This window comes from Nyctibius grandis, chromosome 4 (genome assembly GCF_013368605.1).
Source record: "Nyctibius grandis isolate bNycGra1 chromosome 4, bNycGra1.pri, whole genome shotgun sequence".
In the NCBI taxonomy this organism is placed as follows: Eukaryota; Metazoa; Chordata; class Aves; order Nyctibiiformes; family Nyctibiidae; genus Nyctibius; species Nyctibius grandis.
The window spans coordinates 20,419,417-20,562,059 of NC_090661.1; the positions used below are offsets into that span (position 1 = coordinate 20,419,417).

Sequence of the window (142,643 nt, forward strand, 5' to 3'; positions counted from 1 at the left end):
CTGGCTGACAAGGCCATTAGGATTTAAGCAGCAGCTTCGATACCTTCTACAGAGTTCATTCGCCACTGGTCCCAGCGCTGTACAGCAAATAGGTATTGGTAAGCTTGGGCTTGGGACTACACAGCTGTCCTGCTTTTGGTCCCCTGGGAGCAGCACCCAGGCCCTGGGGGGCATAGGAGGGAGTAGAGGGTGCTGCTTGACTGGTGCAGGGGCTGTCTGCACTCCGTTCCCTTGGGGACACCAGCACCTCCCGTGCTGGGACCTTCCTGCAGCAGGAGCGTGTGGGTGATCTGCTGCTCCTGGCACCAGCTGGAGGCCAGGCATTTAGCCTAGGGTGGACACCAGGCATGGCTTGTGTCCACCCTGAGACCTACCCCGAGGTCTTTTACTTCTCTTGGTAAGGGATGGAGATCCTAGGCTTACCTGGTGGGCAAGTCCCAGGGGTGGCCTCCCCCTGGGGGGGGACTCTCTGCAGTGGGTGCTTGGCATGTCCTCCATGAGCCGAGGCCCAAAACCCTACCTGGGACCCCCAGTTCAACACCCATTCAAGGCTGGGTACCGCTGTGGCTCCTGCATTATAGCCGGCAGGATGCTGTCAGGGGATGCGGTGGAGCCCTGCCTGTCCCCGGTCCCCACAGGGGCAGGGTGAGAGCACCCTGCCACAGCCAGGAGGCCATTACCGGGCACATGCATGGGATGCAGGGACCAAGGATGCCAGTAACCAACATCTTACTCCATTTTTTTCAATAACCGAGTGAACTGAGGCTGTTTTAGAGAGGAATAGAACTCTGCCTGCCAAACCCTCAAACCCAGCAGGACTCACCTTTCCTGGGGGAAATCCTGCCCTTCTGGACACTTCTGCTCCCTCCCCAGCAGCACGGAGCTGAAGCTGTCCCAGCAGTCAGATAAATGCCACCGCCTAAACCCTGCAGTGCCTGTCACGTAGGTAACCACCGCAGCCATTCAAACCTGGTTCCAAGTGGCTGCTTCCTCCACGCTGCCTGAAAGTCAACAGGTTCACCAGGGCTGTTGGCTGGGAGGTGAGACAAAGCAGCTTGTGCAGCTGGGCTGCTCACGAGCACCTGAAAACTACGGCAGGGAGGAAGTTTGCTTCACTCCAGCCTGTGGATGTCCCACCTGTGCTCATGGTGGAGCATCCCTGGGCTGACATCCAGCGTGAAATGATACGGGAGATGGGCTGAGAGCTGCATCCTCACTGCACTGCTGCTCCACTGTGGTGCTTACTGGTGCTGGCTTTCTTTTTTTCTGCAGGGTTGCAGACCAGGTTTTAACCAGTTAATATGTATCAGCTAGCTTAAGGACACTGGAGAACAAGGTAGGAGCTTTTTTTGTTCCTGTTTGACTTCTTTTAGGTGAGGCAGAGCACCGCTAGAAGCAGGAACACCAGCCTACAGCACCCACCACGTGATGCATGGGGATGCCACATTTCCTGTGCTGCCTTTAAATCCTAGGGTGACATTTAGCTAATCCTGGCCCCTCCATTTTGCTGTCGGTCTTTGTGCCCTCTGTGCTGCTCCGGTAGAGAGATGACCCTGCACTTACCGTAACCATGCTGCTGAAGTACCAAACGGCAGCTTTCTCTTAGGGGTAGCCAGAATATTGCCCAAATGGAACACCCCAAAGCCAACAGTACCGTGGTGATCTAAGCACAGGAAGCACTGGCTGTGAAATCTGGGATGTGTCAGAGGTGCTGCTCACACACAGCTTTTAAAAATCCATTTTCAGCTGTGAGCGGCACCACTTTACACTCCCAGTGACTTGCGTAAGCATGACTCGGTCCTGACTCACAGAGCGGAGCAGTCGCAGCCACCCACCCACCCACCCGCCCTGCAAGGAGCTGCCTCCACCCACTCTTCGTCCCATACAGCCCTCCCAGTGCTACTCACGAGCAGGAAAACACTCAAAACTGAAATCTTGGCCAAAAAAAGCTGCAGCGGGGCTGCTGGCCACCGGCCACGTGTCAGAAGGGATGCGCAGGGGCTGCTCTTGGCTCAGGGAGCGGGGAGGGGACAGTGGTACGTAGAAGGAGCAGTTTTCTTTCCGCTGCTGCTGGGGATGCCTGGATTTAACCATGGTAGAAAAGCAGGGAGGAAGACAAAGATGGAGTGGGTTGGACCCACTGCAGCTGAAGCACACCCTGGGAACCAAGCTAAAAGCCAGCAGGAGAAGGCAACCGGTCTTGCTGCAGCATGTGTCACCATAAGAAACCTCGTGGAGCCGGATTTTATGCTAAACTTCTTTAACCGTTACCACTATCACCATGCAGATCACTATCACACAGCATCAAATACTCGGCACAGTCTGGATCAGAGTAAAAAGGAATGAGTGATTTCTTCCCTCCCACTCCCCCCAGAACTTCCTTACAAAAAACAAACAAACAAAAAGAAAAAGCACAGACATAAATTTTTTTTTTTTAAAGTAATAATTATAATACATTAGAAAGAGTCATGGAGAAAGCGTTCCACGCTGTAAACAAGAATAGCAATTAAAAAGAAAAGCAGATGGTAGCCAGGCTCTCAAAGTGCATGGCTGAGAGACCCCGACCTCAACCTCCACCCTCTGCCGGAGCCGGTCCCCAGCGCCAGTCCCCAGGGCTCCTGCTGCCCGCTGGTGCCGCAGCCACTCAAAGTGCTCAATTACAAACCAAAAAAAAAAACCAACCCAAACCTGCAACGTTGGTCTTTAGAACTACGAGGGCAGCGAGGCCAGAGCTGTCCCAGGGCTGCGAGGGCATGGTCGGGGGAAGCTGCCTTCCTGAGTTTGCCCGCAGTCACGAGTGGCCTTTGCTAAGGAGCTGAGGCCATTGCAGGAGGCTGAGGCAGGGGGCGAGTGGCATGGGCCACTTACTTGTCCTGCTGAACTGCCACCCTCGCCTTTCTCCTTCCCTTCCTCTCCCCAGCGAAAGAGCTGAGGCTGGGCCATGTGTGCCCACCCCTGCTGCTACAGACCACCCCCCCCCCCCCGGCCGCACCTTCACCCACAGCAAGAGGCAGAGAAGGGGAGAGGATCGGCCATCCCCCAGCAGGTTATGCTTTGACGTGCTGTAAGTGAGAGCATCGCTCCAAGGAAAGCAATGCACGTTGCTGGCTCCCAGCCAGCTCAGGCTACTTTGCCCCCAGGAACTCTTCCCAAACTTGCCAGCTATCAGGGGCTGCAGGCTGGAGAAGAGCTGCTTCCGTGGCACAGGGAGGAGCTCGGAGGCCTTCCCAGCAAGAAGCACACTGTTGGGAACAGAGAGCCTGTGTCTGCCTGGTCCAAAGGTCACTGAAACCAGCTGGTGGCTTCCTCCCAGGCTTGGAGACGACTGAGGACCTTGCTGCTCGTTCCCATTAGGGCTTGGAGGGGAGTTGAACACCATGCACCAAACACCATGCAATGGGTACTCTGCATTTGACAGCTCTCCAAAATTAGAGCAAACCACCTTTGTAAATGTGAATACTGCAAAACATCCCAGAAACACACCGGGTGAGGAGCCTGGGCACACGTGCAACATGATGTGCCAAGGCACTGTGCCCAAAATGAGCGGGAAAAGGCCCAAAGGAGGGGAAAGAGGTCTCAGCTCTTGCACATCTGAGGTAAATGCTCAGACATATTAGCTGGAGTCCTATGTGTGCTTCAAGGAGAGGACAGACCTCCAGCCTACAGAAACCAAGCCAAGAGGTGACACTCAACCCTCAGATGCTTCTCATTGCTTCCCAGTGAGCTCGAGAGGCCAGTGGGCTGCTAGCAAAAGGCAATTGATACCTGTCCTGAAATACTGCCCGGGTATTTTAACACACAAATAGGCTTAACAATTACTGCACGGTTACTGAAAAACGTACTCTAAATTAAGACCAATTCAAGCACCGTTGTCCTAGAAAGGACCCGTGGTGTCTCAAAACACAAATACTGAACATTCATAACAACACTTCTCCTTAAAGAGCAACTCGACGCCTCACAACATCTCTGCGAGGTAGCTAATAGGGTTATCCCTGCTCTGCAGAGGGAGAGAGGATGGGCAAGGTTTGAGATTCAGCAGAAGAGGGGGGGGTCTCTGAGAGAACAGGGGTTGCAACAGAAGCTGAGGGTGCTGTGGTCTGGCTGGCTACATCCAAAGAAAGATGGGGTGCTCCCTTCGACAGTGTCCCTGCTGCTAACGTAAACCACCACATGCACACAAGAAAAATACCCTGATAAACTCCACACAGTAACTTAGTGGAACTTTTTTCTGCCGGGCTTCCAGGTACGCTTCAGATGAGGTTATGTTACTAAAGCAGCCTGTGAGATAAAAAAGTTTTCAAAGTCTCCTTAGAACTTAAAGGAGCTTTTGGCCAGGGTTGAAGGGAATGGGAATTCCCACCTGCAGCCACCCCTTCCGGACAAGCAGAGTCAAATACAGCATGTCTAGCCTTCCTGCTGCTTCCATTGAGCTTCCTTCCTGATGAAGTCCCTTCACCTCTAAGGGTGAAGTAGATAACTGTGAACAGGAGTTTGGACCCGCTCTTTCAGTGGGGGGGGGGGGGTGAGCTGTCCCTGGGTCCCTGCGCACCTCCAGCCAACAGTTTGGGCTGTGCAGTAGCAAGACCCTGGGATGGGGAGGAGATGGACACACCACTGGAACTTGGTGCATGAAGGGCAAGTGGGCATGTGGGCACCTATAACGTTATCTCCTTAGCAGTGGGCTGTGGTGATGCTGATGCTCTACAGCATCATCTTCTAAACATCTGTGCCCACATTTCCTTCCTTGGTTGGTGATTTCTGGGTGGGCTAAACCAGAAGGGCTGAGATCAGGTTCTGGGCACTGTGCTCCCCTTCCCCAACTCCTATGCCTACCTCCATCAGCTTGCTAGTGAAGGCAGGAGGTTTCCCAAGGCATCAGCCCCTTTTCCTGTTCAGCCAACAGAAAGGCAGCGAGCCTGCTCGCCGCTCTGGACCTGCAAGGGAAAGGCCAGCAGCAAGGCCACCCAGCCCAGGAGACCAGGCTCAACCCTCATTAATGTCCTTGTCACCTTGAGAAAGAATCTTGGGAAAGCACCACCCTGCTGGCAGTCCTCCACCGGGGTTACACCAAAGACACCCCCCAGGGACTCACCAGCTGTTAAACCTGCCCTCCGGGACACCATCCACCGCCGCGGCAGGAGCCGGGCACAGCCGGGCACTGCGCTGTGGAACTGCACAGAGCGGCAGCGGGCTGCCTGCGCCCTGCCGGGACACCGCGGCCCTGCCTGAAAACGCTGCTGCCTACAGCCGCGGGCCTGGGAAAAGAAGTAAAGACCTATTGCTACAAAGGCCTTTGAAAGCAATGCTGTTGGCTGCACTGATCAGGCATTTAAAGAAAGCATTTCGGACTCCTACGCCTTGCGCCCGCTTCCACGGCCATGGGTACCCACGGCGGGCAGGAGCAGAAAACACGCAACACGTTCACCAGCCCCGCATCTCCTCCAACACGCAACAAGGCTTGGGGAGCTTCAAGGAACAAAAGATGAAAGCACTTTCCAATTTGTCCATAGGAAAGATGCAAACCAAATTTGCTGGTGCCTCCTGGCACCGGCGGCCACCACTCCATCTCCTTGCTGGGGGCTCGTACCAAAGCACAGCTTGGCAGGTGATGGCTGCTGTGCTGTCACCCCAACACAGCCCTGCTGAAAGGATGGTCCCGAAAACGGGGTGAGGGTGCTGCTCCAGCACCCGCTGCTTCTCCCTCACCTCCCCCCATCCTCACTAAAACGTCACCGATTTGGGCAGCTTTGCCAGGGGAGGAGAGCCTGGAAGGAAACTGTTCTCCGAGGGGGATTTGACAACCTGCGGCGGTAATTTTGGTTTGGGGCTCAGGGGGGGTCGTGGGGCTTTCAGTGCATTTAATGGTTGCTGGAGGCTTTTTTGGGCATCTACCTCCTCCGGGTCCAGCGCAAGAGGTGGTGGCATGGAGGTGGCAGGCAAGGGCTGTCCAGTCTCTGGCAGAGGCAATGCCACCTGCTTTCTGTTGGGGAAGTCCTGCTCTGTTGCATGGGCCAGGTGGAGGGGAGTGGTGGTTTTGATAACGCTGTAGAGGCTGTTCCCCTCTACGGTGAGGGATGGTGCCTGCTGGAAGGGGCAGCCCTCACCCAGCCCCGCTGCCTCCAGCTCTCTGCTGGGTAAGACGGGAACGCTGCCGCCCGCCGGCCCGTGTGCAGGCAGCATGCCCAGGCCCTCTGGCCAGCGCGCGGTGCCGGTGGTGCTTCCTGGCCCGTTCTGCTGCGGGCTGGCGAGCTCCCCCATGGATGCAGCTTTGGATGCTGAGCGCTTCAAGTCTGTCTTGTCCGGCAGCACCGCTCTGCAGCACTTCTCGGCTGCCTCCTCCCGGCACTCGCTCTCAGGGGAGCTGTCGTGCTGCGACACACCGGAGAGCTGCTGCCAGCTGCCCGGCAGAGGATGGGGGGGTGCACCGAATGCTTTCTCTTTGCAGAGGGAAGCTGCTTGTTCTCCCGCTGGCAGGGCAGCAGGATTTGGCTGCCACACCACATGGTCCATAGCGGAAAGCTCTGTGGTGCTCGAGTCGGGAGGACTTGACGTGTTTTGGAGAGAGGAGTCCAAGGAGCTGTGCTCGGCTGGGGTGGGGAGGGAAACTGACTCTTGGTCCACCACGGCACAGCCAGGAGTGAGAAGACGCTGCTCCAGAGGCAGGGCTGTGGGCAGGAGGTGATGATGGTCCTGTGTCTCGCTTGCCTTCAGAAGAGATGGTGGCTGCCCGTCCCTGGTGGGTTCCACCCGACCCTCCTCTCCCGCTGGCCCCCCACCAGGAGGATGCAGGTGGATGTCCGTCGCTCCAGCCACTTGACTGCCCTGGAGGGTGGGAGTCCTCGCCTCCGCTGCCATCATTCCTCCCGGCACCCCAGGACCTCTGTGGGGATGGGGCTCCCTGTCCGGGGGGTGCTCGCCCACTCGGCCATTCTGGCTGTTGGCTGCCACATTGCCTTTCATGGGTACTGGGTTGAGGGAGAGCTCCAGGCCCAGGGGTTTCCGTGGGAACTCCTCAGGCTTCGCTGCATTGGAAGCAGAGAAAATAAAATAAAACCAAAACTGTGCATCAGTTCATTTTGCATTCAGCACGCCCTAACCACAGGGAAGGCAGATGCTGTACCCAGCAGGTGCCAGCCCTTCTGGGCTGCCCCAGCTCCCAGCCACGCCAGAGGGACACTCTGGTCCCCAGGGGACACAGGTACCAGCAGCCGCTCCCGCTGAGCTGCTCGCCTTCCCCTCTACCTACCTGGCGGGGGGAGGTCAAATTTCATCTTGCGCAGTTCGGTCATCGACACCTGCAGTTGCTCAATGACAGCATCGTCCTCGTACTGCAGGGAAGCGGCAATTTTGTCCTGCAGAAATTCCCGTAAATCTTCCAGCGTCATCTTCAGCAAGCGCTCTGGGGGACGGCAGAAAGGAGTAATGGCAGCGGCACGGCCAAACTGCAGGGTAGCACGAGCGTGGGTTGCATTGCTTTGGTTTTATCTGGGATTCTGCTGCTGTTCCCACTCCAGGGTGGGACAGCCTGAATGTTTTTGCCTCTCTTCCACCTTTGTGCTGTTGCTCAGGGTTGTTGATACATTTACATATCTGTGCAACCTCTGGGCAGTAGCTCAGCAATGGCAAGACGATGGCGGGGCGGGGACCTGTGCTGACCAGGATGCACGTTTTGGGCCATTTCTGGAAATTCTCACCAATACCTCTAGGAGGAGGAAAAGCTCCATGAGATGGACCCTGAGCATCAGACTGAACAGCCACTGCTGGCAGCCACCACCGCCAGCCAGCCACGGATGCCAACCTGCACCAGCCAGCAGGCAGGGATGCAGGCAGGGATGCAGACCCACTCCAGGGATGCAGGCAGGGATGGGATGCAGGCAGGGATGCCAATCCACACCACACATTCCTCAAGGAGAGATGATTTCACAGCCAGGCTGAAACTTCTGCCAGCCTGCCAGTTTCCCAGTCTTTGCAAACAAACGGGATACTTAAAAGATGTATTTCTAGATAGCCTGTTCTTCATTCAGCTGAAGGAAGAGCAGGGTGGCTGTTTGCAGAAGCCAACACATGCAGCCCCATAAACCCCACTAGCCCAAAGGTTCCCAACATGCAGTATCAGCATCGCTCCTGTCCCAGATTGAAGACCTAACAGGGCAACAAAGCAAGGCTACTAGCTTATGGGAGTGGAGGGGTTCAAAGTCCCAAAGATCTTCATGTAGAAACATCACTGCCTTAATGTTATATAAGAAAACTGGGTTTCGGTCATTTTAGAAGTATATTAATGGATTTATTTCTCCCTCTACAGCCTTTTCAGCTAACTGCCATGCAGAGCTTAGCAGACAGATGGGTTGCTGTCTGTATTGCCCCTAAAAGCATTTGATAAAAGATGTGGGCCGCAGCACACACAAAGAGGCAGCTGGGAGCATTTCAGGTGGGGTTTGCTGTGTGCTGAGCATGGGATTTCAACCCTTGCGGCACCTCACTTCCTCCCTGAAGCATCGGCACGGGACTGTGCCTTTTGGCGCCAGCACAGCGCACCGAGCAGGCTGGCAGCGGCCAGCAAGGCTATCCGGGTCAGCAGCACAAGGGTGGCCTAGCACAGTGCCACCTCTGCCACATGAGATGTGCTCTGCTGGGACCTTACTTTTGTGCAGTTTGAGGATGGTGTAAGCCATGGCCGTCAGCACCCGCTCTCCTTCCAGGATGTAGATATCCCACAGCCGCAAGGTGAGGGTGAAGGGGGTCTGTTTCAAACACACAAACAAAAAAACAGCTCGTCAGCACCACACTCGTTAGCACTGATTGATGGGGTGATGATACAGAGGTCGGTGGCATCACTAAGTCCCCTCACACCAAAATGCACAACAGAGTGAGGCATTGGATGTCCAGGATTCATCTAGAACACTGTGGAGTGACCACCGGGGCAACTTATTGAAACCAATTATTGGAGGCACACTTATTGAGAGTAAGTAAGTAAAGTTGTATCCACATCCTATAGAACTAAGAAAGCATCCAGGATGGAACGTGGTTGGCATGTAATGAATCTGCTCTGTGATGGTTCCCCAGGCAACCTGGCCTGCATTCTCAGATGTTCGCACCACAGGAGCTTGGTGTGCTAACCCTGAGAGAACAGAGGGTGGAACGGTGTGGAGATAACCGTGACCAGGCTCTGTGCTAACGAGGCAGGTACGGGAACTTGATGGTACCTTGTAGCAGATAAATTACATAGCTACTGTCAAATAAGAGATAATACCCCATTCCACCCAGAATGTTGGTCACTGAGCCAGCAACTGTGGCAAAATCGTGTCCTGTGGATGAACTTTGCTCATTATAATCTCATTATAATACCAAAACACACCTCCATCCCAAAAGCTACCTGCCTCCCTCTCCCCCTGAGCATGCTCTCTGCATTTTTCTTAGTCTATACCTTTAAATTGAAGCGAGAGAATTTTGCACCAATCAATAATAAAGCTATGTATGACTAGAGTCACTCAAGCTCCACCTAAACATAGGAAAATAGTATAAAAAATCCTTAAGAAAGAGGCAAGGTGGGGGAAGATACCATCACTGAGAAGTCAGGGAGACATCACTACAGACTTCTGGGAGCAGTTGACGGGCTGAACCTCTCTTCCCCACCCATAGGATGCCTTTGGGTAAGATTCGTACACTTGGTTACACCAGGTGCTTCCCCGGGAATCTTAGAAAACAAGCTTGTATTTGTAATCATATTAGTAGCGCTATATAGCAATCTTGCAACATACATATGTTCATAGGTACCCAAGCGTGCTTTGCAGACAGTATATTCATCACTGGCAATCTAAAACAATATGGATCTGTTGCTCAAATAAATTACCTTAACTGGGGAACTGGTCACGAGGCTTTTATTTCGGTGGGCGCGCACAGATTTATGGCATAATCTGGAACTGTGTTAGTTCATCGACCGTGACTGGGCGCCGCACTATGAGTGCATCCGGACCTGTGTTAGTTCAACATACTAGCTACTGAACGCCAGCCAGACTGATAGTGCCGATTTTGGCCTATTTCAGACAACATTTAAGGTGTCAAATCTGGCATCACTCAGCGGCTAAGCTCAGCCGCCTCCAGCCCCTCTAATATCCGAGGACAGGCTGGAACGCGAGGGGGGTTCAGCTTCTGCCAAATTACACGCCTTAAATGCAACAAACACAAAAACCTTTTGTATCGTCTGTGGTTCTGCCTTAAAGCTAACACCCTTGAGTGGCCAGGAGAGCACTTAAAACCTGGCCGCAAATGCAGAAAAAGAAGAAACCTTCTGCACAGGCATACTAACTAGCACGTGGATTCCCCGACCCTGCAGGGAGCATCATCTTGCAGCCTTGTGAGTGCACCAAACCACCCTGTATCCATCCAAATTGCCCAAAGAGATGAAGGGCTATTTATGGGACAGGTCTGAAGGCCCAACGGTGCTTCACCAAGCATTGAAAAATCACTCCTTTGGTGTCTAGAGAAGTGGTCTTCCTTACACACAGGCTTATTTCCGCCTGCGAGAAAAACCTCGGCAAAAGGGTTTCATTTGCACCCGGACCCAATCTGACAGACAGGAGTGAACTGATACCCAAATTGATGGAGCAGCCCATCATCTCCCAGCAAAGACTTAAGGCATCTCACCAACACAGAAATTAATACTAGTCCTACTGTGACATTTAAGTTCAAATTTAGGACGCTGCGCTTGCTCTCCGGTCTGGCGTGACTGGCCGTCGCAGCTCTTTTACCACGTTACTGCAGTTAAAGGGACTTTGCATTTTACACAGCTTTTAGTGACAGATGGCAAAGCAGTGGGTTCCCTCTCAAGGGGAAGAGGTCATCTGCTGTTTTATAGGAGATGGGGCAGCAGAAAATTGAGACTGGGGACACACAGATGCCCTCAACATTAGCAAGTCTGGATCTTGCATTAAAAGTGTGCAAGTGCAACACTGCCCCTAAAAATAAAGTAGTCTTGGCTCGGGAGTGGCAAATTAGCTCTGGACAAATCAGGGTAATTTTCTCACGCTTTCATGTGTCTCCAGTGCCCAGCCCGCTCCTTTGCCTGCAGCTGCTGCAGTGCTGCTGTTTGTTCAGGTTTGTGCCTCCAGCTCTTCTTCTCCCTACGTTGTTTCCAGAGCCAAAGTGAAGTTAATTGCCTTTGCAGCAGTGCCAGTGGGCAAGAGAAAAATCTCTCCCAACTTTGAAGCTTATACTGCTGCTGCTGAGCCATCTCCCAGTGACTGCTTGTGACGAGGCAGCAGGAATTGGCTTGTCATCAGTAACACGCAGTTATTTTTAGCTCCTCCCTTATTATTTTTTTTTGCCTTATGAGAGTGTGCATAATACCCCATATCTTACAAAATATTAAAACCTTCTTCATATTATGATACTTTTTCAAAAAACAAGGCAGATTAACTGTGCATGCAAGTGGCAGAGCAGCAATAAACCCACAGAGCATCCTCACCCGGTCAATGAAACACTGCAGGAACCACTTGGTCGTGTAAATCCCTGTAGTCATCTGCTCCTTGTCCTAGGAGAAGACAGCAAAGAGCAACAGGTGTTTCACTAGGCTGGCTGCTGGAGGTTCAAGCAACTCATAGGGCTTTTGGGGAAGTTGGTTAGTTTGTTTATTAATGCAGGGGGTCTGGGTGCAGGATCTGGCTGCGGTTTGTCTCCCAACAAAGCTCCTGCTTTAAATACCAATGTGGAAGCCCTGCTTTGGCCCTTTGCCCAAGATATTCATTGAACCTGATCTGCGATGTGGCCAGACTTCAGCCACAACTTTGGAGAGGGATTTCTAGGAGAAGTTTTTCTGGCCTAGTATCTACTCCAGGGATTTACAAAAACCTTCCAGGAATCCAAACCACGCACTCCTTGCAGACTACCATTTTTGTTTCCATAGCAATTCCCATGCGAGCCTCTCAGAGCACCACAAAAATGATTAACCCCAAGTATCCCACAGGTAAATCCAGACCTGCACAGTCAAGTCAGCTTTGCTTACCCTACCTCAATTGCATGGTGTGGCTGCTGCAGGAGCAGGATGGCCTGACAGGCTAAGGAGAAATTCTAAAAACCTCACCAACATCACCCTGGTCTATCACTTTTCCACCCCTGTCTGGTGCCCAGTGCAGCATTTGCACACAGCTTTGCTTTTTCTGGCACAGCTGATGGCGTGGCACGGCTGGTGCTGGGATGCACATCGCCCTGCACATGCACAATGTTGACATGACCATCGCTGCAAAGCCAGCAAATCAGTGGGGATGGGAAGAGAAAGAAGCCCATGGGATTAACGGCTGGCTCTGGTCTTTGCTTTCGGCTGGTGCTGGGCACCTGCAAGCCTGGGAGCCTTTGGGAGCCAGAAGGCACAAGCAGCTTTCAGAGAATTATTCCCACCCTCCTCTCCCAGGTTTCCCCACCCCTGTGGCTATAATTAAGTGAAAACCTGTCCTGGCTTTATTTCGCTTATACGTCCAGGGCTGGCTCATCTGCAGCACAAAGCAAGAGCTGTTGCAGACGATGGCAATATAAACAGCTTTTCCTGGAGCTGGGCCACCAAGCCCCCTGGGAGCATAAGAAACCTTCAGGAGTCTGGCCACTGAATATCAACTGTTTACAGCAAACGCAGGGGGGGACAAAAAAAGGGAGCAGGTGTTGCAAAAAAGTCTCCTAGATGTTAGACTGCAGTCAATGTGTCCTGCAGATGCTCCTCCAGCCACCAAATGGGCTTGTACCATCTGCTAGAGACAAAAAAACTGGACGCGCCCAAGCAACAAAACACACAGCAAATCTTACGCGCCTCCTGTCTTTAAACAACAGCAAAACCGTTAAATGCAAGCACTTGGGGCTAATAATTAGTGAATTAAGACTCGAGACAGTCCAGCATCACCCCTCGGGCTTTGCAGCTGGTGTAAGAACACAGCCCAGCCTTGCTGCTGTATTGCAATAGCTCCTTTTGCTGCAGGCTCCCTGAGCCTTCCTGCCAGCTTTCCTAAGGAAGCCTTTACATTTCAGCAGTCCCTACACTAATAATGACCAGCAAGCAAATGATAACCATTCTCCTCAGCAAAATTCAGGCTTTTATAAACACTTGCCTCTTTGTGGCTGAAGCAGTCCTACACGGTTAGAACAGTTGTGCATCTATTTAGCAGAACATTACACTAATTGCTTTAGCATTAAAATGCGATATTAGTATGGGGAGACTGATAGCAAGGAGATACCATGTGCTTCTTCAGTTTGGGAAACAGTTTGCTTAAAATCTGCTCGTGGTGAGCTTGAAATCTCTGCAGCTTCGGGAACCCAGGAATAAAAAAACCTTAACGAGAAAAGAGCAGAGAAACAAAAAATAATCAGAAAAGCTCTAGAGCAGCCTGATTTTCTAGACACTCATCCCCTGCATTGCCTGTTGAAGTCAGCCAGACCACAGCGCACCCAGCTACCTCCCTTGGCATCCCTCCCAGAGCTCGCCCTTCACCCCGTCTACATGGGCGACAGCACCCTCAGCACCAACCCCAGCTGGTCCCTCTCTACCCCAGCCCCGCAGAGCAGACCTGCTCACCTCCCCACCGCCTACCTGCCTAAGACTTGCCTTGGCCAAGACCTCTCTGAACACATCTCGGTGCTTGCCAAGGCGCAGAGAAAAGCTGAAGATGTTTGAACACCACAAGCTCGTGCAGTGCCCTGTAGTCTAGCAGGACACGCGTTTAAGACTGTCAGGAGTTATCAAGCCATAAGGCTTAGCCCTCCACTCATAAAATAACGCTCTATGCATAGATTACTGCTAACCACAAGCAAGGTGAAAGGATCTTTAATGTATTAGAAGTAAAAAAATACAGCACATTTGGTGGAATTACATCTTCATAAAAACAGAAGGGCACGTAGCTCATGGCACGCTAAAAACTGAGCATTACATGATGCTCTTGGGATGTACTTCTGTGAGACTTCTTAAAAACTCGTAACCTTGAGTTAATTGATTGCCAACGGCAAGGCACTCTGGAGGGAAGATAGCACCTCTGTGAAAGCATTAATTACTGAACGCTAAAGCTTAGTGCTGATAAACCCTTTTTTCTCTGATGAACCTGTCTGCCTCCAAGAGTGAAGTTCAGCTCCTTAGTCAGATTGCATCGGCACATAATTAAGCCTTACCCGCTTTAAACAAGCATGTGAGGAGAAATGAGGCTCTACCGACCAACCTGAACAGCCTTCCCTGCTGTCGCAAGAGCCCCCATGCGCATCCCACCCCAGCCTTACCGTGCATGGCGTGCCGCTGGTTGGTCAGCAGCTGTGCCAGTGCCCAAAACGCATCCTCTTCGTTTAAGTACATGAGGAGGATGGCAGCGATCTGGCTCATCCCTTGGCAGTAGCTCACTTCCTGCAAAAGCCAAGAGGGGCACATGTTCTGCCATGCCATCAGACACCACCATGATCCTAAAGCTGCAGAAGCAGGTCAGGTTGCCTGTGCTTCCTCTCCTCTTTCAAGGTCTGTCCCATTTCAAGGTCTTTATCGTTTATGCCCAAATTCACAGCTCCCATATGTCTACAGCACCTACCATGTCACTGACCCACAGAATGGTTTGGGTTGGTAGGGACCTTTGAAGATCACCTCATCCAACCCCCGCTGCCATGGGCAGAGATATTTTTCACTACATCAGGTTGCTCAAAGCTCCATCCAACCTGGCCTTGAACACTTCTAATGATGGGGCACCCACAGCTTCTCTGGGCAACCTGTCCCAGTGTCTCACCACCCTCACTGTAAAAAATATCTTCTTTATGTCCAATCTAAACCTACCCTCTTTCAGTTTAAAACTGTTGCCCCTTATCCTGTCACTACAGGCCCTGGTAAAAAGTCTTTCTGTTTTCTTATAAGCCTCCTTTATATATTGAAAGGCCACAGTAAGGTCTCCCCAGAGCCTTCTCTTCAGGCTGAACATCCTCAACTCTCAGCCTTTCTTCATTGGAGAGGCGTTCTGGCCCTCTAACCATTTTCGTGGCCCTCCTCCGACCCGCTCTAGCAGGCCCTCCAGCAGGAGGTGAGGGGCTTGCAGGCAACGCCCCCCACCACACCACTCCCCCCACCAGCCTTTCTCAAGCCTGGAAGACAAGGGACAGAAACCCCAACATAAGAGGTGCCTGCAGCTACTTCAAGGAATAGGGGATGGGATGATAAACAGCATGTGGCTCTGATACTGTTCTGGATTCCTTCAGCCATGTGAGCACTGAAGTAATTAATAAATAAATCTGGTAAGCATTTATCTGGTATGAGGGAAGGCAGGGTCTTTGTTTCCTTGACTAGCGCCCTGAGTATCTTCTGTGCCTTCTGGGGTAACTGTCCTCTCCTGAAGATGGAGGCAGTAGGTTCAGCTGCTAATTTAGGCTTATTCTGCCCATGCCCTTCAGCTAAAAATGACTGTTTCGCTGTAATAAATCAGTGTTTTCAACAAGGATGTCATTCAGTGTATGACAAGAAGTCAGAAACATGATGGACCTTCAGCCAGGAGGTTAGTCTTGCTGGAAAGCCAAAGGGCAATCCCTTGTTTTTTGCTAACACTTGCCCAAACCACATCTGGCAGATGTCGTTTACCAGGTGACAAAATGAACAAGGGAATGAAACAACTATGCAGAGTCTTGTGCTGCCTGAGAGTCTTGCAGCTGTCTGTACAAACCAGTATTAGGACTTAAAATTGGAATTACCACTGACTAAATGTGGGTTTGTGTGTATATATACACACACAAACATACACATATAGACATATATAAATATATATAAAGTTTTTTTAATCTTTTTATATATATATATATATATATATATATATATATATATAAAAATCACAACGCTATTCACTTTAACTGGACTAACTTACTACTTACGGTGTTATAAACCGAGTATGCTGACAGGACATGGAAGAGTGCCTGTTGCCTGGGGAGAAAGAAGGATATTAAAACACCTGAGCATGAGATCTCCAGCTTCGTGTGCACACCAACGCGTACGCACAGAGAGCAAAGGCTCTGAAAACACCCAGCCAACTGGTACTTATGCCTTTTGCAAGGAGCCCGGCTCACAGAACCAGAAAGCACCTTGATGGACATGTGGGATGGGACCTCTTCCTTCAGGGGGGAGTCACTAGCGGCCCTGTGGCGTGGGGCTAAACCAGCCTGCTCCATCAGCAGGTCTCCTGGAGAGACATGCACGTACCCACAAGCACTGTGTTCACCACACCTGCTCTTCCAGTTTGGAGTGGTGGTGGGTTTTTAATAGACTTGCAACCACCCAGGCATCATTCTGGGGAAAAGCACTGCCACCATTTTATTAGTAGGTTCCTTTCTCCCTTCCCTCCTTGCTAAAGGAGTCATCACGATATAGATAGGCAGTGCAGGCTTCCTCACAGACTGCACATCTGTGTAGCGCAGCCAGGTGTGACTCGTCCATGTGACAAAGCCACTTTATTAAACCTTTCCCACTCCATCTGTTGTGGAGGCCACATATGCCCCATCCCACCCAGCTCCCGACAGACCCACCCCATCAACCCAGCCATCCCAAACCAAGCCCTCTGCAACAGCAACCCTAGCACCTCGGGGGGACAAGGCACTGCAACAGGCTGATGCTTGGCTGAAGAACTGGGGCTGAAGGTGGTCCAGTGTGGACCTGTCCAGAGAATCAACTGCCCAACATCTGTGGGTTGTACCATATGCTGATGGTTTGTGCAGCAAGCAGAGACTGCTTTGTTCTCCTGTGAGCTGCTCTGAGCCAGGGGGCTGGTGGCCACCCCAAGGCAGGGGGCTGGTGGCCACCCCATCCAGCTCATCCCATGCACACCCACCGGCACCAATGCCCGTACAGCCACGCGAAGCCTCCTGTACTCACTTCACTCCGTAGCGATCCCGAAACATGATGTGGTTTCGGAAGGTGCGGTTAACATCCAAATCTATCTGCTTGATTTCTGATGAAAAGCTCTTTGCTTGTTCTTTCATTTGCTGGAAGGGAGGGGAGCAGACAAGAGGAAGGCGTCAGACAGCATCTCAGCCCACCCCTCCCTCCGCACAGCGAGAAGATGTGCTTCCCACCGCAGGAGTGGCACTGTGAGCTGCACAGAGCTATTGCAGAGCGACTTGGGGACACAGCCGTCCTGCAGTGAGCAACGATCTGCAGCTCAGAGGTGAATCCCCGGCCCCTCGGCTGTGCTGCTGGCCCAGGGAGAAGGGGACGAGCCCACACTCACGCTACGACAGCAGCAGCTGCCAACCCAGCCTTCACCCATCTTCCAATGCAGATACTGATTTTTCAGATTCTAAAACCTTTACAATTAAATTCCACTCTGATTTATTTTCACTTCTTTGTGGTACCCAGCCTGGCTGTCATAAAGCACCGAGAACTCTGTTGCCGCCTAAGGAACAATACACTTCTATAACCAACACGCAGATGTAAAAACCGAGTCCCTGAGCTTTTCAGAGGCTCAGTCAAAATAAAATCCAAACTGTTACAACGGACTCTATGAAGCGATCTCCAACTACTACTTCCCCTGCAGAAGAGAATTATCTTAGGTTTAAGGAGTCTCCACTAGAAGAGCAGTTCTGGGGTATTCCCTTGGACTGGTGCAAACTTTAAGGAACTGGCAGAGTCCAGAATAGAAGCTAAACTCAAACCCAAGAATCACCACGTTCCCCCCATGCTGGCTAATCATTTAAGGCAGCATCACACAGATAGATAAAGGACTGAAGTCCACTGCAAAAAAAGGAAATTCAAACCAAAGCTAAGCCCACCTCAACTAATTGTGCCCTCAGAGTCCCAAGCTCGAGATGCTCCATGGACGAATTCCACTGCAGTCCTATTCATAACCCACTGTTCAGCCCTGTGCATGCAGGCAAGGACCATTATGCTACAGCCAAGCACCTCATCTCACAGCCTTTAGATACCACTGGTGATCATGCAATTGCCCTCCTTTTTTGATATCTTGAGGGTTAATTGCATTAATAAAATACATTTTGTAACTGTCTTCAGGCAGCCTGAGAACCACAGGCAAGTTAGGGGCAGCAGAGATGATTAGCAACCCCGGTGTGCCTGGAGCCCAGAGTCAGGACCCCTCCTTGCTCACACAGGAGACAGAAAACAGCACATCTGCACAGATACTTAATCATCTGCTCCAGCAGCTGCCATCCTGCGAACGCTTGTCAGCCTGATACAAGGCGCCTCCAGGCTGCTGTTGACCTCCCGAGGTGGCCACATCAGCTCTGAGGGACATCAAAAGGTCATTAGCACCCAGATGTGTCCAGCACAGCCAGCGCTCAGGGCAGTCACAGCATCTCAAGAATATTAACTCCAACCTTGAAAGCAGCTGTATGGAGAAGGAACAGTGCAGGGGCTATTTTGAATTACTGCCTGCACAAGACAAGGGAGGGTAAAAGTGACAACGGAATGAAGATCTGATGAACGACATCATTTCCCTGCTGTAAATCCTGTGCTCTCTGCATCCTACGGCTCCTTGCCCTCTATAAAGCAGGCAGACTACCTGAGACAAGACGACTATTCATATGCACTGGGTCACTTCAGTTCACATTTCCCTGCTAAAGGGCCTCTTGTTTTCCCTGCCAGAACAACACAGAAATCTCCCAAAGACTGTAAAAACCCCTACTTTGGGGGTTCTTTAAATCACTGCACCTGAACCTCCATGCACCCAGGAGCCTTTATTAATTCTACAGACGATAAACAAGAAGCCCAGGACAGGTTGTTCTCCTTTTTTCCCTTAAGTAACCTGGGGGCTCCACAGATGCTCTGCTGAGCTCATGAGCGCTGCGAGCCCTGCAAGCTGGCGGCAGAGCAGAGGCTGGGAAGCTGGAGGTCCTGTCCCAGAGATCTTTTACCAAGTAACAGGTAAAAGCCAGGTTGCCTCTCTCTGCTGTGTCCCATGGCCAGCATGTTTCTCCTGCCACCTTCTCAGCTCTCCTCAAGCCCTCTTGGTTGTGGCTATAAAGCCCCAGGGAGGCAGAGCATCACATCCACACTGAAACCAAGTGTGGCACGTCTCATGGTAGCACCCAGGCTCCTGCAGCACCAGGGACAACTGAGGTGCCATGGCCTTGAGGAAGACTTGGAGACTTGCATGGAGAGGACCTGGAGGACAGCTGGGATAAGAAAAAGCACTATGGAAGCAACTGGATGAGACTTTAATTGCATCACTCCAGAGGCAACATGGGGAGCACAGTATCCCGCTTGGCTGGAAAAGCAGCTCCTCTGCCAGCCCGAGCGCAGTGGACAACACCTCTACAGGGGGAGCAGTGGGTATAAAAAAAGATAAATCACCTGGCATGTGCCAGGTGACACGCTCAAAACTCAAGGCACATGCAAAAGCCAGGCTTTTGTGCCATGGTTCAAGCCCCAGGGAGAAACAGGGTGGCCTTGGGACCAGCCCCTCCAGGACACAGGGCTGGGGCTGAGGCTTGGTCACTTCTTGAAAGCAAAACCCCTCATCCAGGACCTGCACTGAGCCTCTTCTGGAGGAAATTAGGGGAGAGCTAACTACTGGCGGCAGGTGGCACCAAAGAAGAGGAGGATTAAGATGAGCTTGTAGGGGGTTTGCATCCAGCAAAGCCTATTAGCCCTGAAGCTCCTGTTTATCGCAGACCCCTCTGGAGCACGGATAAACTCCTTGCGACTTTCACTTGTTTGGATTGCTTCCCTGCCTGGCAGCACAGACAACAATCTGCATGCTGGGAGAGCTTCTTTATCGCTGCTTATTGCTGCGAGCCCAGCCCGCCTTCCCCCAGCCCCTGCACGTGACTCCATCCCAGCGGCATCTCGCTGGTAACATCAACGCTTGACTAACTATAACAAGCGTGAGCATCATCCTGCTTAATAGGCAGGGATTTTTAGAAACACCTGGTGGAAGCAGCACTCGACCTCCTGCCTCCGAAACATAACAGTCTCCATGAGCCACTGATCCTCGCCTGGGTACGAGATGCAAGCTAAATCATAACACAAGTTTGGAAAATACGTTAATTATCAACCAAGGGCTTGCACACGCTGCCTACGGAAAGACGAGGTGTAAAGGAGCCAAGATGCCTCAAATAAAAAATGACCAAATACAGCAAGCCCCGTCACTCGTGTTCTTGTTCAATGCACGCTACAGAAATTGCTTATTTTATACCAAGGATTCCAAGCCTGCAGCATACAGTGCTCTGGTAGGAAGCAATGAAAGGCAGGCTTTTCTCCTATCTGCAGAAAAAATAAGTGATTTTTAATAAAAAAATTATTTTTATCTGATTTTTAATAGTGATTTTTAATAGAAACTTTCAAGACAGTTATAAAAAGATTGAAGATGGAAGATAAAAGAAGCCACTTCAATCCAAGCTCTTCCAACGCTGCCAGTCAACTTCCAGCTGCACATCTAAGTTGTAAGCCAGGACCTCGTGCTCAGAAATCGGCCCCCAAGCTTGCAAGATCTGCCCTCACCCCACCCTTAATTGGGTTTCTTGGCTAACGACCCACTGTTGGCTGGTTTAAGGCTTCTGACCTTGGTGCATGTTTCAAAACGCCCCAAGTGAAATTTTCAAGCACAGAGAGAGGTTTGGGGTACCCCCAACCAGCACCTGCCTGCTTCAGGGTACTCGTGGCTACTCCGCATCACTCCAGGGAGCTCGGGGAACTGCGAGCAGTACCTTTGCTAAGCTTCCCCTCCCTCTTCCCTGCATCCTTCCCTAAGGATGTAGTAACACCGACTGCATCTTTGCTCGTGGCTTCCAGCAGAATAAAAGGAAGCAGCATATTAGGGAAAGCAGCTGGCTAACGTGCTAAAGGGCCCCAGCCGAACATACACACACAGATAAAGTTCTATCCCCTTTGCATCTTCAGTCCTCGCTAATTTTAAGCCTTTCCTTCTCAGAGGTCACAGCAGCTCACGGACAGGATCAGGCCCCACCACCAGCGCACACTGAAGGGCGCTCGGCACGCCGCTACGCTGTGAGGGAGAGTGCAAGGGCTGAGTGTCCCTGCCTGCCCCCTCAAGCACCCCCATAGGAACCCCCATTTCCCTCCTGCCCATGAGGGTGGAGATGGAGATGCCTGCATCTACCACAGGTCTGACTTGCCCCAGCCGGTGAAGCCCCACCAAACCAGCCTCCCCATCACCTTGCTCCCACTGTCTTTGCCAGGAAGAGCCTGTACCTCATATTTTCCTTCGTTCTCCTTCTTCATCTTCTCGACGTCCAGCAGAAGAGACCAGACCTGGCCTCGCACCTGAAGCGGGATCCCTTTGTATACTCGCCGACACATCTGCGGGGAGGGAAACACGTGCAAGGTTAGCTGGTCCTGCTGGTAGCAGAACAGATTTGCTCCACGGTTTGCTGCTGCGGGCCACCAGCCATCTGAGCAGACACCCCAACCGATCACTTCTTCTGTTTGTGCTGGCACAGAGAGGGCATCTCCAATCTGATGGATGAGCTGAGCACCTGCATCCACTGAAGACACCTACTCAGTCAAAATCAAGCCACATCTCAGGCTTTTAACCTCCCTGGAAGAGCTGGACACAGACCATCCCCTTTATATGTGGAGACATCTGAGGTGCTTCACAGCAGACGCATTCCATGCACACCAGCCTGCCCTTGGACTCTTCTCCAAGGACCAGATGCAGCACCCTTGGCTTTGAAGCCTTTGATCTGACCTGACATGGCTGTTCTCACCCAGATCCTCATGGCTTGGGAGAAAAATACATTTCCCCTTGGAGAGGAGAGCCCTTACCATGACAGCCACAGGGACACGTTCATAGCAACTCTCATGGCTTGACAAGCAGCAAAGAAGACTGTGGGCTACACCAAAGGCTCTCCCCTGAACGTGCAGGGTACTCCTCAAGCAAGGAGGGGGACTGGGGACAGATGTGCAGGTGTCCCTCCTCCTGCTTCCACGTATTCATCTCACAGATGCCTCTTCCCTTTTTTCTTGTCATAAAGCCCTCTCTCTCTAGAGAGACCATTAAATTTCAATGGAAAACAGAAAAAAAGAGCTTTTGTTCCATCCCTGACTTCTCCCATTAAAGGAAAAAGCTTCATAAAAAAGAAAAAAGCCTCATTTCTGAATATTTTCCACCCTTTCATTCATCCCACCCGTGAAATGCCTTGCAGCTGCACTACAAAGCCAACTGCGGTACTCCTCTACGTTCCTGAGGACCCTGGGGTACGCTGAAGGACCTGCTGCACATGCCCAAGATCCAGTCATGGAGGGGATTTATGTTGTGACATGGTGATCCCTCGGGATCAGGCAATTTCTTGGGAGGGGACAGAGGTGCTGGATTCCTGGTCATAGGAATGAGTTCGGGGGTGAGCAGGGCACTGCCCAACCAGGCAATCAACTGGAGCTACTGGCATTGCCTGGTACAAATGCATCCGTCCTCCTTCAAAATCCCTCTTTTCTTTCCATAGGGTGTTCTGCTTCAAGCGTTTCAGGCTGATGCAAGAGAAGGGCTGCAATTCACAGGGAAGCACCGAGATCCTAGCAGAAGGTTTTCTGGACGTGGTCCTGCCATGTTGCCTTTGCATCTCTTACACCAAGCTGAACATCTGCTCCTGTTACCTTTCCTTTCTGACCCATTTCGCATCATCACCTTTTTAATTTCTAGCTTGACTTTTTAACACCAGCCTATGCACAAGGTTATAAAGACCATAACCACGGCACTGAGTTGTTAACCCACCTGGGCTCACAGCCTCCGAGAGCACAGACCCATGCACAGATCCATGCTCCTCGTTCCATTACCATCTGCATGGCAGCACTGTGCCTACCGAGTGCAAAACACAGCAACAACGGCTCTCATCCCAAAGAGCTACTATGAGACGAGACAGGAGGTGGGGTTCAAGACAGGACAGCAAAGAAATAACACCACTATCCCAGTCAAAATAAGTACATAAAATAGCTATGCAATAAATGCCAAGACCACCGTGTAGTACTATGAGAGCCAGATGTGTGTTAGAACACTTTTCCACCACATTACAGTAAATATTTCAGTATTTCTGCTGACATAGAAAGCATCAGTGTAACATATCTTTATCCTGTAAGTGTAATGGACATTCAACATTTAAAACCCCCTTTTCAGCACTTGCCAAATGCTTGCTCTGCCCCAGGTGTTGCTTAGCACCAGCTTTGAAGGTCCAGTGCACAGTCAGGACCATACCCTACAGAAATCCTTTGCAAGATCCTGCCCTCCCCTCTGTATGCACCAAATAAGAGCTGCCCCTTAAAAAGCATCTCACTACCAAGATGTGCCCATGGAAGGCCACCATCTTATTCAACAGCATCCTCCATTTTAAGCAGGATATCACTAATTCACCATCTGCACACCCAGGGGAGCCACTCCCGCTCGTCCAAGCTCACATGCGGAGATGTTTCTGAAGGACAGCAAACCTTCACACCATGCCAGACAGCTTCATCCCCATGGCTGAAAGACCAAGGAGACAAACAAGAGATTCCCATTCCCCAAGAGTCATTAAATCAGGATAAAAGAAGTGCAGCCTCAGGAGACACAAAGTGACAGGGTTAGATGAACCACATCCCCACAGTGGTACTGGTCAGGCACCCACGAAAGCCTGGCTCCTGCAAGCACTCGTGACTTCATGAAGCAAAAGCTAAAACAGGATCAAGAAACTGGAGTATGCACCAATTCAGATAAAATTATTTATTTCCAACTGATGAGGAGAGACCAACTGACAGCTGCCGAGGTAGAAGATGATGCTCAGCTCCGTGGGAAGAGAAAAATTTTGTTTTGAATTCCCAGAGCTGGTATTGTTGTACTTTAATGAGTATAACCCTCACTGGCATATAGTAAATGTCTCTAATGATTTTCTCCACATGAAAGTGTGGTGGGAACAGGGGAGTTATAAAACATGCTGAGATAGAACTGAACTGAAATGCCTCCCTGTTATTTATCCAAGGGCTTTCCTCCTCCTACCACCTCCAGACATGAAAGTGATAAAACCTCAGAGCTGTGAGTCACGTGGAGGAAAAATGAGCAATTTTCCTTCGTCATGAAACTTGAAGGAAAACAGGGAAGTTATCATTAAAAGCAGCATTTATGCTGGGATGAACTGATGCAGGGAAGGCAGCAGGTGATGGCAACTCCAGCTCCACGTGAGAAGTAAGAACAACCCTCAAGGTCACCATCTACTGTCTCTTATAAACTGCTTAGCCCTTACAGATGGGAAGAGAGTGCCTAGACCATGCCCCATGCAGACTGACAGATCAACGCATGGCAGGAAGAACGGACATCGTCCTGTTTCACAAATGGAGATGCTGGTGGTTGACGCGATGGCTCAAGGTGCTGTGTAGAAGGGCCATGTCAGAACCAAGGACTGAACCCGCAGTATTTAAAATTTGCTCTGGGTTTTGTCATAGGATCATCTTCCCTCTCCAGGCTTTAACATACAAAGCTCGCAGCACAGAGGCCATCGTCACCCCATCCCCATCTCTCCCCACCCCATGTACTTTCTTTCCAGGAGATGGGATGGGGAAGACTATAGAAGTACAGACCTGAGCTCCATCTTCCTGCATCAGAGATCTCCTCTGAGAAGTACCCAACCAAGTGCTCCAGGTCTTTAATTAGAGAGGTGGAGTCACCGCCTTTAAACACAGGACACCTTTTTGCAGCAGTTAGGACACTGAAGTTAAAAAGGGTTTGGGAGGCATGGGTTGTTTTTTTAAAGGAGAATATACACATTTCAGCCCACTTTCACATTTTGGAGCCTGTCACTGTTAGCTTCTCAGCCATGTGCACAGTCCACCAGGAAGAGACTTCAAGACTAGTGCCCAAATTTTGGGTATGATGGCAATTTCACTTTCAAGCCTCTCCATATACCCACCCTATGTCTCAAACGCCCTGAAGTGGGGGGCAGCCCCCTTCCTCAGTTCCTCTAGGGCTCAAAGAATGATCCTTCTGGAGAAGAAGGACTCCTTCATTTCCTCCTACAGTGATGCTCTGGGGTAGGGGAGCTAAGCTGTGAAAATCTTCACCTGGAGTGGTGGGTGAAGCCTCCACCACCACCACCACCAACAACAACTTGGAGAAGAGGACTTCTTTTTTGCACCACGAAGCTGGCTGATTGATGACGTGGCCGTCCAAGACACTTGGCACCCTGGACTTTGCTGCGCATGGTTTTCTTTCTGTATGGATAATGGTTGCTCCCAACTCAGCTGTTGTTCCTGCAGCTGGAGCCTTGGCTATTCTGGATGGAGTGCCAGCAGGTCTGCAAGGGCTTCGGCAGCAAAGCAGGGGCAAATGTAAATCCTAAAGCTGACGTGTCGTGGGCGGGCATATACATTTATTACCAGGGCTGCCTTTGGGGGAGAGGAAAATGCTACCCGCCTTTCCAAAATGGCAAAAACCAGCAGCAGAGGTCACCCTGCAGCTCCCAGGCACAACCCCCTTTTCTTCCCACGGCATTTGCGGGCAGGGGACCTGACTTCAGCCGATGCTGCCATGACAAACGTCTGCTGGCTCTCCCCAGCAGTAGCAGATTATTTGCTCTTGGGGTTCTGTGTCAGTCCATACAGAGCCCTGATTCATCCTGAACTGCTTTGCTGGCATGCACTGGGTTAAGCACCCTGCACTCCCGTGACCTTAGCACAGACAAGACTACCCCCATGCACAAAGACAGGCTTTGCCTAAACACCAGACATCTCTGACCAAAGACATCCCTCTCTAAAGGTCCCATCCCACATGGCCAGCAGGAAGAAGCAGCTTGCAAATGATGCAGAGGTCATATCTTCTTCCTAGGACTCATACTTCTGGCTGAAATCCACTTATTTCAGAGCTATAATGAATAAATTATCCCACTATTGGAGTGCACACAGCACAGCCTCTTTTTTTCTCTGCAAAACTGTGCTGCCTTAACTGTGTGTATTCTTACGTGGCACTAACCATTTCCTAACCTTCCCAAGCAGAGTCAGGTTGGGATTTAAACCCGGGTTTAAAACAGCAGTGTAGTGGACACAGACCACCTAAGCCTCCCTTTGCTGAACCCTGAATTACACAATTTAGCGCTTCTTTGCAGGTTTGACGTACCTCAACTCTGCAAAGCAGTGTGGTCCTTGCATGGACTCCTTTATTTTTGTCCCTTCTCTTGTGGAAGTACAGCCAGGAAAAGGCACCACTGCATCAGTCTAATCCCATCCACGTGACGAATTGTGCTGGTGTCACTTTTTGTTGATGTTGCTACTGAAATAAAATCAGATTGCTACAAAATGTGTCTAGGACAGAGACGGAGACAGATCTGATGCAGTGATGAGCACAAGGAACCCCAGGGCATCACTTTAATTAAGTTAATTCTATTTGTTGCTCATCTTGAAAGAGGTTATGCCAGGAATCACTTTAGGCATAGCCAGGCCATCCTGGGCTAGGGACTGTAGGAGGCCCTCCTCTTAAGGGTTTTTATTTCAGCCTTATTTCCTATAATCTGTGACAGCCACAACACCCAGACTGCAACCAACAGCATGCAGGGACGCACATTGGCAGCAGAAGGGGGAACAGAAAGCAAAACCTGCCAGTCTCTGGCAATGGCTCACACTGGGGGTCTGAAAAAGCTGCTTTCTCACCCACTGACATGTCGTTGCTTTGGGGCCAGAGCCCTGGACAGGTACCCAACCTCCCTCCTGCTGCTGACATTTCACAACACAGAGTCTGAGATAACAACCTAAGCTCTGATCGGGTACTAAGATACTGCAAAACACAACAGCCTGCTTGATAAGCCAAGAGTCCCTCTTCAAGCACTCGATATGGAGCTGTCTGCCAGGTCCAGGCATGTGAACTGGGACTTGAAAGGTTGGCCCTGAAGCCTGGAAGGTCCCATCCTGGAAAATAAGATGGGTTTCTACATCGATCGAGCAGAGCCAAAGTCAGGGCAGCTTCCCTGTGAAACTACCTGGGGTTCCTGCAACAAGATTTTTTTTTCCCTCTAATAAAATGCAGTCTATCAAAATGAACATCAAAGGGAAGGCTCCTGTCTTCAGGAAGAGGTTTTTTTCCAAAGATGACATCCTAGTCTTTATTAAAATACCACAGAGCTGCTGTCTTGTGACACTCATGCTTCCATCACGTCAGCGAAGTGCCGAAAACAAACCTGAAGGAAACGTGCAATGCAGATGTGACAGCCTCAGTGCTCAGAGAGAGAACAAAACCAATCCACCCTGCTTTAGAAAAATCAGATCAAGGGCTTGTCACGTTTACTTTAGCAAGAAAAACCCCATAATCATCTGAAGGGCATGACTGTGATCACTGCATAAGGTCCTTGAAATGCCACGTCTGAGCTGCATCCAGCCGTGGCAGCAGGAATCTCCAAGCAGCTTCCACGCTCACAACACAAGAGCATGGGGTTGCACATCCAGGTGAAGGACACAACCTAATTTTTTTTGTTAAAGCACTTTTTTTGTGCCTCTTAGGGTCTTTGCTGCGTGGCTGCTCCGATGCACAGACCTGCCTGCCTGCACTCGCACTGGCGGAAGGCAGCGGGGTGTTAGGCTGGATGGGACTGAAACCAAAGCTCCTTTCTACTCCCCGGGGTCACCAGACTGCTCCTTCCCTGCCTGGGGCCAAGCACCGCTTCTCTGTTTGCTGCGAGGGGGGGTGGCCATTTCCAGTCCCCCAGCACGGGGACAATGCCACATCTGTGCCCAAGAGCCATCAACCATTTACGGGCTGTTATAAATAACACCATTTATTCCATTACAAGAGCTCTGTGATTTTCCGATCCAAAGACCCTCAAAACCCACTTGCCGGTCTAGCCCCTCGCCATCCAGCAGACCTGAGCGACGTTGTCTGCAGCGTGCTTAACACACCCCCTGATTATCAGGGTAAATCCAAAAGACAGACGGTGATCGCTACCGCTCCACACACCCCTCACCCCAGATCCTGTCTGTCCCCACCACTGACCCAGGGAAGCCAAGGCGTGCTAAAAGCACTCATCATTACCCATCCCGAACATCCTCCAGGACCTGAAGGAATTCCCTGCACTCTGCTGGAATTTGGTGTTTTACCCACACAGCCGCTAACCAATTAGTGCTAACTTCTAATTAGAAAGACCAAAGCCACGGGAGAGCCGGCGTTTGTGCCTGTGGAGCACCGATGAACAAAATAATTAGAACCACCCTGAAGGGAACAGAAGGATTATAAAACCCCAAGCCCACCTCCACTCCATCCCTGCCGTAACAAAGATAAGATTTTAGTTTTTTTAAAAAAAAAGGATGAGACTACAACTGGTCTTTGGCTAGGTGAACCTGACATCACTCCGGATGGCCGGGTGAGAGGGATGCTCTGCTCGATGCCCCCCCCTGCAGCTACACAGATATCCTCTGCACAACCTTTTAACGGAGCTCAAGTTTCTCCTGAGGACTCTCGGCAGCAGCTAGAAGCAATACAGCCAAACACCCTGCTCCTCTTGCCAAACAAGAAGGCTGCAGAGGCCATGGCAACAAGGTGATGCTGTGCTTCAGCCCTCTCCTGTGCAGAGTGCCGTGAGCACAGCAGGTCAGGCGTGATGCTCCTCTCCTTACCTACCAAGGGTCCTGTCATTAGGTTCAAGGGTTTTTTTGTTTCAAGAGGCTTGTAACAGGAACATATTACAAGTATTATTTATTAAAAGCAACTCAGTTTTGCAGTGGCGTTTGGTGCAGTTTATTTTGAACACCAAAGCCAAGACACAAGGTTGGTGTCTCCATCCTTAACTTCCACAGACAGGTGCACACAATCTAACACCTAAGCACCTAAGGGGCCTCTCACATGCACAGCTAGGAGCAAAATACAAAATCTTAGTGGTGTCCTAGACAAATAATTCTCACTCCAGAGAAAATTACGAGGAACATCAGCTGGACCGTATCAGTCACATCTCCCATGCCATTCCCAGGTGGTGGGGACCCAGAAGCAACCTGAGGCATGCAGCACCCGTGTCTCTCAGGGCAGGAACCCAGCTGGGCACACGAATATCTCTGCTGTGCTCCTGCTTGCACAGGGAAGCAGAAGTGCAAACACACCAGCAGCATTTGGGAAAGCATTTGTAAAACTATGGTAGTCAGAACAGGACTTTTCCCTTGACTGGTAACTCAGCAACTTCAAGGAAAGATTTTAAATATTAAAGACTAATGGGTAGAATTAGGCAATATTTTCTAGTGATGTCTGGTTTCTCTATCAGCTTTTCAAAAGCCTGACTCATTGGAAGTATGCACATTCCCATCCCTCTGGAGAAGAGCTCTTTCTTTTCCTCCTTACCTTGTCACTGTTTCTGTATTTGCTCCATTTCTTCAGCATCTTTAGCCACTTGTCCACACGTTCGATTTCCTGCTGTTTTTGCTGGTGCGAGGGGGAAGAAGACAAGACAAATTTAAGAAAAAAAGCCCCAGGAGATACGTCCTGAAAACATGAAACTTCATTCTCTTCTATGCAAAGACCTTGCATTGGGGATGGGAATAATCCACAGGTGCTTGTAGGAACTGGTAATTTCAACCCGTGGTAGTTAAAGCAGCATTGGTAAGAACAATGAGACACACAGGCTTAACAACCTCCACTGCTTTCCCCCGTGTGCGCGATCCCCTTTTCAAGCCACAGCTGCTGAGCACTGTGCCAAAGCAGAGGGAAAAGACTTGTTCTGGAGAACAAGTCTAGAGCACAAGTCTTATGAGGAGCGGCTGAGGGAACTGGGGTTGTTTAGTCCGGAGAAAGGAGGCTGAGGGGAGACCTTATTGCTCTCTACAACTACCTGAAAGGAGGTTGTAGCAAGGCGGGTGTTGGTCTCTTCTCCCAGGTAACAAGTGATAGGACAAGAGGAAACAGCCTCAAGTTGCACCAAGGGAGGTTTAGATTGGATATCAGGAAAAATTTATTCACAGAAAGGGTTATCAAGCAGTGGAACAGGCTGCCCAGGGAAGTGGTGGAGTCACCATCCCTGGAGGTATTTAAAATAGTAGATGTGGTGCTTAGGGACATGGTTTAGTGGCAGACTTGGTAGTGTTAGGTTAACGGTTGGACTCGATGATCTTAAAGGTCCTTTCTAACCAAAACGACTCTATGATTCTATGAAAAGCTCAAAATTGCTTTAAAAGGTGCGATTTCAATGTAGGAGGGGAGATGACTGACCCAGCAAAATAAAAGCTCCAACAGCCAGGCATCGTGCAGAGTTCACACCTCTGCGTAAGCAGCAGTGACCAGCGGGTGCTGGCTACCTGCTTCATTCTCACTTCCACATTCATCTCCTCAAAAACCGTCCCCTCCCCAGCCAGTGTGATAAGGACCTGATACCCATGACGTCAGAGCTGGCAGCTCTCACCTTCTCCTCCAAGGCTGTGCGGGTCGGCAGCTCCCGCTCACTGGAAAAGCAAGGGGTCACCGGTTACTCTATGCGCAAGAAAGGGTTCAGAGGAGCGTGGGATGCTGCAGGTTGGGGACCACCCCGGGCAACTGAGAAGATATGGCTTGGGGGCTTCGTGCCTTTCCTACAGCTGTCCCTGATGAAGATGCAGAGGAAGCACCAGCAAAAATCCCACCACCCTACAGCAGCTGCTGAGGGGTAATCAAGCACTGGACTTTGCTGGAAATCCTGGGTATAAAGCTCTTCTTCATTATACATACGATCAGCAATTAAAGTGTGGGGAGGGGGAGATGATTTCTGGACACCAATTGCTTCGAACCCCCCTCCTGCACACAAAACACCTATTATAACTTTTGTTCGGATTTCTTTTAAACATTCTTCCCAGGCACAGGGTGTGCATCTAATTCATCTGTGCCTTGCTTAGGATGGGGATTTCCTAAGGGAACTGAGAACAATCAGACTTCTTGTCTCATTTCTTCCTACACCTCCCTGAATCATCAGGTGCAAACGCAAGAGCCTCTCCCTCTGTGACACACCATGGGCCTCCACCGAGGCACAGGAGCACCAGCCTGCACCTCCTGACACTAGGCTTGTGATGAGAAACAATTTCTGAGCCTTGCCTTGCAGCAGATTCAAAGCATTAGAGTGTTTGAACATGTGTGACTGGGGGAGAAGGCACATCTAGTCTTTCCTCCTGCATTTGGGATAGATCAAGCCAGGCCACAGAGCGGCTTATAGGAACGATGCTGGGTCCACCACACTCGATGCACATGGATGGTCTGGACAGACACGTGGCTCAGAGAGGACAGGAAAGGGTAGGAGGACTTACTGCAGGAATCCAAACCGGTCTGTAACTTTATACAGAGTGAAATCGGCATCTTCCCACGGGTCAATCTGAGCTCCTTCCTGCCTGCCCTGAAAGCAGAAAGGACACCCATGAGCTGGCCCCAGCACTGGGAATGCCCCAGTGCCTGCACCCTGTCCCCAGCGCGTGCATCTCTCCCTCCCCGCACGCTAGAAGGCACAGAGCCATTTGTCTCTAAAGAGACAAGTATAACACAGGCAAGAGAAAAATGTGCAAGTACAGTCTATCCAGCGTCTGCTATGGGCTGGGAAGGGCTGTACATCAGAGAAACCAGTGCTGTCGGGCATAAGCCATCCTGGTGTTAAGGGAGCGCTGAAGCACTAGAAGCCCAGGGCCTTTGGGCATCCGTGCAGAGCACACATGGGATCTGCGAGAAACCCTGGGCATGTGGTTAGAGGGGATGTGCAGGCAGAAGCAGGTAGGGAGAGCCGTCACGACACCTGATGGCACGAGGGTTATTGGGGTGATGCCTGCAGGGAGGCAAAAGTTCTTATTTGAAGCATTCCTAATCAATTAAATAGCTTCAGCCTTAGCCAGCATGTCAGGGAGAAACACGAGGTTGGTACCTTCTCATACTTGGCAACGATCTCCGCTTTTTCCTGGGCTATTAAAGACTCTATATCTTTCTTCATGTCAGAAGCTGTAAGGCAAAAAAAAAAAAAAAGAAGGGGGGGGAAAGGAGATAAGTAAATGTGTACACAGCATGGGAAATGTTTTACGAAAGTGCCAACAGAAAAAATCTTTGCTGACAACCTTAGTTTCCAGCCGTATCCCACAGTGAAAAATAGGCTCAGGTTGAAAAGCCCCTGTACGAAGCGTGCACGGAGCTTGACTGCACGCAGCAGGACTGCCAGCTCCCTGCTCTCTGACAGGGACACAACTGAATCTGAGCAAGGGGGATTCTTGTCTGCTGTAAGACAAGACACCGTGTCTTTGTTCTTAGGCACGCACACAAAAGACATCCTGCTTTTAAATCGAGACATGCAAACCAGTCACAGAGCCTTCGCATCACACAGGTCGCGTGCCAGCTGGGCGCTGCACAGCACAGCGTTCGTGTGGGTGACAGCAAACCACCACGCTCTTGCCCTCAGCTATGGATGTGAAGCCACGAGATGCTCTGTAGGGGCATCCGAAGGCAGATTTAACATCAAAGGAGAAACTAAATGGAGAAGCTTTTGCCTACTGAAGTGTGCATGCAACAAGTAAACTGGCCTCTAGATGATTACCTTCTATACACACCCCCAAAAGAAAAACAACACAGCAGCAAGATGACTGCAGAGTCCCCATCTACTCCGAGACGGACCAGTCTTGGTCTAAACAAGACCCAGTCTAGCTCCCCGAGGTCTGTGCCCACTGCTCTGCTTCATCCCATACACATACATACGAGCGAGATAACTTCCCACATCAAACACAACTTGAGTGTTGTCTTGTACAACCCCAAAGGAGCACCCTCCCTGTCAAGCCATAACTAGTTTCTCACTGTTCACCAAAGGAAAAGGTTGATCTAACACACTGAGGAGACAATACGGGCAGACAAAATCCCCAGGGAACCACAGTCCCCATGGGGTGGCTGCAAGGAAGAGGGCAGAGGGAAGGTCTACCAAGTCCTCCTCTGAAGCTCTATGAAGCCACGACCAGCCCAGCTCAGACCGCACAATGGCTACAGCACCACCGCAAGCCACATTACCCAAACCTTCAGGCCCTGGAAGCGATGCTGCCGCAGTGCAGTCCTGGCCATGGCAGTCCTCAGGCATGGAGGACGGCAGTAGGGACAGGCAGCCAATGGGGATGGACTCATCTCCAGCCCACTGACCACATTCCCAAGTGCTCTGTAAACAGACAGACTCCAACCAGCCTCAGAGCTATACATCTTCCTGGTACCTTCCCCTTGCTCCTCTTCCCCAGTGCTTGGTTGCCTTTTTTTTAAAAAAAAAAGCTTTTAAAAGTAGTTTTAAGTTTTTCCCACACTTCTGCTGCAAATTATAAACCCTACTCAGTGCAGAAAGGGTAAGCACTGAGAAGTCATGCTGTGATATCACCTACATGGCTCCATCCTTCAGAGTCCTGCTAACTCGCCACACATCACAGATGGATACTACGCATTTTGAGAACAGCTAGGTAAAATAGTTTTAGTCCACAGTTGCAAGTGGCTTAGCATTTGGAAAAATTTTTGAACACTTAAGAGTATAAAGCCTCTTAGAATAGCTTGTTATAGAGGCAGACTGCATTTTCCCAGCTCTAAGGAGGTTTTGCCTATTTTGCTTGCTGTAAAAAGAGTCAGCAGGGTTGGGAAAAAACTGTTAAGAGCCACTATTTTCCCCATTGTCACATTGTGAATGATCCAGTGATTTACCCAGAACATCTGAAAGCTAAACAACTTCAATAATACAGTCCAGAGGTTTCTTGTAGGGTTTGAAAGGAGCTCCCTGGGACATCTGGGATCCCCCTAGCAGAACAGAGTTGAAAGCCTCCCACAAGAAATTAAAAAATTTTGCAAAGCCTTTTCAAAATAAAAAAGAGCAGGTTGACTCCTGTATTGCGTCTAAAGATGGAAAGTAAATCCTGGTCCTTTCCCAAAGCACTGGTGACTACCTCCTTGCAGAGAAGAGGAGCATTGCTACCCACAGGTAAAAACACTGCGCAATAGCTGCTCAAGAACAAGTTCACTCCAAGCTGCCATTGCAGCTCTTTAATGGACATCAGGAGCCATCCTGACCTCCCTTCAGGAGGAACCTGAAGGGTTCTTGTTGTAGGACACGCTACCCCAGCTTCTGGCTGGAGCTGCACCTTGGTGAGCCACCGCACAGCTGGCTGCGGCAGCGCTTGGCACCAGACAAGCCAGAGCAGCCAAAGGCGTTGCACTTGGGATGATATGAAGAACGTGATTTTAACTTGAGGCGAAAAAAAAGAGCAATTAAAAAAAGAAACTGGGGAGATACGATGAGCAAAAGCATCAGCACTCTCCAAGGCTCAGCTCACTTCTCTGCACCTTCAGATGTCCGTAAGTGATTATTTGTCTCATCTTACCAACTCCTTAATGCAGCCTGCACGCTGCCACCATGTCTTTCAGATGCAGTTGGAGATGGCCAAGACATCCACCTTTCCCTAACTCTTAATTTCGAAAGCAGCCATCGCTTCTGGTTGCCAGCAGTGTGATAGAAATATTAAACCACACGCAATAATGAGGGCTACCAGGGCAGCTCTTCCACAACACGTTATCAGCCAACAGCACAGGCATTTCACTGCTTTACACTCATCTGTGCAGACACTGGAAAAAAGCAAACTCTTCAAATTCACAGCAGGAACAGGTCTCTCTTTCCCCATTATTGACTCCACAATCAAAACAGAGCAAGGACAGAAACATTAAAGTGTATTTTTTTTCTTTATTTTTCCAAGCTGCAGCTCTTAGTTCAAATGTTCCCATGAATTTTGCTCAACACACGTTAATCGCAGCTTCATTTTTCAAAGTAGCAAGGTCTGAGTAACTGTCTCATGGTGTCATCTAATATATCTGCATCTTCTCCTTCTCACATCTTTCTTCTGCAAAGTTTAACTCAAAGGCAAATTCACTTCCCCATTTCTGACATTGTTTTTTGGCTATTATGGGGCCAAAGAATTCAAATGAGGTCCTCCATGTGCTGCTAAAAATACAAATATTCTGTAGACTGGAGGGAAAAAATAAACTGTATGTCAAATTAAATGGGCAATTTTTCAAGACCTTTACAAAATGGAAGTTATTCTGAACGTCTCTGACCACAATCTGTAATAGAATAACCAGAGGAAGAGCGACTAGGTAACACGGGAGGGTTTACACAGCAGAAGGCAACAGCAAGACCACATATATTTTGGCATCCGCCTCTGCGAAAGCCTCTCCGCAGCCAGAAAAGCCAGACTGGTGCAAAGGCGCCAGTTTTACATCTCATGCCTGGAATGTGCACATTTGTTTTCTCTTTCCACTACAATAGCGCAAAAGTCCAAATTTAGGAAAAAACTTGAAAGCAGAGAAAATGGTTGATGGCAGTGGGAGGGCTGGAGATGGCAAGCGGCTGCACCGGCCTCGGCGTCTGACCACAATGCCGCTGCTTTTTGGAGTACAAAAGCGATGCTGTGCTCAACCAGCTGGTTTCCAAAGTTCTCTGGAGAGGGAAGAGAATACAGCTTAGCTCTGTAACAGCCTATGTTGGACACAGATATTGAATATGGATATTTTTATTATTTAATTCTGCGCATACTTGAACTCCCGAGTAGTCTGACACCAAGAAGTTATAGCATTTCCTTAAGGGAAATGACACTTTCTGTATATGAAAACTACCGAGACATTTATTTTCTGGAGAGTTTGACGAAGCACATAAGTCTGCCCTGATATAAACAGGCTACCTATAAATAGGCGCAGCCTGTACCTGCCATGCTTCTCCATATACCTATATAAGACTGAAGACTGTTTTTTTCCCTAATACACCACTCAGATGACTTTCTCAAGCCTGCCATCCAATTTTCTCCTGCGAGTAATGTATTTTCCCAGCTAACAGCGTTTTTTTTTCCATGATAAACACACAAGGTGAAGCAGCTATAACAGGAATGGAAAGAAAATGTGAACAATGTGAGAATGGTATTAGATAAATTTACTAAGATATAAGCAACTGAAAGCCCCAAGCCATGCACACTTAAATTCAACTGGGAAACACAGTTACCAACTAACTAGTTCCTTTTAAAAAGAATGAGCTGAAAAACCCCACGCTCTGTCACCTCACACTAAAACTTGCAGGTTTCAGTTTACAATTTAAGGAAGTAAAAATTAATCCAAGCAACAGTAAACCTAAAGATGCTTAATGAAAATGTATATTACTGCCTACCTGCATTGAACACTATCTAGCCATTAGCAAACCCGAAATAAAATATCCAAATTTTGGATGAGAACAACTTTCCTGAAATTAATTCACCAGCTGGGATCTCAAGTATTGGCAGCGGAAAGAAGGTGTCTGCATCAAAAATCCAAGACTTGGTGCAAAAATTGCTATCCATAAATCAGATTTACTGTTACAACCCTCCCCCAAAAGTCCCGTATTTTTCCAGAAAGATCTGCTGAGCTCCTGCACAGGGTGGTACCCGCTGGGACCAGCCTGGCCGGGAGCATGGGAACGACTGGCCACCAGTCACCCAACCTGCATGTTGCAACCCAGAAGAGGAACCAAGCATTTCCCACGGCCCGGCGGCAGTGCTGCCCATGCCGCGGCCAGGGAGGGGACACACACACATTCCCCGTCACCCCCAACCACGACACATGTCTCCATTAGTAATCACCCTGCCTGGTTTGCTCCCTCTGTGCCAGTACCTGCAGAAGATACAGACACTGCCACCTCTTTCCAGAGGTCGCTTGCCAAGGCCACATCTGCAGCCCTCTGCTCACCACCTGGTCCCACTCTCCCCACTGCTCAATTTATATGAAACAAGGACACACTTCCAGTAAACTCCACCAGGACGTGAGACCTGTATGCAGAATTCAATCCACCAAAAATGCAAATTGATGTGGTCTAAGGACTGGAGCTGAGACATCAAAGGCTCAGCTGACAGGCCCTGCAGAGGGTTGCAGATGGTTGCACATCAGCATGTCTTCAGACGCCCTCCCAGAAATTCACTGCAACCATGACTCCAGACATGACTCCTCTGAGCCCTCCTTGCAAAGTAGTTTTGCTGTTGGGACCTTGGCCAGAAAGCAGTTTCCCAGCCTCTGAACGGAGTAGCTGTGGTGGTGCTACCAAGCAACCCATCTGAGTCAAAGCTGCTGAATTTTCAGTCTCTTCAAGCCCTTTCTGCCTCCTTACAAGGAAAGTACAAAAGTTTAACATGCTTTTATAGTGGTTTTACACAGGTTTTACACTGTCAGGCTGCACTGGCATCAGACTGTACTGCTCAACTTCACCATTTTGTTGCATGGTGAACTGCAGATCCAGTGTCACTTGGCAGAAGGGCTTTTGAAAATGAAAATATCAGTAAAATCTCCTCCTCTTTTTAGGAAGTTCAGCATAGCATCATGTTCTCAACCTTGGGCTGGATTTGGGGATATTCTGGAACCCAACTTCTAAATATTTTATACTGTAGAAAAGTATCTACTCAAGCCACTTGAGACTACAGACTATATGTTTTGGTTATTTCTCAGTTCCCGCTGCATCCACCAGCTACAGCAAATCAAAGGCAAGCACGAAGCAGGTGTACAGCTGAATACTGTTGAGTTACAAAATTTTAACAACAGTTACGTCCCCCAGGCAGAGTCATCTCAACCGCCTCCACCCCTCCTCAATACGCTCCATCTCCAGGGCAAAACTTGTAGAATTTGCATTTTTGCTTCAGTAACTTCTCACAGCACCGTATGTTTCTCCTGTCCAGCGGCACCCAAGTCCACGCAAACGTGTACGATTTTTTTTTCTGCATGCTATTGCAAGCAGAAGGTCATTCAAAAAGGAGAAATGAGTTTAGGTGAAGATGTGTTGGAGTCCTGAATGTGCCCAATTAGCTACTAATAGAGACTGCTGTTAGGAGGAAGAAAAAAAAAAAAAAGCAAGCTCATTTTGACACACTGTACTTAAACACCACACTGGCCTGTATCAGACTGAAACTGCTGCTGTGGAATAAAGTCAAAAAGGTACGTACCTACTGCAACCACATCCACCACTGCTGAAACTCAACCAGTTGCCGTTCCTGTTTCGTGTTCTATTTTAAAAGCACATTTTAACACAGCGTTTTGTATCTTTAGCTGTCTATAGTACGAACCTGCAATTTTTCCTTTAGGGGAACAGGCTTAAAGGAAATGCTTATGCATCTGTATAAGTGGAAATGCTTATACAACACCTGCTAAGAGGTGAGACCCTCGTACGAGGCGCACCTGCAGTCTGCACCACTTCCCAGCAAAGTATTGCTCTCACTTGTAAAGCTACTACTAGTTGTAACAGTGACTCGTGCGTTTGCACACCCTGGAATAAACCCGGCCATGCGAAGTGGTGCAACAGTGCTTACAAAGCAGCTAAAGCAAGCTGTGAAAAGTTGAATAAACCCTATCAGGGTTCTTTTAAGTGCATGAAACAGGCACCTCGGCACACTTCGAACCATGCAGGCTACTGGCTCGCAGCAAACTCCCCGTCCTGGTTGCCTGGTATAATTTGGGGGACACAGTCAGCAGTTGCGAGCAGAGCGGAGCTGTCACCAGAGGCTCCTCTCTCACGTGCTTAAAGCCTTTCAAAAGCAAAGCTGCGGGGTCACACCACTGCACATACCTACCAAGCATGAACCAAAATGAGCACGGCTTTGGGTCTGCTTTGATTGCGTGGCCACGGCCCAAGGAAACCTCAAAGCCTCCCAAGCTGTGCAGAAGGAGCCAGCGCGCAGGGCTGCATGCCTGGGACGTGACAAGCTGCAGCAGGAAGCGACGGCCATGTGCCACCAACTGCAGGCAGAGCTTCTGCTTCACAAGACCTGGCTCCCCACACGGAAGCCAAGCTGCTCTCAAGGTCTTGCTACAAGACTGGCCAGCGTCCCCACCTGCGGCGGCACAGCTGCTGCAGTATTTTTTACTAGAAACCCAAATTTCAATCCCAAAACGGACAACACACTCAATGTGCTTGCATGGAGGACTTCTGCTGATCCCCATCCGCAGCTCCTCTCTCATTAACAAACCCAGACTGCAAATGCCCTGGCCAGGCACCAGCTTCTAAACAACACGTCACCAGACTTCACATCACCAATCTTAGCCCAAATCCGGCACTCACTTACAACCCTGCTACCGACAAGGAAATCAGACTTGCACTCACAAAGTGAATTACGACTTCAGGAATGAAATTACTATCAAGCAGGATGAACCAAGATACAGGAGATCCTGTTTGCATGTTTATTTCCTTGACTACAACAAAAACTCAAGAGCACACAAGCATGCTTTTTTTTTTTTTTTAAGAGTGTAAGGAGCACTAAGCCAGCTGAATTGCAAGGAGGTTTATGTTTTAACTGTCTCAGGGTCTTGGAAAATGACTGCCCATAGATCACTTTATACGGGTGATGCTTGACATATGCAGTACAGATAGAAATCACAGGATTACAGCAAATTCAAATGAGTTCTCGTCCCAGTAAACTTGCATTGTATCCAGAACTGTGCTGGATAAAAACATTCTCACCTCCCTTAGCAGTGGCACTGGGAACACCCAAGTGAGAACCTCCACTGCAACTCGCTTTGACACCACCACCAAGATCCCAACAAGCCAGAGCACCCAGCATCATCACCAGACAAGATCCTGATGATTTATTAGCACACGTACCCACAGCACACAACGGCTCTCAGGGCTATTCTCATCTGCTCCGGAGCTGGTCTGTGAGTTTGGAGAAGGAAGTGTGGAAACGCGACCTGGCTCCAAGCAATGTGCCCTTACCTAAGCCTGGTATCAGGTGCCAAGACGCATCTGTTCAGCTGGAGTCGTCCTCTCCCCTGCGGGCATCTACCTGCCAGGAGATGGTTGTCTGTGCCGTGGGGTGGTGAGGACCCCCAGCCGCCGCAGCCCACTGCTCAAACACCCTTCGGCCTCACTTGCGCTGCCCCAGCTCCGTGCGGCAGCTCTCCCCTCCGCTCCTCCGGCATGCGAGGCCTCGCCGCGAGCGGCTGGGGGAAAAGGCAAGGCGGGAGGCAATCCGCACGCAGGCTCTCCCCCCGCACTCACTGCAAAGGAAATAAGAAGTTGGTAAGTTTTCCAGTTCTGGCATGGCAGATACACCGTCTTTTACCAGCGCAGCGGTCTGTGCCCACAGGGGAACGGCAGGTCCCGTTGGAGCGGGCAGCAAGGCAGCGCCTCAGCCCGGTGGGGAAGGAACAGGCTGTAACAGGAGGGCACCCAATGGCTGAAAGTAAACTACGCTCATCTGCGCTGCGAGAAAACCCTTGGTGTGGGTCATGCTTGGATTTTGTTGATTTGGGGGGTTTTTCAGGATGAGTTTCCTCCCCACCCAGCTCACAGCATCAGCCCAGCCCAGCATGGACTTGCTCTAACACAGAGGACACATTATAGGGATTTTGTCTCGGGCTGGGCAGGAATTTTACAACTATCCGACCATATGTGCCAGGTATTAGAAAACCAGCCTGCATGCCTCCTGCTGCACAGCATCATCTTGTCCGGGGTGTTTATCCAGGGATGCTCAGCTCAGACACAACCCAGCACGTGGTTTGCAGCAGGGGGCTGTGTTTTACCCATTTTCTGGCCTGGCTGAGTGCCGGGGGATGGAGGGGCTTCCCATGCAGATCTCAGAGTCCATCTCACCTTGTACCTGCAGACACGTGCTACCGGCAACACAGCAGGCACAATATGCCCCCTGCCCCAGCCAAAGGCACAGCATTACACCCGACTTCAGCCAATCTAAGAGCATGTTGCCGCCAAGGAGGGACGCAGTGGGGGGTCCAGGCCATTCCCCCAGGACCAAGCTGGGGGAATGGGAGAAGCAGCATGTGGGACTTTGGTCAGGTTAAGACCAGTAACACAACATCACCGACTCGTGCAGTGTAAGAGCTGGCACCGGCAGTGCCACCTGAGTCACCTTCCAGCGCTCGCAGTTCCTACCTGATACATCCAAACAGCTAACGCAGTTCAAAGGACACCAGAGTCCAACATATAGCTATCATTGTTTTTAAAACAAGTTTTTAATCCCCACCTTAAGCAACACAGAGAAGCAACGCACTGGTTTCGCAAGCGTGAAATCGAGACATCACCCCAAAGCGTGATGCTTCAGTTTGGAGCCAGCAAGCACCAGGAGAGGGGAAGTGCGCACCGATGCCCAGGAGAGGAAGCACAGCTCGCTTTCGTCATGAGCGGCCATCCCCCTCACAAGCACCTGTGAATGGATTTTTCCCCATGTTCCTAGGCTGTCCTGTGATGAATTTCCCCGCTGTCACCCCTCCAGCACCCAGACACAACAACTTGGAGACTCCAAAGTGCAGAAGACTTCACACCCTTTCAGAGGTGGCCACCTTTATCATCAAGTAACCTATAACACAGATTACATTATATATACATTATATATACATTATCACATCTTACAATGTGGCTTACACACATTATAATGCAGATTACACACATTTCCCTCTGTTTTCCCGATTTGCACCCAGCTTTTAAAGCACGATGGCAAGCCGTGGTCACAACGATGACAATAATTTGCCACTAGACTATGGCAATACTGTGAAACCCAAATGCATTGGCCAAGTCTTAGTTACAGAAATAACTAACTACGTAAGGCTGTATTTACTTGCTATCCACCCTCCTCAACACTACCAGTGTGCACGGCAGCACTGCCAGTAGATAAAACCTCAGCCCTCTCACCACCATCCTTCCTGTGCGCCCAGCACTTACATCTCACTCTCATTTTCATACACATTATTTTGTGCTGTGCCATGGTGCTCAGGTTAAGGTCTCCCAAGGATGGAGATGGAAGGAGAGAAGCAAGAGGGCTGATAAAGAGATGTGCTCTCCTTCCTGCTTTACGCTTGGTAAGCCCAGCCTTGGTGCTTCTGCAAAGCTCAGCTGCTGCAATGCCAGAAGATGGGGCTTTAGACATAAGCTAAACCGTCCGAGCAGAACAGCAAGTCTACAAGCAATTCTTCAACAGCTTCTATTTTGAGACCTCACGGGGAATAAAAGAGCATCCAAGCTTTTTTTTTTTTTAAGCTATTTTTGACAGGAACTCATCTGCTCCAGACAACAACAGCAAAAAAACAACCAAACAAAAAACGGCACAAAAAAACCCAAGATGCATGATTTTTTTTTTTAAAGGCACCATTATTTAAATGATTTCTCATTAAAAAAAAAGAGAAGTAAACTGAAGAATGCAAAAGTCCACGTGCTGCTTTGGGAATTGAAGACTAATTTTCTCTCTGCATTCTCTCCTTCCTACATTCCAGTGTCTATAAAAAGGCCAGAAAAGCCATGGGAAAAAAAAAATACCCTTTTTTCAGGTGATGCACTGACCTGGAAAGGAACTACATAAACACAGAGCATAGGAAACAGCTTCTTCTGTTTGCTTAGAACTGGAAGAGCAGTTTACATTTCTTTAACCATAAACTAAAGGAAGCTACAACCATGGTCATTCTCCACTTGGACATGCATTCCTCTCAAAATATTGTATTTTATTCTTTTTTGGTCCATGTAGCAACATCACAGGACATGCTACTCTTCCCTTTTACCATGCCCATGGTCATTCTTGCCTCCAGCTATACATGGCAATTTTGGGCAAGCTAAAAGCTCTTATTGCTTCTCCTTTTGCTATTTAGAACTTTTCCTGCTTTTTGGCTTGGCCGCCACTGCCAGCTAGAGGCCACCCACACCTAACATGTGCCCAAAGCAGTGGGGTGAGGACACGCATCCTGGCTGATACCCAAGATGCCACCCTAGCACTGTGAAGCTAGCAATGCTCACTAGACAAAACCAAAGGAACGAGAATGCAAAAATAAGCTATTTTGCTGCAAGCAGCCTGTGCTCTCCTTAGCACAGAGGAGTGGCGTCTTTTTTAAAACACAAATAAGGAAATAACAAATGTACCATTATATAAATTCATTGGGACAGCAGATGAAATAAATGGGTAGGAAGTTAAAAATTCTAACTAACAACAAGATGCAGTTTGTCTATGGAAAACTCGCCCAAAATAATCATTGAGGTGAATGATTTATAAGTTATGGATATATAAGTTGAGTTAAAGTGAGACCCGCGCTGACCATGCGGGTCTTGCACTGTTTCCCAGAGCCCCTGGCTGCACCTCATTTTTAGGAGGGGAGGCAGCTTGAGCCATCAGCCTGACCCTGACACAGACCCAGACTAATGCCCATCCCCTAAGAAAATATGTATTTTAAATTAAGTTCTCTGAGTACCACCCTCATTCCTTCAACCACTTTAACGAGTTTAATCAGCTCATACTGCCTCCATATACAGAACTCCATGCAGTAAATTATTTGTATTTGGCAGCCTCTGCAGAGGACACTCCCTGACCGTTTTGCTGGCAGTACCTTGGACTGGACTTGCATTACCTTCAAACAGCATCTCTGGACGCTAACGAGCGAGCTGTTGTTAACTTCTTTTCTTCTACCAAAGCCCCACGCAAGCATGTCCAGTAACAGAAAAATTCGTGGAAACAAGAAGTATTTCATCTGACACTGGAAAGTACAGAGAAAATGTCTCCTAAAGTTCTTTTACAGCCTTGAACCATATGCAGGACAGCATTAGGATACACAAAATTTTTAAGGAGTACGAAAGCAATCTTTTTTTAATTACAACGTAACCTTTCCCTTTTTTTTTGTTTGTTGGTAACTTCTAAAATTACCCCAACTGAACAGTCGCAGGCATTTTTTGCTATTTTTTTGTGCAAAAGCAACATTTTATATAAACAAGAAAATTTAATGGTTATGTTCCCTTTGAGGAAATTGTTCACACAAGAAGCCCTCCCCTCTTCTGTTCGTGGAAAACATGTTTATAAAATCCAGCCAGAGGCGAAGACTTAAGGCAGACATAATGCTTCAGCTTATGAAACGGCAACGGTCATGTAGGACACCCTGTTAAATGCAGCTCGCCAGCTTAGGAGCGAATATAAAAATGACTCAAGGGGTGCTGGGGTTTTGGGTTTTTTTAATAGTGTTGAAATCAACATCCAGGTCATTTAGTCAGGGCTCCAAGATAGATCTTACAATTCACAGTGTATTTGGCTGTTACCACTTTACCATGGTTGACGTAGAACTAAACCTGACACTGAAAATGGATCCATTGAGACTGCTGGGGTTGAAAGACAGACATGCCACTTTCCAGTCAGGGAAAAGGACATGGTACTGATATTGTGGAGTACACCATGTTACTGCAATAACAGTTTCTGTACTTCAGATATAAGTGCAATGAAACGATGCTCAGGGGAGTGGTGGAAAGGCAGCTGGGCAGGTTGGTGCTGGACGCTGGTGAGAGCTCAGTGTGGAAGAGGCCGCAAATCTCTCGGTCACTGGCAAGGCGCCGGTGCTGGTAGCGGGCAGATGGTGAGATGCCACGCCAGGCCGTGACCAGCGGCAAGCAGCATCAGCTCCTGGCCATCAACAGCAACCAAAGCAGTGCTCCTGAAACTGTGGTCTGAGCCCACACCGCCAACCACAACCCCGTGCAAGCGTGGAGCACATCTCCCTGTCGCTGCAGTGGGGAGTCCCCACTCCCAGAGCAAAGCCACGCCAGTCCCTGCTGCAGTGGGTGTAAACAGCTGGCGCCTTTGCACATGTGCTTGGGGGATAAAATGAGTCTTCCCCCTCCTCTACCAGCCCCATGTTCACCCCAAAGCCCCCAGTGGCACTTTTTTCCTTGCAAACACTCCTTCAGCATTTTGGGTATCTCCTAGCTAGCTCACGTCACCACGCTGCTGTCTCACGGGCTTTACCGCAACAGCAGTGCTTTCCCCTGACCCGTGGCAGCAAGGCCAGCCGCCAGCATACACCCTCCGTCAGGGAGATGGCAGAGCACTGCCACACTTCGTGGCATGTACCACCGTGTGACGACGTATGCCCCCAGCATCCCTAGGCCACTTCAAACCAGTGTGAACCAGAAATTCAGGCTTGCTGACTCAGCATCTTCCCCACCCCTGGTTTGGAAACCTCCTGTGATGATCGCAACATTAGGAGGAGGCACAAATTCAGCTTGGTTTCTGGGGGAAGAACGCTACGCCTGAGGACATCATCTGGCTACACCCTCCTTTTACCCCAGGAGGGACTCAAAGGCAGAAGGGTGGCACAATGAATGGCCTGAGCCAGCCCCATATTTGGAGTCCAGCTCCATGTGGTGCACGGAGAGCCCCGAGCAGGTCTGGTGTGGACCCGAACCTCCAGGTGCCACCATGAAGCCCAGTACCCACAGGGATGTACAACTGAGTGAGCCAGGTGACATGGGCCCACATCAAACCAGACATTGTCTTTCCACTTCTGGTTTTTTGGAGGCATTCAGGCAGCACCTTTGATCAAATATGCTTGAGAAAGCAACACAAGGAACTTCAGAAAAACCAATGCTCAAAACCACAGTGGATCTATTACCTACAATTACTGTTTTCCGTGTGCTCAGCATTTCTGATGTGAATAATGGACAGCAACGGAAGTGGGATAAAAGCAAGTCAAAGGGGACCACAGCAGGCTCAAGTCTATTAATGAAAATGTTTTAGAAGGGTTTTTCCAGTGAAAGCTGAGCTTGCATGGGAAAGGTGATAGTACGCATGGAAGAAGAAAAAAATTACAAAAACCCCCTTCTTGGATGAGATAAAAAATGGAGGGAGAAGTTTAAGTAGATGAGAGCCTGTGGCAGTGATATAAAGACAAGCATTTGGTATGATGGAGAACCATGCAAGGCTGCCCATAAAAGCAGCAGCAGATGCTATTCTCCGCAGGAAACAAATGAACACAACTCAAGTATCGCCTGTGTTACAAGATCCAGTCTTACTTAACCGAAAACACACTCAGCTAAAGGCAAAAAAAAAAAAAAGATAATTCGAACTTGAAAGATGCATTTATCTTAAAAATGCTTTAACATTCACCCAACAAAGCAACAACTAGACAGTTTACTTAAAACATGCTCACTTAAAACAGTTCACTTATAAACACAAAATTTCATTTAATTGCTACAAAAGACATTTGCAAGCAGGATGATTTCCTCAGCAGCTTGGGAAATGGGAATCTTCCTGTTCCAAGATCAAAACCTGGGAAAGCTGAATGCATCCTACTGAAGTGCAGCTGGACTCGGCCCTGTGCAAGAAGGCTTGGAAAAGGGAAGTTGTCAATAAAGAAACATCTGAGGGCAGTAGAGGGTGTTTTGACAGGAAAGGCACAAGGAAATCACTCTTTTTTCCTAAAGAGTGGGGCCAACATGAAGAATAAGATCCATGCTTGAGTTAGAACATGCCTGCAGGCCTTCAGATAAGACTTCAAAATAGAATAGCAACTGCACGAGAGTTTTTTGCATTTTATTTTTTACAAAACATCAAGTCCTTCAGCAGGAAGGATTTTTCCAGAGAACAGAGCTGGTTCGCTCCTTATCATCACTGTTAGTTGAGTAGAGAGGAGCCTCTGCGAGCCCACCCTTTAATTTAAAGCACAGTTGCTTCAGCCTTGTCCTGGCTGAGTACAAACCAAGGCGTTCATCCTCCTGGTTCCTATTTCCCATGTAAGCCCAGGCCTGGATTCCCATCTTGGCTCACTGGTCGCAGACCTTCCTTTAGCACCTGCTTCAGACAGATGCACAGCTGCAGTGAAAGAAAAGCAGCGCCTTTCGCACCTTCTCCAAGTAGCCTGTCCTCTCCTCATGGATATCTCCCCACCGGCTCCTCTTCTAGGACCCACTGCAGGAGGGCGAGCGCCAAATCTCTTTTGCAGCCGTAAAGCCTGTGCCGCGCTAAAGCTATTACGCATTTCTCCCACTTCCTTCCATTGAGAGAAAACAAAAGCTTGTACTGCTGCTCACTGTTATCAGAAAATGTTTGCTTTCCAGATTGTTTCTCCTCTCCTCGTTTCAGAAGGGTTTTCAGCAGAATAACAGGCTCGCTCCCAAAGAAAAGCAGCAGGAGGTGATTTGGGACAGAGGCCCTTCAGAGCCCACCTGGCAAATCCAGCCCAGAGCCAGGTGCAGCCCAGTCCTGCCCTTCCCATCCCTGCTGGGGACCACTCGCTCCAGCACCTCCTCCATCACCTTATGGGTCCTGCAGAGGAGACGATGCTCCAGCTGCATGGACTGGAGAGACAGGGCCAACTCTGCACCACTGACCTGGCTTGAAGTGGCTGGCACTGTCTTCCAGCTGCAGACCGTCTCCAGAAGATCCTCTGCCCGCTCTGAGTATCTGCTGTATCATACTCAGAGTATAATACTTTGAGTATCTGCTGTTTCTCTCTTCTCACCATGCACTGCTCTTCCTTCCTGCCAGATCCCTTATCACCACGTTTCACTCCAAAACCACCCAGATGAAACTTCCACTCTTGCTGATGATGCTCTTTTGTTCAGCGACTGAAGGAAACAGTCTCGCACCAGGCACAAAGCCTGCAGTGCTCCTGCCAGTGAGCGACGCAGAATTAAACACAGGTGTCACATGAAAATATAGTGCCAAGCTTACAGTTCCCCAAAAAGCACACACTCGATCACCTTTTATTTTTAATGTATTTTTTTTAAGCAACCAGACTATCAAGTGTCAGGTCCCAAAACCAAGAAGGGCACGAAAAGTCCAAGTATTATTTACCACAACCCAAGCTGACCCCTTGCAAACTCCTCACTGAAATCTGCCCACGACAGCTGATGCCAAGCCCAAACAGCTTTCACACAGACATGGTGGTTCCCTGCAACAAAAGCATTACCCAGACAGCCACTCTGTACCGCGAACCCTGAAACCAACGCAAGGGAAAATGAGGAGCTGCAGACCACGCGCTCCCGCAGGAACTCAAGCACCAGCCCTGCACTGTCTGCTGGTGAAAGCTCCCAGGAGGTCCCATCCAGAAGAGGAAAGGTCAGGTCTTAACTCTAGCAATCACTTTGGCATGAGGCTCTACCGAAGGCTGAACAGATTTTGAAAGTATGAGCTTCAAAATAAATAAGTAAATTCTCGGTCCAAGAACACAGGAGAAAAGAAAGACCACTTTGGCAAGTTTCTGGTGGTAAATGATTCATAATCTTCAAGCAAGATCCTCTTTACTGTGGAGTAAAGTAGGATCCAGTCCTGCCTAGCCCTGGAGAAGCACGGGGCTTGCAAGCATCCCCACACCCCCGCAGCCCCGCTCTCCCCCGCTGGCAACTGCAGGATGTGGCCTCGGTGTTTCGGGGAGCAGCAACCATTTTTTTTTTCCTGACTCAAGGCTGCACCAGTGACTGCATGCAGTATTGACACCTTCAGTAAGCTGGGCTGTTGTTTATGACGGTGCATGTGGTTGTTTAAAAGGCACTACAGCATGAAAGGACTTGTTGACAAGCCATACAGTCTCAGCTCAGGTAATGTTTCCTTCATTTCATTTATTGCCAATTAGGAGAAACTCCTCATCACTGATTCAGGTATTGTTTATATATATTTTTTTTTCTCAAGTAAACAACCACTTAAACACCTTCCTTGTCCCTTCCTCAGGCTCAGCCTAAGCCATACACCTCTCCAGCCCCACTGCCAGGTTCAACTTCCCCGATGCCCACCCTGATGCAACAGCATGCCGTGGGTGCAGCACAGACACCTCTTGCCTGTCCTTCCTCCTGCCTGCGTTTACGTGGCGTGCGCTTATTATTTACACTCAGCTCAATTGCTTTCCTCACCCAATGTCATCAGAGGCAAGCACGGAGAAACACATAACTGTGCAGTTCACTTGGGAAAGCCCGACCATCTCTGCTGGTAACTACCAAGAGACAGCATCAGCAACCCAACCTGAAAACATTTCTCCTCTCCTGCTTTTTATACCACCGCTCTTTGAGAAGCTTTTTTATGGCCTTTTCACACCACTTTGATGTCTGCAAAAGCCCAGGACCAGCTCATCTGACCCCCAGGATCTATGCTGGCTTTTCAGTCTGTAGATATCAGGTGAGGAGAAACCCAGCAGCCTGTGGACTGATGAAGATGACCTTCAGGTTTTACACGGAAATTTGTTGGCTCTCTTATAATCTCAGAGACAATAACATTTGTAGGTAAGTCCCAAGTGCCTCCAGAGTCAGCTACAGCCCAAACCTCTACACAAAGACCTGAAATTTAAGCTGCCATTCCTTACGCTTGCCCTCCCATGGGATTCCTGCACTACAGCATCTCCATCAGCACGTCATTCCTCTGTCCAAGCTCTCCTCTTCCAACGTTTTAAACGTCCAAATTTAGTTTTTGATCCCATTCTCAACCGCTTTTAAGAAGTAGACAGTGGCAATCTTACAGTTGCTGCAGCTGAGGGAAAGGCTGAAGCACAAGCCACCCCTCTGACCTGGGAAAGGTCCCTCACGAGATGCACCCAACTCTAACATTGCACCCTCTTAGGCACTAAAATCCACTAGAACACAGATATAAATACTTCTCCCGCCTGTGGGCTGCTCCTGTCTCTTCTCCTCCCCGCAGCAACATGCCTTTGGCTGAAAAAGCTTCTGGAACTATAAAAACTTTCAATAAAGTGTTAGAGAAATGTATTATTAAGAGAAGGTCATAAAAGAACAACAACTTGAGAATAGCTGCAGCTAAAAATACCTGATCCCTACACGCCTTCTTTAGAGAAAACATTATCAGATGTAACTTCCCAATGGAAAAAACATGTTTGTTTGTTTTTTAATTAAGGTGGTATTTTGAACACTGGATTTTCTTGCCAGGGAACACAACAAGAGACCTTGGGAAAAGACCTTGTTTGCCACCTCAAAGATCCCACTTTTCTGTGCCAACTGATGGTAAGATACTGTCTGAAACTGGCACCTGCAAATCTGTATTTTCTTCTAGCATAACCTAACTTTGCAAAATAACTTTCTGAAGAGAACAAAGTATTTTGGCCACCCATACTGAGTTGCAGAGTGTTTGTGCAACACTAATTTATTTTTATTTTTTAATACTTCAGAGTATCGAGGTGGAGAATGTGGGAAGGAGATAACATCAACAAGAGGTGCAGCAGTGCAGAGAAAGCGTCGGCACAGCGCTGGAAACCACCTCTCATCTGATCCAAATCCTAGGTAGGACTGGTAAAATCTGCATTATGGACAGACTGAATTAGTTACTCAGTCTTCTGCCCAAAGTCCTCACCATCTGTAAAGGTTGTAACTGATGTTTACTGGACAGCAAAATAGCCATGATGTACAGCAACCTGATGGCTTCCTTCAACAGTAGGATGAGCAGAATAAAGGGAGTCAATTAAATGCCTCCCAGCAGAGAGTTTTGTACCATTTCATTGCTTAAATAAGCTCTGGTTTATTGATCACATAGAAAAATACCCAGGAATTACTGCAGGCAGGTAAGGGAACGCCGGTGCTGACATTTTAACAAACTGAGCACATACAAGGGGAAGGTTAGCACACCACAGCATGCTTTTTCCTCCAAAGATGTAAATGAAATTCAGGAACAACTTCTCCATAAGGTGCAGAAACCTTGTCCAGGTCACACTCTTTACTTTCTAACCCCTAACAAATACACACCTTTCCCCCATTCAGAAATGCTCAAAACAATACTTTTTGAAGAAACCACACACACAAAATAATTTTGTCCATTTCTTTGGTGGCCAACTCTTACCCTGCTGTCCCCCCCAGTTGCCCCCTTCCCTTCACCATAAAACAAGCAGCACATCTCATATGTGCCCATTCCCCCTGCTCTCTGCCTGTCCATACAGGCATTCATACCTTTAGTCCACCTGCTCCCCTGTCAAAGTTATTTGAAACTGGCCCGATGCCACACTTAGTAGCATCAAAGACACTGAGTGTGAAAGCCTCCTGCTTCCCTAAGAAGTCAGGGTGAATACCCACCAAAAAGCACTTCAAAGGACTGACCTGAAAGCGATGAGCAGGAAGACAACCACAGTTATGTTATACTGTTAAAAAGAGGAGATGCATCAGTCTGCTGGGGGACCTCCCTGTGCTCTCCCCGGAGGAGGAGGATTGGGGTTATCTTGAAGGACAGCCATCAAGCAGGACCACAGAGATGCACTGGGAAAGAGGCAGGGCTCAGCTTCACGGCCACCGCCTCCCTCCATCCGCTCAGCCCGGAGGAACTTGGAAGACGTGCCCACATGATGTCATTACTGGGCTGGCGTCTAAATAAAGGAAGCTTTTTATAGAATTTCCCACTGACAAACTTAATCTAGTAAACCCCGATAGCCAAGACTTCATCAAGCAGAAGGGAAAGAAAAGGGAAAACAATAACCGTATCACTGCCGGTGCCAGAGCAGGTGGGCGGCATCGCAGGAGAGAAACCAAAACAAACACAAATTTACTCCCCAATACCTGCATGTTGGATAAAAAGCACAGGTAAGAGCAGCATGTAACGTTAAGGGAGATGTGTTTTTACACCATCTGTCACAAGGAAGTGCAGCCTACTTCTGCACCAGGGTAGGGGAGAGAAGGATGAAGATGAGGAGGGAGGATAGAGAGATAAAAATTTTCCTTAAAGAGAGTAAATAAAATGTACTTCCATGTCAGAGGGGTTTTCCAGCTTCATATTACTCATGTGGCAATTACTGTGCTTCCTAAAAGCAAACTGGAGGCTTCTGCATATTCAGAAGACTCTTGGCTGCAAACACAATAAGCTCAAATCATCAGCAAGCAGCATTTGCTGGAAGTTCTCAGAAAAAAAAATACTAACGAAAGCAAAACCATCCGGCAGTTCGGTCAAGTTCACGCGTGCCTGCATGTCATCCTCTTCTTCGTAACTCTTCATCACTTCCACAGTGCTACTGAGCAGTTCCCCTTCCTCCCTCCGGTTCTCCCTGCATCTCCAGCCAGGCATCCACATGGAGAGTAGTTGCAATAGCCTAGTGACTCATGCTGCAGTAATGTGGGTGGAAACTGCTCCCATGCCCAGCTTCTGAGGACACAGCCTTTTATGGTATTTTTAGAGTGGAAGCTGTTGTGGTTTGTAGCACTTTGCCTTTTGTCTTGCAGGAGCCTCAGAGAAAAGAGCTCATGCTTCATCAGGGCTTCAGGACGCAACTGTGAGGAGCCCATGCAGGTGATGAGCAAGCAAACGCCAGGCTCTGTGGACTTCCTCGCCCGGCCATGCCAGGGATGCTCACGGATGTCACCCACTTCGTGCGGCAGCACCACAGTTCATCCACAGGCTCTCCCATCTCCGCCATGGGTCGTTGGGTGGCTCCACAGCCCCACAACCTCCAAACTAGATGTAAGAGTGGGGTGTGGGTGTGAGCTATTCTGTGGACACCTTAACTACTGCAGCCCAACTTTCTAAGGAGTCATTCCCTGTGTACCCTGAGTCTTACTACCCTGTGGCACTACACTAACAACCTCATCATTATCTCCAGTGACAAGCCACCAGACATAGTGTTTCTATGTACCCTTGATGGGCTGCTGGCATATGAAAAGCTGGCAGGGCTGTCAAGTCCCATCTGTCTTCCCTCAGGGTGAGCCGTTATCTTAGGACTGCATCTCTCCAGCAAGTACAAAATTAACTCTGCAGGGTTTCTACCCCACCAAAATTTAGCTGAAACAGGGCAAGAAGTATTAGGGAAAAGGAGGCAGGGATCAAAGAATCACAGAATGGTTAGGGTTGGAAGGGACCTCTGGAGATCAGCTAGTCCAACCCCCTGCCAAAGCAGGTTCCCCTAGAGCACGTTGCACAGGGTCGCATCCAGGCGGGTTTTGAATATCTCCAGAGAAGGAGACTCTACAACCTCCCTGGGCAGCCTGTTCCAGTGCTCTGTCACCCTCAAAGTAAAGATGTTTTTCCTCATATTGAGATAGAACTTCCCATTTTTCAGTTTGCGCCCATTGCCCCTTGTCCTGTCACTGGGCACCACTGAGAATAGTCTGGCCCTATCCTCTTGACACCCACTTTTAAGGTATTTGTGAGTATTGATAAGATCCCCCCTCAGTCTTCTCTTCTCCAGGCTAAACAGACGCAGCTCTCTCAGCCCTTCCTCCTACGAGAGATGCTCCAGTCCTCTGATCATCTTTGTAGCCCTCCGCTGGACTCTCTCCAGTAGTTCCTTGTCTTTTTTGAACTGGGGGGCCCAGATGTTGCACTGAAACCAGGTTAAAAGCATCAGGGAGAAGCGCAGTAGCAGAAAGTGCTCTCAGGACTCATGGACCACAGCACGTGCAACTCAAACTTGGCAAGGTAACGAAGCAGACTCAGCTGTGCTCTTTAAAAGCAGAGGGTCACATGTGAGATTAAAAGAGCATCCCAAAACGTTACCCCACAGGCTTGAAAGAGGACTCTGGTGGCAAACGTGCAGCAGATTGCTTTACAGGTCAGCTCTTTGCTCTCCTTTATACCTGAAGCATTATCTGCTCTAGAAAGTTTCCGCACCCCCAATCACGACTCCAACCAGCCGCTGATTTTAGTCCTTTTAAAGCTGTTAAATTCAAGAGGAAATTAAATTATAATCCACACATGCCTAAAAAGCCTGGAAGTAAAGCTATCGGGATAAAGGAAAAAGTAATAATCAATCCTCTGATGCAAAGCCACTGACATTAAAGATATTTTTTTTATTCCTTCTGAAAACCCAGTGAGCTCTGGAAGGAGTCAGCCTACCAGTCAGGACAGATGAACAACAGACCACCCCTCCAGACAGATTTCACCGAGTGGGAAGATGCAGTGGCAGGCTGCTCTGGAGTGACTTCTCAGGTACAAGAGGCACAGCGAAGGGGAAGTCTGGGGGAGGTCTGTGTCAGCAAGCACTACACAGCCCACAACATACCTTGGAGGTAAGCCAGAAAGTCAACAGCAGCAGACTGCTGCAACAAAAAACCCTCCAGCCCTACTGCAAGTGATTCAATGCATTGCCCTCAGCACATCAACCCCCAGCATCTGCTAAACAAGATGCCCCACACCAGGGGGACAGCCAGAGCTCCCCAGACAGACCAAGATGGAGTCTTCTGCTCCACGAGCAGATGAAACACGTTTCCAAATTTAGGAAGTCTTCCTGCTATTAGATAACAGATCAAGATTACAGAATTTATGTTTAAAAAAAAAATATTACATGAAAGGCTCCACCCTGTTCAAAGGAATACAATGAATTTCCTGTAGTCTGGCCCTAAAGACCACAACATCACACCTGATTACTATCCCATCTTACTCCTAAGTCCTGCAGAGCCAGCTTGGTTGTAGGAAAGCAAAATGAGCTTTGCCTTGCCTCATTTCTCATTGAACTACTAACTACACATAGCAGTGGCTGTGTAAGAGGTAGGGCAAGTTACTTAATTTTCATTACCCTTTACTTGGACCAGCATTATCAAATTTGACTTAAAAAAAAAGAAATCAGGAAGAAAAACAAACTGAACACAGTAATCAGCCTAAAGCTCATATGGACAGAAAAGGGACACATCCAAGCCTGAACTGGGGCTCACATCTCCCACACCAGAGAGACCTCTCTGTATGAAGCCTTTAGTTATCAAAAACTAACATTCATACCCCTGGGGAAGCCACAGAAAGGAGGAAATGCCGGTTTGCCCAGACACACTCAACTCCACAGTTGCTGCATGCGACTTGGTGCCCCTCTGACCTCAGTGTGCTGGCAGACCACAGGGACCCTGCCCCACGAGACCATCCACCCGCCTTTGCCTCCAGCTGTGCAGTACAACTTGCATTTAACACCATTTTGATACTTTCGCCCACAAACAAGAAAGCTTCCCCAGCCAGCAGGTTCTCTGCAAACCTAAAAGCATCAGATGCCGGTTCCTACGGAGCAGCAACCTCCCTTAATGCAGAAGTCAGCTGGTGCCAGCGCAGCATGGACTTGGATGCATCCATGCTTGGATGCAACCAGGCTTTGAGGCTGATGGTGTCTCCAAAGGAGCAAATCCAGACAGTCCCTCCAAGTGCTTGCAGCCCTCTCCTCCTCCTCCGAGTGCTCCGGTGACCGCCCTGCTGAACCCCACCAGAGCTGGCATACAGCTCCCCAGAGCAGACCAGCCTGTGGCTTGCTGGGATGGCTGCGCGAAGGGATGGATGTCTTTCGCCGTCTTCTTCATGGAGAAAGGGCACCCTTTAAAAGCAGGCTATGGAGGATAAAAGGCAGAGGCAATGTCTCTCCAGAGGAAGTCATCTGAAACATGGGAAGTTCTATCTCAATATGAGGAAAAACATCTTTACTTTGAGGGTGACAGAGCACTGGAACAGGCTGCCCAGGGAGGTTGTAGAGTCTCCTTCTCTGGAGATATTCAAAACCCGCCTGGACGCGACCCTGTGCAACGTGCTCTAGGGGAACCTGCTTTGGCAGGGGGTTGGACTAGCTGATCTCCAGAGGTCCCTTCCAACCCCAACCGTTCTGTGATTCTGTGAAGAGGCACAGGCTTACAGCACTGGTTAGCTGGAGGACACAACCCTGGCTCCACTGAAATGAATGGGAACACCGCTAATGAATTTACAATGAAACTCAGATTTCCGCTAGTCTTCACACAAGGCCCATCTGAACTAGAAAGAAGTGTTTGCTGGAAAGGCTTGGCTTCTCCATGCTCCAGTTCCTCATGAGTCTTCCCTGCTTATCTTCTTCCTTCCCCCTCCCAAATTTGCAGGTGGGTTTATGCCTACAGCAGCTTCTGCTCCAGACACTTTTCAAAGCAGTTTGCATCATCAGGGTTGAGCTTGATGTAATGACTACAGGAACACTTGCAATGAAAAAAAAAAAAAAAAAAGATAATCCGAGAAATTACGTCCTTCACAGTATCTGCAGATGGTGTGTTCCTCCCAGCAGGACCAAACTGTTTAAAAGACAGGTAAGAGCCTTCTGGAAGAAGATGCGGACAGTGGCAGCAGACCCTAACATCCAACTTTCAAAGCCCTTTAAGATGAAAAGAAAGTTCTTCATTGCCATCCCAGCTAGGAGAAAAGAAGGGGACAGCAGATCATGACACAGGTGGCGCTTAAAACAGACTGCCCGTCATTTTACAGGAAGGGGGGAAAAAACGGCAGAAAGAGAAGCATCCTACTGTGTGCAGACTTAACAATCTATTACCTCCATCAGTCCTTTGCAGGGTCACAGCCTTCAGCTAAGGATCTGCTTGGCTGGAACCAGTCTGCAAATTATACAGTAACTGGAGGCTTTAAAAGCCTTGCAAGAAAATGCAATTAAATAAATAAAAATCATCTGGGCAGGTTCTATCCGACAACTCATTTTTTTCCCCAAGCAATACCACGCTGCACGGAGAGACGTGGCATAAATCAACCCACTTTGGCAGCACACATGTAGCCAGGAAGGGCAGGACACGTCACCAAGCTGGTACACAGGGAACACCCTCCAAAGGGCTCTGTTTACCCAGAGGGAGCCAGTGCAATCCCTACACAAAGCCTGTAAGTACATTTAAGGCTCAAAAGTCATCCGAAACAGGTCCATTCTCCCCTCCCACTCCATAAATACAATCCAAATTGGGTCATCTCCTAACAATAAATGAATGACACTCATTTAAGCCTCCACTGCAGTGCTGACATAATCTTGGTCCTTTCATTCTCCTTGTACCGCAAGTGCTAAAGATGCTTTTGTACATCCTCTGAAGTAGTCCATTTAAAAAACCATGGTAACTGGGGCATTGCATTCAGCTGCTGTTGAAAAAAAAAGCCATTCCCCTTCCCTCTCAGTAGGCTCTTAGGAGGCTTGGACAGAAAAACATAGCTTAATTCAAACTCGCCTCCACCAGGATGGCTGGAGTTGGGCAGCAGGGATGAGGGCAAGCATGACTACTGGGTACCACTTGGGTCCGTGGTGTGAAGAACACCAGCAATATGATGGCATATGGAGAGAGAGAGCCCTTACCTGTGTCCTGCAGCTAAGCAGCATCCAGAAGTCCTATTTTAAGTCACCGAGCATGACAGTGCAACTGCAGCATTCAATAGATAACACATCATATTTTCTTTAAAAAACATTGAGTGCTCCTAAATCTCTCCAATTCTTTTTAGGGGATGACAGGATTATTCAGTCCAGTATTTTAGCATGACAAGGACTGGACCAACCAAGAAGCAAGATTTTCTATTATCTTTGCATGGCAGTAAAAGTTAAAGGGGTTTTGGTGGTGCTTTTTTTCTCTTGCTCATTCCTAACATCTCAGAGCTGTGACACTTTCCTGAACCACAGCTTTTGAAGTTTGTCTGCTGGCACTGGCATCCTCCTCCTTTCTGAAATGGAAACATTCAGAGGTGTGGGCAGAGAGATCAGGTGGAAAGAACAGGGCAGCTCCCACTAAAAAAGCCATTAACTGGGAAAAACACACCTTTGCAAAAAAGGGACATTTGTCTAAGATGGAAGGCCCATTATTTGGTTTTTTTTTTTTTAAAGAAAAACATTTATAGGTCTGCGTTCAGACAGGAAACAAACAAACAAAAAATCACATACACCCTGCTCACAGCCAAGTTTATGAATGTTTCAGCAACTGCCTCCTCCTTCAAGCAGCTGCCCAAATGCTTACCCAAACCTGGGCCCTCTGCCGCATCATCCGGCTGCCCTAACTAATGAGCTCCTCTGCTTGTAAACCCAAGCCTTGACAGACACTCTCTGGCACATGGGTAGGTAACACGTTCGGCACAGCCACAGATGCTCACTGCTCCCAACCTGCCGCAAGGCTTCTCCACCTCCTGCACCATGCACCTTGTGGGACACCAGCCCCTTAACTTCAGATCAGCAAAGGCTGGCACTTTGCAGCTCTGCTGCAGCAGGAACACAGAAGATCAGGAAAAAGCTCTCCAACAGCACTTGACTCTGCTTTGCAAATCCAGTCTGTGCCAAATTCCATCTCACAGCGGAAAGGACACATGGGCACACCAAGCCTCACAGAAGTTTAGCTCCCAGCACCACTAATGCCAACTACACTGTGGCAAGTCACCTTGTTTAATGCATGTTTAAGGGCATGTAGTGATAGGATGAGGAGTAACAGTTTTAAACTGAAAAAGGTAGATGTATATTAGATATTAGGAAGAAATTCTTTACTGTGAGGGTGGTGAAACACTGAAACAGGTTGCCCAGAGAAGTTGTGGATGCCCCCTCCCTGGCAGTGTTGAAGGCCAGGTTGGATGGGGCTTTGAGCAACCTGGTCTAGTGGAAAGGTGTCCCTGCCCATGGCAGGGGGGTTGGAACTAGATGATCTTTAAGGTCCCTTCCAACACAAACCATTTTATGATTCTATGATAACATCTGTCATCTTTGGTCCATGCTCTCCTCCTCCCTTCAGGGGAAGGACATGTCCATGGCATACTTCAACAGCAGAATTTTGGTGTTGTGCTGCCACGAGGTTCTTCAGGAACACGAAGGACCAAAGAGAGCGACTTGCATTTGGAGCAAGAGATGGAGAAGTCTGCAGTGCTCTGTTGTGGGGATGTTGTGGGGAAAAACAGCAACTAAATGCTTTTCAGAGAGCAGATGACAGCAGCCTGGTTTTGCTGCTGCTATTCCTAGAGTAACGTCAGTCACGTTCTGGTCCCAGATGAAGAACAAATCCTGCACACACAGCGAACATAAGCCTCACAGTAAGCCATGACAGGTACCATGGGACAACCCAAAAAGCAAGAAGAGAGGAGAGGTCCCATCGAGCCATCAGCACTCAGGCCAGGCAGGAAGCTATTTCCTCTGCTCAGACCCATCATCAATTAAATTAGTCAACTTACTGTTTGGGAACCCTTGCCATGGAGAAAGGCCCTTCTCAATCTGATGTAGCATCAGCCACCAGAACATCGGGAAGGGGGAGAGTTTTATGGAAATACCATTAGAAAAAGAAACCAAGAGACACAGGAAAAGTTTCACCAAAACCAGTCACCACCCAGTTTCTACTCTGTTGCTGTTGATGGATCTCCAATCCTCTCAACCTGAACCAGCACAGAGAAAACACAAGGCTTGGCAGAGAAATAGAGATCTGTAGGCTTAACTTCTAGCCTGCTCCCTTCAGCATCCACCTTAGAGCAAGAGCCCTCACTGTTCATGGTAACTGGCACAGCTTCCCCTTTGCCTCTCAATTCCATACCAAGTAATACCTCTATACGCACAAAACAGAAATCCATAGACATGCAAAGAAAAACCTTTGCTGAGGGAAGACCAGAAACACCCACAGCCACCACAGACCTGTCCTCCCCATGCACCACAGTAAATTAAGCTGCTGGAAAGTGGAGCGTGACAGCCAATTCACTGGATGCATTATTATTTCCATCAAGCCATCTCAAGCAGTAGTGCCCTTGCATAGAAACCTGTGAGCTGGGCTTTGGATGTGTTGGATTTTTATGTGTATGGACATCAGCTCTGGCAATTTTGAGGAAACAGGGCTGGTTATTTTCTAATCACAGCATTTGGAAAACTGAAACGAGTTCGTTTGCAGCTTTCAGTACTTTTAACTGAGTGATTAAATGGAGAGAGCAGCCAACTTCTGTCTTCCTCTAGATGAACTGCTGAGATCGTGCTGTTAGCAAGCATCTCTCTCACTTCATTTTTAGCTGGAAAGACAGACAGCGCAAAGGGGTGTCCAGCTACAGAACGGAAACACTGATAAATTGCCTAATGTTTCAGCAAGAGAATAAATGCAAGATGTGCAACAAAAATACCTGCTGAGTAATAGATGTGGGGTCATGTGGGCATGTTTCCAAATTCCTTCTCTTCAGTATGCTCAACAACTCCTCCAGCAAGGAAATCAATGCAATGAAGTACAGAACACTTTTTCAACTAAGTCTGCAATTACCCTATTTTCTCTCCAAGTAGAAGGTCAGTTCTAATCCTCTTCGAAGCATCCACAAAGCATCTGCCTAAACACAGACTCCAGAGCAGCACAGTCAAGGCAGACAGTATATCGTCATGAAATATTAACCTGTGGGCATCACGAAAAAGGCATCTATGTACTGAGGCCAGAAACAAAACAACCTGCAGGAGCCACTGGTGTCATGCAAACCATGTTAGGAACAAAGAACAACTGTTCACAGTGAAAGACCATGAGACAACAGATTAAAAGTCAAACAGAAGGAGGAAATACTTCTTCCAAGTGACCCACAATTGGGCAGTGGCATGTTCTGCTACTCAGAGCAAGTTACAGAAAGTGTCTGCAAAGTAACATGCAAACTGCAGGAGAACAAGACCATCTGCAGCTGTTAAACCCAGCAACTCATTCTCCTTCCCTGAGGATCCACTCTGGTTGTCACTAAGGGTGTGATACTGGCCAAGTTGTACCTTGACTGGACCCAGTATGGCAGGTCTTCCACTCTCAAGCCACCATACATTGGCATTACAGCAAAGCTGGGAGAGGTCTGGGCTTCAGCATTTAAGCCCTGTGTCCTGGCATCTTAAGAGACCATCTCTGCCAAGGCTCTGCAATATGAGCAGACCAAGGAGGATCACGGATACTTCTAACTGTCCTTGCAGAAAACAACCACCACCTGCTCTCTCTTGGGCAGAGGATTCAGAGGGGAAACATTTTCTCTGGTGCAGAGCCCCAGGCAGTGAGACACAGTATGTCCTGTCTTCTCCACAGTGTGTCACTCTGAAAGAGAAACTGCAAGTGTTCAAATGGACAAGAACAAGTGCAGCAACCTTTCACCAACCCAAAGGCAGCTCAGACTCCAGGACTGAGATCCCCAATGAGTTCCACAAAGTTTATCCAGCATCCACAACCACCAGCCCACTACAAAATGCATGCACTCTCACAATTAATGGGCCACAAACTTTACAGAGGAAATCTGAGGGCAAGAGGCATCTCCATCTGCCTGGACATCCCTGCCCCACTGACCACTGCAATCTTAGATGCTGCAACAAGCAGATTGTGCTTACAAAACTCTTGCACCACCAGTCAGGATGAGCTTCCAGGAAGACAGGCCAGGATCACCTCTCTACACCACAGCTTTTCCACAGCACACACTTACCAAAACCATTAATTGATGGATGATGCTGGAAGGCTGTAAAAACCGGTACACACACAAGGAAGAGGAAAACGGTGCTGTGTCATGCTGCTGAATAGAGAGGGTTTTAAGCCACTTTGTTCCTGCACTTGTCCTCTGGCAGGTGAAGGACCAGGCACTGTTTCCAAGCTGTTCCTCTGTTTGACCAAGTGTCCAAGTCGAACCCCGGCACAAGCAAACCTGATAGGGCGAAAAGGTCTCTCATCAACAGCTGAAATGTTCATGGCAGGGAGAACGGTGATCAGCTCCACTTTAGGGTTGCTCTGTCAGAAGATGCATGAAAGCAGCAAGGTCTGGGAAACAGGTTAATGGCTCACACAGAGGACATCTCCGTTTCCCTTGAACCAGGAGCAGATGCAACACCAGTAATACATAGCAGATATCAACGAATCTTCTCCCTGAGACAACCAACCATCCAGAACAAATTAGCACCAAAAAAATCAGGCAGAGATCTCTTCTGAAGGTTTTTAGCCACTTCTGCCTCGAGAGGGGAAATCATAAGGACTTTATACAGATCATTCAACTTGTCCTCCAAGCCAAGGCACCTTGTCAGCCTTCTGCCTCAACGTCAGAAATTGCGTATGCGCATAAGAGGAAGCACTTGCTCGCTGCTGTAGCTACTTTCCAACCGGGCTGACCAAATCTTCCTGTTTCTCTGTGCCCCTCCTGTACTTCCCACTCTCGGCAGCTGCTTCAAGCATTTGTGCACATTATGAGCAACCAGGAACTCTCACACCAGGTTACTCCCTTCTGACTACAAGGAGCCAAGACTTTTAAGGTATTAAAATGATAGGTTACTAAAATTTTATGAGGATGCTCTCACCAGTTGCTGGTTAAATAAAAGACTTAAAGCTGTACAGACATGACAGACAGTAATAATGAGAGTAACGGTCACAAATAAGAACTCTAGGCCAGGCAGCTCTCCCTCCACAGAGAGGTGAAGATAAGCAACATGGCAGTAGCCACCTCTGGGGCTGGCAGGGACCATTGGAAAGACACACACAGAAGTGTGTTATGCTTCAGGGCAGACAAAGCTATTCACTGAGGTTAAAACCAGGACATCCCATCAACGGGGTCTGTGCATTCATGGTCCCCCAGCTGTGAGAAAATGAGAGCTGACAGCAGTGTCAATACAAGCAGTCTGTTCTCTCTCCTGTTCACTAGGTTTACGTGCCAACAACGCAGCCTGCAGGCATATCATACCTGCTCTTTACATTCGGCATCCAGCTAAAACAACCCTTGCTCTCATTTCTTCTCCCACCTCGTACCAGCCAGGCTGGCAACTTAGGAGAGTAAGCAGAACAAATAGCCCTCCTGCTCCTGTGTTTGCAGGGATGCATCCTTAACCCAGCATTACAAATTCCATAGTAATAAACACACCAACCTAAGCATCTCTGCCTTCTGCCAGACTTTCAAATAAACCAACCCACCTCAGCACGAAGCTAAATGTCCTGCAGACCAGGGCTCCTACCGTACCACCACGGGGAGATGCTTGTGCAGAGCAGCCAGGCAAGTCCCTCGGTGCTGCCACACACCGGCGCAGAGCTCTGCTTTACCACACAAGCCGAAAATGGAGGCAAATGCTGGGACTGGGTTCCCTTCCTCCCCACTGTACTTCTCATGGCATCAAAACCACGGTGGAGAACAGAACCAGACCTGCTCTGGAGAGGTGCATCTCAACCCGACTAAAAGGAGAAAGATCTGAGACATTTCCTGCATCCTAGCTCAGCATCTTCCACTACTCTTCATCAGCCAGCCTGCTTTTGCCTAGGATTGCACCATAGGACCATCTTGATCACCATCATCGGACTACGAAATGCCTGCTATCTCCAAACTGCATGTTTCTGGCCAAAGCAGCAAGCCTTTGGAGGTCTCTGATGACTTGTTTTTTCCTCCCTCACCTATATCAGTTCATCTGAAGAGCAGATGCTTCCTTGTTAGTTTTGGTTTCTGTTTTGTTCGGGGGTTTGCTCGCTTTTCTTATTTGAGTTGCTCTTAACAAAACTCCCAGCTTCGGGCTGTGGTGTAACCCGTGCATTACACGGGCTGGCAGACTGCTCTTTTTGATCTGCTAATAATGGCTGCTTTTTTTTTTCTCTTCAATTCCACAGTATGTGAATAGCTCAGCCTCCAGAGAAAAGATACAGCAATTCCATATATCTCAAACCAAGCAGAGTGTTTCAGTGCAGAGCTTGCAACACACACACCGAGTTGTTGCCCTCCAGCATCTGCTCTGTAGATGGAGCACACCTTGGGACAATGTTACCAAACTGAGAAGGTTGACAACTCCTTGCCTCTTTGCTGTGGAGGGTGTCCCAAAAATCCTCTCAAGAACTCAAGAGCATCCAATAAGCATCCGTCTCCCTGCTACTTTCATAAATTGTAATTCTAAATTTGGAAGGAAAATAATGTAAAACTGAAATGAATCCAAAGACTTGTCTTTGGATTTCCCACCAAAAAGCAGACAATTGCCCTATTTGCAGATCAATACAGCTTATAAAGTACTCACTAAGCACAACTGCTGTGACTTTTCAAGTTTAGTCCACTACCCGGGGCAATCCTTCATTAGATATATTAAGTATAATATGAATAGTTATGTCTACAAGTACGGTGTAAAAATTCACACTGTACACATTTTGCAGGGTGTTCATATCATATCAATACATAAATCATATTTTCATGTGTGCAACTGCAATTATTAAGAAAGCATTAGGCATCTAGCTTCTAAATTATTAACACCAAGTCTGTTTTCTCACGCCTCAACCTTGCAGCTTTTGCAATCTTATTAGGGACAGCAGGAGATTATTTTATCATGGATACGAATACAAACATGATGAGAGAGCAAGTACAGCAGAACAGAACTGCCTTGTACCTCCACAGCATGCCAACTTGGAAGGACAGAATCAAAGTGATCCTTGGTAGTGCAGGTATAGGAGCCATTTTAGGTATACTAGCATACCACTATCATTACCTCAACAGCATAACTAATGTGTGAGGGCAAGGCTATAATAACAGGCTCTTTAAAAGGTGTGCCAGCTGCAAACCCTATCCGTATTATTCTATGTGACAAAGTGTGCCAAGCCTGATACTGTGCTCAAGTAATGGAAAAAACAGACTTTTGGGCAGATCCCCAGGACAGCCACTCACAAGCAGACACAGCGGCTGGTTTTTCCACAGACACTGAGCTGGGTACGCTTGCAGGCTTTTCCATACCAGACATACAAAGTCCCTCGACTCAAAGAAAGTTTAATCCAAAGGGTTTCCATCAGGAAAGCAGAAGTCTCTTTCACAACACGCCTGCCAAACCTCTAAGGCTAGAAAGCTCAAGCAAGTTGTATAGTCCATGGATATTTTTTTCCGTTTTCTTTTTAATTTTTTTTTCCCAATTAACATACCAATAGCCTTGGCATCAGGCTACTTACAGAAATGTTCTCTCTCCAGGCTATAACAAAACATTTACCCAAGAAAGCTTCTTAATTGAGGTAGAGGATCAGCTAATTTAAACACAACCCAGCCTACTTGGAAGGTTTTTAACACACCAGGCAAAAAGAGTCAAAGAGAAAAACCGCTGCAGCACCGAGATGACTACTACTCGTCTAGTCTTGGATGCCTGAAGGGCATCTCCATTTTGGTGGCAGAAAGAGGAGGAAATGGTGTTTTCACTGAGAAATAATATTCAGACAACTGCCTCAGTTCCGGATTCAGGCAACTGTCAATTACAAGCCCTTTTGAAAATTACATTTTTTCAATTGACCTCTAATTCTAACCAGGTTTTTCAAGGAGAAGCATAATCAACTTCTTACCTTGTACCTTTGGCATTTTTAGGTAATCATGACTGCACCTAAGGGATGCTGCAGTGACATGGTTAGGTCTCTCATTAAATTATTCCTTCATTTAACCTACGCATAAAGCCTTCTGAAGGCTGAACACCAGTATTTTTGGCTGGTACCTGAAAACAGCCAAAGAAACAGCTGCTTACAGCAACCTGACATAACACGAGGTTAAAGAAGGAAAGAAAGTGCATCTTTTCCTACAGAAATAAAAGTCATTACCATGCTTGGAGTATTATTCCAGGTCAATATAAGGAAGCACTGCATGATTTTGAAGAAAAATAATTAGTACCCCTCCACACCTATCACCAAGCTTCGCAGAGGGGCTGACACAGCGAGGCATGACTTGAAAAGAGGTCAAGGGCTGAAACAGGAGGATGCAGCCTCCTCTGCTCCGAGACCAACCCATCACCAGGAGCAAGCACGCATACTACAGCTGCCCTGCCACAAAACCTAACCAAGGAAAAGCACCTCCCCAAAATACTCAGGAAGGCTTTAACTGTGATTAAAAGTACTTCACATGAACTCGGAAGAGATGCTCTGAGAAATGTTCCTCTCATGTGGTTTCTCTAACGGTATAGTCATTACAGCATAAAGAGGAGAAAATAATTCATTCAACATGCACTCGGCCTCTAGTTGCTTAATCCAAACATTTCTCTATGACCATTTAAGCAGTCAGATGTCATGGATGCTGTTTTGACTAGAAGACGCGCCACTGGTTTCTCACATGTGGATTTTATTGCAAAATTCTGGTGTTACACTGGGAAAAAAGCTAATTCAAAGGATAAATGAGAACAACAACTTGAGAAAAGGATATTTATCTCTACACGTGTCCCATTCTCCCCCTCCACCTTTTTCTTAATATTTTTTTCCCCTATCTTAAGGGACACAATAGCTGAGGAGCGTGTTGTTCGGTAGAGCACATCCAACTCAGTTGTCAGCTGCGGCAAGTACTAGGATTGCACCGTTCAAACAGTTAACGCTCAGGAAACTTATCTCCTGAGCATCAGATCACAAGCTGCAAACACTGCAAGGTCATGGCAATTAGCTGGCAGTTGAGAAGATCTCAGTGACTTGCTGTGGGTGGCTCGCATCCCGTCCCTGAGCAGTTTGCTCATTGCAGTCCTCCCACTGTTGGCAGACTCCCAGTACCCAATGGGCAAGGAGATCTTGTCCCCCTCGACAAGATCAATGTTCATGAGCAGAGAGGGGAAGAAGTCAAGACACATGCTAAAAGACACCACTGCTATGCCACAAATACCGTCTACCCAGGCTGATATAACCCAAAGCCTTTTACCGGTATTCAGTACTCAAAGGGGAGGGGGAAAACTCAAAAATGCAAATAAAGTCCACTTCCCACTTAAAAGATATTTAGTTTCAAAAAAATCCAAGTGGAGAAATTCATTGCTGCAGCTCATTTTAAATTAGGGAAGCAAACCTAAGTCTTTGCACAGCCAGAAGCTCACCCTGTGAACAAACCAAGGGAGGTTTGCAGATGTATGCCATGCTGACCACAGGGTCCGGCTTCCGAGTTCAATGTAGAGATAAATTACTTTGGTGCAAAGCTATGTCAAGCCTGGTAAATGCATATGCATACAGATCCTAATAATAACCTTTTATTTCTGGAGGGAATTGGCAGGGGAAAAATAGGCACTGGGCTGAAAGAATAGAACAGATTTAACACGTGGGATGCTATGTAGAAACCAGAAGTAGCAGGGTTTGTTATGTCGTTAGAAACGTTTCAACAAAAGTCAACTTCACTAAGCTTATGAAATCCTGCTTAAAGCTGAACTTGGCATAACCTTAACTGAAATCTGGCCAAAAACCAAGCAAAAAGCCCGCAAGAATCACGCTTTCAGAAACTCAAATGTGAGCGCTACAAAGTCAGTTTTCCTGCCTGGAGCTTTGAATACAAGACCTTCTGTAACAGGAAAAAGGTATTTTCTGCAAAGTGACCCAAAGGACTCCAGAAGCATTTAGAAGACTGCTTTAGTTGAAGTCAAAAGGGAAAAAAAAGCCCATAAAATTGGAAGACCATGTGAACAATGCTGAGCTATTCATTCAAAAATGAAAGCTGTTGCTGGGAGGGATGGGGAAATGCCCACCACAATAGCTTTGGAAAACACTGCCCAAAACCCTCAGGAAAGAAAGAAAAAGAAAAACATACTTTCAGAAATCAAGGATGATAAAAGTAACGTGAAGGAATTACAGCAGTTGCATGCTAGGAAATAAAGACCAAAACGAAAACTTCCATGGTCGAGCCGTTCATCCCAGCTCCCACAAGCCTGGTGTTCACGCGGTTTAATCCCGTAGGGCACTTAGCAGAAAACCAGCGTGGGGTTTTTGGCAGCTCCCAGCACTGGCTCCATGTTGGGGTGAAGCCCCCCCCTCCCCGGTCCTTCCACGACTCCCACCCAGCGTGGGACCAGCCCAGCCACCACGCCTGGGCTGCTGGCACCGCGCCTGGAGGCTGTCTCTGCTTAGCAGAAAACAAGGAATGAAGGACTGATTGTGGAGGGAAGGAGGTGCCTCCTCGGCCGTGCAAACCCCTCTCTGCCCTCACATGTCTCAGAAACAAGCCTCACCTCCTAACGTAAAGGGTGAGGGCCCTCCCAAGATGGGACAACACGCATGTGGAATAAATACGGGGCTGCGGACGGGAACAGCAGCAAACATCTCACTTGCCCTTCCATTACTTAAAGAAAATATGTGTCTGCTGCTTCGTCTTCTTCTTCCACAGATCCCTCCTTTAAAAAAATCCTCATTGCAGGAGACAGACAGCATGGGCATCTTTTAAGCCGCCATCGATCTTGCAGCAATAAATCTGGGCATATTTAAATGCAACCTGCTAAATCACTGGGAGACTGCGCTTCTCCTCGGTGTGGTCCTCACTGTGCAACACGGAGGTATGGAAACACACGGGGGCTGATGGTAACACTATCAGCATCATTGCACACCACACACGTACCAGTCCCTGTCCTCCTAAAGCAGCCTTCAGACAGTCCCATTTCCACCCAAAGCACAGCCAGCGAGGCCCCAAAAACAGCTACCCTAGAAAAAACTTTTTTTAAAAAATGGGTATTTCAGGAATGAGTTAATACACCTGGAAGTACCAGCCACCTCCTTGCAGCAGCATCTTTCCAGCCTACCAAAGCCTATCACAGGCTCTGTGACAGCAATTTTGTAGGGTTAGAGAACATAAACAAAGAAGTGGACAGCAAGCTGCAATTCTAGAAACCTACCAGAAACCTTTGCCTTCAGGTTGCCATTTCCACCTTCTTCCTCAGCCTCGTCTTCCTGCACCTTGGCAGCCTGGTGCGGGACCCTCCAGCATCCTCTTAAGGGCCCTTAGAGAGTAAAGTCCAACCACAGTTGCATGCTGGCCAGCCGTGACTTAACTCTGCTTCTCCTCTGCTGGCTAAAAAGCCAGGAGCAACGCAAGACCAAAGATCCTGTATGGCCAGAAGACTGCAGTTCACATGGACCGCACCATCTGTAGCATCTTGGATCCCAACAAGGGATCAGTTTCATAAATCACCAGCACACCAAACCCAAGTCTTCCAGCAATGCTATTGCTCTCCTTCCCTTGCCTTCAGTTACAATATCTCAAAGACCTAAAAATACCTCTTTATTATTTAACATTCCAGCAATTCTTGGCTACTTAGGACAAAAAAAAAACCCCAACCCTTATCAGAGGAGAGCAGCAGGACTCCAAAGCAGAGCACTGGCATTTGTCTGGAAAAAGTGGTACCACTCAGACAGTCTCAAGCAAGGAGCAAAACACAGCCAAAACAAATCTTAACGAAAGCTGTATCTTTTATCTGAGGAAAACAAACAAGTGAACTACACAAAACTCAGCCAAAAAGAAAAAGCAACACTATCCCTCGTGAAACTGATAAAAGATAGCCCGTTGCATTTCTAGCTTAAAGAGAAAAAACAGAATATCCTTAGTGTTTAGTTTCTTTCTAATTCTGGGATATGTTTTTTGGCAGCAAGCCTGGGTTTCACCTGAGGGTAATGCAAAAAGGAACACAAAAAACCCTCATGTGAATGACAACTGAAGAGCAGCCATCTGTGTGGGTGTTTCTCTTTCCAAACCAAACTCGGAGTGAAAAGGGTTTTCCAATGAGTCAGCCAAGGAAAGGGAAACTTCATCAACGGTCGCAGTGGGATCTGCCTGGAGAGTATGCTTCATGCAAGTATCAGGGCTAAACCCATTCCCCCTGCCCGCTACCAGTGGCCCTCCCAGATGTCCCTCTGTCTGCTGTTCCTTATCTTCCCTTTTAAAAACTGCAGCGAAAGCTGCTGGGAAGCATGCAATGCGTGGCAAGTAATTACAGAGCAAAGCAGAGCAGAACAACCTCAAGGGAGGTGACCCTCCACGAGAAGCCTGCATGTGAAAGCAAATCGAAAGACACTTAAATTGGCACTGTCAGGCTTAGAGGGCTGGGTAAGCACCAACTGTGAAATGTTCAAGGAACAGATCCACATGCCACAACTGCTCACCTGCGCTACATGACAATTTTTAAAAACGGAGATCTGAACCTTGCGAAAGTCAGCCCCGTCCTTCTCTGCAGGTAACGCAGAGACAGCTTCCCACTGCTGCAACCACACATGCAGTCCTTGGTTTCAGCGTTCAGCCACAGACGTGGCTGCTCCTCACCTGCCAGACGACCTGGGGCTGGAGGCTGCCAGCCAAGTGAAGCTCTCAGCCTGCTCAAAACCCAGCATATTTGCAAGTCACAAAGTCAGGCTAGAGCAGATGGAGTCTTGAATTAGGCTGCTCAGCTTCCATCCAGCTCCTTGCAGAGCAGCTCCTCTACTGCCCCTGGAGACAGGGTATTGCTTTGGACATAAGCAGTTTAGATGCACATTTGGTCCAACCCAGGACAGCTATTTCCATGGCGTCTTCGCCAGCAGATTTCAGTATATGCCCGCATACTTTAAGCATAGTTCAACAGTATCAGCAAACATTCACTGATAGGAGAAATATTTTCCTACCAGAGTACTCAAAGCTCGAGGTGGACATCTCCTCCTTCAAGCACTCGCCCAGTGGAGCAAAACCCTCCTTGCTTTCACCCGAGGGTCAGAAGAAAAGCTGACCCAGGGATGTCCCGAGATTCCTGCCCATTTCGTTACAAGCCGCCGGCAAAAGGAAATTGAGCTGGATACTCACATGCTTAAGGCCATTTAAAGTACAGACTGGTTTTCCTAACATATCAGGGTTCTTCTGGCCCCTGAGGGCAACAGACAGAGAGGAAGAGAAATAAGTTTCGGGGAGAAAGCACTAACAAGATAGGAGTTCCCCTGAAACAATTAGCAATATAAGGAAAAAAAAAAAAAAGAAAAAAACAAAAAACAACCACCCCCAAACTTTCCCTAAGGAAAAACTTCAAACTTTTGAAACCTCTATATCTACAGGTCATCAGGGGTATGGCAAGCACAGGGCCAACCGCTGCAGCGACACTGGGACCTAGGACATGTGCAAGATGTTCTGCATCACACATGGACAGGGGATTTGCAAATACGATCACAAAGAGCAAGTCCCCAGGGAACCAGAGAATACTAAGTAGCTAAAACAATCCTAATTTGTCAGCTGATACAGATGGTTTTTCAACAGGAAGATAATAACAGGTCTTAGGAAAACATAAACCCGATGACAGAAGAGGGTCGTTTCGGCACTTAATTTCTCCCAGTCTTCTCAGGAAGCTCAGCAGGAAACAGCAGAGACTTCCCCCACTGCATAAATTCTTTTATTCTTCAAATTAGATTAATTCACCCTGGGAAGATTACTGCTCTAGACAGTTGATGGCTGCTCTTACCTTGATTCTCATGGCGCTTCTACCCCAGTGACTGAAACAGCACTTAAAAGTTTCACTCCCAATTTTTTCACAAAGATACAGCTCCGTTATTCTTCAGGTAAAGTATACCCATTCGGACTGAATGCAGAATACATCTAAAATCCCAGTGCTACTTCCTCTCTTTCTTCTGGTTTCCAAATATTCAAAAGAAAATTGAAACTCAACAATTTCTCCTTGTTTTCTTAATGGAACCCTGACAAAGCTGCTGTGCAATTGACTGCTATGTGAGGAAAAAAACAGGATAAAGCAAACTGCAGGAGTTAACCTGCAGCAGCAAACAAATCATTTATGTGCCCACACACAGAGCCCAGCCTCATTTGTCAGAGGAGTAAGTATCAAAGGCTTTGAACACAGTCATCCACTCCCTGGTGTCATCCTCAGATGTCTGGCATTTGCAGCATTAACAGCTAACAGTAACAAAGACGCCACTGTAAAAGGAGTGATGGAAGTGTCAGAGGAGGTGCAAGAACAAGAAGAAAAGATCTCTGCACCTCTGACAGGTAGTTGCTCACATGAGAAACCAGTTCAAGACCCAGAATGGCTAGGAGCAGTTGGTGAAAGCAATGAGGTGCATGAAGACAGTTTGTCCCTGGAGCAGCAGCTGGGTAGGAGAGGAGACACAGCTGTAGTACTGCCCCAGGACATCCCACGCACCACCGTATTCGTTTCAGGGTATCTGACAAGGGTGCTCAAACATGGGGATGATAGTGCCTGTATCATCACAAAGCTCAACCCTCGATGAGCTTCCAGTGGCCGCAAGCGCAGGCGCAACAGGACAGTGCAATGCCATGCATGGACGCGCTCTTCCCATGGATGCTGCGGTTAAGGTGAGTTTGCTAACTCACTGCTCAGGGTCAGGCCAAAAGGTTGGCTACATCAACCACCAGACCCTGAACAGCAGTTCCCATCCATCCACTGTGGGTTAACCTCTGTGACAGCCGTCACAAGGAAAAACAAGGGCAACCCAGACTGAATTATCCACTGCAGCGAACGCAACGCTGTTCTCAACTTGCATTACCCATCCTTATGCTCTCACAACAGTGTCTCAAGCTACATTTTCAAGCCAACATTTAGCTTTTTTGCTAGCTAATATGACATTTCCTCTCCCTTCCCCCAGCCCGAGTATTTGGTGAAATCGCTTCTTCTGCAAATTGTGCTGCAAATGCTGAACTTTTGCCAGTTAGACAGGGAAAGCCTTGACTAAAAATAAACCACTTTTCAGAAAATAGGTCCCTTCCCAGTACTATGAAGTAGTGGATAATGCATGCAAGCAGACCTGCCAGGAGAACACAGCCTCCAGATTTGCATGAGAATCTCATCAAGCTCAATGGACAGCCAGCTACAACTACTGCGACTTGTCCCATCCTAAAAAAAACAGGGAGTAAAAAGGAGAGAGGTAGGGTTGAGGGAGAGGTAGGGTTGAGGGTGCTGGGGCAAATCAAGTTTCCATCTGTTTTGGCAGGAAGAGAAGTGCCACCACCACCACTTGCCTGCATCCCCTGTGAGCCGAGCTGCACACAACCCATACGGGAGCAAGAGGATGACACACCGCTCCCTACACGGCCACTATGGGAGGCAAAACCCTGTTACAGGAAATTCGCTGCAATTCAGGCATGTAAGAGAACTTGGGCTTTTGCCACCTGAGTCACCAGGAGTCTGGGGCACTAACTCAGTGCTGGCTCCCTCCAACTCAGACACACCTGTGACAGCTTGCTAGCAAACGGAGGCACTCCTACCTTTGCTGTTCCCTTCTCATTATGGTTCTTCCTTTAAAAAGAGGCCTTTTGCCCTAGAAAACTTGTTTAAGAAAAGGCAAGTACAACAAGAAGGCTAGCACGGGAAGCATAGGCAGTGCTCTACTAACCAGCTCTACTTTAAGCTCCTAAGTGGAGAGCACGTCTGCTTGCACGGTGCGGTAAACCCTGGGAAATACAGGGGAATTAAGTGGAAACAGCTCCGCCCCGACTCCTACTCTTCCAGCCTGTTCGCCACACCTCCCAGACAGTCCTGGATGAACCAGGTTTTCAAGAAAGATCGCTTTCCATAATGAATCCATTTCACTTTTTTAGGGATCAGGAAAGCTTCATGCAGTGAGTTACGGTTACGTCCTCCTACAATCAAATGGGCCGTTCAGGCAGGCCAAATGCAAGGCAATGCCATTTTGGGATGAGATCCATCAGGGATGGACGTTTGCAGAAGGAGCTTCTTTTGCTCTGTAAGCTCTTGTGGCAAGCTGAAGGCTCAAGCTTGGCGTGCCAGGCCGATCCCTCCTTGTCCATCGATGCTCCCGCAGCAGCATCCATCTACCTGCTTCTCAGACCTCCCCTGAGCAACCGCAAATGGCAAAATATTCCACTCCAGTTCCTGTGGTTGCACACACACCTCTGGTCAGCTGAGAACATAATTCCAGTTAATAAAAACAGTAGCCTGCAATCCAACCCTATATTTTCTCCTCCTCAAAGTAATGCAGGAATTGAAACTGAGGTGCAAACACACCTGCTGGTAGCACAGTGAGGGGCATCACTGAAGGCACGTTTGGCATCTCAGTGACTACAGCTGACTCAAGCAACCCACTTACAGTGCCAAACGGTTGCAGAGAGCGCAGCTGAGATTTTTCAGTTGAGCACTGATGCCTTAAAGCAATAAATACATCCAATAACTCAGGCAAAAGGATGCACCGGGCCGTGCAGCGGAGGCACTACTCCACTGCTTCTGATAGCAATCAGTGGCAGAGCAGAGCAGTAATTATCCAGGGAGGAATAAGCTGCTACAGGCTGTTCACAGAATCAATCAGGTTGGAAGAGACCTCAGGGATCATCGAGTCCAACCATTACCCTGACACCACCACGTCAACTAGAACATGGCACTAAGTGCCATGTCCAGTCTTTTCTTAAACACCTCCAGAGATGGTGACTCCACCACCTCCCTGGGCAGCCCATTCCAATGTCTAATGACCCCTTCTGAGAAGAAATTCTTCCTAATGTCCAACCTGAACCTTCCCTGGCGAAGCTTGAGGCTGTGTCCTCTTGTCCTATTGCTAGTTGCCTGGGAGAAGAGGCTGACTCCCACTTCACTACAACCTCCCTTCAGGTAGTTGTAGACAGCAATAAGGTCACCTCTGAGCCTCCTCTTCTCCAGACTAAACAACCCCAGCTCCATCAGCCGTTCCTTGTAGGTCATACCCTCCAGACCCTTCACCAGCTTGGTCACCCTCCTCTGGACTCGCTCCAACACCTCAACATCTTTCTTGAAGTGCGGGGCCCAGAACTGGACACAGTACTCAAGATGCGGCCTCACCAGTGCCGAGTAGAGAGGGACGATCACTTCCCTAGACCGGCTGGCTACACTATTCCTAATAGAGGCCAGGATGCCATTGGCCTTCTTGGCCACCTGGGCACACTGCTGGCTCATGTTTAGCTGGCTGGCGATCAGCACCCCCAGGTCTCTTTCCGCCGGGCCGCTTTCTAACCACTCTTCCCCCAGCCTGTAGCGCTGCATGGGGTTGTTGTGGCCGAAGTGTAAGACCCGGCACTTGTTCTTGTTGAACCTCATGCCAATGGTCTCGGCCCATCTATCTAACCTGTCCAGATCCCTCTGTAGGGCCTTCCTACCCTCCAGCAGATCGACACTCCCACCCAGCTTGGTGTCATCTGCAAATTTGCTGAGGGTGCACTCAATCCCTACGTCTAGATCATCTATAAAGATACTGAACAGCACCGGCCCCAGAACTGAGCCCTAGGGAACACCGCTAGTGACCGGCCGCCAGTTGGACTTTGCCCCATTCACCACCGCTCTCTGGGCTCGGCCATCCAGCCAGTTTTTAACCCATTTAAGAGTCCACCCATCCAAGCCCCGGACAGCCAGTTTGTCTAGGAGGATGCTATGGGAGACAGTGTCGAATGTCTTATTGAAGTCTAGACACACTACATCCACAGCCCTGCCCTCATCTACTAAGTGGGTCACTTTGTCATAGAAGGAGATCAGGTTGGTCAAGCAGGACCTGCCTTTCATGAATCCATGCTGGCTGGCCTCGATGCCCCGATTGTCCTGCATGTGCCGTGTAATGGCACTCAGGATGATCTGTTCCATCACTTTGCCTGGCACCGAGGTCAGCCTGACAGGCCTATAGTTCCCTGGATCATCCTTCTGACCCTTCTTGTAGATGGGCATTACATTTGCTAATTTCCAGTCAGCTGGAACTTCTCCAGTTAACCAGGACTGCCAGTAGATAATACAGAGAGTGGTTTGGCAAGTTCATTTGCCAGTTCCTTCATTACTCTGGGGTGAATCCCATCCGGGCCCATAGCCTTGTGGGTGTCCAATTGGCACAGCAGGTCACTAACCATCTCCTCCCGGATCACGGGGGCTTCACACAGCCCCTCGTCCCTAACTTCAGGCTCTGGGGGCCGAGTCTCCTGAGGACAACCGGTCGTGACATTAAAGACCGAGGCAAAGAAGGCATTGAGCACCTCTGCCTTTTCCTCATCCCCTGACACACACTACCCTCCTCATTCAGCAAGTGGTGGAGGCTCTCCTTGACCTTCCTTTTGCTGTTGATGTATTTGTAGAAACTTTTTTTTGTTATCTTTGACTGTAGCAGCCAAATCAAGCTCCAACTGAGTTTTGGCCCTTCTAATCTTCTCCCTACATGACCTAGCAACATCCCTATAGACCTCCCAAGTTACCCGACCCTTCTTCCAGAGCAAATAGGCTCTCTTTTTTTCCTTAAGTTCTAGCCTAAGTTCTCTGTTTAACCAGGCTGGTCTTTTTCCCCGACGGCTTGTCTTCCTACACACCGGGACAGCCTGCTCCTGAATATTTAGAAATTCCTTTTTAAAGCATGTCCAGCCTTCCTGGACTCCTTTGCCCTTCAGGACCGACTCCCAAGGGACTCTGTCCACCAACCTCTTAAACAAGCTAAAGTCTGCCCGCCAGAAATCTAAGGCAGAAGTTCTGCTCTTGCCCCTCCTTACTTCCCCCACTATCGAAAACTCTAACATTTCATGGTCACTATTCCCAAGACGGCCACCGACCCTCACACTAGTCCTTCTCTGTTCACAAACAACAGGTCAAGCAGGGCCCCTCCTCTAGTGGGCTCATTTACCACTTGCTGTACGTTAAGAAATGTACACAGCTGTTCTTGCTGTACATTAAGAAAACGACAGTAGATTTGTTCATGCTTGGATACCAACACGGAAACAGCTCCCTCCCACCCCCACTCAGGATGGCGGGCAGACGCATGCTACGGGGGAGCTACCAAGGGCCAGCAAAGCAGGAGGGCGCAGCAGCAGCACGCGCAGCTGAGAGCTCGGCCGGGACTCCCCAGCTGGTGCAACGGGAAGGAAAAGGCTGTGCCCGTGTTAGCAAGGAGCGTGGCCTCCCAGGAGCTGCTCTGCAGTGACGCTGTGTTTTCCAATGCCTTCCTCAGAGGGCTGTCAGCAAGACTAAGTGCAAACCTTACCTTCTGCTTGGGTGTTTTCACAACACATCTGGATGGAAAAACACTATTCACTGCGGACCAGCCTCTCCCACAGTATCTGTCAATCCACACCCGTAAGGCAAACCTTGCACACATTTCACTCTTGGACACGTACAGACCCTCTCCCCCTCACAAGGAGCACGGCAAAAGTACCTGTTCAGAGCATCAGCTTCTCTTAAGGCACTGACAAGGAGCCAGAACACAATCCCCATCAGCATACGGGAACTGGCAAATCCTGTAAGCGTTAGAGAGAAGAGTAATTAGTGATATTTAAGACCTGGTTGGTGAAAGGGAAGGATGCCAAGGCAACCTCACGAGAGATGGGAGGGTGTTAGATCCCTGCCACGAACACGCTCCTGCCTAGCCCTGGCACCACAGCAGAGGGACCGGGCACGAGGCTGTCAGGGGACTTTCTCCAAAATCACAGAAGGAAACCAAGGTAAAAGGCAAGACGATGAGTCCCAAACCAAGGCTGTTCGTCCAGCAAAGCATTCTCAACAGTCAATGCACTGAAGTTAATGTCTACATAGAGGGACAGAAAAGAGGCTGATAAATGAGATGGAAGCAATCACCCATGTGCGCAACTCCCCTACTCCTCTCCCTGAGATGCTGCTGAAGATCTCCTGCTCCACAGCACTTCTGCAATTTCTTCTAGTTTCCAGAGCAGACCAATCCCATCTGATGTCAGAACCAGGCTGCTTCCATTTTTTCATCAATATTATCATTACTGATTCATCATTACGGGTTCATACTATAAACAGGTTTATATTTCCCACTGATTGCTTTATAGTCACACAAAAGACATCTAGCAGCACTGAGAAAAAGCTGTGACAGAAGTCACCTCTGTGGGCTGCAGAAACACCTTGCTGCAGGCATGCAAAGTGCTCACTGCATGCCGAAGAAGAGGTATCACAAAAAAGACTTTTTTCATTCTAAGCAGCCATAAGGAGACCTTTTTCTGATGATACAACTGAAGTAAAGGTCATCGCATCTAATATGGTTTTACTTTTTCTGTTCTGTTCATGCAACAGTTTGGGGACAGCAACGAGCACGGTGGATGAACAACCATCCTCAGGCATGTTGTAACAGAGAGAGGATTTGGAAGCAGGGGGAGGTAAGGAAACAGGGTGAGACAACTTCTCCGGTCAAAGCACCAAACCGGCAAGGGGAAGGTACAGGATCAGCCTGACAACACCTCACGTATTTCCTGACAACTGGACATCATTATGAACTGCGAGAAAACTTACTCATGCAGCACATTCGTTTACCTTGGACTGAGAAAAAGAGACTTGCTTGTTTTCCCTAGCCTCTGCGGGTGACTCACAGACATCAGCCATTGCCAGCCGGTATGTAAAGAACTGAGAAAAAACTGTAATCCATTCAGCCCCCCATTTTCCCCTTTCTCCTTTCCCATTATAGAAGGGCTGAAGGCATTTCTAAGGACAAAAACAATGTTGAAGACCACAAGACCACAGCACAGACCTTGGACTCCAGCCTCAAGCACAAATTTTCCATTGCCATTTATAGTCGCTCTCCCTGTTGCTTTACGTTACCACTCTAGCCAAAACACAAGAGTTATTTACTCATGTTATGTACCTCCAAGAGGGTCTTCAATTTTTCTTGTGAAGTCAGTAACTGAACACCGTTCTGCAGTGGAACATAAAGTCTCTACAAAGAGAAATAACATGACAAATCCAACCTGGCCAATAATCTTCAGTGGCAGCTTCTTTATAATTAAGTATGGAGAGACAACTTTCCTCCCCCAGTAAGGAAACTTATATCTCAGTTTCACATGGCTTACATCTAAAGGGGCTGCATTAGCTTTGTAGGACTTCATCTGCCTTGGCATTGACCCACTCCTGCACCAGGGCGCAGTACGTGGGGGAGAGCAGGACGGCTGCCGTGCAGACAACCTTTTCTCCCTTCCTCCTCCGGCTCCTTTTTCCTCTAACCACCTTCTCAATGCAATTGTTACTATTAGACAACATTGAAGAAGCATCACTGGCAAAGTTCAAACTCCTTGCCTCCTGGTACTGCTGAGCAAGGCAAACAGAGATGCTTGTAGCTTCTTAAGTGCTGCTGGCTGCTGGATTTAATTAAACCCATATGAAGGTGGCCTGGCCTGCCTTCCCAAACCAACTGCAGCTCTCAGACAAAGCATTTTGCACTGCAGCAGCCAGATATGCTGGAAACACAGCTGAGTGTCAGCCCCCCCTGTTCCCAAACTCCCTTCTCACAGTGCCCAGGGGCATCACTCACCCCAGGGCTGCTGCTCCTCCCCGGAGACACGACCATGCTCCGGGCAACGCAGAGCACGGATGACACACTCATGCCAGCAAAGCTCCTCTGCTGCCTTCCTGCAGCTCCAACTTGTCCACCAAAATATGCATTTCTCGGTGTCACCACCACAGTGCCCTCTTTCTGTCCTTGACCTCGACGTTGCAACATGTTGCTTGTTGGCAGACTGAACTAGTGCTGCAGAGACACTACAACGTTTTATTTCATCTAATCAGCAAATAAAGATTCACCAGGGTTTTAAAAAGAAGTTATGAAGCATAGAGGGAGAGGACTGAGCGATACCGGGTGACCTACAAAGGGAGAAAGGAGCATCACCAGATCAGGAGTGAAGGGTTCAAGCAAAACAATGGGGCAGAGAAATAGGAGGGCTCTGCATAGCAGGAGTGACCAGAGAAGTCCCCCATGCCATAACCAGTAAAAGAGAAGGGTGGCACTGGCCAAGAGAGCAAGCACGTGACCTTGAGGGACCTGGCGGACCCCTAGCCTGACCGTGCAGCTTTGCTAATGCCCCCGTCACAAGCAGATATACCCACCACAAAAGAAACCCTACTTTGAAGCCTGAACAGGGGGATGGGTGTTTCCTGGTGTTTCCTGCCAGCATTGAGAAAGAATAAAGTTTTCTTTAAGAGGCTTATGCTAATTTTCTCCCCCTCTCCTGTGACGATCTTGCAACACCAGCAATTTCAAGCTCAAGCAAAGAGCTCTGGCCCCCCATAGCCAACAGCAAGGCTGAGTGTCTGCGCTGCTTTTAACAGGAAGATGCACAACCCCCTTCGGCACAGGCATGTATGATGAACTCCTCAGATAGAGCTACCACGTCGGGAGAGGTACTAAAACCACGCTGCCTCCCCAGCCAACAGGCCTTGAGAAGTCATCGTCAAGGCAATAATGTACTTGCAACAAGCACCTAATACAATGGCTTTTCAGCCTGAGATGGGTCAGATAAATGTTTGTAACAAGTCGAGCAGGAGGATAAACCTACCCCTAGCCTTATGGCTAGAGGAGAACAGGACAGCAGGATTTGTCCTGCTCCCTCACAGAGAGGCACTAACATATCAGGCCCTGGTCTGCAGTGTATTTATGCAGAGAAATCATAGAATCACAGAGTGGCTTGGGTTGGAAGGGACCTTTTAAAGATCATCTAGTCCAACCCCCTGCCGTATACAGGGACATCTTGCTCTAGATCAGGTTGCTCAAAGCCCCATCCAACCTGACCTTGAACACTTCCAATGATGGGGCATACACAACTTCTCTGGGCAACTTGTTCCAGTGCATCACGAGCCTCATCGTAGAAAACTTCTCCCTCATATTCAATCTAATATTCTCCTTGATATGTTCGGCAGAAGATTTTATTTAAAAGCTGCACTGAAAGTCCTCCCGGAGGGATACCTCCCCTGGGTTAACTGGGAAGCTGAACGTTTTCAGCATGTACATGAAGGACCAGTCAGCAATGCACCTCAAAGGACTCTATCAACATGGTAATCTCCCAGAAATGCTAACACACTTTGCACTCCTTACCTCTCCTTTACAAAGAGGTAAACTGGGGTAGAAGCAGGACATGCTTTACCAGGGGCTACACGGCTGCCCTTCAGCAAGCCGTGCCCCCTCCCACACGCTTATCAGCTTAACTGATCCAAAACTATCCTTTGCTGCCAAAACAGACAGTCCTTGCCTTTTCCCTCCTCCTTCTGCACATCCCAGTCATCTCTACACTTGTGGTAGCAACCATCATTTGCTTGATCCAACTGGAAGCCATCCCAGAAACAAGAAAATAAAGGGGAAGGATTTCTGGCAGGAGAACAGCCTGAGATCAGCTAAAGCTGATGGGAAGCACGACCTCAGAAAGACGGCACAGTGGTACATCTGGAAACCTAGATGAGGCTTTCAAGCTACGATGCTTCAACCCATCACAGCTTTGTCTTTGCACAGGAGTAAGTCACTTAAAAATCACTTTAACAGCACCATTCACTGCTGACTGTGCCCAGCCACTCGCTTTTCTAAAGACCCATCCAAAACAGCCTGGTGAAGTCCTGCCTGAGGTCTCCAAATTAGGCTGATGCACCAAAACAGCAACACACCACAGCTATGCATGCCTTGCAGCATACTAGGGAATAGTGGTAAAACAAAATTTCTCCAAGAGGTTTGGGGACTTTTTTTTTTTGCTGTGTTTTGCCATAGATGAAGGGTGTTCTCAAATGGTTTTCAGGAGACGAGGAGCAAGGACAAGCATATGTGAAGGATCTAGCAAAAGCTCTTAAGCAAAGCAGACAGCAGGATGCTGAAAATAAATACGCAAAGCCCTTTGCAGCACCAAAGTTCAAACACATGTGGACATTTCTGAGGCTGTCATGGCAGCCCATAGAAGGGACTTTCCATCTCCTTGCAGACAAACCCTGGAAACAAGGATGGAAAAACGGAAGCACAGGCTCAAACTCTAAGCCAGCCCTTCATCCTGAGATGTCACCTCCTTGAACACCACCAGAAGTGTGGAGGGAGAGCGCAGCACAGCCCTGCATGGTCCCCACAGGCTGGCTTGTCCCCAGCATGGGGTGGCCTCAGCCCCCTCCGCCTCCATCCCGCTTCTCCTCTGGTGCAGAGGTGGATGGAGGGGTCCCGATGGACCCAGGTGCAGCTCATGGTACCGGAGGGGCTGCCAGCACAACCCTTCACAGCCCGGCCAACCACCTCACCTCCAAAACCAGCAAGAGCATGATCCCCACTTAAAAAAGTACACGCCGTGAAGCTGTGCTGAGTGGAGGGAGCTGATGCACCAGAATGCCCAGAGGTACCATCCAAACATCCTGGCAGCAGTCCAACAGAGCTCCCCCACCCCTAGCTCCTCACAGGAGGAAGAGCTAATGCTCTCTTATTTTTCTAAGTTTACGCAGCATTAGTCACACGAGCTCCTGAGGAAGCTGCCCCAGGGCCCCCAGGCAAGCCTTGCCTGTGGTCGCTGCTGTGCTCACACCAAAACCACCAACTCTGCCAGCTCTCAACACAGATGAGCACAGTTGAAACCCTCACATGCAAGCCTGCTTTAAACACCCCTCACAGAAATACCCAGAGCTGCTCCTCCACTTAATGTAGGGTTTTTTTCCCCATCAGAAAAAGCACAAAGCTACTCAAATTGAGTTTCCATGTCATTAAAACCAATTAACCAGCTACGGATCTCCAGCTGCCCCGTTCTCCGTTTTCCTGATAACTGTTACCACACAGAGCACTTGCACACCCCAGAAATATCCCAAAGCATCCTTAAGAAAATCATGGACTTTATCATAAAGCTCAAGCTTTAACCTCTGCAGAAATTCACCTTATCTTAGTTTTAAAGAAAAAGAAATAAACAAACCACAATGGATTAATTCGGGCCAATTTTTACAGAGCAGAGTTTCTGAAGTCAGCTGCAACCACAGAGCTGATGCTAGGCAGGACACAAGAGCCATCACACATGCGACATTTATGCCGAGGACCTTTCCGTTACCTGCATGTCACCTCCTGGCAGCGGGGACTTGGGGCAGAGCATGGCTCCTCGGCTTGCAGGAAAAAGCAGCTCATCGCACTCACCCAGAGACGCAAGCGACCACTGACAACAGACGAAAGCAACACCCACGCCTGGCTCAGAAGAGGAGCTGCCGAAGTGATCAAACCAGCCCTTCAGCTGCACCTCCCAGAGGTCTCCTGACCCGTGCCGCAGCTCTGCTCTCCCCGCTGGCTTTGCAGCACCAGAAGGAATCACACTGCTATACAGCTTTACAAGCAGACGTCTGCAGAGGGAGCAGCCCCTGGTGCACAGCCTCTTTTGCTCATTTCTTAATATAATTTCTTGAAATAAAACAAGAGCAGCTGAATTCATGCTCTATCAGCTCAAGCAGGATACCAGCTAACCCAATCTTTTCATTTCAAAGCCTGCCACTTCCAGCAGTCTGAGAATACGGACTAGCACAGAATCACACAGAATCACAGAATCAATCAGGTTGGAAGAGACCTCAGGGATCATCGAGTCCAACCATTGCCCTGACACCACCATGTCAACTAGAACATGGCACTAAGTGCCATGTCCAGTCTTTTCTTAAACACCTCCAGAGATGGTGACTCCACCACCTCCCTGGGCAGCCCCTTCCAATGTCTAATGACCCTTTCTGAGAAGAAATTCTTCCTAATGTCCAACCTGAACCTCCCCTGGTGAAGCTTGAGGCTATGTCCTCTTGTCCTATCGCTAGTTGCCTGGGAGAAGAGGCCGAATCCCACTTCACTACAACCTCCCTTCAGGTAGTTGTAGACTGTAATAAGGTCACCTCGGAGCCTCCTCTTCTCCAGGCTAAACAACCCCAGCTCCCTCAGCCGTTCCTCATAGGTCATACCCTTCACTAGCAGCACTGTTGAAGCCACAAACGAAAGACCAGGGACGTGTTCCCCAGCTGAGGGCTGGAGGGGCAATCACCCCTCCTGCCCAGCCTCCCTGGGGATGGACCTCTCTGCCCATCCAGCTGCCCCTGTGCCAGATCCAGCACCCCACAGGAGATAGCTGCTTACGCCCCCAAGGACCGAACTGCCTTGCCATCCCGCAGGAAGAGGTCAGCGGAGATCCAGCCAGCATCCAAGCCCAAGGCAGGAAGAGATCCCTGTAAAATCCCAACAGATGACTTGGAAAACCATTTCCTTAGACACACAGGGGGCTGACAACAGTCCACCACTGCCAAAGAGGGGCAGAGACCTCCCTCATCTCCCTCCTGTTCCCTCCAGCCTGCACTGGAGGGAAAAGTTCCAGTTGCCACCGCGCCTCTGCCCGCCACCAGACCGAGCGCTGGCGCATGAGAAGGCAGGACAACGATGATTTCCATCCGGACCCTCCGATGTTAAAAGTACGGTGAGGGCAACACTGCTGCAAAGCAAGTTCCCTGCGCTCTCACTGGTCTGCAAAAGGCCAGAATAAACGAGGGGATTTACAGACCAAGCCCGAAAGCAACACACACACGCGCTTGCTGAGCCGAGTCCGCCCCTTGTCTCGACACACGCACCATGCAATTTTTTCCACAGAAACCGGATTACAGAATCCCACTTTAAGAGGTAACTAATCACATTTTAAACATGTCAGCTGGAAACAAGTTCAACACCTTCAATGGTTAAGCTCTTCTGAAGCTTAGTGGTTTTCTCAGCTATATGTTATATGCCCCCCTCTTCCCACTCCCAATTCAACTTAAAATTCCACCTGCTGTATCTCATGGCATCTTTCTCTCGCAGTATGGGAGACCCTGAGCAGCCTCCAGACATATCTCTTCACCACACAGAGGTACCAAAGCACCGCCATCAGGTCACCCCTCAAACGCCCCAAAGTTGAGCAGACGCAGCATCAGAAGGGATCCAGCCTCAAAAACTCAGAGAGGACCCAGAGGAGCTGACTCCCTGATACTACAACATGAATTAATGCCAAGTTCACTTTCTTGCGTCTTTTCAACGGACGCCTCATTAGAGCCCAGCACTGAGGCAATATCGCTCATCAAATGTCGTGCTGTTCAAGGTATCTCTAGCACTGCTCAGCATCCTCAGTTCATGACCTGCAGAGCCTGCCGTGGGATTTACACCACAAGCTCAAGACAGTCAGAAGGATAATGTTATCAGGCTCTACTTGCTCAGCCTCTAGACATCTACAGCAAACAGGCATGGAGTCTCCAGGAGGCCAAGCAATAGTTCTACCAGCCCTTTCTCCTAGGGAGCGGTGTGACGGGCATCAGTCCACAGCAGCTCAGGCTGTTCTTCCACAGCTATGCTGGTCCAATTGCCTGATCAGCTATGCAGCAAACCAGATGGGGATGCAGATGTGGCTCAAAAATACTTCAGTAAAGAACAAATTCAGTGCTGGGCCACTCAAACTCTTGTATTAAGGCAGCAAGAAGGTGGCTCTATTGTGCACCTTGCCCAGAAGAGCCATCAAGCAAATCAGTGCTCTGCAGATCAGATACAGGTTTCCCTGTGAAACTCATGCAGCAAGTCAGGGAGCAAAGAAAATAGAGATGCTTTGAAGCAATTTCAGCAACTTTATCTGGTTAGCACTGTAATCAGCAGGAATAGCACACTCAACAATTCTGACCCACTTTATTATTACCACACAGAGGAAATGAACATATTGCATCCTCCCTCGTAAGTCCCCCCCATTCAGACAACGATGCTCTCACGACCAGTTTTGACTCACGGAACTAGAGTGCACTGTCAGCAAGTTCACTGATGACACCAAACTGGGAGGAGTGGCTGACACAACGGAAGGCTGCGCAGCCATTCAGAGAGATGTGGACAGGCTGGAGAGTTGGGCGGGGAGAAATTTAATGAAATATAACAAGGGCAAGTGTAGAGTCCTGCATCTGGGCAAGAACAACCCCAGGTATGAGTACAAGTTGGGGACAGACCGGTTGGAGAGCAGCATAGGGGAAAAGGACCTGGGGGTCCTAGTGGACAGCAGGATGACCATGAGCCAGCAATGTGCCCTTGTGGCCAAGAAGGCCAATGGCATCCCGGCGTGTATTAGAAGGGGTGTGGTTAGCAGGTCAAGAGAGGTTCTCCTCCCCCTCTACTCTGCCCTGGTGAGGCCGCATCTAGAATATTGTGTCCAGTTCTGGGCCCCTCAGTTCAAGAAGGACAGGGAACTGCTAGAGAGAGTCCAGCACAGAGCCACGAAGATGATTAAGGGAGTGGAACATCTCCCTTATGAGGAGAGGCTGAGGGAGCTGGGTCTCTTTAGCTTGGAGAAGAGGAGACTGAGGGGTGACCTCATTAATGTTTATAAATATGTAAAGGGCAAGTGTCATGAGGATGGAGCCAGGCTCTTCTCAGTGACATCCCTTGACAGGACAAGGGGCAACGGGTGCAAGCTGGAACACAGGAGGTTCCACATAAATATGAGGAAAAACTTCTTTACGGTGAGGGTGGCCGAACACTGGAACAGGCTGCCCAGAGAGGTTGTGGAGTCTCCTTCTCTGGAGACATTCAAAACCCGCCTGGACGCGTTCCTGTGTGATATGGTCTAGGCAATCCTGCTCCGGCAGGGGGATTGGACTAGATGATCTTTCGAGGTCCCTTCCAATCCCTAACATTCTGTGATTCTGTGATTCTGTGAACTGAGGGGAGAGGGAAGAGAGAAACAGTAAGAACAAGACACCATGGATAGAATGTTTTTCGAGAAACTGAAATTCTATACCTGCTGGTCATTTTCTTACCTGCTCCCTGCTTGCCTACTCTGTATTGAAATGTTTGAAAACCAAGCTACTAAACTAAAACTTGAGTAGTCAGCTACAATGCAAATGCGGGAAACTTAAACCAAAAAAAAAAAAAGCAATTGCACTAGCTCAGACTGATACCTGCTTCCCCCCGACATCCTGCCACTGCAGCGGTGAGCAGCAGACTTGGCTCTCGCATGCTTGGCCTGGACGGGTCTCCACAGCACACCCTCCACGCGCCTGGCAGGCGGCAGCTTTAGCAGCCAGGGAAAGGCACGCGAAGCGTGACCCTCACTGATTAGGGAAGAGAGTTGAAGGGAAGGCAAGAGATTTAAAAACTCGAGCCAAGCGTCAAGTCTCAATGAGATCCCGCTGATTTCTGGCGAGCAAGCTGGCCCAAAGCGTGCTTGTAAAGAAGCCAGGTGCATCCGCACAGCTACTGCAAAGGAAAACAAGAGATGCACGAGCAGGTCGCGGGCTTTGGACGGCTGTCCCAGCTGCTGCCAGGTCACCGGCAAAGCGTGCACCCCACTTCACTGAACATGCAAATCTCCCCCAGACCTCTCACAGCAGAGCAGGCATCGGCAAGCTGCCGAATACACCAACAAACAAGCATTTCTGAGCAAGCTGGCTTTAATTCCGCTATCAGAGTGCCAGCAGGGCCTGAAGTCCTAAGGAGGTCAGATTTGTACTGACGGACGCTTGGACAAAGCTGGCATGATTGGGGCATGCAGGGGGCTGAGCATCCCCAGCATCCCAGCATGTGAGTGAGCAGCTAGAATGTATTGAGTTCTGTCCAGAGGCGGATCAGGAGCGAGTTGAGAGTTTGTGGGTGCGAATTAAGGGGCAGGCTGGCAGGGGTGATACTGTTGTGGGTGTCTATTACAGGCCACCGGATCAGGATGAGGAGGGTGATGAGGCCTTCTACAGGCAGCTGAGAGCAGTCTCGCAATTACAGGGCCTGGTTGTTGTGGGGGATTTCAACTACCCTGATATTTGCTGGGAGGCCTACTCAGCCAGCCATCCTCAGTCCAGGAGGTTCCTCCAGTGCATTGATGATAACTTTCTGATGCAAATGGTGGATGAGCCAACTAGGAGAGGAGCGCTGCTGGATCTTATCCTCACTAACAAGGAGGGTCTGGTTGAAGAGGTGAAGGTTGAGGGCAGCCTTGGTTGTAGCGACCATGAGATGGTAGAGTTCAGGATCTCATGTGGCAGGAACAGAATAGCTAGCAGAATCACAACCCTGAACTTCAGGAGGGCCAACTTTGGCCTTTTCAAGCAATTGCTAGGGGAAATCCCATGGGACAGGATACTAGAAGGTAAGGGGGCCCAAGATAGTTGGTTAGCGTTCAAGGACTGCTTCTTCCCAGCTCAAGATCAGAGCATCCCAGCAGGTAGGAAGTCAAGGAAGGGGACCAAGAGACCTGCATGGTTGAACAGGGAACTGCTGGGCAAACTCAAGTGGAAGAAGAAGGTGTACAGATCGTGGAAGGAGGGGCTGGCCACTTGGGAGGAATATAAGTCTGTTGTCAGAGGATGTAGGGAGGCAACTAGGAAAGCTAAGGCCTCCTTGGAATTAAACCTGGCAAGAGAGGTCAAGGACAACAGAAAGGGCTTCTTCAAATACATTGCAGCTAAAACCCACACTAGAGGCAATGTAGGCCCACTGATGAATGAGGTGGGGGTCCTGGAGACAGAGGATAAAAAGAAGGCGGAGTTACTGAATGCCTTCTTTGCCTCTGTCTATACTGTTGGAGGCTGTCCTGAGGAGCCCTGGACCCCTGCGGCCTCAGAAGAAGTCAGGATAGAGGAGGAATCTGTCTTGGTAGATGAGGGCTGGGTCAGGGACCAATTAAGCAACCTGGACATCCATAAATCCATGGGCCCTGATGGGATGCACCCGCGAGTGCTGAGGGAGCTGGCGGAAGTCATTGCTAGGCCACTCTCCATCATCTTTGCTAAGTCGTGGGCAACGGGAGAGGTGCCTGAGGACTGGAGGAAAGCGAATGTCACTCCAGTCTTCAAAAAGGGCAAGAAGGAGGACCCGGGGAACTATAGACCGGTCAGCCTCACCTCCATCCCCGGAAAGGTGATGGAGCAACTTGTTCTTGGTGCTGTCTCTAGGCACATCAAGGATAGGGGGATCATTAGGGGCACTCAGCATGGCTTCACCAAGGGGAAGTCATGCTCAACCAACTTGATAGCCTTTTATGAGGATGTTACCCGGTGGATAGATGATGGTAAAGCTGTGGATGTGGTCTATCTCGATTTCAGTAAAGCGTTTGACACGGTCTCCCACAGCATCCTCGCAGCTAAACTGAAGAAGTGTGGTCTGGATGATCGGGTAGTGAGGTGGATTGTAAACTGGCTGAAGGAAAGAAGCCAGAGAGTAGTGGTCAGCGGGACAGAGTCCAGTTGGAGGTCTGTGTCTAGCGGAGTTCCGCAAGGGTCGGTTCTGGGACCAGTTCTATTCAATATATTCATTAATGACTTGGATGAGGGATTAGAGTGTGCTGTCAGCAAGTTCGCTGATGACACAAAACTGGGAGGAGTGGCTGAGATGCCGGAAGGCTGCGCAGCCATTCAGAGAGACCTGGACAGGCTGGAGAGTTGGGCGGGGAGAAATTTAATGAAATATAACAAGGGCAAGTGTAGAGTCCTGCATCTGGGCAAGAACAACCCCATGTACCAGTACAAGTTGGGGACAGAGCTGTTGGAGACCAGCGTAGGAGAAAGGGACCTGGGGGTCCTAGTGGACAACAGGATGACCATGAGCCAGCAGTGTGCCCTTGTGGCCAAGAAGGCCAATGGCATCCTGGGGTGTATTAGAAGGGGTGTGGTCAGCAGGTCAAGAGAGGTTCTCCTCCCCCTCTACTCTGCCCTGGTGAGGCCGCATCTGGAGTATTGTGTCCAGTTCTGGGCCCCTCAGTTCAAGAAGGACAGGGAACTGCTAGAGAGAGTCCAGCACAGAGCCACGAAGATGATTAAGGGAGTGGAACATCTCCCTTATGAGGAGAGGCTGAGGGAGCTGGGTCTCTTTAGCTTAGAGAAGAGGAGACTGAGGGGTGACCTCATTAATGTTTATAAATATGTAAAGGGCAAGTGTCAAGAGGATGGAGCCAGGCTCTTCTCAGTGACATCCCTTGACAGGACAAGGGGCAATGGGTGCAAGCTGGAGCACAGGAGGTTCCACTTAAATTTGAGGAAAAACTTCTTTACTGTAAGGGTGACTGAACACTGGAACAGGCTGCCCAGAGAGGTTGTGGAGTCTCCTTCTCTGGAGACATTCAAAACCCGCCTGGACGCGTTCCTGTGTGATATGGTCTAGGCAATCCTGCTCCGGCAGGGGGATTGGACTAGATGATCTTTCGAGGTCCCTTCCAATCCCTAACATTCTGTGATTCTGTGATTCTGTGATTCTGTGATCTGCCTCCTCTTCCTGGACCTTTCCCCCCCACACCCTGGACTGACGACAAGTAGTTTCCCACAAGGAAAATCCTGCGCTGAGCTCCAAAAGGTGGGGGCAAGCACCTTGTTTCCTTGATTATTGAAGGACCACAGCACTGAAGTTCATTGGCGCTGTGAGCTCCCACCCTGCCAGACACAACTGCTCGGCAGCCGCCTGCAGCAGGGAAAGCTCCTCTGCATAAAGCTGAACGGTGCTGGCTCCCGTGTTTGACTTCCAGGATCTGAGCCACAAGAAGAGCTAAAAATACCCCAATTAACCATTCCTTTTCAACACAAGACTCGCTGATGGTGCCACGAGGGTATTATACAACTGCAAACAGGAAGATGTGGTCTGCAAAAAACAGAAATTGAACTGGGCAAACAGCTGGCCGGGATAGTAATCTCTGAATTCAAGCGTGGACCACACTGCCCAAAAACGTGGAGGAGCTTGTGCTGCTTGCAGTTGTGGTGGCTAGCTCTGATGTGCTTGCAAGCTTTCTGGTGTGATATACACAGTGATATATCATTTTTGCTCTGCATTGATTATACACAGAGAGCTCGTTCTGGCTATATCCCATGCAAGCTGTCTCCTGAATGAGCTGGCTGCTTCGCTCTGTGTCATCCTGCGTGTCAGGAGCTAAGCAGGAAACTTTCATTCCTGGTAAAACCCATTGCAAAGAGACAGCTAGGTTCTGGAGCTAGGGGTTTCTTCACATGCAGATTTAGCAGCAATTTTTTTTATCACTGCCCAGTCTTTATGCTGACATCCAGACTTTAAACATCGTCTGTGGGTAATACAGCGGTACATTACTCACAGCGGCACACCCGGGAGAACCAGCAAATCCTCTCCATTTGAGCCCAAGCGTCAGCTTTACCCTGGAATGACATTCATCTCTCCAGCACTAGGCTCCCATCAATGGAATTACCAGGCAGGCTGCTTCAGACTTAACACTTGAGAGAGGCGGGCTGGGACGGCACCGCTCCAGCCTCAACTCGCAAAGCCTGCACTGTTTCTCCAGCCTCCAACAAGCTTCTGCCCTAAGGAGACTGACCCCGTGATGAGAGCCGAGGAAACAAAAGAAACAAACTCGAACTACTGTCCAGGGCAATCAGTATCTTTCTAGGAACACCCAGGCCTCTTGCCAGCTCTCTTCCAACCCCAATTTAGCTCTCCTGCAGCACAGAGGGGGACGGCACGTGCAGAGGCAACCCAGCGGGATGCCAAGCCAGGAAGCATGGCTGGTGCTCAAGCAGACGCTTGGGGAGGTGAATCTGCACTGGTCCCTCTGCAAATACCTGATGCTGAGGGTGTCAAAGCAAACCCACAGCTAAGGAAAGCACTCATCCACCTCGAAAATCACAGAGCAAGCACTTGACTCCGAGTAGTTGTTTCAGAAATACCCACTGCTACGTAAAATGGGGAGGCGTATCATAGCAAACCAGCCACGACTGCTAACCTCAGCATGGGAGATTATCTTGCATGTGCTAGAAAACTGCCTTCCATCACACAGCAGCCATCACATCACACTGCCATGCTGAGTGATTTGCAGCATGGCATGAACCAGTCCGTTAAACCACCTCTGCACTACCCACTAAAAGGGACAACTGGGAGTGCCACAGGCTACCAAAAGCTAAAGGGGATGCAGCAAGCAACCCTACTGCAAAGCTCCACCGACATCGCTGCGACTTCAGCATCTCTGGGGGCTGCTCTTTGCACAGAGCAGCTACAGGTTTGTTGGGGTGGGTTTTTTCCAGTCATCTGCAAAGGGACTTCTCTGTCCTTGGCAGGGAGGGTGTGCAAGGAGACAACAGAGATTCACCAGCACTTGAACGATGTTTGCCCCAGGTATGGAGACCCAAGTGCACAGCACTGTCAAAGCAAGTAAAAGATACCAAGGGGAAAGCTTATTTGCAGAGCATAGATGTGCCCTTGCAACAGCTTGAGCTGTGGGAGCTGAGCTACTCTCTCCTGTAATTAAAATGCAGGACAGGAAAGCACAGGAATTACTCCAGCATGACTGTGAAGGACTAACAGGCTTTGAGTTTCAAAGTCAATCTTAACATACGCTCTTTGGCACAATTTTAATTCTAAAAAAAAAAAAAAAAAAAAGGAAAAAAAAAGAGTTTTTGCTGTGAGAAAAGATCCTGCACAACCCTGTTATTAAACCACACAAGGAGCAAATAAGGGAGACCGTGGTTGGGGCTGACAAAGCAAGGCTGAAGGCAGTCCTCTCTTCACCCCTGCCCCTGCATTTGCTCTGCCAGTTGCTTGCAGCAACATAACCATTCAGAGGGGTAGACTGCCCCGTGACAGGAAAAACACATGTAACACCCAGGCAGCGAAACCTCACATCTGAGAGCATCTACGCAAAAAGCAGCCTGAAACGTTTCTTCCAGCTCCACAGAGTCAACTTGATGTTTTGCAAAACTGAGCTGGTGAAATGCTATCGCTCGCATCGAAGGTGAGATACTCTTAAGCATCTCCCTATTTTCTGTGTATCAGAAAAAAAAAAAAAAAAAAAGCCTGTGGGTAAGATTATGGGGTCCTGCAGCTCATGGTGATGTAAAAGAGACAGAAGGACATCAGAAAATGACACATGTGCGACGCTCTTCAGCCTATCACCCAGGGGAATAGCTTAGCTAAGAAAACTACTTTCTTTCTAAAATACTGATAAAGGTAAGGAGCTGTCAGAATTTGAGTCAAGTTCCAAGATAAGAAATCATACTGCTGGATGGGTGTAGCCGCCTGCTTGTTTGGTCACTGTTGGGTTTTTTTTTAAAAGATAAACATGTCTTTCAGAACATGTTTGTTGGCCAATCTTCCCTCTGCTGGAAAAAAAAAACAAGAAGGAAGCTCACAACCGTGAAAACAATAAATGAAAGGACAGTTTCCGAAGAGCTGAGATCATGCTTCACAGGCCCTTTAAAGTAAGATGCAACATAATAGTACGTTAAAAAGGACAAAAGAGGATTAAATTTAAAATTCCAAGTAGTTTTGATAAAACATCATTCAGAGAAGCTATTACACAAACTCTGCAAGAGGCAGAGCTCATTCACAGACCGGAATTTGTAAGGAAAAGAAATAAATAATTTTTTAAATCTATTTTTCAATTGTAAAGCTGTTGATATACAGGAGTGTTTCATCAGAAATTCAGAGTCTGGAGGAGGCTAGCTCAGCAAATGCATCCAGGAAAAAAAATAACTTGTACATCAGAGGAAGAACTAAGGCAAATTCCTCAGGAAGGGTGTAAAATGGAGCAGAGGGTGGTTTTGAAGCCAACAGAACAACGGCTTGAACACAGCCGAGGTAGAAGTACAAAAGTACTGCAGGAAAGCAAACAGTGTAAAGCACCCAGGAGCTCGATGGAGCAAAAGCCTCAGCAGGTCCCGTCGCTCTCTCCAACCTCCCCACTGCCCAGCAAACTGCAATAACGTGGGGACAGGCATCCCTGCCAGCTCAGCCCGGGACTTTGCTGCTCTCCAAACAGCAAGGTGTTAAGCAGCCACCACCAAGGTTATACAACAGAAGCGATTTTGTAATCATTTCGGTTTAGAAAGCATTTTGCATCGGCCTTCACTGCTGCTCGGTTTTGCCTTTTCTTATTCAAGAACATCAGAAGGGAAGAAAAGTGACTGAGCACAAGGCAAGCCCTTTACTAGAATGACAGGTTTTTAACTAAACCCTGGATATCGCTGCTGCTGAACGCAGCTTTAAAATAAAGCACCAAGCCCACGAATAGCCTCCTCTTTCTCAGCACAGCGCTGGCACAGAAAGGTCCCGACTTGGCACAGAAAGGTCCCGACGCTCTCACCCGCTTTGTTATGCACACCCTGATCAAGCGCATTCCCTCTTCCCACCAAAACCAGGGCGCCAAATCCCGGCCAGTCAATGCAGCTCCCCAGAAGGCTCCAGCACATGTCCTCATCTGCCATGTTGACGAGCGCCCAAAGATCCCTGCTCCAGACCCAGCATGTCCTTCCTCATCCAACGAGATGTTGACCTTAACTCGACTTCAGTTGGAGCACAAGAGCAAACGGAACCATTTCTTGAGGGAAAGACCTCACGATTCACCATGGTGCCCGATTTCACTCTTTTGGGTGTTATTTTTAAAGGAGATATTGCAAAGCAAGTCAGGGAGGAACCAACTGCAAGCAACAGGTTTGCTAATTCAGGCACTTTAGCTGCCGCATTTAGCTGCCCCTGCCACCCGCAGGGACCAAACCCAGCTGCCCCACCAGCATTGCCAGCTATGCCCCAGGCAGCTGATACTTTAGGGGCTCCCCCAGCTCCCCAGTGGGCACCCGGGCCATACCTGTGCCACCCCACATGTCCCCAGAGAGCAGCAGGGCTGGGGAGGGCAGGTGAAGGCTCACCACCCGGTCCCCTCAAGGAGCATGCCTGGCTGCTGGGAAAGCAAAGCCTACCCTAACAGCAACCAAGGTGATCACAGGCAGCTCGTGCGCTGCTTCATCTGGTGGGGGGAAAGAACCCCAATATTTTGGGAGCTTTTTTTGTTTTGTTCCGTTTTGACCTCAATGCAGCCCCATCTGGACTCAAAGCCCACCTCCCCCGAGTCCCCTGGCAGAGTCTCTGCCAGGTGCATGGCCCCATGCTGTGACCCTCCACACAACCCTCGACTTGGAACACAGCCCTCTGCAGCCCCCCCAAGTACACAGCCCTCTGCAGCCCCCCCCAACCACACAGCCCTCTGCAGCCCCCCCCCAAGCACACAGCGCTCTGCAGCCCCCTCCCAAGCACACAGCCCTCTACAGCCCTCCCGAGGTGCCCACTCGCTCAGCCCTCCGGACACCCCCCCGCATCTCACCCTTTCCCACACACAGCTCTCTGCAAACCCCCAGATGCTGCCGGGCACACAGACCCCCCCGCCATGCCCCCGGAGCACACAGCTCTCAGCACACCGCCCCCTCCGATGCCCCCACGCCTACAGCCCTCTGCAACCCCTCCGCTGCCCCCCGACACAGGCCCTTTGCACGCCCCCCCCCCCCCCCCTCCGGTGCTTCCCCACGCCCGCTCCCCTCGGGCTCCGCACGCCGCCGTGCCGCCGGGCGGACCCTGCCGCGCACGCCCGTGCGCCTCAAACCTTCCCCTCTCCCGTCCCGTCCCGTCCCGTCCCGTCGCCCCGCGCCGCCCGCCACGCGCCCCCCCCGGTCCTTACCACGGGGCGCCGCGCGGGCGGGCGCGAGCTGCCGGCCCCGCCGCACATCCTCCGGCGCGCGCCCAGCGCCCAGCCCGGCCCGGTCCGCCGCGCGCCGCTGCCAAGCCCCAGGCGGCGCGCCCCCGCGCAGGCGCAGTGGGGGCCCCGGACGGGACGTGCGACTGCCGGCGCCGGACGGCGTCTCGCGAGAAGAGAATAGAAGGGCGCCGGCAAAAACCTTTTTTTACCGGGCGGGGAATTAGCTCAAATGGTAGAGCGCTCGCTTAGCATGCGAGAGGTAGCGGGATCGATGCCCGCATTCTCCACAGTGTTTTGCCCCCTGGCGTGACAAGGCCGGAGCGCTGTGACTGTACGTACGATCCACCACCGCGTTTTGCTTTTTTTCTTAAAAAGTCCTTAAGTTCATATTTGCTTCCTTATAATTCCTAAAGATACGTTTGCTTAACCTGTGGTTAAGACAAGCAGAGCGTTGCCTGCTGCATACGCAGCACTGCGAGAGGGCGTTTTGCTTACTTGATGTTGGAGAAGGCCTGCAACAAGGAGCAGCACCCGCCCCCTCCGGGGCTTCCCTCGCAGCCCCAGCCCTCACCTGCTCATCCGGTCCAGGAGCCCGAGAGCCCCAGAGATCCCTTCTCCAGGGAGCCTCCGGTAGAGCCGAAACACTCGTTTGCCTTTAGTAAATTCGAGAAGGAATCAAAATACCTCAAAGAGGCATTGATGTATGTGCCATTTAGTCAAAAATCTGGCAAGATTTTGCCCAGTGAATTTATCCAGGTGCAAAGTTCAGGCAAATATTCCAATTCTTCACATTCCGCTATTATTCCACTGTGACAAGCCACAAGGAATAATCAAATGCTTTAAAGAAAAAGAGAGCAGATTTAAAAAAATGAAGGTACATCATGAAAAAAAACAGTCCCATAGGAAAACAATCAGTTGGCATTTCCATCCCAGTCACAAGCTCAACTGTAAACCAAAGGTGGAAAACAATTCTGTGCATTTTCTCCAGTTACATGTGTGAGGAAATGACCTTTCTGACAAATTTCAATGGCAAAGAGTGGAATTCAGCTTTCAAGCTGCTCACAGCCCCCAGCCCACACCTGAGCAAACTGCAAAACATCCCATCCCCAGACCTTCACAGCGGGCCTGGGGTAGGCTCACCCCTCTGCAGAGCATACATCCGAGCCCTGGCATGGTTGATGAGGGAGGAGACCTGGCTCAGAGCTCTTAAATCCCAGGGGACTTCCCAGCATGTTCATCAGATCCCCAAGCAGGACCAGGAGCATAGTGGAAAACATCAGTGGGTGCCTTCCAGACTGACCAAATTCTTCTGCAACATCCTTCCATTAACCTGCATCTGCAGAAAGAGTAAGAAGCCTTAATGTTACTGGGTCTCCTTTTAAAAAGAATAAACCTGGGGAAACTCTTTTTGTCTGAATAAACCTCATGCAGAGATTTTTGCAGAGTAGCACTACTTAGCTATGGTATTTTTGCACATCTATAGCCATGCTGTACCCCAGGCTCGAGTCCTGTCTGTTTTACTCTTTGACTCCTGCAGATCTTTGAAAGTTCTTCTAACCCCACTGCCCTTCTTTATAGTCAGCATGGATGTTTAAATAAGATAATTCCCAATTAATTCCCAATAGCCCAAAGAAGAACTGGATTGAAAAGAAGATGCAGTGGCTTTTCAAAATGATTATTTGGCACAAATACTTGTGAATTCTCAAAGGTAGTCTCATGGAGACTAGAGAGAGATGTCTCCACCAGCAGTGGACTTCTACCAGTCCTTTCCAGAAAATGGCAATGGTAACATGCAAACTGAAGTCTGAAAAACAGATGAGTGTATGGTTGCTGAGGTTTTTTTAGCTTGAAGATTTCATTCTTGCCTTTTAAAGCTGATCTACACTCAGGCTTATGAGCCTCAGACAACTCATGAAATAACAGCTGTCGCTACAATGATCTTCAAAGCTTCAACACACGATTTGAGTCTCTCTATGCAGCAGGATTTAACAGGAAAGTCAAATCCATCGCAGTCTCCTATTTCATCAGCTGCTACGCAGCTGGCATGAAGAGACTGTATTGTGAAATACATTTGTGTCTGTGGTCCGGTCCTCTCCTTTTCCCCTCTAGCTTTGGCCTCATCTCAACCCTCAGCCCCTGCGATATCTTGGTGACCACGGGCAGCCTCCGGATGACGGAAACCCAAAAGAGGACCAGAAGTCTGGTGAGACTGATGCTGCATCGCCCTCTGCAGACTGGCAGGCAACAACTGCCACGAGTTGAAGCAGAAGATGCAGAAGAAAAGCAGGGCTGCGCGAAAAATTCCCCTGACCATACTTTTTCTGCAGGTCAATGCAGTGCAGTGGTTGATGAACACGTCTGGAAAGCCCTGTTTTCTTGGGGCCCCATTTTCTCTGGACCCACGATGAAAGACTGGGTCTTTCCCTGAAAGACACAGGGATAAAACATTACGCATACACTCACAGCACTCTTTGATTATAATGATTCCCACCCCCAGAAGAAATAAAACCAGCATGAAACAAAGAGAACAGCATTTCTTTTACAAGAACAAGATGACCACATCAGAACAGCTAAAAATTCCTCCCTAATGGCTTTCTTGTGGGAATCTATAATGAACTGCCGCAGTATGGAGCATCCATATGTGTGTGTGCACACATAAAAGTCGGGGTGAGCATTTGCCTGTATTTGCCGAGGAGCCTAAAACTTGCCCAGCCACCTTGCAGCTCCCAGCCACATGCTACCAGCATCTGTTTATCGACCTCACTTTTTTTTCGCTCCCAAGGTGTCAGCTAAGCCACAGCGTCAGGTTCTCCATTCTGGCTCCGCAGATGCTTTTGCTCCCCAGTGGTTTATCCCTGCTGGCTCTTCTGGAATGACCCAAGTTTTGCATTTCCTCCCCTACAAAGACTTAATTCAAGTTGCAAACAAGCTCAAGGAACAAACGGCTTCCAGCAATGGATCAAGTAGGAGTTAAAACAAGGCTCTCAGTGCAACAAACAGAGCTGGGCACATGCTTAGGACTCGCTGTTTTGATCGCCACGGCTGAATTTATGTAATGAATTTGCTGGTAGGCATCACATGGTCAAGTTAGCAAAAGAACTGTCACTACCCTGAACATTTTATTGTCTATAATTGCAATTAAGTATATGCACAGAGGCATCATGAGAGTAGAGAGGACAGAATGGGAAACTGCTGGGGGGAAAAGGGAAAGCTTTCAGCTTAGGCTAATGAGCTTAATTTAAGTATCCTTTTGTAAGTTTGCTCTAGAGTTATGTGCGTAAATTTAGTTTTAAAATAAAGTCATCTTAAATGCAGAGACACATCTCAACTTCCCCAGATCCCAGGACACAAGACCTCCCCTTGCTGGGTCCATGCCAGCCGTGCCCACAAGCAGCAGGGGCAGGACGGGCACCACCGTGCTCTCCCTCTCTGGTACAAAGGCCAAAGGAGGGGGAGGCCCTAAAAAAAGGGGAGATAAATTTGAGTGACCTCAAAAAAGGACATGGGGAAATGGTGGCAAAGAAGAAGGCAACACAAGGCAGATGTCACCGTCCTCAGGGAGTCAGACCTGAGTCTGTGCTAACGCCCAAATGGGGGTACCTTCCACGCCAGGAGTCTTCCACTGTTTCCGTGGGAAGACATGCACATGCATTTCTCACCGGTGTTTGCTGTTGGCTTTCTCAGCCCCATTTTGCTTTGTTTATTCTGGACTTACGTGTATCTCGGCGAGTAGGACAGCCTGGTCCTGCTTGCTGGAGAAAGGGCAATAGATTTTTCCCGAGATGCCTTTTGTTGTCCCCACAGTGAGGGCAACCAAAGGGACAAGGAGATAGAAGCTGATAACATCTTGACATGTTTACCTGGCATGTAAATCCAGTTTTTCACCAGCGCAGACCAGTGTGTAGTCAATGCTTTGTCCAGGTCAGGAGGTCTACAGAAGATCCACGTGACATAAACCACTCTGAAACCTCTAACAAACACTAGACTTTGTCCTTTAGAGACTCCTGATGTTGGCGGCAGAGCAGGAACCGAGAGCAGTGAGGTGCCAGCAGTGGCTGGATAGGAAATGACACCTTTGCTGTTGGGCTAAATGACAGCCATCTGATTTCAAATTACGTGGTGGAACAGGGGATGATGCAACCTCTTGCCAGCGTTCACTTACTTCCTAACACTAGTAGTCTTTCTGAGAGCATGACGCTAAGCAAGAAGGGCAGAGACATCCTTCACCGGCCGCAGCACCCCATTCATCTTCCTACCACAGAGCATCCTGGCAAGCACCGAAGCCAGAAGTTCACGCCATCCCCAAGCTCGTGGCTGGGGATCAGCAGGTTTCAGGTCAGACCCAGGGGCACAAAGACTGTTCTAGCAACCCCTTAGTGTGGATGACCCTGTCTTTCCTTGGAGGGAATGGGGAAAAGGTGTACCCTCTGGCATTCAGCTCTCTTCTGGGCACTAAGGAAGGTGAGTTTTAGCTCTTTGAGCTCTTCTGGTGGTTGCTTCCCATCGCTTGCCCTATTATCAACTGGGCAACTGGGCAGAAACCTTTAGTGCTCCCTCTGGGGTGCAACACAGGCTGTGCTTCCCCGCCTGCGCCGCCATCTCCTCTGCTGGCGTCAGCAGCTGCAGGAGGGAAAAATGGAGCTGGCCTTCTGCCTCCAGTTCATTTGCAGGCTATTGAAACAATAATTAATCATCACGCCATTGAGGATTCCAGGGAGAAAGCGGGTTACTTCAACCTGCAATTAGCGTGTGATTCAGCTTGAGTGATGGCAGGGTAATCCTCGGGGAGGGGAAGAGCCAGTGAGAGTTTGGGAGGAGGAAATGTAAGACATGGGGCCCTGCTTGCAGCCGAGAGGCAGTTTTAGAGAGGCACAATGAGGGCTGTTCCCGGGGGACCCTTCCAGGCTGTGTGAGCATCCAGAAGCAGAGGGTTGACCATGTCCTAGCCCGTGCCGGGGGGGTTAACCCCCAGGTGAGGTGGCAGGGAGGCAGTAATGTGCTCAGCGTCACTCCCCATCCAGGCGGGACAGGGCTTGCCTGAGGAACGGAGAAACTATTTGCAAACTCCAGCATCTCTATCCACAATTTAACACTCTGGTGGCCTCATTTTTGCATGGATCCTTCAACAGCAACCAGTCCCTTGCTATGGGCTAAGCCCTGGTGAGTGGCTACGTGATCAGGGGTAGGAAGTTAAAGCTACCTCTTTTATCATCAGTTTTCGTGGGATGTTTGCATCGTCACTAAGCCAGGTACGATCGTGTACGGAGCGTGGCTCTGTGAGGCCCTGAAGAGCTGCCCTGGAAGGAAAAAAGCCATCACAACCCAAAACTGCTTTTTTCCCTCTAGCGGGCACCATGTGTACAACAGCAGAGGTTGAGTAGTAACGGCAGCAGGAAGGCGTCAGCTCTGCCTGCCTCGTTCCCCGCAGAGCGCCGAGAAGAGCGAGGTACGTATCAGCAGCAAAACTGGGCTCTTAAACTCCCTAAACTTTCCCTTCTGCTTACCGGGGAGGAGCACGTAGCGATTTTAAAGCCATACATCGCAGAGGCTGTATTGTATGGAACAGCTGGTTGTGCTTAATTAACTGTTGTGTGAGCCAGGGGGATGGGGTGTTTGTAGGAAGAAGAAACTGGGGGAGAAGCTAAGATTTGGGGGGGAAGGAAGGGAGGTAACTCAGGATGTTGCCTAGAAAGTTCTCGGCACTTCAAAACCTTCCTTTGCTCTGTCTTGTGAAAGTCTGAACGCACTTTTACTGGGGCTAAAAGTACTGAGAAACAATAGGGAGACAGGGAGTAGCCGGCCGGCGGAGGAAGCGAGCCGAGCGATGACGAATGCCTTCCAGCCCCGGCCAGGCGCTGGCACCCTCGCTGCCGCCGCACAACAGACGTGCGGGCAAGCTGCTGGGCACGGGGAAAGCCTGGGGAGGGCGACGGTTATCGCAGCAGCAAAACTCTGACGTGCCCACCCACCATTGCTCTCATGGCTTCATTTCAAATAGCTTAGAGGAGAGGCCTTTATGCTCGCAAGGTGCAAGGTGCAACTCATCTGCTCGTCAACATCTTGCGCTAATGAGGGAGATAAAATACAAGAGAAGATGCGTCACAGATAGGGCTGGTGAAAGGGTTGGAGAGGGGGCACATCCCAGGCCCTTCAACCTGGCCCCCGTACGCAGCCATCTGGCAAGCTGGAAGTCAGGGAGACCACTGAGGAATGGGTATTTTTGTTGTCGTTCCCAGTTCAAACAGTTCCCAGTTCTGACCTCCCCGGGGCAGCACAAGGGGGCCCTGGCCAAGACCCCCCCATGTTGCCCCTCCCCTGGGTGACCTGCATGCATCCCCATCGTGCTCTGGGTCCCAGCGTGGGGCAGGGGTTGCCCTCCCAGCTCGGGCGGGACACCTTCCCATTTAACGTTTGATCCTCCCATCCTTTGCGGATGCCCCTGCTACAGGGATTTCCCCTCTCCTGTCTTGTTTCTTGTGTATCCCAATGCTCCTGCTCTGGAGGGAGATAGGGATGGATGGCAAAAAGGGGCAAGAGGGCAGGGGGGAAAGAGAAAGGGAGGAAAACGAGGAGGAAAAGGGGGAAGTGGGGGAGAAGATGAAAAAGAGGAAAGAAACAGGGAAAGAGGAGGGAAAGGAGAGAAAAGGAGGGCAGAAGGGTGGAAAAGGAACAAAAGAGAGAAGGGGGAAGAAGGGAGATGGAGGAAAGGGAGAGAAAAGGGAAGTGGAGAGAGCACAGGGGAAAAAAGGAAGGAAGGGAGAAAAAGGGGAAGAAGGGAAGAAAAAGAGGGAAGAAGGAGGGAAGGGGAGAAGGGAGAAAACAGAGGGAAAAGATGGGAAACGAAGGGAGGAAAAAGAGGGAAGTGGGGAGAGCACAGGAAAAAGAAGAAAGGGGGAGGTGAGAAGGGGAAAACAGGAAAAAGAAGTGAGGAGAACATGGAAAAAGAGGGAAGGAAGAGGGTATGGAGGAAAGAGATGAAGAAGAGGGGAGGGGGAAAAGAAGGGAGGAAAAAGAGAAGGAAAAGAGGGGGAAGGGGAAAAGAAGGGAGGAAAAGGGGGGAAGAGGGAAGCAGGGAGAAGTCAGGAAAAAAGGAAGAAAGGGAAAGGCAAGAAGGGGGAAAGAGGGGAACGGGGGGAAAGTGGCAGAGAGGGCAGGAAAAAACGGGGGGGAAGAGGGAGGGGAAAGAGGAAAAGCGGAAAGAAAGGGGAAAAAGGGGGAGGAAGAGGGAAGAAAGGGACACATCCCACCCGCCGCCCTCCGGGTTCCGCTCGGCTCCGCACCGCCACGCCCGCCCCGCGGGGAGGAACAGGGGCGGGGCGGGGCGGACGGCGGGGCGGGGGGGTGGGGCGGAGGCGGGGCGGGCGGGTGGGGCGGAGGCGGGGCGGGCGGTGACGGCGGTGACGACGACGACGGCGGCGGCAGCTGCGCGGGCGGGCGGGCGGGCGGCCCGGCGGTAGGCGCGGGTGGGCCGGGGCGCGGGGGGCTGGGGCGGGGGGAAGGGGAGGGAGGCCCGGGAGGTTCCGGTGTTGGGCGTTAGCTGCGGTGTGAGGAACGGCGGGGGGAAGGACGCCCTGCCTGCAGCAGGGAGAGCGGGCACGGAACGGCAGCGATGGCGGGTGAGCCCGCGGCGCTGGGACCGAGACGGTGCTCGGAGATCCGGTACCCCGAAACGGGATTGTCCCTCAGTTTGCAGGAAGGTGCAGAGCCTGGGGGGGGACACCCCCTTTTTTGATGTGAGAGAGGTAAATCAGGGAAAAAGTACAGTGAGCAAACTCGGGAGGCGCTTGCGAACTCCCGTCGTTGGTTCCCTTTCCGCTGTCCTCGTTCGCCCTGGCTTGGGTCGCGCTGATTTTTAAGACCACGCGATCCAAGCCCGCTCACGCGTGGGGCTGTGGTGCGCGGTGGGACGCGGTGCGTGACCTGCAGCAGCGCTGGGCTGTGGCTGTGAAGGGGCAGCGGCCGGGGTGTGCCCGAGCTCCGCTAACGCTGGGCGCCGTGTCCAGGTTCCCTTCGTGTGTCCCACGAATCCACGCCCAGCACCGCCGGCCCCTCGTGGCCCTTCCTCTCCTCACGCGGATGAGGGGTTTGTTGTGGATGGAGCCCAATGTGTGTGCGGAGACCGAGCTCACGTCTGTGAAAAGCCTGCTTTGGGATACCCTTCATTTTATGGTAGCAGGAGGTGACCGACATGGGGGAGGATGGTGATGAACCACAGTCAGTAACGCTTGGTGGGTTTTTTTTGCTGTTCACATTCCAATGTGATAGCTCAGGAGATTTTTTTTTTTTTTTTTTACAAATACCCTGTAGTCTGAGTCATGTTAGCAAAGCCAAGACACCAAGACTGCATTTTGTCACTTACTGGGGTGGTGCCTTCAATACTATTCCTTGTAGACAGCCTAGAGCTCAGCTATTGGCCTTGGCATATTTTTGTGCATGTTTATCTGGAGCTGCTCTGGAAGGTGCTGTGTTTACATCAGTTCCGAAATGCAGTTTGACTGCAGAGCAAAAAAAAAATTTCTGCTTACCAGCTTCTCTGGGCTTGACCGACCAGAGTGGCCTTTCAAAGCCTGGATATCACATCATGGAGGAACATTTCTCCTGTCCGCCTAGATTCCACCTTCCACGTACAGACGTGTGGCCAGCAGGATTTTTAATCTAAGCCCAGGTGGTTCTCATGTTCATCTTCCTCATTCACCCTCATTCTCTCAAAAATACCCTAATTTTAAGTATACCTTGAGGTCCCACAACCGGTCAGGTGTGCCACACTGGTAATGCTCAGCAGCTGTACGGCTCAATAGTGCAATAGTAGTAGCACCAGTGCCTCTAAAAAGCTCATTCTGGTTAAGCTCCCTTGGAGAGTGAAGGGGAGCATCTTACTCTAGTGCAAGCAGCCTTCAGGTAACAAGCTGTTGCCATATCTCTCCAGAATCCGTGTGCTTTTTGCCTCTTGGTGGAGGGCCTTGCCGAATCCCAGACAAAACCACCCCAACACTGCTGGCTTGTACTGGTGCTTGCAGAAGGCTGGTGTTGGAAAAAACCAGTCTGTCCTCTTTGCGTAGTGTAACTCATGGCTGAGAGCTGGGGGGGTTGAAGAGGATTGTTGCTTCTCAGTCAATTAAAAAAATAAGTTTGTTTTGTTTTTTAATTTTCAGATCTTATCTCAACTGTCAAAATGGAGCTTGACATCCAGTGTGAGGAGATGAGCCCATCTAGATGGGCTGAGCTTCTGTCCACAATGAAATCCTGCAAAGCCATCAGGTAGTAACTAGTTGCGTATCATCTCTTCTAAGTAAGAACTGTTGTGTTTCTTTTCTGTGTTTTTCAGGTCAGAACCATTGACCTGTGACTTAGAAATTGCACAGTAACAGGAATGATTCTCCCTTTTTTAATCCAGAAAGTTAATTTAAAGGGCGGGGGGAAAACCCCCACCCTCTTGCAAAGTTTTTTCAACTACAGATAAGCATCCTTTGGTATGAAGTAATGCTGCCCTTGTTCTATGGTGTGCCATAGAACTTGGCTAAGTAGTGTGGTTATCTAAACATTTGACCACTGTTTTGGTAATCCTGTCTTTCTCCCTCAAGATTGGAAAGACATCTCTCTCTGCTTATCAGGTTGAATGCTCTGTGGGCTGCAGGTCAGATGCTGTCAAGTAACTGTTACTTAATAGTCATGCACAAGCCACATGCCATCAACTTTTAATTCTTCACTTGGTCTTCAAAAATGCCTGCCGTGTGTGCTGAGCAAACCAGCGTGAGGGAACCATCTCCTGGAGTGTCACCTGTAGGACATGGTTCAGAAGAGTTGCTTCTGCACTCTTCCCCCTCTTCTGGTTGGGAATTCACACCCCATGGGCTGGCATCGTCTTGCTTGGGCTGGAGAGAATTGGCTGCATCAAGCCAGCGATGGCTTGGAGGAGGTCAAACAGGTTGAAGGTGACTTGCTTTTGTTTTGCAAAGGAGCTTTTTGCAGGCAAGCTTCATGGGCCTGACCTTGACTTCCCAAGGTCTGCCTTGGGTGGCAGAAGGCAGTGGATGGTTGTCTCCTGGGCAGAGGCTGGGCTGCTCAAGACATAGTGGATGAGAGCAGCTGCGGCGGGGTTGTTAATCAGCATTGAACATAATCCCATTGGGAACCAAGTCACCTTTCCAGAGGGAGGAAAGGAGAAGCCTACTAGAGCCTCAGTTTTCATAGTGTTGTCTAAGGAGAAATGACCAGGCAACTTTTGGGAGTCCTGGCTGTGTCTGTGCCTGGGGCTGTAGGGTTCTTCATGACACCTTTCTTTGGCTCCATGTCTTTTCTGCCTCCCCATACACTTCCCTGCCTGTCCTGGGCTCCTGATCCTTTCCTTGGCTCTCCTTCCAATTCAACTCCCCCCATCAATTTAGCAACAACTAGAAAAATGCTGATGTCCCGTGGGAGAAGCCACTGCCACACTGCAAACTTGCAGTTTGTATACTGAGAGTCACGCTGGAGAGAGACTGTGGAGACCTGCGTGACTCACCTACACAAGACCAAACTGCCGATGTGTGTCTCTGGGGCTGGCTGAAGACCCAGCCTGGCTGATCTCAGTGCAGAACCAGTCTGACAGCCTGTAAGCGGGCCTCTGGTTAGACGTGGCTTCAGACACCAGGTGTTTTGTCGCTATCAATGTTTAAATGAAGGTGCATCCTCCAGCTGAAGCCCTGCCAAGGAGGGATGACTTGAGTCATGTGCCCTCTTCTACACAGCACAGAGGAGGTCCATGGCTTGGGGAACTGCCGTCCAGCCCCTCCTGTACTGCAGCCCTGCAGAGAGAACACGTCTTGGTTTGGGCCACGCATTGCCCAACAGGCCACATACATATTTACGGAGGTGTCCCAGGGACTGCAGAGGAGTGAATTGCTTACTTTGCTTTCATGGGGGATGCTCCAGCCAGGGAGAACAGAGCAACCCTGAGGACTAAAGTGCTCCTTCTCTCCTCTTTCAGGCTGGATGACTGCAGTCTCTCCAGCAGTAGCTGTGAGGATCTCTCCTCCATCATCAGTATGAATCCGTCCCTCACAGAGCTGAAGCTGAACAACAACGAACTGGGAGATGCAGGCATTGAATACCTGTGTAAAGGGTTGCTGATGCCAAGCTGTAGCCTACAGAAGTTATGGTAAAGCCCAGTTGATTATCTTGCTCTAACACGCTTGCAGTCTGCTGCAGGTAAAGTCATGAGGCAAAAACTAGTGTGTGATGGTAGCAAGAGCTGTGCCGATGCATCTCAGCAGTTACCTAGGTCAGATAGGTGGAAAACCCCAGAAGTTTTTATCTAAGTGGTATATTTATGGGAAGACTCCAGATCATCAGTCTGTCTTCATTTGTCTTCCAGCACTGAGGGAAGGCCAGGTAGGGTTTCCCAGCCAAGTGAAGGCTTTCTGGAGACTTTCTTTAGAAGAGGTAGCAGATCTTCCCCTGGCCTAGGCAGCTGGTTTATGTTTAGGCCGGTTTAAACAAAAGGATGACCACAGAGGGCCTCACTCTGCCATTAGTGCATACCTGACATTTTCACAAATGCATTTTTCAGAGGGCTTTTCTGCCAGTTGTAAGCACAGTGTTTAGTGTCTGGTCCAGTTTGCTTGCTCCTTTCTCTAGGAGCCAAGCAAAAGGGTGTTCTAATGAGCCTTGGTGTTTCAAGAGCTGTCAGTCTTTCCACACTCTACCAGACTGGCTCTGCCTCAAGCTTTGTCTTATCAGTTGGGCAGGGGCAGCTTGGTTCAGGACAGCGTGTTTTGCAGAGGCACCAGCACCACATTATAGCATTAGTGGGCTTCCCTCAGCAACTGTGGTGCAGGAGCTTTAGTCAAAGCCAGTGGCTGCTGCTCCTCAGTGACCCTCAAAGAGATGCTACCTTCTCTGTCCAGCATCTCTTCTGCAGTCCTCCAGCTCCTGAGGTGGGTCTAGGATCTTCATGACGCTACCTTGTAAAAATCATTTGCCTTTTAGATCAGATATGCCTGCTTCACAGTCCCTGTACCCCCTGCAGAGGACTCACTGACAAATACAGGGAAAGTCAACTGTGAAGCTAATCAAACTGCAACTCTCTGATGGGCCTTCAAGAAATAACTGTGATATAAGCTGTACTGGAAGACTTACACAAGTAATTTTTCAGAGACTTTGTCCTAAGGTTCAAACTTCTCCAGGTGCTCAAGTAACAGCCTGGATTAGGCTGTTTAAGATCTGTAGAAACATAATTATCCATTTTTGGGGTTCTGGTAAGGTGCCTTAGGGAATAAGAGCAACCAAACCAAGCCAAACTTAGTACCACCATGCACAACACTTCTCTGTTGCCAGAAAGTCTTGTCTGATAACTCTAAACGCCCCATAACAACACCAGCACGGTTCCTACACTACTTCTCCCAGCCTGAGTGCTGAAGGATCAGCTTCATAGATCCTGCTTGTAGTATACCATTAAACTTCTAAATGACATCCAGGGATTTAAGCCAAATTGGACAAGACTTTTACTTTTAGCTAGTCTGGAACACATTTCCAGAGGGGGCAAGAAATCATAAGATGCCATTGCTTTATCCCTGGGATAAGTCTCATGATGATTAGAACATTTTTATAAAGCAGTTGCTTTATAGAAGCAACTGAAGGAAGCGTGGGAACTATTGTTCGTGCTACAGGTATAATATTAGCTGATAAAATATTTTGGCACACCTGTAAAATAGCAGTACTAACCTGGACATACTGCTTTCTAGAGGGTTACGCACTGTCAGTGCTACGGTGTCCTTTCCAAGCTCAAACCTAAGCACATGCACCTCTCTGAGAAGAGCCTCTGTAATTCTGGGGGTGCATTTCCCTCACCCCAGTTTTGTCTCTCCTTCAGGCTGCAAAACTGCAATCTGACGAGTGCCAGCTGTGAGACTCTCCGCTCCGTCCTCAGCGCACAGCCGTCCCTGACAGAGCTGCACGTAGGTGGTAACAAACTGGGAACTGCTGGAGTGAAGGTGCTGTGCCAAGGAATGATGAACCCCAACTGTAAGCTGCAGAAACTGCAGTAAGTTGTCACTGGGCTTTTTAGGTTATCAGACAGGTCATGCTTGTCTTTCCCTTGAGACAAGCAGGAGTTTTGCTGCCAGATGTGGATTTCTTCCTGTTTTATCTTAAATTGTGTCATGCTCATTCATGCTGGTACGTCTTGTGGGTTTCTAAGAGCTGAGTGTCTATTCCCATAGGCTTTGTTTAGCCCTTCTGACAGTGGTGGCTGTTCATGCAGGAGCTCTCAGACACCTAGGGAAAGTCTGATTCTGCTGCACATGGTCCTTGTTTTACAGCTGAGCGGGACCCAGGTCTATTCACAGCCCCCACCTCCTCTCAGGAAGGCTCGGTGGTGAGGCTGCTTGATGTGTTGCAATGCAAAACTCAGTTGTGTGTTCCAAGGCAGCCTGTGCATTGGTTTAACAGAGGACTAGTGTAAAAAATGGGGTAGGTAATTAGTCTTGCTAAGGTCCCCTGGGGTCTAGTTTAACAATTAATGCTTCCTGAAATGAGATGCTGTTAAAAACTCTTATGGTTATCTCTATTTTCCTACGTTGCCTGGTCTCAACTCATGTTGGCATGTTTTCTGCCCTAACATACACTTTGACCAGCTGATGTCTTGCAGGTAGCAGGATGTGGTGAAGATGGTTGTTTTTCCCTTGGGCTTCTTTTCTTCTTGCAGGCTGGAGTATTGCGAACTCACAGCTGATACTGTAGAAGCTCTCAATGCCGCTCTGCAGAGCAAGCCCACCCTGAAGGAGCTGACCCTCAGTAACAACACGCTGGGAGATACAGCTGTAAAGCAGCTGTGCCGTGGACTGGTGGAGGCAAGCTGCAACCTAGAGTTACTACAGTAAGGAAGAGCTGGTCATCTCTAACTGCAACTAGTCCTGCTGCTAGCTACACCATCCATAAGGCAGGAAAAATTACTGTCAGGAATGCTTGAAATTTGGGCCAAATTTTTTGCTGGCTCAGATTTCTGTAACTGGAAACTGCAAGCAAATGTCTGGGGCTTTCAGTTTTGGGGGTTTTGACGTTCTTTTTTAGCATGTGATTCTGAGCTCACTCTTATGCCTGTTGATACAGTGTGAGCACGTACCCCAGCTTAAACCTGCAGTTACAAGGGGTGACTGCTCGCCAGTATCTGAGAGCAGAGGAGCAATCACCCTTAGTGGCTCCAGTTCTTACCCCTGAATTACCAGCCAGCTGAGTATATTTATTCAGAAACCTTTTTTGCTTCAAAACAGAGATGCTGGATTTGGCCTTGTATCTGGGGTAAAGCCCCTGAAGGGGTTTAGGGGAGAAGCAAGATTCGTTTTATCTTGCCCCTGTGCTTAGCAGGGGTTGGCTGCCGGGGAGTCACTGCATGATACAGCCAAAAATTCCTCTTAGAAAGGACAGTCAATATAAAGGGGGAGTTGTTTGGCAAAAATGATCCTTGCATTAATGCATGTGAATGGCTGGGTCACTCAGCGTAAAAGTGCCCTGCAGCGGAACCAGCCCGTAGCCCCTTCTCAGTCTGAACTGGGAGTGTTGGAGTGTATCACAGTGGGTCTGAAGCAGCGACTCCAACTGTGCTTTTTTCTGCAGCCTGGAGAACTGTGGCATAACCAGCAATAGCTGTCGGGAGATTAGCGCTGTTCTCAGTAACAAGTCATCACTGGTTGATCTCTCCGTTGGGGATAACAAGATTGGGAATGCTGGTCTGGCTCTGCTGTGCCAAGGACTGATGCATCCTAACTGCAAAATCCAGAAGCTATGGTAAGGGTAGGCAGAGGTTACTTAAATCCCTCTTGCAGCCTCTGTGCTATCTACGTTGTGCTGCTGGTTTGCTCCTAAGCAGAAAGTTTCTCAGTTACACCCCCTAGTGAAACAAGAATGTCTCTACTGCAAATTGGTTACTTCGCAAAACTGAGTGGGGGACACCATGAATGAGCAGAACCACACTGGAATCACTTGGATCAAATTCTGGGGAGAGGGTGAATGGAAATTCGTAATGGGGTTGTCTTGGCCTCCTGTTGAGTTATCTGTCTGCTAGAATTGTGTGTTCCTATTTCTTTTTTGTGTTGCAAACAGAGTTTTTCATGCAACAGATGATGGAAAGTAAAGAGAAAGCTGTGTGGTATGATGCATGAATGGGTTTTGTAAAGGAGAAGAAAATGAGATGATGTAACCAGAAATTCAGAATACTAAATAGGACTCTGTTTTCTAATCTAAGTAATTCTTGGGGGAAAATAATATTTTATTCTTCCCTGCAGGTTATGGGACTGTGATCTCACAAGTGCTAGCTGTAAAGATCTCTCCAGACTCATCAGTACAAAAGAGACCCTCACGGAGATCAGTCTGATAGACAATAACCTGAGAGACTTGGGGATGGAAATGCTGTGTCAGGCACTCAGGGATCCCAAATCTAAACTCCAGGAGCTATGGTGAGCTGCTGTCAAGTTTCACATACCCACTGCCTTCTTTGGAGACCTCACTGAAGAAAGATGTAGGTGAAGTAATGCCCACCAGATAGATCCTCAGTTGCGATGGTTCCACAAACAACTCATTCCAGTTGTTACCTAAAGGATTTAGACTTATAGAGCTAAAGGGATTTGTATTTCTAAACTCGTAGACACTTTGAAGATCTGACTCATAGTCATCCTGTTATAAGCAATAGGAGACCAGGCGTCACTTTCAGAGCTTCTGTCTAATATATTTTATCATGCAACAAGTGGCAGCTAAGAGACTTTTGAAGTTTGAAAAGCCTCATATAATAGCAAAATGAGTGCTGTGATCAGATATCTCGGGTTCTCCACTGAATTCAAGCTCTCTTCTTGATGAGCCAAAAGAAGGCTCTAATGACATAAACCATTCTCAGCACCCTCTCCACTGACAGCTTTATCTTTTAGGCTGGGATGGTCTGGTATCACGTGGCTGGGAGAGGAAAATTGTTCTTTCATGTAGAACTTGAAGAAGCAGTGCTTGAACTTTCCTATATTGCAAGTTCAGCTCCTGCCCCCAGCTGGGTTTTTCCCGTGCCCTTGTGGCCTGGGAGTTGATGAGGTGCCTCAGGAGTGCACAGTGAAGCTGAGAGTGACTGAGAGCAGCACACTTCATCTCTAATAATTCCTGTGCCTTATGGGCGGGTGCCTTTCCTAGGTGCATGCTCCGAGACAGACATCCCAAATGTAAAAAGTGGGTTCTGCTTAGAAAGGATTGAGCAGACGGGGGGGTGGAGAGTACAGTGATTGTGGGAAGGCTTTGGTTCCTCTGTTCCTACTGTCTGGGCTCCTGTGAAGCAAATGTGAAGAAGTGAATGGTGCCTGATACTCTCTAGATTCCCCCCATCTAGATCTCATGTCGCTTTTGCCTTGCAGGATTAGGGAGTGCGGGCTCACGACTGCTTGCTGCAAGGCTGTCAGCTCTGCTCTCAGCGTGAACAAGCACTTGAAAGTACTGCACATGGGTGAGAACAAGTTGGGAGATGCAGGTGTTGAACTCATGTGTGAAGGGCTGCTTCACCCCAACTGCAACATCCAGTCCCTATGGTAAGGTGCACCCTCAGAAGTCATCTTCTCTCTTGCTGTGTTACCTTTCGAAGAACAGCGTGCAGAGAGAGGAAGATAGCAATAGATGGTAGCATGGTGTTTTTTTGCTCACGTGAAACAATTCACACCACAAACTGAAGTTTAACTAGTCCACTGGCAAGTAAATGGAAGCCACAAGTGCTTCCATGTATCCTGTCACTCATGGTCCCTTGGAAGTACAGTACAGGCTGTCACCCATGCGATGGTGCATTCATAGCTGTCCACAGGCGCTCTCTCAGGTGCAGAACTGAAAGTTCACAGTGCAGTGTACCTTCAGGATCTAAAGCAAGGTGTGGGGAGGCTGGAGGGATCTGGCTTTGTTCTGCGAGCAGCTCACTGTAGAGATTCCCATGCCCTTCTCTGAACTTTCCCCCAGGGCCTCTCTCAGGTAGGACACTGAGATGGAGGAACTGCTGGTCCAGGTCTAGCATGTTAATTCCCATGCTTGCCAGTCACAGTGCAAAGCCTGCCTGAATTCACCAGTTGCCTCCTGCTTTCCATAGTCCCTATGGGTGCCAGCACAAGCACTGGTCCAGCCTCACCAGTAGGAGCAGGAGGCCAGCTGGAGTATCACCTCCAGCCCTATGGTGGGACTTGTCTTCCCCATCTGCCTATTGCCTTCGCAGGTGGGCACTGAGCTCTGGACTGGTGTGGCTGTGGCCTGCGTGACGCTCAGGGCACTGTGCTTGTCTCTTCCATGCCATATGACAGAAGCCAGAGCTGTGCTCCGATGCCCCAGACTCACAGTGAGTGAGTCAAGCAGATGAGTCGTGGGAAACATCAGTAAGACTTCAAGTCTCTGCCCAGAAAGATAATGTTTGCTCACCCGTTAAAGCTACTTGGTTCTCAGCTGAAAGGCCTCAGTTGCCCTTTTTAGCAAGATGGTTTCAAGTCTCAAGTAATAAACTTTAGAGATTATTTCTGATCAGTTTAAACCAAAGAGAAAATTGTGCATGGTGTTGGAGCTGGGAATATCTACTTAGGGTTCCTTCTCCCCCTGTAGCCACACACCATTAAACTTTCGGGAGGACTTTTAGGTGTTCAGCAGTCACCACAAGGACGGCTGTCTCAGTGGGAAGACCATGGACCAGCCCCTGCTGATGTCTCGGAGATGCCAGCCTAACAGGGATCTTTGGTGCATACTAGGGATGTCTGCGCCTGCTGCTTGAGTGTGGGCTGGTGGGCTGGTCTCTGGAGCCGTCACTCACTGCACTGGCCTCTCCCTCCTCTCCCTGCAGGCTGGGTAACTGTGATCTCACCGCAGCCTCCTGTGCAGCCCTCGCCACCGTCATGGTTACCAAGCAGTGCCTTACCGAGCTGGACCTGAGTTATAACTCGCTGGAAGATGAAGGTGTCAGGAAGATCTGTGAAGCCTTGAGAAATCCCAGCTGCAACGTGCAGCAGTTAATGTGAGAGATGTTTGTGGTCCTGCTTGCGTTCTCCCTGGCAGGTGGTGACCTTCAGCGAGCTGGGGGGCTGCGGGGAGGGGGCCACAAGCACTGGGTCTCTGGGAATTGGACCTGAGGGCAACTGGTGACTCAGGGTGGGTCAAACGCCATCTGCATGTTGCAAAACACTCCTTGTCCCTTCGAAGTGATGTGACCACGGTGCCTTAATCTGCTTTGGTCCATAGGGCCCAAGAACAAGCAGAAGGTAATACTGGGGAAGGAGTAATAGGGTCCTATGTTGTAAAGCGTGTTTCTGGCTGTTGGGCCAGACTCTTTAACCTGGATGGGGCCCTTCCTGTTGTATGATCTTTCTATACTGGTCGTTTGTGCGTCTTTCTCTTTCCGTAATGGGAGGATGCTCACTAAACCAGCTTGCCTTTTTGTTTGGGTGTAGTTTGTACGACATTTTGTGGAGTTCTGAAGTGGATTATGAACTGAGAGCCCTGGAAGAGTCCAAGCCTGAAGTGAAGATCATTTCATGAGTGGTGACTGCCTGCAGAGCAACATCAAAGCAACATCCTCTTCTTAATCTGAACTTTTTAATACATAAAGCTAATTAAATTAATAGAGAATTTGCTTGTACCAAAAACATTTGTGGATTCCCTGAGTGGGTGTCCGGGGAGCTGATCAACTTTCTGTGCATCTCTGGATGTACTTGTGAAAGTACTCGTACACGAGCCGTGAAAGGCTTGTGAAAGCGTTGTACGTTTTCACTGCAGCATTACTATCCTTGAAATAAACAATTACCGGGCATCTTCTAGAAGTGGGTCTCTACCCTGTAGGAGCTCTTTAATCCTATAATCCCTCCTAACGCATTAGTCAGGCTTTAAAGAGAGCTCCTTTCCAAAGGCAGGAGAACTACCTACTGTATTAGTACTGGGTGGTGCTTTTGCCAGGTCTCTGGGGAAGGCTCTCTGAAGAAACAAATGTTTTCTAATCTAAAATGGAGCTGTCCCCTGCCTTTCCCTAGAAGAGTTCTTGGAAAAGCAGTGGAGGCCAAGGCACTACAGAAGAAAGAAATGAGCAGCTGTTCAGCTGCGTATCTTCAAAATTCATGTCCCTTGAAAAGTGATTTTCCTACAAACAAGAAGATGCTGTGTGCATTTCTGCTAGTACAGGAAATTAGTAAATGGTTTAATAAGTTTGCTCTGGCAAGAGTGGTTCTACAGGAACTTTATTAAAGTGTTTGCAAGTAATTAAATGCTTCATTTTTCTACTTATATAAAGAAAAACAAGCTACATCTGTGTATTTTTCCTTTAAGACCAATCCGTCACTTCTGAACTACAATACTACTAATACCTTGTTTTACATGTTTAGTTTTGGTAAGTTCCTAGCAGAAGCATGTCAGGAGATCTTAGTCAAAGCCTTAGGTGGACAGCGAGCCTGGAAGATATTCCCCTGGTTTCAGGGGACACTGACTGGGTTTTCTTACCCAGTCAGAGTTTTAATAAACCTCGTTCCAAGGGAAAATGCAGCTGTTGCTCACCTAAAACATGAAAGAATGAACGTAGCTTTAAAAATGTGGGAGGCAAACCTGGCATTGCCCTGGAGTGGCCTTGCAGGAGGAATGCCATTCCCCAACATCTCTCTTCCTAGAGCAGTCACTTGGTGTGTTGTTCACTTGCAAATCATGCCTGGGCACCTAAGTTAAAGGTGTCCTCCGGGCTTTGGCTTGTGATACTCACACGTTCATCCCGTAGAGGCTGTAACTGGCTTTTCTTTGACTTAAGGAAAGCATTGCCTAAGCATAGTTTCTACAGTAGCCTTCACAGATCTCAAATGGCTCCCGAGAAGTAGCTTACTTGTGTCTTCAGGCAGGTGTGAAGGATAGGATTTGTTTTTTCCTCAACACACATCTCTCTCAAGGCTGCCCAAAATGCTAAAGAACCATGTCTTTTTGCTTCAAGAGCTATTTGATCTTTTCCATCAAGGGCAGAAGCAGTTCTTGTGTTTAGAAACCTACCCATCCTGAGGGGCTCTTAAACAGGATTTTCATATTCATGGGCTTTCCTGGACTTGGCATACACGGGCTCATTTCAAGCTGGCGGAGACGACAGGGCTGAAGAGGCGCAAGAGCACGTGTAGGGAGAGCCACAAAAAGCAGGCATCTGGCTAGGTGTAAAGACAGCACTCTCAAAAAATTAAGCAAATATTAGAAGTAAACTTCTGAGAGTGCCTGGTGTGGTGGATAGATGAGGATGCCTGAGAGGGAAGCGGAGGTGCTCCTGGTCTGGTCCCAAAGCAGGTCGTGGTCAGACAGGTTGAAGGTGAGATAATTTACAGGCAAATCCTCCCTCGGCTCCATCTAGCCGGCAGGATGGGCTGAGCACTGAGTCAACCAAAGTCAAACCTGGGCCAAACGAGCCTGCAGCCAGCAACCGCGCATTGGCAGGACGTGTTCCCCGCAGCATCCCCTGTGCTGGCTACCCAGGGGGTGGCACTCTCCCCTCACACCACAGCACAGGACACCACTGCTGCTCGCCTCCGGTGCTATGACGCCTGGAGAATGCCTCTTCTTCACAGAATCACAGAATCACAGAATGTTAGGGATTGGAAGGGACCTCGAAAGATCATCTAGTCCAATCCCCCTGCCGGAGCAGGATTGCCTAGACCATATCACACAGGAACGCGTCCAGGCGGGTTTTGAATGTCTCCAGAGAAGGAGACTCCACAACCTCTCTGGGCAGCCTGTTCCAGTGTTCGGTCACCCTCACCGTAAAGAAGTTTTTCCTCATATTTATGTGGAACCTCCTGTGTTCCAGCTTGCACCCATTGCCCCTTGTCCTGTCAAGGGATGTCACTGAGAAGAGCCTGGCTCCATCCTCATGACACTTGCCCTTTACATATTTATAAACATTAATGAGGTCCCCCCTCAGTCTCCTCTTCTCCAAGCTAAAGAGACCCAGCTCCCTCAGCCTCTCCTCATAAGGGAGATGTTCCACTCCCTTAATCATCTTCGTGGCTCTGCGCTGGACTCTCTCTAGCAGTTCCCTGTCCTTCTTGAACTGAGGGGCCCAGAACTGGACACAATATTCCAGATGCGGCCTCACCAGGGCAGAGTAGAGGGGGAGGAGAACCTCTCTCAACCTGCTAACCACACCCCTTCTAATACACCCCAGGATGCCATTGGCCTTCTTGGCCACAAGGGCACATTGCTGGCTCATGGTCATCCTGTTGTCCACTAGGACCCCCAGGTCCCTTTCCCCTACGCTGGTCTCCAACAGGTCTGCCCCCAACTTGTACTCATACATGGGGTTGTTCTTGCCCAGATGCAGGACTCTACACTTGCCCTTGTTATATTTCATTAAATTTCTCCCCGCCCAACTCTCCAGCCTGTCCAGGTCTCTCTGAATGGCTGTGCAGCCTTCCGTTGTGTCAGCCACTCCTCCCAGTTTTGTGTCATCAGCGAACTTGCTGACAGTGCACTCTATTCCCTCATCCAAGTCATTAATGAATATATTGAATAGTACTGGTCCCAGTACCGACCCTTGAGGGACTCCGCTAGACACAGGCCTCCAACTGGACTCTGTCCCATTGACCACCACTCTCTGGCTTCTTTCCTTCAGCCAGTTCACAATCCACCTCACTACCCAATCATCCAGACCACACTTCTTCAGTTTAGCTGCGAGGATGCTGTGGGAGACCGTGTCAAACGCTTTACTGAAATCGAGATAGACCACATCCACAGCTTTACCATCATCTATCCACCGGGTTACGTCCTCATAAAAGGCTATCAAGTTGGTTAAGCATGACTTCCCCTTGGTGAAGCCATGCTGAGTGCCCCTAATGATCCCCCTATCCTTGATGTGCCTAGAGACAGCACCAAGAACAAGTTGTTCCATCACCTTTCCGGGGATGGAGGTGAGGCTGACCGGTCTATAGTTCCCCGGGTCCTCCTTCTTGCCCTTTTTGAAGACTGGAGTGACATTCGCTTTCCTCCAGTCCTCAGGCACCTCTCCCGTTGCCCACGACTTAGCAAAGATGATGGAGAGTGGCCTAGCAATGACTTCCGCCAGCTCCCTCAGTACCCGTGGGTGCATCCCATCAGGGCCCATGGATTTATGGACGTCCAGATTGCTTAATTGGTCCCTGACCCAGCTCTCATCTACCAAGACAGATTCCTCCTCTATCCTGACTTCTTCTGGGGCCTCAGGGGTCCGGGGCTCCTCAGGACAGCCTCCAGCAGTATAGACAGAGGCAAAGAAGGCATTCAGTAACTCCGCCTTCTTTTTATCCTCTGTCTCCAGGGCCCCCACCTCATTCATCAGTGGGCCTACATTGCCTCTAGTGTTGGCTTTACCTGCAATGTATTTGAAGAAGCCCTTTCTGTTGTCCTTGACCTCTCTTGCAAGGTTTAATTCCAAAGAGGCCTTAGCTTTCCTAATTGCCTCCCTACATCCTCTGACAACAGACTTATATTCCTCCCAAGTGGCCAGCCCCTCCTTCCATGATCTGTACACCCTCTTCTTCCACTTGAGTTTGCCCAGCAGTTCCCTGTTTAACCATGCAGGTCTCCTGGTACCCTTCCTTGACTTCCTACTTGTTGGGATGCTCTGATCTTGAGCTGGGAAGAAGCAGTCCTTGAATGCTAACCAACTATCTTGGGCCCCCTTACCTTCTAGTACCTTGTCCCATGGGATTTCCCCTAGCAATTGCTTGAAAAGGCCAAAGTTGGCCCTCCTGAAGTCCAGGGTTGTGATTCTGCTAGCTATTCTGTTCCTGCCACATGAGATCCTGAACTCTACCATCTCATGGTCACTACAACCAAGGCTGCCCTCAACCTTCACCTCTTCAACCAGACCCTCCTTGTTAGTGAGGATAAGATCCAGCAGTGCTCCTCTCCTAGTTGGCTCATCCACCATTTGCATCAGAAAGTTATCATCGATGCACTGGAGGAACCTCCTGGACTGAGGATGGCTGGCTGAGTAGGCCTCCCAGCAAATATCAGGGTAGTTGAAATCCCCCATGACAACCAGGCCCTGTAATTGCGAGACTGCTCTCAGCTGCCTGTAGAAGGCCTCATCACCCTCCTCATCCTGATCCGGTGGCCTGTAATAGACACCCACAACAGTATCACCCCTGCCAGCCTGCCCCTTAATTCGCACCCACAAACTCTCAACTCGCTCCTGATCCGCCCCTGGACAGAACTCAATACATTCTAGCTGCTCACTCACATAAAGAGCAACTCCACCACCTCTCCTTAGTGGCCTGTCTTTCCTGAACAAGACATAGCCATCCATGACCACATTCCAGTCATGCGAGGCGTCCCACCAAGTCTCTGTAATTGCCACTAGATCATAGCCCCCCGACCGAACACGGATTTCTAACTCCTCCTGTTTATTCCCCATGCTGCGTGCATTGGTGTACAGGCATTTCAGGGAGCGAGCTGAGCACACCGATTTCACCCCAGGGGGATGGGAGGCCTCCTGGTCTACCTCAACACTAGAGCGTTGCCCCAGTGGTGCAAGCCCAGCTACTACCCCATCCCCCTTCGAATCTAGTTTAAAGCTCTCCGAATGAGCCCTGCTAATTCCTGTCCCAGAACCCTTTTGCCCTTACGACATAAACCTTTCCCATGTATTACCGTCACGCCTGGTGTCTTATAAAACCAGCCATTATCAAAGAACCCAAAGCCCTGCCTGTAGCACCAATCTCGTAGCCAGGCATTAATAGAGAGAATCCTACTATTCCATCCCATGTCATCACCTGAAAATGGAAGGAGGGAGGAGAAAACAACTTGTGCCCCAGACTCTTTCACCAACCGTCCTAGGGCCTTGTAGTCTTTCTTCATCCCCCTCAGACTATGGGATGCAGCTTCTTCCCCACCTGTCTGGAAGATCAGCAGGGGGTAGTAGTCTGTGGCCTTCACCAGGTTGGGGAGTTTCCTGGTGATATCCCTGATTCGGGCTCCAGACAGGCTGCAGACCTCCCTGTGATGGGTGTCAGCTCTGCATATTGGACCCTCAGATCCCTTTAGGAAGGAGTCTCCAACCACTAAAACTCTTCTCTTCTTCCTTGTGGAGGAGGTAGCTATACGCCTGTCAGGTTTTTCTGACTGTGGTGGGACCTCTGATATAGGTTGCCTCTCCACCACATCCCCATTGGACTGGCTGTATTCCACTAGGGCTTCATATCTATTGCTCAGAGGCACCTGTGGAGGCGAGGTAGGCAAGGAGGGCACTCGCCTTTTGCCACGGCCATAGACTTGCCTCCACTCACTCCTCTCCTCTAGGTTATTGTTTTCCACCTGAGAGGGGCAGAGTACAGGGGTCCCTCGATCCTGGGAGCTCTCCGGCAGGTGCTCCCATTTTTGTTGCAGGGAAGGCAGAGCCTGGCTCCACCAGTCTATCTCCATTTCAGCCTCCCCAATGCTCCTAAGCCTTTCTACTTCGGCTTGAAGCTTTTCAACCTGGCTTTGCAGCTGTGCCGCTCGGTCGAGCAGATCATCTACCTGCTCACAGCGCACACAGCCCCCTGACACCACAGAGACACTGTAGCATTCCCTGCAGCCTGCGACCTGCACCATTGCCTCCTTCCGTGGGAGCTCTGTCTGGGTTCCCACATCCATTTTGGTCTTCTTCCGCCGGGTAGATACCATTGTTCTTTCACTGAGCTGGGAAATACCTGTTGGTGACACCCCTGGTTCACAGCTCCTTGGCACCTTCCTCGCCTTGTGCACTGGGAGGGAGTCAGCGCCCTCCCCAACGAGCGCCCTCCCTTCTTCCAAATGCCTCTTCTTCCTCCGCTGCAGGCAGAGGAGCACTGAGACAGATCTGCCACCATGGCCCCACTGCAGATGTTCAGCCTCTGACGGCACACTTCTACCTGGGGATAAACCCCATGCCTGCCTTGGTTCCCACAGTGGTTTTGCATTCCCTGCAAAAGCACGAACAGGGTTTGGAGAGGTGTCTGCAGCACATGCCACTTGTCCAGTTACCAGCTTCAGCAAGAAAAACAACAGGAGCTATATTTTGCGATCTCAATGAGCTCAGAGCATCTCAGGCTAGGCCAGCCCGGCAGAGCTCTGCAGGTCCACCCAGGATGAGGAGGATCCCGTGCACTCAGGCCATGTGCTCTGCTTTAGGACAGTGTGAAGTCTTGTGCTTGGCTTTAAAAACCAGATAAAAATCCTGGGATCCAGAAGCAAGCCACTGTAGCAAGAGACACTTGTGCTCATAAACAAGACTCAAGCAAGGATTTCTATTCCTAAAAACTCATCTGTTTTTATTCATCTCTCTCGGTCCAACTCATTTCCCTGACAAACCTTGTCACAACTGTGAACTTGGGAGAGCTGAAAGACAGAGAAATTTGCTCCTGCATTTTAGACGTGTGGGTCTTCACCACTTTAAGCTAAAAGGAGCAGGCAGGAACTGAGTCACAAATGTTCCATGTGGACTAGATATTAGGCTAGCAGTCAAAGCCTTGCTCATACCAAGTTCACAGCTTGGAGCACTCAGCAGCTCCTGGGATGTCACAGTCTCATTCTGGTTCTCAGTCGGGGCAAATGATTGGACCAGCTGGTGGTTTGCAAACAGTGACTTTCTACTAGCAAGGGTTGACTTTCATCTAGTATAATGAAGCTTAAAGATAAAATTACACAGCCAAAAATAAAAGGTTAAGAAATCCAGGTGTGACTTTCAGTTTTAAACTAGTAAAAGTTTAGTTTTAAACTAGAAGCTTAAAAAACATGCACCTTGAGTACTGAAGAAATGATCTGCCAGTTGGAAAGCCTTAGCCCAAAATAAAATGCAACATGTGAAATAAAGTCAGTTCTAGAGGCACATGGAACAGTATAAACATAGTCACTGTTCTAGAATGGTGCAACGCACTCCTGGCAATGAGACTAGCTATTTCTATAGAAAATGTTTAGCAGTTTGAAGAAAAAACAAAATACATCCTCTTCCACAGAGATACACATGTTCAGTGCTGGTTTGTTCAACCAGAGGACTTTCACACTGTCTCAGCATGTGATTGCTCTCATCAACTTAAATTGCAGAGAACTTAAATCCAGAGAGAGCAGGTTTGTATTTTAGATCTCAGTAACAGCAACAGTGGTTTAGAGTGTGTTGAAACTTCAGGTTTCACTAGTAGTTTAGGATTCTGCAATAAACTTAAATTTTTCACTGATCACAGCATATGATCTTCAGCAGGGAGGTCACAGTGTTCCAGGTAACGTTTCCAGAAGCAGTTAAGCAAACATTACTGGCCTTGCAAACAGGTTATACCCAACTAAACCTGCTACTTGCTTTGGAAGAGCATCATGTCATGGCTGCCCTGGCTTCCCTGACTGCTCTCTTGCTGCCTGGGCTTTTCAGGAGGGAGCTCCAGCCCAGCAAGGCCCCAGGCACCAGCTCCAAATAATACAGATGCTAACAGCAATGTCAGTGCTCCAGTGGAATCTGACAGGGGAAATCAAGCCAACTGTGTTTGAAGAGTTAACCACAGCGCCCCACTTTCTTTGAAAACAGTGCTTGCCATCTGAGACACTCCCAATCCTCTACTAAAATAGTCTGAAAGGGAGTTACTTCTTGCCTGAATTCCCCTTTTGCACAGAAAATTATGATTCTTCATTATAATTTCCAACATATCTCTTCCTTTCTGTGTGCTTAGTTCCTCAGTCACCTCTTCCTCCTCAGCACCTCCTTTTCATTTCGTCTCTTTTACCAATGGGGAAAACACACACAGACAAAAAAAAAAACAGAACACTAAGCTGGAAAGTCCCTCTGCCTGTAAGGCAATGAGTTTTGACCTACATTACCCATTCCCCTGCTCACAGCTGCAAAAGAACCACAGACATCTTGCATTTCTCCTCCTGGGGCACAGCATCACAGCCCCCTCCTTCCTTGCTTCTCCCACTCCTCTGGCACCCACACCATAAATGCTAGCCAGTCAAATGCATTCCCAGGTTGGCAAAGACTGACAAATTGGCAGCTTTATGAATTTGTGAGGTTAGTCTTGCCTCTCTCAGCTAAAGCCAGCTGCATTCACCAAGGGAGGAAATGTAGACCTCAGCAGGAGGAGGAAACACTCTGGGTCAGATGCTGCATGGATGATAAACCTTTCCAAGCTGGACGGCAAATTGGTGGCACATGGGATTCAGGACCGTGTAGCTGGGGGGATGGAAACTTTAACCATCCAATATTGTGTCACAGTGTATCTCACTTGCAATTAAAGGTAGCTATGTAGTGGGAGAGGTGAATTGTTGGCAGTTCCTCGAGCCCTTTAAGATGTTCCAGAGCAGACACTCAAAAAAAGTCCTAAGATGGGCTGCGCTGCCATGAGGCTGGCACACGGCAGCCCATAATATCCGCAGAGGGGAATAAAGCACCAGCATAGCTGTTGTTTGCACATGCACCCTACAAGCAACTCATGCAGATCCTCTGGTGCTGCTTGCTGTTTCCTTCCTCACTGGTAATTGTTACATCCCAAGAACCACAGCGTGTCATCAGGACAGTGCACAGACCCAAAGTATCCTGCAAAGCCAGCATTCCCCACCCTAACTTACTTCTTTACACCATAGGGATTGTTTTTGCCTTGTTTCACACTTCACTTAGATGCTTAGTTCAGACCCTAATTATGCTTTGGAGATGATTAAAGCACTTCTGCTTCTGGGTGCAGAAATACTCCCTAGTAATTGTCGAGGAAACATTGCCTGCCTGCCATGATTTCTAGGTGTAGCTCAGCTAATTGAGCTCCTTGTAGCTGCGTTAGATGCATCAGCTCATCTCTAATGTGCAGTAACCGCAAATCAAGCAGTGAGGCTGTGCTTGGAGATAATTAGAATTTAAAGCACCAAAGAGTTTTCTCCGTGGCACCTCCCACAAAGAGGGATAAAAAAGACTGTTTTGTTCATCCCTGACTGCGCTGGGGAGCTGCTGCTTTCTTCATAGCAGGCTTCCAGGGGATCCATTCTCCCTTCCGTGCCACAGCATGCAAAGCAAATCCAAACTGGACATGCTACGTGGCATGCAGCCATGTCTCCTAACTGCAGCAGGATCAAAGATACCTATAATCCCAGTGAGGTGCGTTAGAGTCAGCTCATGAATGCTCTGGGGCAGAAATCTGGCCGGATTTGGTTGGCTTGATAGAGAGCAAGCAGAGCTCCCAAGGCTGGAGAGACAGAATGGGAACATCTGTCTGGAGAGACAGACAAGGAAAATCATCGAAGCCCAGGTGGGGTAAGGAGTGAAAACCAGGTGAGGGAGGAAGGAAAGCACTGGAGGATGGTGTTCTACCTCCTTTCTCACCTCCCTTCACAGTTCTTGGCCCTGTAACCTCCATGTAACTTAGCACTATCTTGTGAAAGAGACAACCATTCCTGCTTTTCAGATGGCTCATTGCCTCTAACTGTTTAAAGCATCTTGCGGCTCTTCGATTTTACACCTGACAGCCCTGGAAGGGTATGGGATGGCATTGGCACAGCTGAGACTATGGATCTAGCTCCACTAGTGTGTGCAAAGACTTCCCATTCACTGCTGGCATGCAGCTGCAACAGCCCCAGCCCCAACATCCACAGGACATACTTGTCAAAAAAAAAAAAGAGAACCTATTGCTTTGGATAGAGAAAGAAGAGTTGGAAGAACTGCATAGCAAAAGCAGATGAAAAGTGTGTTCTCTTAGGCCACTCATTTATCCTGTGCTTTTTATGGGCTTGCAGAGCTGGGAGGACTTCACATACCAATATGGACTGGTTTCACGAAGAGCAGCAAGGGGTTATAAATGCTCTCCTACAAGCATCTAGAAGCTCAGCCTTTCTCCTTCGTGTCCTGCTGAGTGCCTGGGAGAGCCTGCCTGGCCTCTCCTGGGAGCTGCAAGAGAGCTCGGTGTGGAACAGCTCTCACCGTGACCCTGATGGCCGGACTTCCCAAGCGGGCACCCAAAACACCAGCCCTCTGCAATTTTGCTGGCGTTAATTAAGCAGCAGCCTCTCCACCACATTGTTCCCACGTACACCCTGTTCTGAGATGGGTTCATCAATATTGGCTCCTGTCTTGCTGAGCAGGGTGGTAACTTGCTTTTCTAGTACAGCAAACCAATCTCTTACCACGTCGGTGGTGGTGTGGTGCGCATATGCTCTCGGAGGGCTCCCAAGGACCTGCTTTTACACCATATCTGAAGGTATGATTTTTGTTTAAGTTGCCCAGTGTTGAGTTAGGCACCTGGGAGGAACTGGGAAGGGGATCCTCTTGGTTTTGCAGGGAAATACAATGATGTCCCCAGACTGCGGGACCCTGGCAGGGCTGTTGGTGCTCTCTAGTAGGGCAGCTGAGCTCCTTCTGGGGTTGCCTCTCATGGAGCTGCAGCACTTTTGGAGGGGAGTTTGGGAAAAAAGGAGGTGAGGTTTTCTGTTACTGGCAGAGTTGCAAACGTACGTGTGCAGGAGCGCCTGGTCTGCTGTAGGCTGCCATTCACAGGATGGGGAATGAGTGACAGCCCAGTTTAGGTGATGGGGCTGTGGGGAGGACAGGGAGATGCACGTGCAGTGTCAAGCCTGTCCTGCCCCTGTTGTGTGACAGCAGAGAAGTTGCTCACATTAGTGCGGTCCAACTTGCTTAGTGATGCTGGGGCAGCAGCTGTCTTTATACCAGACCTACTGCAAGGGGAAGCTGACTTCAATCAAGGTCCATGAGTGCTGAGCTGGGCATGTTGGTTACGGAGGCATTCAGCTGCACTGTGTGCTCTTTTAATATCTGCTATGTAATTTGATGCAAGTTCTTAAAAGTAACTTCTCTCAGGGGAATGACAGCCAGTTAACGAGCTTGTTTGAAAATGTGAGTGTCCACTGCCCACACAGAGAACTCAGTGATGGTTAACAACGTTAAGAGCCTTTTCTAGGACAAGCCAGTCAGCGCATGGGTCACCTGTCTCTCCTTTGGTCACTCTTGCCCTTACAAGGGAGCAGGCAAGACTCTTCTGCCTTCAGGTTGTCATCACACGGGGATGTCAGGGTCTAGTTGGTAGCATCAAGGTGCCCTTGGCTCACGGATTCTCCAAAATCCCCCTGTCCTGATGAGAGCCCACTCTGCACTGGCAGAAATGTGCTGTTCCCCTCACTGATGTGATGGTACCCTCACCTCGATTACTGTTTCCCTTCCCCAAGACAGACATCCAATATTTCAACCTCCCTGCTGTTATGTGAGCTGAGAGCACACCCAAGGATCACAGATGTGTGAGGCTTTGGGCAGCCATCTCTACCAGTGGCTTTGTACCTCCCGGGTGAGCAAAGAGTCATTATGGGCACTTGTATCTAAGAGAAAAAATCTGGCTATGTTCTTTGCCTGGAGATTTTGGGGCTCTGCTAAGCCTGCTAGTGGAAGGAGCCTCAGATTCATAAGCAGAGGTGTAAGGACTGGTCAGCACAGGAGGAGGTGGTGTTGTAAGGCCCCCTCTTAGGGAGATGCTTTGCTAATCTAAAGACAGTATCTCGTTGCAGGTTAGTAGTGAGTTAAATTTCTTGGGCAGTTTTAAAGGCTTCTCTTAGTTCCATTTTTTTCAGGAAGCAAATTATTGGGAAATGTTTATTTAGACTGAGATTTAGGTCTCACGCACAAAAGGCTGTTTCTGCCAGTCACCTCCTGTTCTTTGCTATTGCTTCATCCCCAGAAGTGATTGCTGGTGATATGTTTTGTATTGCCCCAGCAGTTGCATGGGTTTCTGCACCAAAGGTACAGATAATAGAGTCAGTGATGAGAAGTCATAGAAGAAAATACCTGTTATGGACAGCAACTTCTTCTGAGGTGAAGAAATCATGAATATTCAGAGCTTCTGTGCAGGAAGTTTGACTAAACCGATTTCTGCTTTAAAGCTTGTTTTGGGATGCATAAGACGGCAGCAATTTCTTGGAACAGCTCTTATCTGAAGCTGGGCACTGTTTCTTGGCTGCTCGTGTTTGCTAGATGTGGGTTAAATGTTTGCTTCCCTGGCAAGATTAGTGTTTTAGTCTCACCTTAAGCAATCAAAAAAGACAGAGAGCAAGTGCTATTGCCTACTAGAGCTTTACAGTGAATGGGTGTAAAGGCATGGATGGGAAGGACTGCTCATACATGAGCTTCCCATCCCTTCTCCTTTCCAGTTGGATTCAGTCCTCCACTGAAAAGGGTGATAAAGCTCTTAAGGGATCCTTACCCTGAGGGCACTGGGCGAATCCCTTCCTCCAGTCCTCACTTTGATTTCTCAGGCAAAGTAAGGATGAAAGGCTATGCCAAGCCATAGTCCAACAGACCACCATTCATCTTGGAACAAAGCAACACAGACAGAAGCCCAGACTAAGCTGCTGCTTCTTCCTAGGACTGTCAGGTTCCTTCCCGGGGCAGAAGACAAACTCTCCAGACCCCTTTCTCCAGATTTCCAGAGACCTTCCCTCGTCTCCCGGCACAGAGACCCATCAGGCTCTCACACCTGCCCCACAGATCAACAAGTGGGCACCCAGATCCTGCTTCTCCCTGTCTCTCCTCCTTTTCCCCATGTCTCCTTTGCCTACCTTAGACCTCCCAGAGTTGCTCTACAAACTACAGCTCCCCGAGTGTCTTGCTGCCTGAACAGGTCTGCAAATGAGTGGCTATTTGCTGCAGGCACAGCTGAAAGGAAGGCACCAAAATTTCCTTATCTGATGAAGCTGCCTGCTAAGCAAACAGTGCCATGACTGCCGGAGAGCACATTTCTCATCAGCACAGTAAGCAAGTCAAGCTAACGAACTCCCAGACACCAATGTCATCACAGCAACCCAGCCAGGTTGGTGCTGATCCCATAAGCCCGCAAAGGGTTTTCTTTGGATCAAACCCAACAAGCCAGATCCAGTGAACCAGACAGACTTGGCCCTTGGTAGTACAATCTCATGGTTGCAGGGAAGAGCAGGATAAGGAAAGAGAACAAAGTTGGGAAGAGATCTGGAGCAACTTCTGTAGGAGGAATGACTGGCTGAGCTAGGACTACCCAGCCTGGGAAAGGGTGGCTGAGGGACAGGAGAGAGGTCTGACATCAGGAGTGTCTGGAGAGGGTGAACAGAGAATGACTCTGCCGTTCTTTTTCTAGTTCAGGATCTAGGCAAGGACTCCATCACGTGAAGAGTCAGCTAACTAAAGGAGGTAGTTCTTGTGTTGGGTGGGAGAACTTCTTGGTAGAGGATACTGTGGAAGCTAGCATGTGACACATCTTAAAAAGGCAACTGGATGAATAAATGGAAATAAAAAAATCCACTGAGGCTGCAGTATTCTATTCTATTCTATTCTATTCTATTCTATTCTATTCTATTCTATTCTATTCTATTCTATAGCAGCCCTTAGCTGCCTACTGCAGGAAGCTAGAGGAACATTTGGGGGGAAAGTATCATTGGATACTTACCCCGGTCTTATACTGCCCCCAAGGATCTGCTGTCAGGCATTTTCAGAAGGTGGTAAGCAGAAGGGCAAGTGACAAGGAGGCAGCCAGCAGTTGTGAAGCAGTGATATATGGAGGGCAAGGAAGCAGGTTGGAAAAAAAATTGCAAGAAAATCACAGGTGCATCACATTTCTAGTGGCCTTTCATCTGGGAAGACTGTAAGCTGCTTTGTGAATTGCTCTGGACAAAAGCAGGGCAATCGAGCAGATGCCTGTCTGTGTGGCTATGATGAGAACAGATCTGTGATAATGTGGTACTGATCCTGCAAGCACAAGCACAGGTAAATAACATTTACCAACAAGCCCCTCTGAGGGCAACAAGACTAATTCTGTACATACAGGTCTGAGCTGCAGTTTGTCTGTGTATACAGACCTTTTCCTGCTTGGCTCGTACAATGTGGAGAGACAATACTAGCAATGCTGAGCCCTTCCTTCCCTCTCTCTCAGAGGAACAAGACATGATACAGAAAAGCTCTGTCATGCTCGACTTGCACAGCTTACAGATGCCCTTTTCCAGTACCTGGAAGTATGGGATCCTGGCACTAGCCATCCTCTTGCTCCTGGTAGCCCTGACCATCTTAACTTGCCAGATGTGTTGGCTCCAGAAAAGCAATAGGACTGGAAAAAGTAAGTATTGGGCAACAGTGCTCAGCAGCCACTGGGAGCCTGCATTTCTGCTGCTGTTTCCTCTCAACAAGCATCTTCCACCCTGGACCACCCAACATAGGAGCTGAGCAATGTCCTCAGCTTTTATGCTTCCAGCTGCCACCATTTCTGTCATAGCCACTCTGTGGCAAGCTGCATGTCCAAGATCTCCCTTACCTGACCTGAGACAGGTAAAGGAGCAAGTTCCTCTTGTTAAATTAAGTTCGCTCTGTGTGCAAGAAGACAAGGGGTGAGAAAGTGGGGCAGGTCATCTCTCCTGGTTGTTACCTGCAAGGGGAAGAAACAAGGCACACATGACAGGGTCCCACAAGCACGTCCTGCCCATACAGTCATTGTAGCCTCACTACAAGCCAGCTGCTGCTTCTCCAAGCCAGACACATGAGCACCGCTTCCTCTGTCCTCTCCAGTCCAACTATTCTCTTGTGCCCCAGGTGATGTCAGGCTCACCAACTCTTCCTTGCTGTCCGCAGTTCTTCCCAGCCTCTTGTCACCTAGCCTCAGCAACCCCACTCTGCTTGAATGTCTTTTACAAAAGAAAAAATAAATAAAATAAAATACTGTCCTGGTTTGGCCTAAACCAGGCCAATTTTCCTTTCAGTGATTTTTACTTTCAGCTAAGTCTCTTCTAAGTAACTGCACTTTCTGAAACTAACTGCATGTTTTGCAGACAGTGTCTGCTTCTAGGACTGATAATGCTCAAAGTTTATAGTTATTGCTGAGGCACCGGTAGGGACGTTATGCAGAAAGGCTCTTGCTGTACTTATTCTTAGAGAAACCAAGGTCACTGCTAAATTCCTCACTGCTTACGAGTGAAGAGCTGAAGGGGGGTCGCACCTGCAGGGAGGAGAGGACAGGGCAGGTGACCCAAAATTGACCAACGAAGGTATTCTATCCCATACACATCATTCTCGGTATAAAGCGGGGGGATCACGAGGGTCTCGCTCTCTTTCTGCTATGGCTGGTGTCCGAAGAGGACTCTGTCCATTTTCCTGCTGCCCCCGATCCTGATCCGTGCATCCCTGAATCCAGCTCTTGACCGTCGCTAGGCCCAGCCTGGGCCTTCCCGGAGCCTGCCCTGCAGTGCCGGTGGTGACAGGGCCGACATCGGGGGAGCTCGATCGTGGTTTTGTATATATTTGTATATATTTGATTATTCCAATATTATTATTATACTCTTTTTCATTATTATAGTTTATTAAAACTGTTTTAACTTTCCAACCCGGAAGTCTCTCTCCCTTTTTCCTTTCCCTTTCCCTTCACGGGGGGCGGGAGGGTTAACAGAGAGCATCTGCCACAGGTTTAATAGCCGTCCCAGCTTTAAACCGTGACAGATTTATTGGCACCCAACGTGGGGCTCGAGAGAAGCTCCAACAGGTTGCTCTGATAAGTCGAATCCCAGCTCTGGTGGGAGGAGACCCGGAGAGCTCAGTCGAGAGTATCAGATTTCTTCCTTTGAGATTTTACGAGGGGTTGGAAATTAAAACAGATAGCTAAGATGGTAATGTCACTTTTGAACACTGTGTTATCTCATCTCATTATACAGTTTCTTTCACAGCTGAGTATTGCAATGCTGCCTCACCTGCCGTATGCAGCGTATTATTGCTTGCTTCTTATGAATGTTTACATGTGGCTTAACAGTGGGCGCTGCTCAAAACGTTTCATTTTGCTATGGGGTTTGTTACATGTTTATGTTGTGTGAAACTGGGCAGTTACTATTCTGATCTCTTATCTCTATGACACAATGATGGGCAGCTTTAATTGCGAATCGGTAGCAGCAACTTCATCTGCGCACTCCGGGCGTCCTTTAGCTGATTCTGTTAATGATTACACTTTCAATTTTACTTCGGGAAATACTACCTTCCCCTTTTTTGCCAAGCTGATTCCACTAGATTCTGCAAAATTCGGATGGGGCATGTTTTTATTTTCGGGTGTCCTGAATGTGTTTCAGTTTCTGATGTGGTATAAGATTAAATGTCGGTGCAGGGACAGCTGTAGGTGTTATGCTGCCGCTACAGCCACTAAATCCACTCAAACCCCAGCATCTACCCGATCTGTACCAACCGTCCCTGTAACCAGGAAGAAACACCAAAAGAAATCAGCTCGTGAAGAGAAGGACGATGACTCAGAGCCTTCTAAGGCAGAGCCATCACATGACCCAGATGAGGGCCCTTCTCAGGCAGAGTCAGGGCCCGACACAGATGAGGGTCTCCTTGATCGTCTTTTTAAAGCAGACCCATCACACAAGAAAGGTCCTTCTAAAGCAGAACTATCACAGGAGGAGGACTCGGACGTAGAGATAACCTACCACTCCTTATCCCTGAAGGACCTGCGAAATATAAGGAAAGACTTCAGCCGTTATGATGGTGAGCCAATTATTACCTGGTTGCTCCGATGCTGGTATAATGGGGCGGATAGCATGGACTTGGATGGTAGAGAAGCCAGACAGTTGGGATCCCTGTCCAGAGATGGTGGTATTGATAAGGCGCTTGCAAGAAGGTCAAACACTATCAGTCTCTGGAGGCGACTCTTGTCAGCTGTAAAGAGCAGGTATCCCTATAAAGATGATGTTCTGAGCCACCCAAGCAAATGGACCACTATAGAAAAAGGTATTAACTACCTTAGAGAACTAGCTGTGCAAGAGATCATTTATAGACACCCACGGGACATTGCAGATCCTGTAAATCCTGATGAAGTGGAATGCAACCGATCCATGTTCCGGAAGGTTGTGAAGAGTGCTCCTCCGGCATATACCCATACATTGTCAATATTAGTATGGGGAAAAGATGCTATGGCACGACCTAGTGTGGGTAAAATGGCTAACTATATGCGACAGTATGTAGATAGTATTTCTTCCCCACTGCAGGCCCGCGTCTCGGCTGTGGAAAAACTGACTAAGGAAAACCAGGACTCATTTAAACAACTGTCAGACAAACTGTCCAGGATCGAGAATAAACTTGACTCTACCTACACAGGCCCGCGTTGCAGCCATTAGGAGAAAACACCCTTCTACAGGACCAGCTCAAAGGAAACGGAACACATCATGAGGTATCCTGTGGTTTGCCCTGCGTGATTATGGGGAGGACATGAGCAGATGGCATGGATAACCTACCAGGCACGAGTACGTGAGTTGCAAGCTAAAAGAAATACCAGAGAGAATTTTGCTAGGAGGATGGCTGCTCCAGTTACCAGTGAGCAGGACTCCGGTCATGGTAGATGGGCCTCAGATCCCTATTTCCCAAATGTGAATAGCGGAAATGAAGGTCCAATCCCCGTGAGCAGCACGAATCCATTCCTTAATTAGAGGGGCCCTGCCTCCAGCCAGGTGCAGGAGAGGAACAACTGAGTTTATTGGACTGTGTGGATTCGATGGCCTGGCACATTAAAACCACAAAGATATCCAGCCCTGGTAGACACTGGTGCACAGTGCACCCTAATGTCATCGGATCATAAAGGGACAGAATCTATCAGTATTGCGGGAGTAACAGGGGGATCTCAAGTGTTATCTGTATTGGAGGCCGAAGTGAGCCTAACTAAAAATGAATGGAAAAAGCACCCCATTGTGACTGGCCCAGATGCTCCGTGCGTCCTTGGCATAGACTACCTTAAGAGAGGGCATTTTAAGGACCCAAAAGGGTATAGATGGGCCTTTGGTATAGCAGCTGTAGAGACTGAGGACATTAAACAGCTGTCTACTTTACCTGGCCTCTCAGAGGATCCTTTTGTTGTGGGGTTGCTGAAAGTTGAAGAACAACAGGTGCCAATTGCTACTACCACGGTGCACCGACAACAATATTGCACCAATCGAGACTCCCTGATCCCCATTCATAAACCGATTAGACAATTAGAAAATCAAGGAGTGACTAGCAAGACTCGCTCACCCTTTAATAGTCCTATATGGCCAGTGTGAAAGTCTAATGGAGAATGGAGATTAACTGTGGACTGTCGTGGCCTAAATGAAGTTATGCCACTGCTGAGTGCTGCTGTGCCAGACATCTAGAACTTCAATGCGAACTGGAGTCAAAGGCAGCCGAGTGGTACGCCACCATAGACATTGCTAATGCATTTTTCTCTATTCCTTTGACACCAAAGTGCAGGCCACAGTTTGCTTTTACCTGGAGAGGTATCCAGTACACCCGGAATCCACTGCCCCAGGGGTGGAAACACAGTCCTACTATTTGCCATGGACTGATCCAGACTGCACTAGAAAAGGGTGGAGCTCCAGAACATTTGCAATATATTGATGATATCATTGTATGGGGTGATACAGCAGCAGAAGTTTTTGACAAAGGGGAGAAAATAATCCAAATTCTTCTGAAAGCTGGTTTTGCCATAAAAAGAGGCAAGGTCAAGGGACCCTCCCAGGAGATCCAGTTTTTAGGGATTAAATGGCAAGATGGGCGTCGCCAGATCCCGATAGAGGTGATCAACAAAATAACAGCTATGTCCGCACCAACTAACAAAAAGGAACACAAGCCTTCTTAGGCGTTGTGGGTTTCTGGAGAATGCATATTCCAGATTACAGCCAGATTGTACGCCCTCTTTATCAAGTGACCAGAAAGAAAAATGATTTTCAGTGGGGCCCTGAACAACGACAGGCTTTTGAACAGATTAAACAAGAGATTGTGCATGCTGTAGCCCTTGGACCAGTCCGTACAGGACAAGATGTTAAAAATGTGCTCTACACTGCAGCCAGGGACAATGGTCTTACCTGGAGCCTCTGGCAGAAAATACCAGGGGAGACTCGAGGTCGACCCCTAGGATTTTGAAGTCGAGGATACAAGGGCTCTGAGGCCAATTACACTCCAACAGAAAAAGAGATACTGGCAGCATATGAAGGAGTTAGAGCTGCTTCAGAGGTAATTGGTACTGAAGCACAGCTTCTCCTGGCACCCCGATTACCAGTACCAGGCTGGATGTTCAAGGGTAAGGTTGCTACTACCCATCATGCAACTGATGCTACATGGAGTAAATGGATTGCATTAATTACACAGAGGGATCAAATAGGAAACCCTAATCGCCAGGAATCTTAGAAGTGATCATGGACTGGCCAAAAGGCAAAGACTTCGGAATGCCACCAGAAAAGGAGGTGACACATGCTGAAGAAGCCCCATCATATAATGAACTACCAGAGGGTGAGAAGCAGTATGCCCTGTTCACCGATGGATCCTGCCGTCTTGTAGGAAAGCATCGTAAGTGGAAAGCTGTTGTATGGAGTCCTATATGACGAGTCACAGAAGCCACAGAAGGACAAGGTGAATCGAGTCAATTCGCAGAGGTAAAAGCCATCCAGCTGGCTTTAGATATTGCTGAACGAGAAAAGTGGCCAAGGCTGTATCTCTGCACTGACTCATGGATGGTAGCAAATGCCTTGTGGGGGTGGTTAAAGCAGTGGGAGCAAAGCAACTGGCAGCGCAAAGGGAAATCTATTTGGGCTGCTGAATTGTGGCAAGATATTGCTGCTCGGCTAGAGAAACTAGTTGTGAAGGTACGTCACGTAGATGCTCACGTACCTAAAAGTCGGGCAACTGAGGAACATCGAAACAACCAACAAGCGGATCAGGCTGCTAAAGTATTCCAAATAGATTTGGACTGGGAACATAAAGGTGAACTATTTCTAGCTCGGTGGGCTCACAACACTTCAGGTCATCAAGGGAGAGATGCAACATACAGATGGGCTTGTGACCAAGAGGTGGACTTAACCATGGACTCTATTGCACAGGTTATCCATGATTGTGAAACGTGCGCCGCAATTAAGCAAGCCAAACGGTTAAAACCTCTGTGGTATGGGGAGCGGTGGCTGAAATATAAATACGGGGAGGCCTGGCAAATTGACTATATCACACTCCCTCAAACCCGCCAAGGTAAATGTTATGTGCTTACCATGGTGGAGGTGACCACCGGATGGCTGGAAACATACTCTGTGCCCCATGCCACTGCCCGGAACACTATTTTGGGCCTTGAAAAGCAAATCTTGTGGCGACACGGCACGCCAGAGAGAATTGAGTCGGACAATGGGACTCATTTCAAAAACAGTCTCATAGACAACTGGGCTAAAGAGCATGGAATCGAATGGGTATATCATATCCCCTATCATGCACCAGCATCTGGGAAAATTGAACGGTATAATGGGCTGTTAAAAACTACCCTAAAAGCAATGGCGGGTGGAACCTTTAAAAACTGGGATAAGCATTTGGCACAAGCTACCTGGTTAGTTAACACCAGGGGATCTATCAATCGAGCTGGCCCTGCTCAGTCGGACCTTTTACATACAGTAGAAGGGGACAAAGTCCCTGAGGTGCATGAAAGGAATCTGTTGGGAAAAACAGTTTGGGTTCTTCCCACTTCGGGCAAAGGTAAACCCATTCGTGGGATTGCTTTTGCTCAAGGACCTGGATGTACTTGGTGGGTGATGCTGCAGGATGGTGAAGTCTGATGTGTTCCTGAAGGTGGTCTAATCCTGGGTGAGAATACTTAATTCTGAACTGCATGATGTTAATTGCTGCATAATACTAACAGTGTTCATAAGTGTCTTTCAGGTTGAGGCAGTGGTGATGAGACTGGAGCTAGCTGCAAGTGGCATCCAGTAACCTCCTCGAGACTGACATCTTTAACCTGCAACCTGTGGGTGCAAACCGTGACAAAGCTCATACCATCTCTCCTACCCTGAGAGACTGCTAGCCAGATGGAAACCCACAATCCTGAACTAAATTAACTTAATGAACTTTTTGTATAGAGATGAATCATAAACTAGTGATATCTGTATATATTTGAAAATGAATATATAGTGGTGATCTGAGTATGACATGAATGGTATGGAATAAGGGGTGGAATGTCCTGGTTTGGCCTAAACCAGGCCAATTTTCCTTTCAGTGATTTTTACTTTCAGCTAAGTCTCTTCTAAGTAACTGCACTTTCTGAAACTAACTGCATGTTTTGCAGACAGTGTCTGCTTCTAGGACTGATAATGCTCAAAGTTTATAGTTATTGCTGAGGCACCGGTAGGGACGTTATGCAGAAAGGCTCTTGCTGTACTTATTCTTAGAGAAACCAAGGTCACTGCTAAATTCCTCACTGCTTACGAGTGAAGAGCTGAAGGGGGGTCGCACCTGCAGGGAGGAGAGGACAGGGCAGGTGACCCAAAATTGACCAACGAAGGTATTCTATCCCATACACATCATTCTCGGTATAAAGCGGGGGGATCACGAGTGTCTCGCCCCTTCTGCTATGGCCGGTGTCCGAAGAGGACTCTGTCCATTTTCCTGCTGCCCCCGATCCCGATCCGTGCATCCCTGAATCCAGCTCTTGACCATTGCTGGGCCCAGCCTGGGCCTTCCCGGAGCCTGCCCTGCAGTGCCGGTGGTGACGGGGCCGACATCGGGGGAGTTCGATCGTGGTTTTGTATATATTTGTATATATTTGATTATTCCGATATTATTATTATACTCTTCTTCATTATTATAGTTTATTAAAACTGTTTTAACTTTCCAACCCAGAAGTCTCTCTCCCTTTTCACTTTCCCTTCAGGGGGGGGCGGGAGCGTTAACAGAGAGCATCTGCCACAGGTTTAGTAGCTGGCCCAGCTTTAAACTGTGACAAATATAAAATAAAATAAAATAAAATATCTCTCCCAACTGCTTCTTCCTCCTCTTTTCAGCTGTGCAAGGTCACAAGCTGTGACCATGGCTTGCCCCACTTCTCTCATCCAGAAGCATCAGGCCCAAGTGCCATCTGAGCACAGCTTGCTAGACTGCTCCAAGATGCATTTTTATTGTAAGTAGGTTGCAAGGCTGTCCTGGAAAGTCTAAACCATATGGTATTCACACCAGGTTGTCAGTGTCAGCACCCGCATGATGACAGTTTTAGCACTGGACCCTTCAGCAGGTCCCAATAACAAGGTCTTGCTGGTGTCAACACTGTCCCTGCAGGAAGAGAGGCTGAGCAAGGCTGTAGGATCCACTGTCCTCCTACCCATGCCCCAGGTGTTGGGGGAAGAAACACTTCCCACTGAACTGGGAACTTTCCCAGCTGGACTAACCCTTCCCTCCAGGACAGAGCTATGCACAAACTGAAGCAAATGTACATGTAAGACTGTGACAGCAATGTCTTCATCCACTGCACTAATTTTTGGGGTACCCTATCTAAATATTCTGCTTTCTAGAGATAGGATCCTCAGGGGTTTTTAAACCCTGGGCTCTCTAAAGGCTTTCACAAACTACCAAATAAAAATCCCACTCCAAGACTCTCATCATGATCTCCAAATGTCATCATCTCCAAATGTCATCACCTCCAAGCTGGATGGCACTTACTCAGCTTTTCTTTATTCTCACAGAGTAGAGATGCCACAGCAAAGGCTGGATTAGGATAAAGGCAGAGAACAGCATTTGGGGGAAGAAAATGCCACCTCTTCTGCATTACACAGCTAAGCAGAGCAATGCAGATATCAAGGCAAGTACACTGATGCTAGCGCAAAGTCAAGAGCTGTCCTCGTTTTCAGAAACCCCACAGGGTCAAGTGATGGACTGACTGACAGTCCGGTAGAAAACAAGACCCAAAAGCCTGTGGCCAGAAAACATAGAAAGACAGAGACTCTCCAGCTGGAAGGAATGGAGGAGAAGCAAAGTAGACTAGAATAGAATAGAATAGAATAGAATAGAATAGAATAGAATAGAATAGAATATATCCTATATAAAATAAAAAGTTGCTCTTCCACTTATATCTGTGTAATATAAAATATTGTTCTTCTACTTAAACAAAACTTCTTCATGTGTGGTAACAGGGCCACGCGTGCACCAGGGCCACACGTCCACTCACCCCTGTTTCCCTGGCAGGACTAGACAGTCACAGAGACATGCAACAGGGAAGCGGGGAGCAAAGCACTGATGCATGAGGTCAGCAGCCAGCCCCACTGCCGTGATTTTACAGGTATCACAGCCCACCCACAGCGCCCGTGCACTTGATTCCCATCCTCCATTGCCTTTCAGCCTCCCAGAGAGTACTAGAAGTGGCCTGGGTACGTTCTAGGATGGCAAATTCAGATTTTGACCTCTCATAAATAGGGCTGCTGGGATGCTTCAGCTCTTCAGGCCACAAGCAAAACACAGCAGATGGATATCACAGCATGCGGCAGGGACCTTTGCTCCTGTTTCCAGGTGCATTAAGGAGAGTTGCAAAGCTTATGAAGTCCATTGCTGAGGGAAGTGAAAACACGGGCAGGGCAATTCCTGGGGAAACCGCTGCAAAAACTCTCCTCTCACTTGATCAAAAGTTTGACTTCTACTTGCTTTTCCATTATCCGTCTCTTAAATTTTTACTGAAAAAGAATCAATTGCAAACTTTTCCCATCCCCTCTCCCTCCCCCATGACTGAACAGGCACAGTTTCCTCTCCACCTCCAGCCTGTGTCTCTGTTACTGGATGTAGTTTCCAGTAAAATGAATTCCTCAGGTTCCTGGTGACCCCCCCACAGCTGGCCAGGGCTCGCTGCGAGAGGAGGCAGCCCAGGCATGCAGCCCTGCTGCGTAGCACCGTGACAGGGGGAAACTGGCTCAGCAACGGGAGAGGAGCCAGCACCCAAATACCACCGGCAGCTGCTAATTGCCAAATGGCTATTAGAGGGTTGCAGCTGCTTCTCCCTAATTAAGAGAAGATCCAACACCAGGAAGAAAAGCACAGCGAGAGGAGGAGAAAAAGGATGAAAGAGAGCCCGTCCTGCGTGACTGGGGGCAAGGAAAGCAGCTGCTTTGGTGTGCTTGCTCTCCCTGTTGCAAGCACAGCTGTTGGGCTCTGCTGTGCATTTCACTCCCTCTCCAGCCTGAGCTTACACACGGCTCCTGAGCAAGGCCAGGCTCTTTCTTCCCCATGGTCTGAACCAGGACCAGATGCTTGCACTATGCCAGAAAGCCGACCTGCCAGGAAAGGGGAGTACGGAGGGCGCTGGCAGTGGTGCAAAAGCACCAGGTCTAAACACACCTTCTTCTCTTCCTACCGTTGTAGGAACAAGAGGGAAGTTCAACACTACCAGACTATAAAAGACCCATCTCTCTCTTTTCCTCTTGCCTCATTTTCTTTAGGTGGAGGTGTTATGTACCGAGCTGGGCAAGCTGTGCACCTGCTTCATCTCCTCCTCCAGCAGGACCGAGGACCTCAGCAGCACGAGCAGCGTTTTGGGGCTCCTGCCCCACTCCCGGGGCACACGGAAGTTCTTCCTCCTCTACCACAGAGAGCGATGTGAGCTGCTTTTGACTGGCCTGGAGGCCCAGGGGCTGCCTAGCTGTAGGTGTGCTGAGTCTGCTGTCCGGGTCCGACTGCTGAGGAGGTCCTGTCCCACATCCCCAGGCTCCAGTGCATGGTCTGGGAGTGGCAAAACCAGCTGGTGAAGAACTGCAGCAGGCCAGCCTTTGGGGACACTTTGTCTGTTCCCTGCAGGATGCCGAGGTGGAGAAGAGTAGTGATAGGATGGGGAGTAGTGATCGGACAAGGGGTAACGGTATCAAACTGAAAGAGGGTATGTTTAGATTAGATATTAGGAAGAAATTCTTTACTGTGAGGGTGGTGAGACACTGGAACAGGTTGCCCAGAGAAGCTGTGGCTGTCCCCTCCCTGCCAGTGTTCAAGGCCAGATTGGATGAGGCTTTGAGCAACCTGGTCTAGTGGAAGGTGTCCCTGCCTGTGGTAGGGGGGTTGGAACTAGATGATCTTTAAGGTCCCTTCCAACCCAAACCATTCTATGATTCTAAGAGCACCCTGAAGCTGGAGGTGAGAAGGGGTGCTAACTCAGTAGACATAAAGAAGGGTGGCTTGACCAGAGAAGAAATGTGTAATGGCTTCTGGAGATGTCTCCTTCTCTTACCCCTCTGAGGAACATAGAGGGGGTTAGTCACCAGGTCCCCTCAGAGTACAGCCAGCCAGGAGGTTGGCCCTTTGGCAGCACGAGTAAGACCAACATTGCCCATTACCATCATCAGCAGCCAGAAGGGTCAGAAAGCCTAGAACCACTAAAACACTTTAGGTTTTAAACAGGAGCCCTGCTAATTTCTTGGGCTTTTTATTTTTGGGCTCTGCAGTACTGATGTAGGGGGGGATTTGATTTCCCTGAAATCTGCATTTCCTAGTGCTCTGTGTTCTTCCATCCTTTGCTACAGGCATTCCCTGTAGAAATGTGCTTGGATGCACAGTCCTGCAGCAGGATGTGGCATAGAAACTGAGGCCTGGGGTAAATGCATGGCGCTGCAGTGGGTGAGCTGAGGGATATAATACAGCGCAGGGAGAGCACAGGTAGCTCCAGTGGAGAAATCATGGTGAGCAGAAGCAGCCTACAACTATTGTTAGCCTCTTTTCCCTAACTCTTTGTTACCCTCGCTTGGCTGCTTCTGACTTGTCTCATTTAGAGCTAGTTTGGGTCTAGCTGTAGATGTAACACTGCAAATGTACCTGTGAATGCCCAAGGATTTTAAATGTACACCATGCCTTGGCAACAGATAGCTCTGAGACATCCTCTAGACTGGGATGGATTTGAAATGTGTGCTGAGGGGACAACAGTGAAGACATTACTGGTGAAATCCACAGCAGGCATGTCATTTTCCAACCCACTATTCCCTGTAAATAATCTGCAGACACCATGAGCCAGCAGTAAGAAAGGGCATGAAGCTGAAGTCTTTGTACTTTGAACCCCTTGCCACATTATACCATGTTGCCCAGGAGCTCAGCTGGAGGCAGAAGGAAGTGGATCACCCAGAAATCTGGAGTTGCAGTAACAGCAGGATAAAGACAGACCAGTACTGCAGAGTTGGTACAAACTCACAGGTCTCGAAGTGTTAGCTAGAGGTGCAACCAGCCAGGGATAGATGGCTTTTCTGTGGGAATGTAATCCTTTAATGGTCTCTGGCAGGTTTTGTTCCCTCCCAGGAGCAGCCAACAATTGCTGTTTCAAAAGATATCAGTGGACTAGATGGCTTGTAGTTCTGAACCTGAATGGTGATTCCCACATGTTGCTACAGATCTCATGTTCCTTGACAAGTGTCCAGTTGCACGTTACTTCAAAGCCCCTTTGATTTGGGCATTAAGTTTTTCTGTGGTAGCAAGCAGCAAAGCCGGGGAGCTTAGACCAGATGTGGGAAATGACCACATGCTGGAGAGCCACATGCTGGAGAAACAGCTGTGGAGAGGGGACACAAAGAGGGGACTGAAGCCATGTGTGAGCATGTGCAGTGATGGCCCCAAGCTGCCATGAAGCAAATGTGGGCAGCTGGCAGAGGATATGCCCTTATGCAAGGGGATTCCAGCACCAACCCACTCCTCCGGCCAGCCCTGACAGGGATCAAACCTTGCATGGAGGAAGGTCAGGATTCAGCAAGATCAGAGGCTTGATGGCCTTCACACAGCCTGTCCAAGCTGGACTGAGAAAGGGGACAGGGAGAGGTAGTGCCGCTTGATGTTCCAGGAGGCAGATGTCCAAGAGCAGTATGGTGTTAGCAGAAGTGGAAGCATAGCAGAAGAGTTATTTCAGGTGATACCACTGAAAGAAAGCATCTGAATTTTACTCCTTGGCATGGACCTTCTTTGCTATCATGACAGTCCAATCCTGATTCCCACAAAAGCCCACAGGTGAGAATGGAAACACATGAAAACAGGCCCTAAAAGCAGATACCTCCCCTTGAATGTGGTTCAGCTGTGGTCTATGTGGATGCACTTGTGGCACAGCTCCATCCTGCATCTCACAACCATGGACATGCTTTTTCACTCTCTCCCATAGGTTCAACAGTTCGACAAATACTCCAGAAATGCTGCAGTGGGGGAGGTCAAGGTCACCTTGAGCGAGCTAAAGGCCTCCCAGAGCTTGGTTTTATGTGAGGAGCTGCAGAAAACTACAAAGGTGATGACTCCATTAGATGGCCTTGCCCTATGCGCCCACACAGTGGCCAGGGAGCTGCATGTCAATACAGCCACCCCTTCATTTTACTAATGAAAAATCCCCACCCTGCATCCTTGGGGACTATCTGTGTGATATTCATGGTAGCAGATCCCTTCTGCTCCTAGCACACTTCTTAGGTAGGATCTTCAGGAAGACAGGGCTTTACAGGGGTGGAGTTTGAAACTGCATCTTAACGGTGAGATCTCCAGGGAACGGTGAAGGCATACTGATGACCAGGCTTATGTTGCAGCACCATCTCCCTTCTCCACCCACGGGGACAAGAGTTCACTGTGTGTTACACTGGTGGCCATTTGGTTTGTTTAAAGAGACTAATGGCCCAAAATGAAGACATGTGATGTGTTCCAGTAAGGAATTAATAGTAATTTTAAAATGTTAGGGGTGTATTTTAAGTGGTTGCTAACGACAGCAGTGTATTTTATAACAGAGAACAAATGGCATCTCAAGTCCAGCAACCTGAACAATTAAATGTTCGTAAGAAACATCTATTCATTCCTTATACATGGGAAGTTGATATAAAATGTGAACAACATGAATTTAATTCTAGACCTAGCTCTCGTAGTACCCTAAGATGGCAAAGTCTACGGCCTTTGGGGCTTCCTGTGGCCCTCTGGAAAAAAAATACCACGGTGCCATAAGAATTAGTACTTTAGTATCATAAAATTAGCACAGATTCACATGGATGTAGTCCGTACTGTACTACCTCATGCAGTCATGTTTGATTGGACTCAGAACTCAGAAGACACTCTTACATCCAGGTTATCCCGACACAGGAGAACAGGGGCTTTCCCACTCCTCCCTAGGAGAAAGGGAAACTGCCATGCCAAAGAAATAAAGAGTCGATGCTGGCAACCATTAAAAAGCTAAAATTCAGTCTCAAGAAAAACACTGAAGAGCAGGATATGGCCAGCATGCTGTGGTGGCCCTGCAGTCTCTGTGGCTGAGGCCCCAAGAGCACACTCATGAGCTGCAGGAAGGTTGATGTGTGGCCTTGGTGGCTGCAGAGGTTGCTGCACTGGATGTCTGCCCATATGCCTTTCACAGGACAGTGTGGGAGAAGTTCTTGTGTCCCTAAAGTGCCTCTCATCTCTCAGAGGGCAGAGGTTGGGCTGCTCAGGGCAAAAACTACATCCCCTCGAAGCACTGCAGATAAGACTAAGGGTTTTACATCTGCCATTGTTGCTGCTCCTGTCTTTGTTCTGCTGCCTGCTACCTTTATCTTACCCATGCACAGGGATGGGGAGGTGTTGGAGAGAAAGGTCCCTTTCACGCCCATTGCACCCCAACAAACACTGCTGAATCAGATCACAGGTTTCTCTAGCCTAGTGACTGTCTCTGACAGAGGACAAAGTAGTATGGAAAGAAGACGCATGTAAATGATACTTCCCCTCTGTACTCACTCTGCCTCTTCCAATTCATGGCTTAGAGATTTCTTGAGCTGGGGTTGGCTTCTGTATATTTAGAAATCCCTAGTGGATTTCTCCTCCCTGCACTCCTTCTATCTCCTTGAGCCCATGCTAACATTTAGCATACACAGCACCCTGTGGCAGGGACTTCCACACCAAACTACGCTTCTGTGAAGAACCACCTTCCCTTGGTAGCATTAACCTTGCTGCCTCCATCTGCTGCTCGCTGCCGTGAGCTGGTGCACAGCCCACAGCTTGTTTCAGCAAGGTGGCCGTCTGATGTTAGATCCCGTGAGTTTTGATGTGGGAGCTGCTTTTGTTGGCTCATTGCACTAATGAAATGCCCAGCTACTTCCCTCAGGCAATGCCTTCTGCTCCTCTTCCCTCTGTCATAGGACTTGAATCCCATTTCTCTGCTCTGCAGAGACCTGAAGACCAAACAGTCCTGTTGCCCTCAGTATAGAGCCAATTTGTTCTTCCTCTTGAGGATGCCCTGGGGTGGGAGCATTGCAGAGTTGCTACAGTGCTCCTTGGGGATGTAACTAGAGCATCACTATCATCCTTCAGTCTCCACTGATGACGTGGCCCTCTGAGGCTGTGAACACTTGAGAGCAGCCTTAGAGATGCTCTACATTGCAGATAAGCTGTAGACAGCTGCCTACCCTGAGAAGGCTGAGGTAGAGACACCTTTTTTCTTCTGTAACCCAACATTTGATGCACAGCGCAACAATGCTTCAAATTTTGGGCCTTTGTCTTATGTGAGTTTCTCCCCTGCACCAGGCAGCTAGTTGGAGGAATGGAGGGAGGGGAAGATCCGGCCATTTTGCTTCTGTAGTGCTCAGCACATAAACAGGGAGAAGGTAGGCAGCCCTTTTGCTTGCCTCACTTTGTATCCTGCTCTCCCTCTTAGCTGTGTGTCCAAGGTTTCCGCTTGGGTCTGGGAGAAGCACAGCAGGCTTTGAATTCTTGAGCTGGTCTCTCCTGGGTTGGACTCTTCCGACAGCCTTAAATGCTCAAAAGATCTACTCGTCGGCACCTCTAAAGCCACTGTTTTCCATTTTGCTAATTAAATACAGGCAAAGCAATTACAAAGGCTCCTCTCTGTTGCTTCCTTCTGAGCTTTGCTGCAGGTGTTGGATTTAGCGTAAGCACTTACAGGGCTAATAGGAGTAAATCCTTCCCTCCATCACCCTGTTCCTACTAACTTTAGAGCTTGTT

At 49.0% G+C, this 142,643-nt stretch overlaps 2 protein-coding genes and 1 non-coding gene across 9 annotated transcripts; 2 read left to right on the top strand and 1 right to left on the bottom strand.

The window, feature by feature from the left end:
• Window positions 1–2,992: 2,992 nt before the first annotated feature.
• LOC137662817 (USP6 N-terminal-like protein) lies at window positions 2,993–94,092 on the bottom strand. Of its 3 annotated transcripts, XM_068399531.1 has the most exons (16): window positions 94,010–94,092; window positions 76,033–76,114; window positions 39,598–39,881; window positions 31,753–31,826; window positions 31,151–31,236; window positions 30,280–30,319; window positions 29,226–29,306; window positions 21,152–21,259; window positions 16,859–16,968; window positions 15,865–15,913; window positions 14,248–14,368; window positions 13,218–13,312; window positions 11,465–11,530; window positions 8,642–8,741; window positions 7,247–7,399; window positions 2,993–7,022 (listed from the first exon to the last, which is right to left on the bottom strand). In XM_068399531.1, exons 4-16 carry the CDS (start codon window positions 31,816–31,818, stop codon window positions 5,722–5,724), a joined length of 2,376 nt encoding a protein of 791 aa, XP_068255632.1. In that variant the 5' UTR covers window positions 31,819–31,826; window positions 39,598–39,881; window positions 76,033–76,114; window positions 94,010–94,092; the 3' UTR covers window positions 2,993–5,721. The 3 variants fall into 3 exon arrangements, with proteins under 3 accessions (XP_068255632.1, XP_068255633.1, XP_068255634.1); XM_068399532.1 differs by lacking the exon at window positions 76,033–76,114 and having other exon boundaries at window positions 94,010–94,073; XM_068399533.1 differs by lacking the exons at window positions 76,033–76,114; window positions 94,010–94,092 and adding an exon at window positions 60,674–60,716.
• Window positions 94,093–94,241: 149 nt separating this feature from the next.
• Window positions 94,242–94,314, top strand: TRNAA-AGC (transfer RNA alanine (anticodon AGC)). Its single transcript has one exon. It is a non-coding gene; the product is annotated as a tRNA-Ala (tRNA).
• A 5,095-nt stretch (window positions 94,315–99,409) lies between these two features.
• On the top strand, window positions 99,410–113,247 carry RNH1 (ribonuclease/angiogenin inhibitor 1). 5 transcript variants are annotated; one of them, XM_068398860.1, is made up of 10 exons: window positions 99,410–99,473; window positions 103,180–103,285; window positions 104,994–105,164; window positions 106,878–107,048; window positions 107,712–107,882; window positions 108,620–108,790; window positions 109,288–109,458; window positions 110,392–110,562; window positions 111,840–112,010; window positions 112,444–113,247. In XM_068398860.1, exons 2-10 carry the CDS (start codon window positions 103,200–103,202, stop codon window positions 112,529–112,531), a joined length of 1,371 nt encoding a protein of 456 aa, XP_068254961.1. In that variant the 5' UTR covers window positions 99,410–99,473; window positions 103,180–103,199; the 3' UTR covers window positions 112,532–113,247. The 5 variants fall into 5 exon arrangements, with proteins under 5 accessions (XP_068254961.1, XP_068254959.1, XP_068254960.1 ...); XM_068398858.1 differs by lacking the exon at window positions 99,410–99,473 and adding an exon at window positions 101,440–101,480; XM_068398859.1 differs by lacking the exon at window positions 99,410–99,473 and adding an exon at window positions 101,576–101,769.
• Window positions 113,248–142,643: the final 29,396 nt, after the last annotated feature.

Bases quoted from the DNA above. Each gene is read 5' to 3' on its own strand.
- LOC137662817 (XM_068399531.1), bottom strand. From the start codon at position 31,818: ATGAAGAAAGATATAGAGTCTTTAATAGCCCAGGAAAAAGCGGAGATC. The intron at 13,313-14,247 runs GTAAGGCTGGGG...TTTCTCGTTAAG, and splicing joins CCAGCGGCACGCCATGCACG to GTTTTTTTATTCCTGGGTTC. The intron at 8,742-11,464 runs GTGAGGATGCTC...TGTTTGAAACAG, and splicing joins TGCAGTGTTTCATTGACCGG to ACCCCCTTCACCCTCACCTT.
- RNH1 (XM_068398856.1), top strand. From the start codon at position 102,216: ATGGGGGAGGATGGTGATGAACCACAGTCAGTAACGCTTG. The intron at 105,165-106,877 runs GTAAAGCCCAGT...TCTCTCCTTCAG, and splicing joins TGTAGCCTACAGAAGTTATG to GCTGCAAAACTGCAATCTGA. The intron at 110,563-111,839 runs GTAAGGTGCACC...CTCTCCCTGCAG, and splicing joins TGCAACATCCAGTCCCTATG to GCTGGGTAACTGTGATCTCA.